General features: G+C 35.0%; 9 protein-coding genes and 2 pseudogenes across 9 annotated transcripts; 1 reads left to right on the forward strand and 10 right to left on the reverse strand.

The window, feature by feature from the left end:
- The first annotated feature begins 6,499 nt into the window (after positions 1–6,499).
- Positions 6,500–7,411, forward strand: LOC142846444 (olfactory receptor 4C15-like). Its single transcript, XM_075967425.1, has one exon. The coding sequence runs from the start codon at positions 6,500–6,502 to the stop codon at positions 7,409–7,411; it is 912 nt and encodes a 303-aa protein (XP_075823540.1).
- A 4,293-nt stretch (positions 7,412–11,704) lies between these two features.
- On the reverse strand, positions 11,705–13,102 carry LOC142847274 (DDB1- and CUL4-associated factor 12 pseudogene; annotated as a pseudogene).
- A 2,068-nt stretch (positions 13,103–15,170) lies between these two features.
- On the reverse strand, positions 15,171–16,106 carry LOC142838938 (olfactory receptor 4C15-like; annotated as a pseudogene).
- A 16,021-nt stretch (positions 16,107–32,127) lies between these two features.
- LOC142838945 (olfactory receptor 4C15-like) lies at positions 32,128–33,060 on the reverse strand. Its single transcript, XM_075954685.1, has one exon. The coding sequence runs from the start codon at positions 33,058–33,060 to the stop codon at positions 32,128–32,130; it is 933 nt and encodes a 310-aa protein (XP_075810800.1).
- A 25,876-nt stretch (positions 33,061–58,936) lies between these two features.
- Positions 58,937–59,872, reverse strand: LOC142838948 (olfactory receptor 4C15-like). Its single transcript, XM_075954700.1, has one exon. The coding sequence runs from the start codon at positions 59,870–59,872 to the stop codon at positions 58,937–58,939; it is 936 nt and encodes a 311-aa protein (XP_075810815.1).
- Positions 59,873–68,089: 8,217 nt separating this feature from the next.
- LOC142838956 (olfactory receptor 4C15-like) lies at positions 68,090–69,025 on the reverse strand. The gene has a single exon (XM_075954713.1). The coding sequence runs from the start codon at positions 69,023–69,025 to the stop codon at positions 68,090–68,092; it is 936 nt and encodes a 311-aa protein (XP_075810828.1).
- A 13,048-nt stretch (positions 69,026–82,073) lies between these two features.
- Positions 82,074–83,009, reverse strand: LOC142838960 (olfactory receptor 4C15-like). The gene has a single exon (XM_075954729.1). It carries the CDS (start codon positions 83,007–83,009, stop codon positions 82,074–82,076), a length of 936 nt encoding a protein of 311 aa, XP_075810844.1.
- A 10,922-nt stretch (positions 83,010–93,931) lies between these two features.
- Positions 93,932–94,867, reverse strand: LOC142838964 (olfactory receptor 4C15-like). Its single transcript, XM_075954742.1, has one exon. The coding sequence runs from the start codon at positions 94,865–94,867 to the stop codon at positions 93,932–93,934; it is 936 nt and encodes a 311-aa protein (XP_075810857.1).
- A 10,024-nt stretch (positions 94,868–104,891) lies between these two features.
- On the reverse strand, positions 104,892–106,986 carry LOC142838968 (olfactory receptor 4C15-like). The gene is made up of 2 exons (XM_075954756.1): positions 106,085–106,986; positions 104,892–104,922 (listed from the first exon to the last, which is right to left on the reverse strand). Exons 1-2 carry the CDS (start codon positions 106,984–106,986, stop codon positions 104,892–104,894), a joined length of 933 nt encoding a protein of 310 aa, XP_075810871.1.
- Positions 106,987–115,151: 8,165 nt separating this feature from the next.
- LOC142838975 (olfactory receptor 4C15-like) lies at positions 115,152–116,087 on the reverse strand. The gene has a single exon (XM_075954768.1). It carries the CDS (start codon positions 116,085–116,087, stop codon positions 115,152–115,154), a length of 936 nt encoding a protein of 311 aa, XP_075810883.1.
- Positions 116,088–133,880: 17,793 nt separating this feature from the next.
- Positions 133,881–134,816, reverse strand: LOC142838982 (olfactory receptor 4C15-like). The gene has a single exon (XM_075954781.1). The coding sequence runs from the start codon at positions 134,814–134,816 to the stop codon at positions 133,881–133,883; it is 936 nt and encodes a 311-aa protein (XP_075810896.1).
- Between the last annotated feature and the right edge of the window lie 9,363 nt (positions 134,817–144,179).

Below are 144,179 nucleotides of genomic sequence, written 5' to 3' on the forward strand. Positions count from 1 at the left end.
CTCAACAAGACCAAAAGTCATACAGATGGGACAGGAGTCATTAAGGCTAACTGATCTCCAGATTCTTACAAGTGGGGCCCTATTGGGTCCCTGACAGGATGGTCTCAGAGGAGAGAGACCCCTGTCCATAAAGGAAAAGAGATGTCTCTCAATTCCCCAGGTAGGCCCACCATTGCAAATTGACCTTTTCAGATTCAGATTTAGTGTGCCACAGAATAGAAAACAGAAGACAGACAGAACCAGAAACACATAAAGCCAGTAAAATTCACCAGATTATGGGGGTCTGTGGAATCTTGGGGATCCTGAATGAGCCCTGAAATGTTATGCACAAGTTTCTGGTCCCCAAATCAATTCACAGAGCCAGATTTCTGATACAAATTATATAAGAGTTTTGAGTGTGAACTACACCTCCACCACACAATTGCAGTGGGTGATGGAAGTGCTGATCTGAACCCAAATAAGGGGCAAACATTTAAAGGGGAAATGCCATGTTCATGGGAGGCCATGTCCTGTCATCTTGGGATTGGGTGAGGAGTACCTAAGATAAGGTAGTTCCTGAAACCATTGGTCAGTTTTGAGGGGCAAAACCCTAACAAAGAGCTATAAATTACTGACAAGGTATCTTCAAGGACAACATGCTTCCCAAGAACAACTGGACCTCATTCTTTTATGGCGCTGCTCCCTAGCTTCTTAATTAGCCATTTTATGGTATCTGTTTAAATATTTGCTCTCACAGCACATTTCTAGAGCTGATATCTGCTCCCCCCAAACTCATTACATTCCTTAAGATGAAGCCCCTTCTTTAAAATGGAGTTTGCAAAGTTAGGTCCTCACAATAAAGGAAAAAAAATAATTATGGTGGCTTATATTTATAGAACTCTTGTCCACTATTTTCAGGTTGCAACATGGTGGAGACATGCTGCTAGAGAAGTAGCCAGGTGTCTAACATCTTGCCTTGCAAACAACAGGAAGTGGTCTGTCTCACTGGGCATGGTTTGAGCATATATGAAACCAAAATTTCCACCTTCACAGTGACACACTTCCTCAATCAAGACCAAACCTATTCCTAAAAGGCCACACCTCCTATTAGTGCTACTTCCTTTAGAGGTCATTTTTTTCCAAACTTCCACATTTACAACCTTGATACCCCAAAACTTATAGATATAAAATCATGTAAAAATGCATTTTGTCAAACTTCCAAAGTCCCCATTGTCTATACAGTCTTGAACTTATTTAAATGACTAAAGTTCAAAGTCTCTTCTGATATCCATGCAAGCTCTTAATTTTAATACCATGCAAAATCAAAATCAAATAGCAGATCAAGTAATTCCATATAATGACACAGGATATACATTACCATTCTAAAATGTAAGAAAAGGAGAAAAGCAAGGAAATACTGAACAAAGCAAGAATGAAAACCAAACTATACATCTTCATGTCAGATGTCAAATGTTCTCCAGATCTCCAACTCTTTTCACTTTTGTAGACTGAATCACATTTATCTTTCTGGGGCTGATTCCATATATGTTAGCAGCTTTCCTTGACAGGTATTCTACAACTATGTCATCTCCAAAATTTTGGAGTCTTCAAGACAATCCAAAATACACCTTCTTAGTTTCTTGCAATGGCATCTTTAGGCTATCATTCAGGGATATATGCCTGACCTCTGCAGCTTTCCTTCATCACCCCTTGATTCTAAAACTGAAAACACATGACAAAAGTTTCCAAGTTGAGGCTGGAACATGTCACCCTTATTTAACTACATCTTCACCAGCTCTGTTTTTAATGGTTTCCTTCACTGCCTAAACTTGGCTGTTCTGGAGCTTCCTTTGTTGACCAGTCTGGCCTTAAACTCAGAGATCTACCAGTCTCTCCCTTCTGAGTGCAGGGATTAAAGGCCTGCACAACCACACCTGCTGTGGGACAATGTTTTTATCCTGTCACTTGTATTAGTTTTAATATAATGCTGATTTCCAGTAGCCAGGCATGAAGTAGAGGAAGGGCAATGGGAATTCTGGCAAGAGGGAAGTTTTAATCTTCAGTCATGACCCAGATACTGAGCAAGCAAGATGTGACTGCTTCACCAAAAAAGGTACCAAGCCACATGGCTAACATAGCCAAAAATAATGGGCTAATATAAGTGATAAGAGTTAATAAGAAGCTTGAGCTCTAGGCCAACCAGTTTTATAATTGATGTAGACCTCTGTGTGTTCATTTGTGACTAAACGGCTGAAGGTGGTATGGCTAACATAGAGGGACCAGGTAGGACATAAACCTTGGCCAACACCCAACTGACCTTAAACTTTTATTTAATTCTTTTTCAAAATTTGGAAATTTAGCTGGGTGGGATCTTGCCCTAAGGTCTCTATTTCCTTTGTCCGTGTTCCTATTATTATGACCCACTAAACAACACTTAAAGCATCCAGCATTTTTTTTCTAATCCGTAGTCCCTAGGTCCATATACCTTCACACAAAAACATTATCAGGCCTATTAGAACAATATTTCATTCCAGGTACCAATTTCTGCTTTACTTATACTTTCCATTGCTGTGAAAAGACACCAAGACATAGAAACCCTTCTAAGAAAAAATATTTATTTAGAGTGCCTTACATTTTCAAAGGACTAGTCCACTATCATCAGAGTGCAACATGGTGGTGTGAAGAGAGATACAGTGCTAGAGAAGTTGCCCAGTGTCCTATATCTTGACTTGCCAGCAACAATAACACAGCAAGACCACACCTCCTCCAACAAGACCACACATTTCAGTAATGCTACACATTTTGGGGACATTTTCTTACAAACCACCACAGTCAGTGTTATTACTTAGGGCTTCTATTGCTATGATGAAACACCATGACCAAAAACATGTTTGGAGGAAAGAGTTTATATAAAGCTTACAATTTTGTAGCATTGTTCGTCATAATGGAAGTCATGACAAGAATCCAAACAGAGCAAGAACCTCGAGTCAGCAACTGATGTAGAAGCCATGGACAGGTGTTGCTTACTGACTTGTTCCTCTTGACTTGTTCATCCTGCTTTTTTATAGAACCCAGGACTACCAGCCTAGGGATGGCACCAAGAACAATGATGTATGTCCTCCATAAATTATTAATTAAGATAACATTTTACAGACACTTCTTCAGCTTGATATTGTGGAGACATTTTCTTAATTGAGTTTCCCTCCTCTTGGATGATTTTTCTAGTGTCAAGTTAAAATTATCCAAACAAGTTGGGTTTGCTCTTTTCTCAAAAAAAATTATGTTATGCAAAAACTATATGAAGAATCTAGGAATAGCGGCAAATTTATAAACATGAAAACTGTAGAAACAGAGACAGGCAAATCCCTCGAGCTCACTGGCCAGCCACATTAAATAATTTGAGTGTTCTTTGTCAGTGAGAGACATTGACTGGCTCAAGAAAACTAGAAGGATGCCTCCTGAGATATAATATTGAATGCTGACCTCTTGTCTTCATGCACCCAAACACACAAGTGAATTTACTCTAATGTAGATGCTTGTGCTTATGTGAAGGCGCGCGCGCGCGCACGCACACACACACACACACACACACACACACACACACACACACACACACTTCTTGGATACTTTTCATATATTTGACTTACTAATGTTGTTCATATGGTTGAGTCCATCAAATTATTTTATCACTCCAGTAATTTAAAATTCGCACAAAATCACCTCCGAGAAACCCCTGTGACCTAAATCCTGGGAGACTAAGAGTCAATCTCATAGGCTTATGAGCACGGAAGAAGACCTCTTTAAATTCCACTTTCAGTCAAGCAGAAAACTTTGTCTCCCATATTTTCATTTTAACCTGAGGCCACATTGAGGGCAGGACTTGAGAAGCAGTGGCAACATTCTCTACATCAACTGCCAGAGATGTTTTTCTACACTTAGGTATACAAGGAAGTTAGATACAAACTTTCTGCTTTGATCATACTTTCTGTCATAGCAGACAGGGATTATCTATGAGATTTTCACAGACTGACACATAGTGAGACTTACAAGCTACAATTTTGCCTGTTATACCTCTACAATAATTTACTATGTATCTTTCCAAAGTGTTTCTTGAGTGAACAAATTTCATTATAATTAGTATGACTTTTAAAGTGGGGTTTTAAAAACATATTTATTATTATGACCATTTCAACTTTTAACTTAGTCTTTAAAATTAATATTCATGTTTCCTTTTATCTTAGTTTATATAATATGTCAATAAAATTGTTAGTTTTTTTTGCCTGAGTATGATGTCACAAGCTTGTAGTCCCAGCACTTTAGAGGCAGGAACAGCAAGAGCAAGAGTCCATGGTCATCCTAAAAAACATGGTGAGTTCAAACTCATGCCCATCCTGGGCTACAAGAGACATAATTCATTAAAAGACCATTAAAAATAAAAATGAACTATTATTGTTTATAAACCCATGTACAAAATCATTGATATGAAATTGTTTGTTTAATGGCAAATGGGTATCACATATGAATATTTTCTCTGGCTTTTTGATATCAGACTTAACAATTTTGTTCTTTCTACTTAATGTTTTATTTATCCAATTTAAGATTAACAAAAGTATGAGGAAAGAATTTCCAGTATGTGTATGTTATTCATTCGGTTTCACAGACATGCCGTCATGCTACGTTTAGAAAAGAAGAGTGCATTTGTGCTTGTTTTAGAACGATGACAATGCATTGTAGAGATCTAATTCTGTTCTTTCCTGATCTAAAGTATATGAATAGATACTGAGTTTATATTACATCAGAAGACATAGAAATAGTGTTTGAATGTTTTAGACAACACTGTTTTGGCTTTATTTTCTATTTTCATAAAAATGTTAAACTATTTCTCTTTACTCTAATTGAAAATTATTTAAACTTATTCTTCCTCTTAGTACAAATACATTATTATTTTATGCACAAATTTTAAGAATAACAATCTATAGATGAATACTATTCATATAAAAATTTGTATTTTACAGAAACTTGCATTGTATATACAGGACAGAATATGGACATTTTGTAATCTGTGTCTTCTTGAGAAAAATAAGCGTAGGGGCTGGATTATTTATCTGAATACTTCACCGGAAAATTTCTGTGGATATGGAAGTTGGAATTTCAGAAGAATGAATTGAATTATAATTGTAAAAACATATCAAAAGCAGCATTTTTAAATTTTACCCCCTTCATGAGTGTAGACTAAACAGGTAAGTTGTTTACAAATATCTCCCATAGACTAAATTCACACACATTTCAAACCATGTCACAGAATTATACCTCCTAAAACCATGTGTCATGGTATGCAATAGTTGATTAAGAAGTGTAAAGACTATATTATAGTACAGCTTCTGTTTTTCTCTATAATAGGTTCAAGTAGATGTAGTCAATTTGCTTGCAAAAGTGCTTGGCCATTGTTTTCTAAGTCTTACTTTTAATTTCACTCATGTACAAAATATATCTTCATCATATGCACACCTCAGTCCTTCAGACCCTCACAGAGGACTCCATTGCATATCCTCTCAATTTCATGACTCCTTTTATAACTTTTTAATTGATTATTTATTTAGTAATAGTTTCCTTTGGATTAGTTCAGGTATCATAACAAAAGACATTATTTTATTTAAGAAAGGGTCACATTTTACAATACTGAGTTAAAATTTATATCGTAACTCTTTAAAAATATCAATCTTTCATAGAGCTAGACACCTCACCATAGACATTTCTGAATTAAAAAGAATGAGTTAATCTAACTTAAGTGTTAATGCATTCTAGACATCGAAGAGAATTTGAAATATATCCAGGATATCCAAGTTCATTTCCTGTTCCTTCATCAATTGGCATAACAGAGTGTTTGAGTAGGCTCTAGCAGGTATGATTAATCAATTGTGGCTTTCTGTCCAGAAGTAGAATGTGGTTTGGGGATGTCTTTTAAGACTACACATCCGGAAGCTGCTGGAGAATGAGAAAAACTGAAACTTGAAAGATGCACTGTTTCTTTCTTTACACCAAGCAGGTGGTTTTTATTTCTTATAATACAAATGAGACTATTTTGAATATTCAGTAATTTATATCCATCACAATTCTTCCTGATCATCAACTGATAAATTCTCAATTTTGTTTTAAATATCAAAGGAATTAAGCAATAGAAGTGTGCATTTCAATGCACATGCTTGCTCATAGTATTGTAAAGTTATTTGAAACAATTTTTCTCATTAATTACAGATTTAAATGGCAACAGAGAAGGCTCAGTGGTAAAGATGCTTGTAATCACGGCTGAAATCTGAGTTCACACCCCAGAACCTGCACAGTAGAGAGGTGTTATTCCTGCTAACTATTCGCTGACGTCTACACAAAGACTAAAGCATTTTTGCTTGTGCGCGCACACATACACACACACACATCAAAGTCCATAAGCGCACACACATATATAAATGACTAAATACATGCATAAATAAGAGAAATTTTATCTTAAACTTTCTTGAGAATCATGCCAAATCAGACTATTGTAACAGAGTTCATCCTCCTGGGACTTTCACAGAACCCAAAAGTTCAGAAAATAATATTTGTTGTATGTTTGTTTGCCTATATTGCAACCATGGGAGGCAACATAATGATTGCAGTAACCATCCTCTGCAGTCCTGCACTGCTTGGGTCACCTATGTACTTCTTCTTGGCATTTCTGTCCTTCTTGGATGCATGCATTACTTCAGTCATTGCACCAAAGATGATTGCTGACTCCCTCGATGACAGCAAAACCATCTCCTTTGAAGGCTGTATGACACAGATCTTTGCTGAACACTTCTTTGCTGCAGTAGAAGTGATTGTCCTCATAGTGATGGCCTATGACCGCTATGTAGCCATTTGTAAGCCCTTACATTACTCTTCCATAATGAACTGGAGGCACTGTAGCACTCTGGTGGGGGTGGCATGGGCAGGGGGATTCTTGCATTCTATCATACAAATAATCTTCATGTTGCAGTTACCATTTTGTGGGCCTAATGTCATTGATCACTTCATGTGTGACTTGTTCCCATTACTGGAGTTGTCCTGCACTGACACTTATGTGTATTCCCTGCTAGTGTTTGCCAACAGTGGCTCTATCTGCATCATAATCTTTTCTATGTTGCTCATATCCTATGGTGTCATTTTGTTCTCTCTAAGAAATCACAATTCTGAAGGCCGATGGAAAGCTCTCTCCACTTGTGGATGCCATATTGCTGTTGTTATTTCATTCTTTGTTCCATGCATATTTATATATGCACGATGCACATCTGCATCTTCTTTCGAGAAAAAGGTGGCTGTATTTGATGCCATCATGACTCCATTGCTCAATCCTATGATTTACACTTTCAGAAATAAAGAAATGAAAAATGCCATTAAGAAAATGTGGAAAATATGAGATGTGGTCTGACAAAATTTAAAACTTTAAACTCAGCCAGGTGATGGTGGTGCTTGCCTTTAATCCCAGCATTCAGGAGGCAGAGGCAGGCAGATCTCTGTGAGTTCAAGGCCAGCCTGGTCTACAAGAGCAAGTTGCAGGACAGGCACCAAACCCTATTTCAATATACCATTATAAAACTTTAAATTTACAAACTTTAATGTATAGAATAAAGAGGTCAATATTTACTTCAAGTTCTTTAGGATTTGTTCATTTTACAGAAAGAGATGTCACAATTCTATAAAGAAGGCATCAATACTGTAGGCTGAAAACTGTATTTATCTTGAAATTAATGTTTGCACTATGAATTGACATCTCAGTTATGATAGCTTGAATAAGACGTGGCCTATAAGTATAGAGCATTTGAAAATTTGGTCTTCGGTGGTGGCTACATGTAGAGAATTAGGAGAAATTGACTTGAGGGAAAAAGTGTGCCACTGGAGTAGTCTTTTAGGTTTCAAAAGTCTTGCAATTTCAAGTTCTCTCTTCCTCACATTTGTGTTTTAAAATATGATCTCTCAGTTGCAACAGTCACCTGCCACTTACTACTTCTGTTCCTTCATCATGGACTCTGATCCTCTGGTACCACATGTCTCAAAAAATCGCTTCCTTCTGAAGGCTGTTTTTGTCATGATGTTTTATTACAGCAATGGAAAGTAACTAATACATGAGTTTTGTTATTTGAAAGTCTATATCTTGCTCAACCTAGATATAGTAGGGAGGGCCTTGGAGCTTCCACAAAGCAATGTGTCTTACTCTCTCTGAGGACTAAATGGGGTGGGGTGGGAGGGTATGTTTTTCCTGGTAGCCTATCATTACAATCGTAGATTATAATTAATTCATCTATAAACAAGCTGTCCTACATACTAAAGGAGCTTCTGTGAATCCCCTGCGTAAATATTCGAGCTCCAGGATTCATGGATTCATGGCCACAGTTAGTTACAGAATCAAAATGTGGCTGTATCTTCTGTATCCACAAACTAAATATTTCAGTAAAACTAATTTTATATGTGAATGTGTACATGAATATACATGAATGTATTGGTATATACATGAACATTATATAATCATAGTTAAAATATTTGAGTACAGACTTAAGAGTATTAAAAAGAACTAAGCACAGTTTTATTGATTGCCACATACATGGTCAGACACAACTCTACATCTTAAAATCAATTGCAAGAAGGTGCATACATTTTCTTCAAAACAGCATTTATCTTTATATTCCTATGTCACTACTTCACCAGCATCTGGACTCTTTATCAACTTCCAGATTAAATCCAAGAAAACAGTGGTGTGAAATGAACCATACAGGTTCACAGAATAACCATCAGTTAGAATAGACTAAGGATTACACTATATAATTAGCCTGCTGTTCTTCAAAACTAAAGCAGGATGACTGAGCACTACCACGAGTAAGGAGAACACAGGGCATTGTCCATGTGTAAAATATCATACTAAAACTCAGAATTTCTTACAATTACCATGGTTGAATAGGATTCTGTAAGAAACGGTGTATGTGTTTTGGGGGAGGGAGTGAAGGAGGGGAAGTGCTGTAAGGATGTGTTGTAACGAGAGAAGAATACATTTTTAAAAGGTATGGTAGTTTCTCTTTTGTTGTTGCAGGTATTTAGTAAGGCAGGGTTTTTCCGGGTAATAGCCCTAGATGATCAGAACACACTTTGTAGATCAGGCTGGCATCAAACTCACAGAAATCTGTCTGCCTATGCCTCCTGCATGCTGGAATGGAAGGCATGTGCCACAAGTCTGGCCGTCTGCTGTTCTTTATAATCAATAGTGTAATGTGAAATCCCACATATATACTCACAGGGACTCATGTATCAGATAATTTTTCTGTACAAAGAACACCAAAAAGAGCAGAATGTTCTAAGGAAAACGGGCCTCCTGGTAATTTAAAAATTAAGAAAATCTTAGCTTCATTTTCATGGTCTACTTAACATGGCCATTGACGCTAAGCAAATTTTTCTCCCAGTAATGCAATTGCCAAATTTTCAGTGAAAATCCACAGAAGAGAGAGTACAGTGTAATTAAAGGTTATGATCACAGGGGCTGTGATTTTAGACTAGAAGATAATCAGTGTAATACAAAGTGTAGTCTAAATTGAATCACAATTCTCTATAATGCAAATGGAGCCAACTAAAGAAATCCACAACTACTCAGAGTGTAGAAAACAACTGACTGTGTGGTGACCAATGTAACCTGATGCATCTGCAACATAATTAACAGAACTAAGACTCGACGAGCACCGCAGAAAGCAGGGGAAAAATTATAAGAGGCAGAGAGTCAGGACATCTACCAGGAGAAAGTTATCTTCTATATAGTAGAAAGATAACTTAAATAATTTTTATATGGCTAAATTTATCATGTCTACAACTATTTTATATTCTTGTTAATGCATGCATAGTAAAGCAGTATGGCAGTACTAGCAATGTATATACATGATATCCTAAAAGTTTCAATAATTCCCTAAGTATGTTAATCTAAGATTAGAGCAAACAAATTGTAAAACATAAGTTTTAAGAAAAATTATTCATTTTCTTCTTTTGAGTGGGTCTGGGTCAAGTTGCAGTGTTGAGAACAAGAAATAGATATGACCAAAATATCCTATATACATATATGAAATTTTCAAAGAATAATATATACTTAAAGCTAAGATCTAATGCTGGTGAAGAAGTGAACTTGCCAGAGAGGCACAGAACAACCACTTCCTTCTTTCATGTCCTTTATCTAGGCTACCAGTAGAAAATGTGGCCTGGATTATAGTTGGACTGCCCCACCTCCAATGACCTGGATAAATGGTGGGTCTTCACACTTAGAATGATTTAATAAGAAAAAAATTACTCACACATGTACCCAGCCACTGGATATTTACTTAATTCCAACCAAGAATAACCATCATACAACCATTTGTAACTCTAGGTATTTAACTCTGTCTTTAACATGGCTATAACTGCACACATATAGAATACATGTATACAAGCAGGAAAAGCATTTGTACATATAATAATATAAACATAAGTAAACATTTTTTAATGTATTCATGTCACTGTCTAAATGTTCTCCTGTCTTGTAAGTTTCTTCACCTAATGAATTAGTTCATCATAATGAAATATTATTTCATTATTATTCTCATAAGTGGTTATGATAAATATCTTGGCTGTCAACTTGACTATATCTGGAGGTAACCTAAATTTTAGAAGCTAATTATATCTGTGTAGGATTTTCTTTGATTAAATCATTTGAGGTGAGAAGACCTACCTTAATTCTAGGCCACACCTAATCACTACTGCAATGGTAAATATGAAGCCAGATTCTGGAAAAATACATCATATGAATGGCTCATACATACTAGGAATTTTTTGACTAATGTTTCAGTCTTCCACATCCATCCCCAAATCACTTTTAAAAGGTTAAAAAACACATTATTATGTTTAAGAAAGAAAATCAAACTTCTTGTACCAAGTTTATGTATCTGTTAATCTAATTCTTATCCAGAGAACTCTAATCTAAATAAGGACACATTCATGTGTCTCACAGGGCAATGGTGAAGTCCATAATATCTGGAGGTCATGACAACAGGAACTGAAGGGAGCTGGTAATGTTGCATTCACAATAAAGAATCATAGTGATAAACAGCTCAGAGAACAAGACTGCCCACTTTTTAGGTGACCCTTCCCTGTCAACAAGTCAAGATAAATCAAATAGAGATAAATCCTCACAGGCATGCCCAGATGCTAGTCTAATCAAAAATTTCCTCACATGTGTTTCTGGAGACTAAGCAGTTTGATTGTTCTAAATCCTGTCCAGCTAACTGTTCACACTGACTGTCACAGTATTTCTCATGCTACCTTACTATATTGAACAGTAATAGAGAGAAGATATACTTGTCTTATACTTGAATTAGTCGGAATCCTAAAATGTTCTCTCCTTTCAATACCTTGTTCTCAGAACTCGTATGTCTCTTGATTTATGAGAAATTCTTGACTCTATGTACCTTGTTAGCCTGGTATATGCATAAGTTTCAAGTACCCAACATTCTAGTGGTGGTGGAATTGATGACTCAGGTCAGTACACCAGTGTCTACTTAGGGTTTCTGTTACTGAAGTGAAACAGCATGACCAGATGCTATTTTGGGAGAAAAGGGTTTATTTGACTTAAATTTCAGCGTTGTTGTTTATCACTAAAGGAAGTCAGAAAACGAACTCAAACAGGGAAGGATCCTAAAGGCAGGAACTAAAGCAGAGGCTTCCCTGGATCCTGAGCTTGAGAGCTCACTGCACACACTGACCATTCACTATGATAGATCAGATGCATATTCTCTCAATGATATGGCAATTTGTTGGAAAGGAGCTTACACAGTGTATTTTCTTTTTATTCTTTTCTTTTTTTTTTCTGAGACAGGGTTTCTCCGTAGATTTGGAGCTTGTTCTGGGACCAGCTCTTGTAGACCAGGCTGACCCCAAACTCACAAAGATCCATCTGCCTCTGCCTCCCAAGTGCTGGGATTAAAGGCGTGCGCCACCACTGCCGGGCTCACAATGTATTTTCAACTTTCCAGAGATGAAAATAGTCATCCAATGATACTGCTCCCAACTGCTTTTTCTTATTGAAGGCCAAAGACTGCAACTTGCAGTTGCCCAGGTTTGTATCCTCCTTAAGGATATTATTTAAGACCTTGAGAGTGATGTGAGGATACACAGGGACCAGTGACACATTATGTCTTGCATTGCTTTTGGTCAATCCAAAATTTGTCACCTCCAAGAGTATCATAGAACCATCCCGTGAGCCAAACTGCAAGAGTATCATTGACACAAGCAGTAGAAAAGATCCAACTCTTATGTCCATCATCACCCCCACCACACATGCAGGATCTAATGTAGACAGTCAACAGAATGCAAGACTAAGTTTCCTCCTCCTGTGTCTAGGAGTGTTTAAAAGGATTTAGCTCAATGGCATGAATACTACAGCCCTGCTGAGTCATACCTCTAGGATCAGGTCTTTCAGAATGGGAATCTTGGTGATCTGTCTTGTCTGAACATCCACTACAAAGAGCATATTAATTTTTTTTTGCCATACACGCTTGCCTATGATTCAACCACTGAGAAGCAAGCACTTTATTAAGGGTCCTAAGGTGAAATTCTCCTTCAGAAAGTTGTGTGAATAATCATGTAATACCCAAGAGGAGTTAATCTCATTCTGCATCCTGATTTCCTAGTTCTTCATATAGTACCCTAAGGAGGTCTTCACTGGGTAAAATCTTTTTTTAAAAAATATTTATTTATTATGTATACAATATTCTGTCTGTATGCCTAAAGGCCAGAAGAGGGCGCCAGACCTCTTTACAGATGGTTGTGAGCCACCATGTGGTTGCTGGGAATTGAACTCAGGACCTTTGGAAGAGCAGGCCTCTTAACCACTGAGCCATCTCTCCAGCCCCCTGGGTGAAATCTTTTGTTTTGCTCAGTGAGTGCTCCCAGCCAAATAACAGACCCTGAACATCACTCCAGCTCCAGGCCAGGCAAGTGATTTCTGCTTCCTGCTAACAGTTTTCTGGCCATAGTAGACAACTCCTACGTATTCAGGCAGACCCTTGGAGCTGAGGAAGCAAGGTGTAGCAGGGCTACAGGTCATATGCTGGACTCCTCCTCTTTCCGTTCCCCACCAACTCCCACGCCTTGCATGCTTTCCCAAACCTGGCCCAGAAAATGGTCTGGATCCCCAGGAGCGACAGCTCATCAAAGAAAGACACATAAAGAGAATAAGGGATAAGAAAAGGAAGGGAAGAGGAAGGCAAAAAGAAGATACAAGCAGCTTTCTTACCACCATGTCTGGAAAACCATCAAACAGTTTTAGCATACTGTTTTATGTACTCTTGTCACTTTAACACACTACAGGAAATGCAGAACCTAAACGATGTATAATACTAACAACAAAACCTATGACTACTATATGAATTCTGAGAACTGTATTCTCAGAAACATAGCTTCTAGAATAAATGAATTCAAGAAACAAGGTTTATTTTCTTTAAATATAATTTTATACACGTGACCCTACATGAAATAATCACATGGCATGAATTATATCTTATAACAGGTAATATTTCCTAGGTAATGATCAGCAATCAAAGACTCACATTTCTGTATCCATGATTCTCATTTTAAACCATTCTTGGAAATTTTCTGTCTGTTTTTCTTAGTTATCCGTTATCTGTTTTTGTTAGAAAACACACTAATAACAATATGTGAAAATGTATTGTGGCTGAGAGTGTAATACATGTTTTAAACAGTTTAAAAATTACTAAAAACTTTAAAAATTGAAACATGCAAATAAAAAGAGACAGAGCTGTCTACAAATGAGGAAATATATACAATAGTGTTTGGTGTGTGTACAATCGTTCCAATAATTGATCCAGTATTCCACAAATTCCTATCGATGTAAAATCCCCTCTCCTGTTTAATCCCTGCACTGCAAAAGCAGAGTGTGGCATATCTGTGAGAGTTTGAAGTCATTTGGATGTGCACAGTCAGACAAGGATATATAGTGAGACCATGTTTGAAAAATAAATGGCATATTTACACATTAAATTTGAAAAATAATGTAAGGTTCCTAAATATGTATTTATAGTTTATGTAATCTCAATGTCACAAAGAAACCTATATTCTCCTGGAAAATTCTCAACATGGGTTTTTCTTCCAATTTCAAGACACATTTATTCCATAAATCAATTTTTCTTAAACATTCTAATTGCTAAATCTTTCCAATATTTCCTTAAGATTTCTTAGAGTATAGACATCAACTAACTTTAAATTTTTTATTATTTTTAAACCTTACTATTTAAAAATATTTGCACAAAAACCTAAAACATTGCATTCCAAAATTAACCAGACCCCAGATGCATATAATTCAAGTGTTTTGAAAGAGGATAGAGTCTTATTTGTTTTTAACTCTTAGTTATAATTCTGCCATTGACTTTTTTATTGGTGGATAAGTGCATAAATTATATTCAATAAAGAAACTCTGAAATTTAATGAGAAGCTTTACAGCATCCTTTCTAAATGTCATTTTAACTGTGTATTTTTTCATTAAAACTGATTCTAACTTTCATTATAACAATCTTATTATTCAATTCATAGTAAACGTATATTGTAAAAAAGTATGATATTGCAAATGGATTTCCTCACATACAGTGTTAATGTACCCTCTATAGAATTGTGTCATGCACTTACATATAAAGGTAATCATGAAAGACTTATATAAGAAATTATAGATTTTCCCTGTTCTTTAAATTAAGATTGCTAAGAATGATTTGTTTGTGCATGTTTACTTGAGTGCTTGTGTGTGTGCCAAGGGGCTTGTATGTGCATGTGTGTAATATTTGTAAACATATAAAAGCTCTGATACCCATACATATTCCAGCAGAGACTAAATGATGTGTTGATATATATGTGTATTCCTTTCTACCGCCATTCCTTGAGAAAAGGATTGTGATGGAGTCTTGAGATAGCTGTGTTATTTAGAGAAGAGTTTTCAGTTTGTCCATGGGAACTGCACGGTTCCAATTCAGCAACAGTGGTTTAAGGTTGATCCACCATGCCTTGCTTTGGACATGAGAGCTAAGAATACAAACAAAAGTCTTCATTCATACTCAGCAAGTACTTTTATTCAATGAGCCATCTCCTCAGCCCTTAAGTACGCTGTTTTAATATTTATCAGAAACCACCATCAGTCTCGTCCACATTTTTCTGATAGCACTTATCATTTCTTTATTCCTGAAAGTGTACACCATAGGATTGAGCAATGGTGTAAGGACATCTGTAAATACAAACACATTTTTCTCAAAAGAGAATGGAGATGTAGGTCGGGCATATATTAATATTCAAGGTACAAAGAAAAAAACGACAACAGTAATATGGGATCCACAGGTCGACAGAGCCTTACGTCGTCCTTCAGAACTGTGACCTCTCAAAGAGAACAAAATGACACCATAAGATACAAGAAGAAATGAGAATATAATGATGCAGATAGAGCCACTGTTGGCAAACACCAAAATGACAAAAATGTGTGTGTCTGTGCAAGCAAGCTTCAGCAATGGGAACAAGTCACATATGAAATGATCAATGACATTGGGTCCACAGAAGGGCAATTGCAAAGTGAAGATAATTTGTATGATAGAATGTAAAAATCCTCCAGCCCAGGCCACCCCCACTAGAATACCACAGAGCCTCCTGCTCATGATTAAAGAGTGGTGTAAGGGCTTGCAAATGGCCACATAGCGGTCATAGGCCATGGCTGCCAGAACTATCACCTCCACTGCAGTAAGAAAGTGCACAGCAAAGACCTGTGTCATGCAACATTCAAAGGAGATCGTCTTCCTCTCATAAACCAAGTCTGCAATCATCTTTGGTGTGACAACAGAAGAGACACATGCATCCAGGAATGACAGGAATGCCAAGAAGAAATACATAGGGGATGCTAGCAGTGCAGGACTGTAGACAATGGTCACCACAATTATCATGTTGCCCACAAGAGTTGCAATATAGACCAATGAAAATATAACAAATGATATTTTCTCAATTTTGGGGTTCTGTGAAAGCCCTAAAAGTATAAACTCATTGACAAAACTCAGATTATGCATTATTCTACAGAGGCGTTGAAAGGAGAATGTATTCATGAATCTGCAATTATAAACCTCTCTCTGTATATTACAAGTTTACAGTATCAACATCATCAATATAGTATCAATATAGTATATCTTTATGTAAAATTATATTTAATGATTTTGTTACATTAAGAACAAAGTAGTACATTTTTTAAAAAGTATCATTAGATCTCACATAAAATTGCCAAGTGGTTTTGGTGGCACACACCTTTAATCCCAGCCTTTAATTGGGAGGTAGGGGCAGGCAGATCTCTGAGTATACAGGGTTCTAAGACAACAGGGCAACCCAGAGAAATATTGTTTTGAACCCTCTGCTCAAAAAGAAACAAAAATACATATAATTGAGATAAAATTATTGAATAACTTAATATAGTAATAATTTTTAATATTTTTTGATAAAACCATATGTGTTAGAGAAACCATGAATTTTCACCTTTTTTCTATCTCTAAAGCTTTCTGGTAGTAAAATATTGAAAATCAGTTGGAAACTATACCTTAATAATAAACCAACATCTACACTTTACTAATCATGTCTGCCATCTGCATTGAGAAGGTATGGCTGGTCATCTACAGCGAAGAATTGAAGTTCCATCTACCAATAGAAGAAGAGATAAAATGTACTTTGAAAAACCTGAGAATATTTTAAGTTTTGTCTCAAAACATGAAGTATATTAGAATTCAAATCAGTAATTTGTTCTATAAAACACTGAAAGTTCTGCACAAGAGTAACTACCATTAATATGATGTTCAAGAAAGAAATGTTGAAAATTTATATTAATTAATCAATGTACACGGTAACCAGAAGATATAAAAATGATGTTTTTTGTCATAATGACTAATTGGAGTTGAAAAATTAAACTGGGTAGGACTCAGGCTCACTATCCTGAGGATTAACAAGGTAAAGAGTGAGTGTTTTTTTTTTTAAAAAAAAAAAGAAAGAATTTCAGAATACATGTGGTCTTTGTATAGACTCCCTCTATCTATATTGGTACTGCATCCATTGTCCAAGTGTGAATTAGGCAGTTTAATAAAAGCAACAAGGTAAAAGAGAGATGATTAAAAGATGATGAACCAATAACCTGTATGAAAATTGGCAAATATGATATATGATGAGGAGAGATTAATTGTTAAATATTTAGAGTCCTGAGATTCAATTACGCACCAGATATTTAACAATTTGACCTAGTTTAGAAAAATATACTTCTATAAAAACATGGTTTGACATTCAGATAAATTTAGTAAAAAACATATTCATTATTAGATTACTTGTTCAACTCCAATAACTTTAAGGAGAATCAAATTAGACATTCTAAAAACATTTCTAATGATATTGCCCTTACAATCCTAGGACTAATTTACTTACTTGTAAACTCAACTGCTTCATGTAGATCATCTGGCAAATTTTGCAGCTGTTGAACTCATTTTCCCAGGAAGTCAGAGTTTTAAAAGGTATTCTTATCTTCTCTTCAGTATAACAAAAATGTTTCACTAGATATATCTTTCTGTGTGAATATCTGTATGAACACAATGCATAGATATAAATACATACATGTATATGTGTTAATGCCTATTTTAAGTAAAATGTATCTATATAGAAAAAAGTGGTGATTTTAATAACTCAAATTTACAGAGTACAGATACATTGCAGTTGTAGTAGCAATAGAAGAAAATACATACAGTTACTTTGAAACAACCACTCCCACAACCACTTTTATGATGTTCTTAGAGTACTCGCTAGTATCTATAATGGGAACTCTGTTTCCAATCATAAGTTACAACCAAAGAAAAAAAATCTAAAAAAAACCTACAGGATTTCTGGGTCACTGGATCAGGCAGTAATCATTCAAGACAGACAAAAATGGTCACCACGTAATTTATTAGTTTTAATTGTGTGCTAAATCAAAATATACAAAAACTGAAATGAGTAAGGAGATCGTGGAAGATGGTGTCTAAGTATGAAATATCAGGACAAGGGGCTGGAAAGATGGCTCAGAGGTTAAGAGCACTGGCTGCTCTTCCAGAAATCTTGGGTTCAATTCCCAGCAACCACATAGTGGCTCACAACCATCTGTAATGAAATCTGGTGCCCTCTTCTGGCATAGAAATGTACCTGCACAAGGAACATTGTATACATGATAAATAAATTAAAAAAATATCAGGACAAAATTCAGCATTTCTTAGAATGACAATACATGGAAATAAAAAAAACTGCTCCAAATTCTTAATGTTTTTCTTTTCAGATTTAAACCTCTATCTCAGGACAGGTCAGGTTACTTGATGATTCAAAAATGTAATAAACATAGGGACATTCAAAGGTCCTTGTGAAAATCACATCAAACTAATAATGTAAGCAAAAATGCAGGAGGAGTTATTGAGTGTTAAAAAAAGGAAAATTCAGATAATGATAGAGAGCAAGTAAGATTATTATATATGGAATCCTATTTTTTTTCCCCGAAACCAAAGCTACTGTTTTTCTTCCTATTTTTTTTCACAGTGCAAAATATTTGGTTTTATTAGCCGTGGTGCAATATGATAGTTTAAATGGTTCCAGTGCAAAGCATGGTCTAATGCCCTTAACTGGTAGTGAAAAGCTCAAGTTCTGTCCTCACTCAAGACACTCATATTTTACAGCAAAACCGCGTGGAAGTTCTCAAGGTAAACAAAGGCCAATATTAACTTTAAAATTAAGTACATGCTAGCATAATCTTTTATGTTTACTTAAGATGCCCATTAATTCTGATAGAAACGAAGTGGTCATTTTCAGATAGTAATTTTCTAAATTTGCTGTTACAAAGTCAGCAATGGATAATTCAGTGTAGTCACTATAGTTTATAGCCACGAGTTATGATTTCATATTATTGAAAAGATCGTAAGCCTAAACGGAAGCTACAACATAATTTATTCCTATAAAATAAAAGGCTTATACTAGAAAACTGACCTAAATACACATAAAAATCTCTTATTTGGTTAAGGCTAATATATCCCTGTTAAACTCCTATTAAAGCCCTGTGGCAGTGGCAGTTTCAATTTTGGAGATCATCAGATCTCAAATCTTATGACACTACACACAACCAAATTTGTTTTTAATCATATTCTAAAAACCATAATTCAAAAATAACTTGTGACTATTGATGTCAGCATTATTTTAAGAGATTCCTACACAGCCAAACTGGAATGAAACACCGAATCAGTGTTTTTTATACAATCACATTATAGAGTAATCCAGTTAAAATGGAATGGATGCACTCATTTGATACATTTAGAAGACATATTAGAAATTATTCCAGAATCCTATTGGCATTTCTGAAATACTAATACAGTTCTCAAATTGTACTTTGGAAATAAAATGAGAGGAGAGAATATTACAATAAAGTAACACACTGTCAAAAAGTGCAATACTATGAAAAATATTAAAAAGTTGGAAATATGGAAAATATTCATGGAGTATGTAACATGACAGTCAGAATCTAACAACTCACTACTCTTGTACTAGTATAAATAAAACATTAAAAATAAAAAGAAAATATTTTAATTGTTTGGTGTTAAAGCTGGCAAAATTGATTTTCATTTTTAGAAGCTAAAACATAATATATTGTCTAGAATGGAATGGTAAATATGTTATACTTTATTTGTAACAAATATTTTGCTATTATCAAATTACTTAAAATTAAACATCAACCAAAGCCTACAACGCAGGTTTTTTTTTAAATTTATGAAAAAGGATGTGAGCTTTACAAAACATCCACCATATTAACAAAAGTAGAAGTAATGGGCTAATGCATCACAATTCCATACTGTTTTTTACTATGATATGTCTATGAAAGGACACACCATTGACTCATCCATTTCAATTTCCAATACTCTTTGATTTTAGATCAATATTCTCATGTGCGAACTAAGTCATTTTCTCTGCCTTTCTCCTGAAATATTCCATGACCCTCTTTTCTCTAACAGTCATATATTCAAAAATTCTGTAACTATCTGAACTTTCTTGGGACCCTCAGACCAAGAACTGTGAAAACTGCGCCATGTTCTGAGCGGTGATGTTGGGAAGAGATCTCCCCAGCTCTACCACCCACACAACCTACTATTCCCTTTCTATTAATTTTGACAGGAAAACTAATTATTGCACCAAAGTATCTACAAATATTTAAATTTCTTTGTTAACTGTGAAGTATGCATAATACTCAAAACTATGAAATATATGAGAATTATCATCATAAGTAAATATTCCTAAATGTATTTTAAAAGAACCATCATTTAAAAGAGACATTAATAAATTAAGAGCCTATTTGAAATTCCTTCCATGTCAAGTTCCACAGATTTATCATATTATTGATCTACTATGTACCAAGCAAAGATTGATTTCTTATATTTGTAGCTGAGCTAATTCCTCTCCATGACTCTGGAATACATGCTGTTCAGTTTTCTAGTCACTTCTCACTATGATCAGTGCTACTCAGCTACATTCCCAGACTGGCTCAACTTTTCTTTTATTTCTGGCATGTAATGGAAAGGATTTTGCTCTGTTCCCTTCATGCCCTTCCTGATGGGTTTCTGAAACTTGTGGATGTCTTGGTGTGTAGCTCATCATAAAAGACAGACCACACTAGAATTATGAGCACTTATGATGTTCAGAGCTTCAACCACTCAAAATACTGGGCATCTATGAGGTACAAACCTTATGCTTATTGGAACTCAGAGGAACGCAGTTTGACTTTCTGACATTCAGTGTCCTTTGTTAAAACAGGTTTGAGGATGCATTTGTGGAAATGGGATAATTTTATTCTTGATCTGAATAACAGTCTGTGGAATGGCAGCACTTTCATTCACCATGTTTCTAGGTCAAAAGTCTATATAAAACCAGAAAAGCCCCAAATTCTTCCTTCCAAAGTGACTATCACATTTTGTTTGCACCAGTACATAAGTGATCATTTATTTAGAAATATAAACTATTATTGCAGATAGATATGGAGAGAAGAAGAGAATTAAGAAGGTAACCAAGTAAGGAAGGAAGCATAAGAAAGAAGAAAAGATTTTGTCCTCTAGTAAATGATATTTGAACACTGTCAATATTTGAGCAGTTTCTAATTATGAAGTGTTGTTCTTTGGGCTACTCATGTATTACTGCATATGCTCCTGGAATCATCAACTTTGTTCACATTTTGATGAATTTAAGAAATCTTAGCATCAGAATTTATGCAACTTTCCCAGGGACAAATAATTATGAAGTGAAAGCCTCATGGTGGTATTAATCAGGAACCTGTCAAGAATATCCAAGATTTAAATCAATATCACAAGTTGGACTAATTTCTGAATAATTTAAAAGTGTGCCTTATGAGTCTCATAATATGTCAGTTCTAGAAATATTCTGAAGATATATGTTTCCCATTCTTGATTGCACAGTGACCATCAGTCTTGACTAAGATTCTCTACTGTTTCCATCTCTTCCTTCCACATCCAAGGAAGAGCAAAAGAACAGCTGTCAGTGAGAGTAAAAAGCATTAATTACCTTTGTGGCTCAAATGCTGTATTCATCATAGTTGATGAGAAAAATATACATGAAGGAACCAAAATTCTTCCTTAAATGTATTCAGAATTTAAACATGTTTCCCTGAGACATCATGAATTTGTAAGAGTGATTCCTAGTGCCCTTGGGTTTTATAAAATGCCTGTCCTGATGGGATTCTAAGACATACTGGCCTGAATGTTTTCAATTATGGAAGAATTCATAATGCTTTTTTATACACCCAAACTTATTTTGTGTTCTAAAAATTACAATATGATTTGATACATGTTTTTGTATATAATCTTTTTCAGACACAGAACACAATTTTATAATGAATGTAACACAATGCCTCTGTATAATATTTAACTAAAATTTTTCTTTTCAAAAGGAATATTTAAATCAATCTGTCAGGAAAATATTCACTATTTTCTTTGAAAGATTTTCTTTGAAGAAAAATAACATGCACATATGGTTTTATATTATATATGTATGTAAGAAATATTACTAATGTATATATTAATTTCTCTAAGAATTTTTGTTTTACTATTATGAGTTTTTGACAATGTCATATGAGTATACATGTATTATGATCATATTGGTCACATAACTGTTCTGTTTCTTCTTACCATTTTGCAGGTATACTTCTTGCAATTACCTCCTTCTATATTGATATTCATTCAGTGATCAATGAGTTATTTGTGTTCTCTCATATGGACATGGATAGAAAGTTATGACTGGACCATTGGAAACTTACTGGCGACTACACACATGTAGATGCCTTTATCAGTATCCATTAAATTCAGGAGGGAAGAAAACTCTTGAGTCCTTCCTCTATATAATTTACTGAAATATTGAAGAGCAAATTTTGTGCCAGTGTTGTTCAGGGACCATGAACTAATGCTTGTTAATGATTAAAATGGCCATATTGCACCTAGCAGACAATGTATTATAGCACACCTCACCATTCCCTAAGTCTTATATCTATATTGTCCTAAATTTTGAGCTATTTCTTGGTCTGTGAAGAACTGATGTATCTTTCAATTTGGGCACTATTGCACCATCAGGTATTGCTTGTTTGACCTCCATGCTGTAACAGAGTTCACTGCTGAGGATATCTCTTCTCTTAAAGCCCACATAGAACTTTCGGGAACAACTAGCCAGCAGAAAGTACTTCTCTCATGAGTTCTTAATTGTGAGCTTGAAACAAAATATGTCACATACTTCAAACATACAATGACATAGAGCCTACCTTTCCATCCTAAAGGGAACATAGCAAGAAAAGACAACACCAGAAAAAATAATTTAGCACAATAAACACAAAATTCTCTATATCCATATCTTGTGGCATCTGGGAAATCTAATAGATCATCTGTGTTTTAAACATGTTATCTCCTATCCTGTCAGATTCAATGCCCTAGACAGAGTTGTCTTCATGCCTATGCAAACCAATACCTTGTTGACAGTGCTTTAAGTCTCATTTTTTTACCAGCTTGAAATATGATGTGGGATTCCCCTCTGTATGCTGTGACTATGTTTTGTTACCATTTGTTAATAAAGAAGCTTCTTCGGACTATGGTAGGACAAAATAGAGCTAGGCAGGAAAACTAAATTGAACGCAGGCAAAAAGAAGGCAGAATCAGGCAGAGGCCATGCAGCTGTTGAAGGAGAAAGATGCAAGAATATTACTGGTAGGCCACAGCCTCATTGTGATACACAGATTAGTAAAAATAGGTTAATTTAAGATATAAGAGTTAGGTAGGAATACACCTGAGCTATTGGCCAAGCAGTGTTGTAGTTAATATTGTTTATGGGTGATTATTCAGGTCTGGGTGGTCGGAAAATTAAAGCACTCTCTCTTTTTACAGAAATATAGTCTTATATTCCAGTTATACAACTTGATGTCTTGTGCATGCTACTCCAATGAAAGACAATCCTAGGCCGTAATTCCATAGAAAAGTAATTCCTTCAGCTACATTTCTCAGTTCATGTGTTCTTCTACCAGATAGGGCCACATATCACAAGACATTTGATGGATGGGAATTTTCTCTAATAACTATTTTTCTAATATCCTAGTTAAGAGCAGAGTTTTTCTTTGGAAGAGAGACATATTTATGACACACACCTTATTCTTTTCCCCTTGGAAACTACATATTTTAAAATAACCTTTCTGTTCATAGTTACATTTGTAAAAAATACAGTGGACATGGAGAAACCTAGTGAAAAATAAATATAGTGCAGACACAATGCCCCCCTGTACTGAAATTTCTTCTGCTGAATCAACTAAACCGTCATCTTACACGTCCTCATGACACAGGCATGAGGAAGTCAGATTCTTGAACAATATGTAGAACAAACAGACACCAATATGAAAGCTCAAGAACCAATGTACCACTACCCACATTTCTTTCTGCATTCTGTGGTCTAAGTTTCCACAGGAAATGTCCTCTGAACCTTGACTCCATCCTACTCAGGCCTTTACACATTGAAACCACAGTTTCATTTTAAAGGTCCAAACATACATTGTTTATTTTTACTAGAACAATAGCCCCACTTCTTGCATCAATTTTACCTGTTGGGTTTGATATTGATATGTAAAGATTTATTCCTGTTTTGAATAATGACAAATACTAAAAATGTTGACTCTAGACACTGAAAAAAGTTTTACCTTTTATTTTATTTGTTAGATGATATGAATGGTGTTTATGGAGGAAGAACAGATCTATGTAATGTATATGTGAATTTGAGTAACCTGAAGAAATCAGATATCAACATGATTTGCTTGTTAGTTTTGTTGTTACTGTTTTTTTTCCTGTTTTTACATGCCAACTGAAGTCCTCCCTCCTTCAGCTCTACCCATCCATGTCATTCACTGCTCCTCCATTGTTTCTCTGCAGATATAGAATGGTATCCCTTGAATATCAGCCAACAAAGTTGTATTAATTAGCTGTCTAGGCTGCTTCTCTTCTATTAAGACTGAATGAGGGGCTGGAGGAATGGTTTAGAGATTAAGAGCATTGCCTGCTCTTCCAAAGGTCCTGAGTTCAATTCCCAGCAACCACATCCATCACAACCATCTGTAATGGGGTCTGGTTCCCTCTTCTGTCCTGATGGCATACACACAGACAGAATATTGTATACATAATAGATAAATAAATAAATGAATAAAAAAAGACTGGATGAGGCAATGTAGATGGAGAAATAAGTCCTAAGACCAAGTGTCAGAGTCAGAAACAGCCCTACTCTCACTGCCAGGAGTTCCACAAGAAGATCACATTACATAATTGTGATATAAATGCAGAGGCCCTAGGTCAGTCCCATACAGACTCTCAGGTTGTAGGTTCAATCTCTATGAGGCCCCATGACCCCAGGTTAGTTGTTTCTATTTTTTTTTGTGCGTGGTGTCCTAGACCCTTCTGGCTCCTAAAATCTCTCTTTCCCCTCTTTGATAGATTTGTTGGAGCTCTGCCTAGTGTTTGACTGTGGTCTCTGCAGCATTTGCTGGGTGAAGAATTTCTGATGACAGTTGGATACCAATCTATGAGAACAGCAAATATCATTAGTAATAATTTCATTTCATTTACTTTTTTGTTTTGTCAGTTATGGTTGGTTTTATCTTAGCTCTCTGGGGTATCCTGTCTCTGGGTTTTGGCCCTCACGGGTGAGCTCCCTCTCAGCATAAGGTTCTGCTGTTGGACCATCACTAGTTAGTCATTCCTACAGCTTCTGTCCCATCTTTACCCCAGCACATCTTGTACATAGGAAAACTGTAGGTAAGAGTTTATGAGTTGGGATATCAATGCTTCCACTGAAAGTCTTGCTTAATTACAAGAAATGTCCAATTCAGGCCTCTCATCCACCATTACTAGAAGTCTTAGGTAGGGTCACCCTCATAGATTCCTGGTAGTTTTCATTACACTAGGTGTCTAGTTCCTCCCAGAGATACTGCAGTTTTCAGTTGCCCTCCTAGTACTTCTTTCCTCCATCATCCCCCACCTGATCCTTGCTGTTCCCATCCTCATTTCCCCTTACAGCCCCCACCACTGCACACACACAACTGACAGCTAATGCTGGAAAGGAGAGGAGCAAGGGAGGCACTCCTCCACTGCTGGGGAGAGTGCAAACTTGCATAGTCACTTTGGAAATCAATATGATGGTTTCTCAGAAAATTGTGAATTGATCTACCTCAAGACTCAACTATACTACTCTTGAGCATAAACCCAGAGGATGCTCAATCACACCATAAGGACACTTGCATAATGATTTGTAAAGTAGCTTTATTTCTAATAGCCAGAATCTGGAAACAATGTAAATGTCTCTCACCCCCCCCAAAAACAAATGGATAAAGAAAATGTAGTACATTTACACAATGGTGTATTACTCAGGTGTTAAAAGCAATTATGTTAGGAAATTTGCCAGAAAATGGATGGAAATAGACAAAAATCATCACAAGTGAGGTAATTCAGACTCAGAAACAAAATATGTCTATTAAAAAAGGAAACATCTCTGATAATGGATGAATAATGTACTGATATATGAGTATAGCAGTTGATGTTTAGAAGTTCTTTAATTGAAATGTTTTTTTTAATTTATTTTTTGAGAGCAATGGAATTTGTTTTATCCTAGGTTCCTAGGCTAGAATCTGTTGACGCTGGATTATTTTCCCTCTAATACAGTAGGAGGCATATGGTCACTATATCAAGATATTACACCTGGTATTGACAGGAGAATAATGACCAAATTCCTTTATGTTTAGACAGGAGGTGCCTCTGTGTATTTTTTTATAGAATCAAGTAAAGGGCCCAAAAAAGTAAATTATGCAGAGGCACCTAGAGATGAGGCTCAGTTGGCCTCCTCTCTCTCTCTGCATTTTGAGGTTCTGAGTTTTCACAATGTTCTTTCAATACCATTTTCCCTTGAAAATATTTCAAATATTATTTTACTAATTTCAATTAATTTTAATTTAATTTAATTTTTATTCAACTTTTTAAATGAAAAATGCTGTGAATACCAAGAATTCCAATAGTTCCAATAATTATAGTCACTTTTAATATTTCACTGGTTTCAGGAGAGTATAACATTGAACTGACTTTATTTATTAAATAATAATACGTGGTAGTCAATTCAGAGTGAATATTTGAGCTCATAAAAATAATTTTATCACTCCAATATTATTTTACACTTTATAAACTGATGTCATGTCTTCATAATAAATGACACATCTGTACAAATCAATACTGACATCTTTATTTTTGCTTTTTGTTTTCAAAGTGTACAGTTTTTTATTTGTACACATTATGTGTCACATGGTGTGAGGTACATATCTGTGTATACATGAGGAGTAGATGGTATTTGTTGTTATGCACATGAACATAGCATCAAAATGGTACTGACTTTGACTATCTGTGACACTAAGCATCATTCCCTTGTGACAAGGTCTCCACTAAACCTTGAACCAACAGTTCTTAGAATAGATTAGCAGTCTGGTGAGCCCATTTAATCTATTGGTTTCAATTTTATGAGCATTGGATAAACATCTACTACATGACTGTCTTCTGAAATGGGTGCTGAAAATTCCCACTCAAGTCCTAATAATGATCTTATCCATTGGTCAATCTCCTCAGCAATGTATATGAAATATTTTAATAATTATCAGAAATCACTATCTATTTTCACCATGTTTTCCTAATGGAGTCCTTCATTTCCTTATTTTTTGAAGTCTATACAATAAGCCTGAGCAACAAAACCACAACCATAATATGGGATCCACTGGTATACAGAGTTTTATGTCACTCTTCAGAGCTGTGTGCTCTCAGAGAGAATAAGACATCATCAGAGAAGACAAGCAGTAAGGAGAGGATAATGATGTAGGTAGAACCATTTGTAAACACCAAAAAGAAAAAATATGTGTCAAAGCAGACAAGATTCAGCAATGGGACAAATCAAAAACGTGATAAAAATATTGGGTCTGCAGAAAGGTAGCTGCTATGTAAAAATAATTTGTATAATAGAATATGAGAATCCCCATGCCCAGGCTCCCCTCACCAATGTGCCAGAGAGTCTCCTGATCATGAGGAATAGCAGTGAGAAGGTGTTTTGAAGTGGTTATGAAGTAGTCATTGGCCAAAACTGCAGTGAAAAATACCTCCATACCAGTGAAGAAGTGGACAGTAAAAAGCTATCCACTTCGTTATGCAACATTCAAAGGAGATGGTCTTCCTCTCATAGAAGAAATCTATAGTCTATTTGGTATGACAGTAGTAGAAATGCAAGTGTCCAATTTGGACAGGGATACTAATAAGTAGTGTGTGGGGGACCCTAGCTATATTATGCCTGGCCAATGGCCAAGACATCTTTATTCATCAATCACTGAAGGAAGCACACATTTGAAACATACAAAAGGGCATTTCCTGTCAACATAAACCAACAAAAACACAACAAAAAAACTATCTGAATCTTTGGATTGTAGAAAGTCTCAGAAATTCAAACTAATTGTCAAAGATCTGGTTTTATGAGACTCTCAAGAGGAAGATGGAGGCAAAATATGTTCCTGTAAATCTGAGTAATGATAAAAATATATTGTACACATTTATCATATTCAATCAGCAAAGTTGTCATCCAAAATTGAATTTCATGGAATCAGTAATTTACCTAAGTTTTTTTCTTAGTGAGAATTTTATTGCACTGTTGTTTTATCTAGTCTCTTTGCTATAAGCAATAAAGCATCTTTTTTATGTTGTCTGTGAATAGATGAAGCATATTCATAAATCAAAAAGAGCAAATGCTGATTCAGATTATGATGGACCACTCACATACATATAAAAATCGGTGCTGACACATAACTCAAGAGAATCGACATGTTGAATATAATTTATTCTCTTGAGGATTAATTAATTGGCACTTCCTTATACATTGTTAACTTATTTAAGAAAATAATATTCTATAATACATGCTTTAAAATTTATTTCAATTTACTATAAAACATTCATACATAGCTTACATGCTCAAATCCAAGTGTTAGGGTCAAACTGAAAATCATAAATGTCATTCGTGGTCATATTTTCTTACAATAACAAAGGAAAGTTTTTAATGTGAAGATCCAGATGCTTTACCCACAGACAGCCTTTTACAAACACTACTTAAATTGTTTAGCTCTAGCATCTAAAATATGAACTCTGAATCTACTCACAAACTAAAACCAAGGAAATGGGAGAATAAAATGAAGTTCTATGAGTGATTGGATCAGTCAGTGCTAAAAAAATGACAGTCAAATAAGTTAATTTACCCATTATCACTCAGCGAAAAAGCAGAAAGTTTGGAGAAGTACAAAGAATAAGCTAAGCACAGAGTACGCCACACATGAATAAAAATATCATAATGAAACTCAGCATTTCTTACAATGATGATACTGGGAAATAAAAAGGAAAATATTCTAGACTTTTGAGATTTGTCTTTAGATCCAGATCCTTACCATTACCTGTGATATAGATCAGGTGACTTGATGGTCCTAAAATCTTATAATCCTTAGGTTTTGATTAGAACATCTTTTGTGAAAAAATGCATAAAAGTAATGATGAAATAATAAACATATTAGGATAAATTAAATATTAAAAATAAAATAAGACAGAGATGAGAAGTTAATTTTAGTTTTGAGATGTACATTTGCATATCTAAAGCTTATGAATGATATGATTAATTTTTATTTGCTAAGAAAACTGTTTTTATCTCATTGATTGCAGTAAGATATGATAGTTTAAGTGGGCAATGCATTCTTCCATTCTTAATAATCAATGGTGCAGTGATTTAGCCCTGCCCCTATCTATTGTAGTGTTTTCTGGTGATATTCAAATTTAGACTACATAAAATTTTAAAGAGAATTTTTACTTTCTCTGTGTGAGCTTCTAAGATATGAATTGGATATGATTAAAATACATTGTGTACAAATGTGTAATAATATAAAAATGAATAAAATAAAATTTCAGGAGTACCATCTATTTTTCAGGTGACTGTTCCATGTAAGCAAATTGAGATAAACCTAAGATATATAAATCCTTACAGGCTTGCCCAGAAGCTCTCCTATTAAAAAAATTTGCACATGTGTATATGGAGGCTATATATGGTCCTAAATCCTGTCCAGTTAACCGTTCATATTAACCATCAAGTAATTACTGGTTACATTATTGTATTGAATAGAAATAGAAAGTAGACACTCTTGTCTTATTCTTGAATTTACTGGGAATGTCTCAATCTCCTCCCCTTTTAGCACATTGTTCTCAAGATTCCATAGCTTTCTTGATTTGTAAGAACTTTCTCATTCTACATACCATGATAACCTGGTACTCGCATTGATTTCAACACTCCGCATTCCGGTTGTTCGAACTGACGACACAAGCTAGTACAAGAGGATTAAGTTTAAATTTTATAACAGAAAATAAAGATTCTAGAGAGTTAAAAATAATTTCTCTTTTAACATATATGGCAGATTATATTAAAGCATGTTTAATATGAGGGGAGAGAGTATTGTGTGCACATTTAAGGGAAAATTTGTACTTGCACATTAGACCCTGATCAGAGAGGGAACGTTTGGTACATTAAACAATTTTAATGCAGTGTTTCATATACTCCTATTCTATTAACACACTACAGTAGATACATAACTTAAATGACTCATAAAAGCAACAACAGTGGTAGCAGCAGCAATAAAAATCATATGAATACTAGTTCTCAAAAACACCACTTCTATAATAAATGAATTCAAAACACAATAATTACTCCCCTTCTATTTTAGTTTTATTCCTCTGTCCAAAGACAAAATAAACACATAACATGAATTATACCTCATATCAGATAACATTTACTAGATAATGGCCGGGAAGCACACAGTAACATTTCTGCATCCATGACTACCATTTTAAGCCATCCGTGACTACCATTCTTGGCATTTTTAACCTGCTGTGGTTAGTTATCTGTTTTTTCTGTTAGAAATAGTATAGAATAGCAAATTGAAAGCATTGTGTGAAAATGTCTTAAGAAAGAGGATGTAAGAAAGAACATTAAAATTACTGAAAAGTGTAAATATAAAAATGGAATCAAGAAGAGAGACAGCTACTTACAAATAAGGAACTAGTATATATATATGTATATATATATATGTATACATTCCCTTATTATATATAGTTTTGATGTCAGTTATCCCTTCTAGATTATATCCAACACCCCATAAATTCATAATGATTTAAAATCCTATCTCCTATTGGCATGTTTGTGTAAAAGTTTAATCCCTGCACTCCAAAAGCATTGCCAGGTAGATCCCCAAAGGTTTGAAGCATGTTGGGTCTCTGTCATCAGTGAGGAATCTGTAGTGACATGTCATGTAAAGAATAGAGAAAATCCACACCCACTTATGCAAGATGTTCATGACTACACTCATATTAAGAATAAAAATCCTATCTTCATATACTAAATTAAAAAATATAAGGTTTCTAATTATATTCTTCACTTTGAATTTCTAACTTTTATTATATCAGTGTTACTAAGCAACCTATATTCTCCTGGAATATTTCACATGTTGCCCTCCCAATTTCAAGACCAATTTTCAATATGTATTTTAATATGTAAATTTTGTTTCATGGTTCCTTAGATTTTTAAGATCATAGAGTACAACTGACTTTATTTTTTTAATTATTCCTCAACATTTTATTTTGTGTAAATATATTTGCAGAAACATAAAACATCCCACTCCATGATTAACCAGACTCCAAATCAATACAACTCATGAGTTATGAAAAAGTGTATAACCGTTTTTGTTGAATTTTTATTTCTAATTTTGTCATAAACTTGTTTTTATTGACTGGTAAGTACATTAAATATATTCAATATGAAAACTATACAATTCATTGTGAAGGTTCACAGAATCATTTCTGAATACCAATTCAAAATGTTTATGTTCATTGAAACTGACTTTAAATTGCATATGCCAATCTGAGTATTCAATGCATAGCAGAAGTGTGATCTCCCAAAATTTTCTCATATACAGTGTTAATGTGTTCTCTATAGAATAGTGCTGCATATTTTGAGTGTAATTATGAACATCTTGCATAAGTGGGTGTGGATTTTCTCTATTCTTTACATTAAGCTTGTTAAGTATAATTACTTGATTTGATTGTATATGTTTACTGTATGCATATATGTGAGAAAATGTAGGAAATGCAGGTATCAAGGTACAAGCCTTCAAAGCCTTTCAGGAGGTGTTAAAGACCCATTTCTATCACTGTGACTGAGTCTTGAGCTAGCTGTGTTATTTAGAAGTTAGTGTCTAGATCATCCTTGGGGACTTTCTGGTTCTGGTTTCCACAACAATTGTTATAAGATGATCTACTATACCTTTTTGGACATGAGTGATAAGGAACCAAACAAGGGTCCTTATTATGACACAGCAAGTGTATTTATCCACTGAGTGGATGTCCTTAGTTATTTAAGTACAGTGTTTTATTATTTATCAGAAACCACTGTAAGCATCTTCCACATTTTCCTAATGGCATTTATCATTTCCTTATTTCTGAAAGTGTACACCATAGGATTGAGCAATGGTGTAAGGACATCCGTAAACACAAACACATTTTTCTCAAAAGAGAATGGAGATGTAGGTCGGGCATATATTAATATACAAGGAATAAAGTAAAAAGCTACAACAGTAACATGGGATCCACAGGTGGACAGAGCCTTACGTCGCCCTTCAGAGCTGTGTGCTCTCAGAGAGAACAAAATGACACCATAAGAAACAATCAAAAAACAGAATATAATGATGCAGAAAGACCCACTGTTGGCAAACACCAAAATGACAAAAATGTGTGTGTCAGTGCAGGCAAGCTTCAGCAATGGGAACAAGTCACATATGAAATGATCAATGACATTGGGTCCACAGAAGGGCAATTGCAAAGTGAAGATAATTTGTATGGTAGAATGTAAGAATCCTCCCGCCCAGGCCACTCCCACTAGAGTAAAACAGAGTCTCCTGTTCATAATGGAAGAGTAGTGCAATGGCTTGCAAATGGCCACATAGCGGTCATAGGCCATGGCTGCCAGAATGGTGACTTCCACTGCAGCAAAAAAGTGCACAGCAAAGACCTGTGTCATGCAACATTCAAAAGAGATGGTTTTTCTCTCATGAACCAAGTCTGCAATCATCTTTGGTGTAACAACAGAAGAGACACATGCATCCAGGAATGACAGGAATGCCAAGAAGAAATACATAGGGGATGCTAGCAGTGCAGGACTGTAGACAATGGTCACCACAATTATCATGTTACCCACAACAGTTGCAATATAGACCAATAAAATTATAACAAATGATATTTTCTCAATTAGAGGGTTCTGTGAAAGTCCCAAGAGTACAAACTCATTGACAAAGCTCTGGTTATGCATAATTCTCTAGAGAACTAGGAAAGAAAAGTATATGAAATCTGCAAAAGTAAAGTTTATCTTACAAATTTAAAGTGTAAACAATATGGTGTATCTTTCTGTATAATTATCTTAATTGATTTTATTACTCTTTAGAACTTAATGGTGGAAAGATATTTTTGAAAATATTGGTAGATATTGCATTGAATTTATGTGAAAAATTAAATAATTTAAAACAGTCACAAGTTTTAATATTCTTTAGATAAAAACATCTGTGTTAGATAATCCATATTTTAATATCCAGCTTGAATAAATCTCTAAATATTTGTGTAGTAAAGCATTAACAATCCTTGGAAGCCATACCTTAAAAATGAACCAAAAACTTAATTTCATTGATAATGTTTGCCATCTGCATTGAGCATGGTAGTTCTGAGTCATCTGAAGTTATCAACTGAAGCTCCATCTACCAATAGAATAAAAAATAAAATGTTCTTTTAAAGTCATGACATTTTAAGTTTTGTTTTAATGCATGTCAAGTAGTAGAATTCAAATCAAGTAATCAGTTCTTCATAACACAAAAAGTCTTGTACAAAATTAACTCCCATTAACATAATGTTCATGCAGAACTTGTTGAAATTTCATTTTAATTTATCAATTTACAGTGTGTTCTCAGCTTATAAAAATCATTCTATTGGTATACTGACTAAATGGAGTTGAAAATGAGACTGGGAAGGACTCAACATTTTAGACAAATATGTAACAAATTTAAAACTTTTCACTCAAATTTAAGTTAAAAAAAATCAAGTTACTTAAATTAGGACTTTCTGAAATTCTAGGTCTAACACTCCATGACCACTCCTGAGAATTGACAACATAAAAAGTGAGATTTTTTTAAGATAAGAATTTTAGTTAGACATGGTCGTCTTTGTGAAGTCTCCCTCTATCTAGAAAGGTACTATACCTCTTTTCATTGTCCAAGTATGAATTAGGCATTTTAATAAAGCGACAAGGTAGAGGATTGAGAATTAAAAAATGCTGAACCAATCACCTATACGAAAAGTACATAGCTGTAGAGACAAATCCCAGTACCATTGTCATTGGCCCCTCAGTCTGCCCCAACTGTCAACCACATTCAGGACTAGTTTGATTCCTTGCTCTTTCACTCCCAGTCCAGTTGGAGTTGGTGAGCTCCCATTAGCTCAGGAAAATTGTCTCAGTGGGTGAATCCCTCATGGTCTTGACTTCCTTGCTCATACTCTACTGCATGTACTGACTTTTTGAGATCCTATTCTCTTTGGTTGTATACTGTGTTCAACCTGGATGTAGTGGGGAGGACCTTGGAATTTCCACAGGGCAGGGTTTCTTGCCCACTCTTAAGATTGGAGGGGGTGTGTGGAGGGGGTGTGGAGGGAGTGGGGAAAGAGGAAAAAGTGGGAATTTGGATTGGTATTTTTTAAAGTAATAAAATAATAAAAAAGAGAAAAGAACATACCTGTAAAGAAGTTAATCATGGAATTATTTAGAGCCCTGATATTTAATTAATTTAATTTAACTTGTTAAGAATATTATAATTAAATTATATTTATATTATAAAAACACAAACAGAAACATGGTTTTATTTTCATATAAATTTAGTATAAAATATGTTTATAAACAAATTAATTATCTCTAATGACTATAAGGACAATCTAACTTGACAAGGATAAATATTACTTATGAAATTGGCCTTTAATGCTAAGAATAAACCACTCACTTGTAAACTCTCCTTAATTGGATCATTTAGACAAATATGCTATTTCTTGAATGCAATTTCCCCAAGAATTTACATCTCAGAATGCATTTTATCTTCTCCTGCATATAACAGAAACATTTTACTTAATATATTTTTTCTGTGTGACTATCTGTATTAATATACATACATAGATATAAAAATCTTTGTTTACAAATATGCTTATATACAGGTGTTTAGTGTTATTTTTCATATTTATTTGCAAAGTAAAATACTGGATTTCATAAGTTTTGGTAGAATATACATGTGTGAAGGCATAGCATGGTCATTAGTTCTTAATGTTAAGCTCATGTCTTCACTCATAGACACTCATTTCAACAGACTTTTTCTACAAAAGGCAAACAAACAACAAACAAAACAATAAAATAAAAATGCCTGCAAACCTGAATAAAAGCTTTCCAAGAGAAAAAAAAAAGGCCAGTGTTAACTAAAAAAATCAAGGAAAGGTTAGCTAAATCTTTAGCTAACAGAAGATGCCCAGTTCTAATTGAACTGACTCTATCATCTCCAGAAAGCAATTTTCTAATTTTTTGTTACAAAGTCAACAGTAGATAGTACAGTGTAGTCACTATGGCTTATGGTCACTCATTATGTTTTATGTCATATAGAACATAAGCCTAAGCAGAAACTATAGCACATCTATTTCTATAAAATTAATGATTAATAAAGGATAATTTAGCTAAATACACAAAAATCTTTTAGTTAAGCCTAATATATCATTGTATATTTTATAATCTTGCAAATAAAGTTTTATTAAAGTGCTGCGGCAATGTCAACTGAAATTCAGCAAGTAGTCACCTGAAACTTTCTGTTCAAACACTTGTGTTCATCTAAAATGAAAGTAAATACAATGTTAAGGTGAATCTATGTGTTGCTTTTACTCAGCTATGGGGGAACATAGGAGGAATTGGAAGCTTATGGGTTAAAAAAATTAAATACATGAAATTCTCAAATAATAAAAAATAAACTTATTAAAAAGCTAAGAAAAACAGCTTATATGTAAATAGTTATGTGGTTGAACAAACTACCAGATATTTTATCTTCATGGAAATATCTGGGTTTAATGAGGTTGGTTGAAGTCAGGTTGTATACATGACCAACCATCTCCACTTCAGGGTTATAGTGTTACACTCTTGTGCCACCTTACCCAGCCAACCTCGTCATTTTAATCATATTCTATAAATCATAATTCAAAAATAACTTGTGAATATTGATGTCAACATTATTAGAAGCAATGCTTACATAGCCACAACTGAATGAAATATTGAACCAGTCAAAAGAAAAATGTTATATGTTTAAAGCATCCCAATTAAAATGAAATGGATTCACACATTCAAAATATTTAGAAAACATATTAGAAATTATTCAGCATTCCTACTTCTAATTCAGAAACTGTATTTCAGTTCACAAATTTTACTTGGAAAATAAAATGAGATGAGAAAATTTTACAATAAAACACTATACTTTCAAAAAATGCAATGCTGTCTAAAATACTGAAAAGTAAGAAATATGGAAAACATTAATAAGGGATATAACATAAAAATAAGAACCTAATGAATCACTGCCTCATGCTAGTATAAATTAAAAACTAAAATATGAACGATAAAGCATTTTAATAATTTGGTAAGTGATAAAAGCAGGCAAAATTTAATGTCCTTTTCTAAGAGTTAAAATATAACATAGAATCTAGGATGGAACAGGAGCTATGATATACTTCATTTGTAACAAACACTTTACTATTAAAAATTATTTAAATAAAACAAAAGCTAGAGTACAAAAAACATTTCCTTTAATTGTGACAGAGGATATGTGAACTTTACAAACTGTCCGCCACATTGAGAAAAGTGGAAGTATGGGCTAACACAGTGGCAACATGGAGTTTTTCAATTTGAGCTTTCTAGAAGGGCTATTCCATTTGTTCAACCTATTTTCAATTCTAATTTTTTATATTTCATGTTCATATTGTCATGTGTGAACCAACACAGGTTCACTGAATCACTCCTGAAATATTCTATGACATTCTTTTTCCAAACTATCATGTATGTGAAAATACTATACCTATTCCTGACTTTGCTCAGGGACCCTTGGGGCAATAACTGTCACTGAGCGATGTCCTTAACATTGATGTTGGAACTATACCTATTCCTGACTTTGCTCAGGGACCCTTGGGGCAATAACTGTCACTGAGCGATGTCCTTAACATTGATGTTGGAAAGGGTCTTTCCCAGCTCTACCATCGACAGAACCTACTGCTTGCTATCTATTCAATTTGTCAGAAAATTATAGCACTGTATCTACAAATAACAAACATTATTTGTTAAGTATAAAGTATAAAAACACTCAAAACTATAAAATCTATGAGCAGAATGGTTATCATTATAAGTACTTACTTCAAAATATGTTTCAAATGAACAAATATTGACATTTAATAGATTAATTTAATAAATAAAATCCCTATTTGAAATTGCTTCAATTTAAGTTATACAGCTGTATCATATTATTTGTCTAAGATTATTGTGTGCCAATGAAAGATTTATCTCTTATGTTTGTAGCTAAGCAAATTCCTCTCCATAGCTCTGTGAAATACATGATTTTCAGAATTTTAATCATTTCTCTTTATCCTCACTGTTGCTATGCTGAATTCACTAAGTGTCTTCACTTTACTTTTTTTCTGGTTGTAGGGTAAGGGAATTTTCTGTGTTCCCTTCATGCCCTTCCTGGTGGGTTTCTGAAAGTTCTTAGATGTCTTGGTGATTCAGCTAATCTTAAAAGACAGGCCAAGCCAAGATTACTTACACTGATGAATATGAGAGCTTCAAGCACTTATGTTTTCTGGAATATTCTTAGGTAGAAACCTTTTGCTTATTGAAACTTAGGTGGACATAACCTCAATTTATTATATTAATTGTGCTTCCTTATAGCATTGTTAGTGTGCATTTTTGGAAGCAAGGGCATTTTATATTTGATATCAATAAAAATATGAGATTGAGCAGACTTCTATTCACCATGTTCTTAGTTTTAAAATATAAAAAACCACAGAGATACTATATTTCAAACTTCACATCACATGTTTTATGTCCTAGCATGTAAGTATCATGTTTTTAAAAAAAAATAAACAAGTATTAGAGGGAAGATTGAAGAAAAGAAGGGAATTTAAAAAGGGAACAAGAAAGGAAGGAAGCAAAGAAAGAAGAAAGTATTTTGTCCTCCAGAAAGCACTGTTGAAGCACGGCAGGCATTTGTGCAATCTTTGAAGGTGAAGTGTTGTTCTCTTGGCTCCTCCTGTATTGTTGTATGTGCTGCTGGAACCATTGACTTTGGTCACATCTTGATGAATTGAAGGAGTCTAAGAATCAGAATTTAGGCCACTCTCTCTAGAACAGATAGGTAAGATGTGAAAACCCCACGGTTGTATTAAAATGTAACCTGTCAACAATACCCATTTTTAAAGTAATATCACAAGTTGGACTTGTGAAAATACAAAAGTGGGCCCTCTGAGTCTCACCTTGTTCCAGTTCTGGAAATACTCTAAAGATAGATGTGTTCTATTGTTTATGGTATAGGGTCCATCAATCTTGATAAAGATTTTCTGCTTGCTTCCATGAATTTCTTCTACATCTAAAGGAGAGCAAGAGAACAGCTCTGTCAATAGGGGTGGAGACAATTACCTCTACTTCTCAAGTGCTGTGTTCATCATGGTTGATGAGCAAAACATGAATTCAGAAACCAAATTTCCTCCTTCACTGTATCCAGAATTTATCAATGTTTCTCTGAGACATAAATTTGTGAATGCACTTCTTAGTCCCTTCAGGGATTAGAAAATGCTTGTCCTCGTGAGAATACAGGACATAGTTCTCTGCATGTTTACACCTATAATAGTATTCACAATCTTTTTATGTCCATATAATTCTAGACCATTTATTTTTAGAAGTTACATTAAGGTTCTGCTTGCTAATGTTTTTGTACTCCACTGGTTTTCAATAAAGTATCAATTTTATAATTGATGGAATACAGTGTCTTTGTGTACTATTTCACCAAAATTCTTTCTTCACAAGAAATTTTTTATTCATTCTATCTGGAAAACATTTATTGCTTTGAAGAAAACTAAGTTTTTCTTTTAATCAAAGAATCATATATGTACACACATGTTTTTATTATATATATGAAACAAAATTATAGCAAAATATTTGATGTGGTATATCCTTCTGTATATATGTTGTTTTTAAAAAGTAGATTCAATAATCTAACCTTTTGTCTTATATCTATAATCTCTCCTTTTTTCAGAGTAGATTCAATAATCTACCCTTTTATCTTATCATATCTATATTCCTCTATTTTCTTTTCAAAACAAGAATTTTAAATCTAATTTCTTTTGTTTAACTTTTTTCCCAACCACTACCAATGATAACTTGTAACTAACCACATAAACAAAGTCAAGTATCCATAATCCATTGAACAGCCAAGTACCACCCACTCGAACTTTTGGGCATATGGGCATCATATTCTTTTTTTTTTAAATCTGTTTTTTTTATTGAGAAAATGAGAAAAAAAACCCAAGTTTCCACCTCCTCCAAGCCTCCCATTTCCCTCCCCCTCCTCCCACCCTTCTTCCCCTCCTCCTACCCATTTCCCCCTCCCCCCACTCCTTTCCAACTCCCTCTCCAGTCCAAAGAGCAGTCAGGGTTCCCTACCCTGTGGTAAGTCCTAGGTCCTCCCCCCTCCGTCCATGTCTAGGAAGGTGAACATCCAAACTGGCTAGGCTCCCACAAAGCCAGCACATTACGTAGGATCAAAACTCCTTGCCATTGTCCTTGGCGTCTCATCAGCCCTCATTGTTCGCCATGTTCAGAGAGTCCAGTTTTATCCCATGCTTTTTCAGTCACAGTCCAGCTGGCCTTGGTGAGCTCCCAATAGATCAGCTCCACTGTCTCAGTGGGTGGGTGCACCCCTCGTGGTCCCGACTTCTTTGCTCTTGTTCTCCCTCCTTCTGTTCCTCATTGGGACCTTGGGAGCTCAGTCCAGTGCTCCAGTGTGGGTCTCTGTCTCTATCTCCATCCATCACCAGATGAAGGTTCTATGATGATATGCAAGATATTCGTCAGTATTGCTATAGGCTAGGGTCATTTCAGGTTCCCTATCCCCAGCTGCCCAAGGAATTAACTGGGGACCTCGGCTTGGGCACCTGGGAGCCACTCTAGGTTCAAATCTCTTGCCAACCCTAAGGTGGCTCCCTTAACTAAGAATTGTGCTTCCGTGCTCCCCTATCCAACCTTCCTTTATCCCAATCCTCCTTTTTCTCCAAGTTCCCCCCTTCCTCCCCTTCTCCCTTTTCTCTCCCCATCTCCCCTTACCCCCATCCCACCCCACCCCAAGATCTCAATTTTCTCCCCGGCAACTTTGTCTACTTCCCATAGCCCAGAGGATAACTATATGTTTTTCCTTTGGTTCACCTTCTTACTTAGCTTCTTTAGGATCACCAATTGTAGGCTCCGTGTACCTTATTTATGGCTAGAAACCAATTATGAGTGAGTACATCCCATATTCATCTTTTTGGGTCTGGGTTACCTCACTCAGGGTAGTGTTTTCTATTTCCATCCATTTGCATGCAAAATTAGAGAAGTCATTGTTTTTTTTTTACCGCAGCATAGTACTCTAATGTGTAGATATTCCACACTTTCTTCATCCATTCTTCCATTGAAGGGCATCTAGGTTGTTTCCAGGTTCTGGCTATTACAAATAATACTGCTATGAACATAGTTTAACAAATGCTCTTGTCATATGATAGGGCATCTCTTGGGTATATTCACAGGAGTGGTATTGCTGGGTCCAGGGGTAGGTTGATCCTGAATTTCCTGAGAAACCGAAACACTGATTTCCAAAGTGGTTGCACAAGATTGCATTCCCACCAGCAATGGATGAGTGTACCCCTTTCTCCACAACCTCTCCAGCAAAGGCTATCATTGGAGTTTTTTATTTTAGCCATTCTGACAGGTGTAAGATGATATCTCAAAGTTGTTTTGATTTGCATTTCCCTGATCGCTAAGGAGGTTGAGCATGACCTTAAGTGTCTTTTGGCCATTTGAACTTCCTCTGCTGAGAATTCTCTGTTCAGATCATTGCCCCATTTTTTATTTGGGTTAATTAGCATTTTAAAGTCTAGTTTCCTGAGTTCTCTATATATTTTGGAGATCAGACCTTTGTCTGTTGCGGGGTTGGTGAAGATCTTCTCCCAGTCAGTAGGTTGCCTTTTTGTCTTGGTGACAGTGTCCTTTGCTTTACAGAAGCTTCTCAGTTTTAGTAGGTCCCATTTATTTATTGTTGCCCTTAATGTCTGAGCTGTTGGGGTTACACATAGGAAGCGATCTCCTGTGCCCATCTGATGTAGGGTACTTCCCACTTTCTCTTCTATCAGGTTCAGTGTGTTCTGACTGATAGTGAGGTCTTTAATCCATTTGGACTTGAGTTTTGTGCATGGTGATAGATATGGGTCTATTTTCATTCTTCTACAGGTCGACGTCCAGTTATGCCAGCACCATTTGTTGAAGATGCTTTCTTTCTTCCATTGTATACTTTTGCCTCCTTTATCAAAAATGAGGTGTTCATAGGTTTGTGGGTTAAAATTCGGGTCTTCTATACGATTCCATTGGTCGACTTCTCTGTTTTTATGCCAGTACCACACTGTTTTCATTACTGTAGCTCTGTAATAGAGTTTGAAGTCAGGGATGGTAATGCCTCCAGACAATCCTTTATTGTATAGGATTGTTTTGGCTATCCTGGGTTTTTTGTTTTTCCATATAAAGTTGATTATTGTCCTCTCAAGATCTGTGAAGAATTTTGATGGGACCTTGATGGGGATTGCATTGAATCTATAAATTGCCTTTGGTAGAATTGCCATTTTTACTATGTTGATCCTCCCAATCCAAGAGCAAGGGAGGTCCTTCCATTTTCTGGTATACTCCTCAGTTTCTTTCTTCAATGCCTTAAAGTTCTTGTCAAATAGATCTTTCACTTCCTTGGTTAGAGTTACCCCAAGATATTTTATGCTGTTTGTGGCTATCGTGAAAGGTGAAGCTTCTCTGATTTCCCTCTCTGCTTCCATATCCTTTGTGTATAAGAGGGCGACTGATTTTTTCTTAAATTTACTTCCTGATGTCTGGTGGTGATGGTATCTTTAGGGGATTCTGAAAAGAAATTTTGGGTTGTCAAGTCCTTGGAGAGGTTGCTGTATCAGTTTTTGAGCATTCTAAGAATAATGGGAATGTGCAACACTTGTCTAAAATCCTGGCTACTCTACCTCAGTCTGAAATGGCCATCCTGCCTCCAGGAATCTCTGAGACTGTGTGTGAGAGCTGTCTCCTCTTGTCTTATATTCTTCTCTAGTTCTGGGATTAAGGGCGTGCACCACTACTGCCTGGTTTGTGTAGCAAACTAATGTGGCTACTGGGATTAAAGGTGTGTGTTACCACTTCCTGGTCTGTAAGGCTGATCAGTGGGGCTGTTTTACTCTCTAAGCTACAGGCGAGCTTTATTTATTAAAATACAAATGAAATATCAAAAAAATAAAAATAAAAAAATAAAATCCTGGCTAGACTGGTCTGTTAGGCTGGATCATCTCAGATGGCCACCTTGAAATTTTTTTGAGTGGTTTGTTGTCCAAAGTCGATATTTAAGTGGTTCTATCAGATGAATGAAATCATACGAATCAGGTAAAATAGTTATTGTGGAGACCAATCTATTTCCTGGAAACTTTAGAGATTGCTGTAGAAACATGCATTGCTCACTGTGGAAAACTTAAACATCACTTATATCAAAAGGGAAAGTTTGAATTTTGTTAGACATATATTCAAAAAAAGGTACCATAGAGGCAAAAATAGGTATGGGGTTAATTAGAATTATTGAAAGCAGAGTCTTGATAGCCTTAATCCCTGAATTTTTATCTTTTTTCTGTCACACAACAGATGACTGCTTTTTATAGTACCTTATAATATCCTTCCTAGAAGCATGAGTTGATTTATGGTCCATTTCTGATACTACAGAATGATAATGGAGGAATGTTAATCTGGGTATTCCATTGCTGTAACAGATAAAAAACACACAGGTTTACTGCTATGTTAGTCATATATGGCCTTAACCTGATGGTGGAAGATACAAAATAATCTGACACTAGTGCAGAACTGTGTATAATAAAAGCCTATATATTTAGGGGAGACTTACAGACCATTGTTCTAGATTATAAATTTGTGCACAAACGTGAAACAGGAATAGATTCTAGCAGCTGAAAGTAAGAGCCAAAAGCAAGAGAATGAGTGCATGCTTTACAGCTACATTTATTGTATAAGAGACCATGCCCAAATGGGCTGGTATATAAAAGGCTACTGGCTGAAGGTGCAGAACAGCACCTCCCATTTTGTTTCAATAAGAGAGTTCCAGACCCTATACAAAACTCTATATACTAGGAACAGATATCAAGTATAAGATTAAAATCACAACCAGCATAAACAATATTAAACAAGGAACATATGCTAAATGTTTTAATAAACATTCTATCCTAGGTGTCGAAGTCTTGTATTGGAAATGGCTTGGCTAGATCATAAGAGAAGGGTAACTATGACTATCAAATCTTCAACCACATTGAAGGCCTGAGTATGCAGGAAGTACAACCAAGCAACTTCCAAAATGTGCAGTAGATGACAGAGACAACTAACTGCCTGAGCAATCACCCCAAATCTCATTTGTGATGTTGAAGTAACTAACTCTGGCTAATGCCTAGAGTAACTAACAGACCATTTTCAGAGGCAGAAAAATTTTTAAAACCATCTTACCCTGTCTTGGCAAGATTTTAAAGTCTTTTTTCTTTTATCCTGCTTGTCCAGTCTAGACATCATGTACTTTGTCAACAGTTGAGGCATAGGCAGTTTCTTGCCCAAAGACCAGTTTTGCCAAGAAGAAGACAAACTCCAAGTGGAGTGTCTTTGGTTCTCAACATTCCCTTGCGAATAGATCAGGGGTCCAGGAGCAATCATGTCTTACATCAACAGAATCATAAGTTATTTAAATGCCATGTTCTACAGATCTTTGAAGTGGTTGAATGTTACCTATCTATACAGAATACAATCTGTATCTATCTAAAGAACCTAATTAATCTGACTAAAAGTATAACAAACATGAATGACTATTGACCTATAATACTTAATACCTAAATAATTCAAAGGTTAAGACTTCATATCAGACTATTAAACAATCTTTAAAAAACTGTGCAATAAAGTAGGACAATGACATCAAAATGTAAACAATGTATCAATATCTTAATCAGAGCTAGAAATATATAATGCAAAATGATAAGAGTATTCTAAAATTGTGTCAATATACAAAATGTCCTAAACAGAGGTAGAAACAATCATGCATACATTATGGCAAAATAACTTTGCATAGATGTACAAATATTGTAAACAGAAATAACAAATATAATTTGAACTTGTATATTGATACAAGAATTTATATCAGTGTAAATTGTCCATAAATAATAGCTCATAAGTATTTACTCTATAACTCACTATTATTACTATTATTAGTTTGAATTAGTTCATACTAAATTACCTATTATCTCATTCAATCATTTTTTTTATCTCTAGGCCTACATAATTTTTAAATCAACTCCCAACTCTAAGCAAATAATAATCAACCCCTAGATGGTATCTCTAATTGTGAGGACAAACTTTGTTGAAAGAGGTGATGTTGCTTTCTTGAATTGCTTCCTGCTGTTATGGGGGTGACTTTTTTTTGAGATCCTGTAAAAGTAAAATGATGCTTAAATTTTAAGATTGTCTTTTTGTATAATTACAAATGGTCTCTGAGAAGTCAATAGGGTCTTTTTGTTTGTCTGTTTTGAAGTTCTTATTTGGAGTTCTGGCCAGAAAGTTGTAAGAAGGTGCATCATTTCCACAGCTGCTACCCCAAAACCAGTCTTATAGTAGTAGTGTTATTGTCATCATGACTTCATATCAACCAGGTGGAGTCAGTGTTGTGAGGCCCCATCTTCTTCCTGGAAGCTTCAAAGATTGCTGTAGAAAATCTACTGTTCATTGTGGAAAACTTTAGTATTACTAATATAGAAGTATGTTTAATGAAAGATATGATATAAATAAAATGGTCATGGAGAAAGTAAACTATTTCCTTAAAATCTATCTTTTTTTCTGTCCCATACAAGGTGGCTCCTGACTTGAGGCAGAAATTCTGAATCTTTCTTTTAACAACATGCTTGGAATTTGAGAAGGATAACCATTCTCTAATTCCAAAGTCAGCTTTTATTATTAAGTAGATATGCATATGTGTCCAAGTAATCAAATTTTACCATGCAGATAATACAGCATCATGAAGCAATTTTTTCTTTGCTTGTTGATTCTTTCTGGATAGCAATCTTTTTATCTTTAGGGATCTAGATGTCTAAGGTCTCTCCACTCTTTGAAGATGGATATTTTCCTTCAAAGACAAGAACAGAACTCTGCCCCAACCCTTGTGAGGTTGTCTTACCACCTATATGATTGCCACCTCTGTGGATGAGCCGTCCTTTCTCTTTCTCAAGAGATTTCTCTTTTTCAAACTGAATCTTTATAAACTTTGATGGTATCCATAGCTTTTCTTCTCCTGTTTAAACAAGAGCAAAACCCCTTCCTTGATGTATCACATCTCCTAGTTTCCATTGTGAGGTCAGCATATCCTTGAAAAATACTGGATGATTTATTTCAGAAGGTGTTTCTATTATTCAATGTGTCTCTGCTGCTGTTTTTCCTTTCTCATTAGCATTAAGAAAATTCAAGATTAATAAAGCATTCTGCAGTCTATTTCTTGTGGTATTTTTCATCCCTTTCTGTTTATTTAGTGATGTGGGAGTGTCATATATCAATCTGTTGATTTCATTGTCTAAGCAATAAAGAAACTGCTAGGCCCATTTGATAGGCCCACCCTTAGGTGGGTGGAGTAAACAGAAGGGAAGGCTGGGAGGAAGAGGAAGTGAGGTCAGACTCCACAGCTCTCCTCTCCGGAGCAGACACCTCAGAGAGAGACACCATGCTGCCCGCTCCAGGGAAGATGCACGCTATGAAGCTCCGAACCCAGGATGGACATAGGCTAGAATCTTCCCGGTAAGCGCACCTAGGGGCGCTACACAGATGATTAGAAATGGGCTAAATTAATATGTGAGAGTTAGCCTAGAAGAGGTTAGATAGAGCTAAGGGCCAAGCAGTGTTTAAATGAATACAGTGTCCGTGTAATTATTTCGGGCCATAAGCTAGCCGGAGCCGGGCGGCTGGGGTATTGGGGACGCAGCCCCACCGCCGTCCATATTACTACAGATGACGCCCAGACGTGTGGCTAACTAAACCCACTTAACAAACCTGAGAAGGCTTAAAAATAAGGGAGAGAGAGTTTAACACAGATTTTTGCTGTTTGTTGGTGGCGTGCTGTAGAGAGATTTCCTGATTCGGCAACAGCAGCAGAAAAAACGCTGTGTCATTTCACAACGTGGCTTACTGGGGCTGTGCCGCCAGTGCAAACTCTGGCTTTATGTTTGTGTTCCCGCTTGGGATCGGAAGGAGAGTGCTCTGAGACCATGCTGATGGCTCTCAGCGCTCCCCGCCTGCATCTGGGCAGACGGCCGAATCAGGCTTAGGCAGGCGGAAGAGCATGGCGGATTCCTGCCGCCATACAGAGACGTGTTTTCAGACTGCGCAGTGCTCTGCGTGTCAGATTTGGATGTAACTTGGATGAAAAGAATTTCTGTGCTGCACGCTCAGTCTCAGAATTAAAGTGCTGAGTGCCGCTCCTACCTGGCGGCCCCAGAGCTAGCACAAAATGGTACGTCCTCCATTTTGAAATTTTCCTGACTCAGCTTTAGCTGCAAAACCCTGCGGCTCATTAAGAGGTCCTGCCACAAAACACTTAAACAGTGTTGATGAAAAGCTGAACACATGCTTTTCGGTTTTCAGCCGTAGCAGGAAAAAAGCTGTGCCGTTTAAAAATGCCGGCTTTCTGGGCCATCCTGCCAGGGCAAACTCTGACTGTTTGAGGCAGGAGGGCCGGCTACCAAGAGAGGACTTGAGTGTTGTCTGTTGTAGCTTGCTGGCTGGCAGGGACCTTGAATGCCATAGAGGTGTGGCTATAAACATGGCTGCAGCCTGTATTTCCGCCATGAGGCTGGAAAGCTAAGGAATGGACTGGATCTAGCTGGCAAAGCCACGCCTTTAGTCCTACTGATATTGCTTGGCAAATTAAAGGCTCTTGTGGTCAGAAAAAGAGAGATATACAGTAAAGAGAGATTCAAAGACAGAAAATTTCTGAATGGTTTAAAGTGTGTTAAAAATATATGCAGACTAAAAGTTAAAATTCTTAAAGCAAACGTCTGTGACTTCAAGGTATGGTAGCACACGCCTTTAATCCCAGTGCCTAGAAGGCAGAGACGAACAGATCTCTGAGTTCAAGGTGTAGGAGCAAACACCTTTAATCCCAATGCCTGGGAGGCAGAGACAGGCGGATCTCTGAGAGTTCAAAGACAGCCTGGTCTACAGGTCAAAGATATACACTCAAAAAGCAAAAAGTTAATCTAGAAATGTCGCAGCTTAGATTCTTAAGCGCCTAATGATTTAAAGGCGCAAATCAAAAGTGCTCCTGGATAGTAAAAAATTGCAGATTCACAATAGGACAGATTCAGACCACTGAATGAGTCACACTGTTGGATGAATGTACGTAGGCTTGGGAGAGAGAAGAAAAAGAATATAGAGAATAAAGTTAATGGTTAAAAAAAAAAAGGGTAAAGTCTTTAAAGAGACAGAGTACAGATAGTTATAGATATAAATAAAAATAAGCCGCGTAAAGATGGAAAATTCACAGAGAGTCTGGATTTTGTACATTGTGTTTTCTTTAAAATTTTTGACTGTAAAGGAGCTAAGTACAGACAGACATTTCATTACATGGGCTGCCAAGCTAAACCAGAATGGATATAAGGGTATTACGATTTCAGAATTTGGGTCTAAGGATATGATGCTTTGGAGAGAGTCTTCTTTTGTTTTCACAGAGGATCAGACCTTGTGGATTGCATTTATCCCGATTTGGTATGATGGACCACGTCCTCCTGAAGGGTTGCTGTGAACATCTTCAGAAAATTGCTTTGCTCAACTGCCAACTGAGATGAAACTAGCACACAGGTTATACCAAGAAAGACCTAATTAACGACGCCCCCATTCAGCAGGAAGCAGTTTGGAGAGAAAAAACTGCGCCCATGTTCCCAAATATGGTTTATAAACGTTCTTTTACATTTAAAGGGGGATATGATATAGATATGAATAATTTGCATTAGTATAGATTTTGCTTTATTTATAGAGATTTAAGGTCAATTTTGTTATATGTATAAATGTTTCTGATGTAACTTTTACTTGATAACTGTTATATGTAATTTTGCTATGTTAAGGTTAAAGCCTTCGTTTTTTTTTGTTTAAACAGAAAAAGGGGAAGTGATGTGGGAGTGTCATATATCAATCTGTTGATTTCATTGTCTAAGCAATAAAGAAACTGCTAGGCCCATTTGATAGGCCCACCCTTAGGTGGGTGGAGTAAACAGAAGGGAAGGCTGGGAGGAAGAGGAAGTGAGGTCAGACTCCACAGCTCTCCTCTCCGGAGCAGACACCTCAGAGAGAGACACCATGCTGCCCGCTCCAGGGAAGATGCACGCTATGAAGCTCCGAACCCAGGATGGACATAGGCTAGAATCTTCCCGGTAAGCGCACCTAGGGGCGCTACACAGATGATTAGAAATGGGCTAAATTAATATGTGAGAGTTAGCCTAGAAGAGGTTAGATAGAGCTAAGGGCCAAGCAGTGTTTAAATGAATACAGTGTCCGTGTAATTATTTCGGGCCATAAGCTAGCCGGAGCCGGGCGGCTGGGGTATTGGGGACGCAGCCCCACCGCCGTCCATATTACTACAATTTAGTATATCCTTTATAGTTTAATTTGATCTTTCTATAACTGCCTGACTTGTAGGATTGTTTGGTATAGCTGTAATATGCTTTATATTATAATAATCAAAAATGTTTCATTTTCTCAGACACATGTGCTGGATCGTTGTCTGTCTTTATTTGTGTAGGTATACCCATGGTGGCCATAACTTCTAATAAAATACTGAATCTGCCTTTTCTGAGCTCAAGGAAGTTGCCCATTAAAAACCCGATTAAGTGTGGTATACATATTTTAGTTTTCCAAGTTCTACAAAATGGAACACACCCGTCTACCAGATTGCATTATTTTGAGTACTCTTTGAGTTACTTCCCGCAGGTAGTGTTTTTTGGTTATAGAAAGAGCAAGTAAGACATCTCTTTATAATCTTCTTAGCTTTTTGCCATGTAATAGAAAACTCTTTCTTTAAACTTTTGCTATTGACATGATGTTTCCATAAAATTCCGAGGCCTTCAGCACACTACCAATCAATAATCAACCAATTTCTACATTACCTTGTGCTAGAAGACCTGGTAGATCAGTATGGGATCAGATGTATGTTATGTATATGGGACAAACCTATTCCTGATTGTAGCTTGAACCTGTATGAATAATGAAGTCAATTCTGTATCATCTGGTATAAATTCAGCAGTTTCAAATGCAAGACAACTCTTTCTGCATATTGTGAATCAGTAACTATATTCAGAGGTTCTTTAAAATCCCTTAGTACCATGAAAATAGCATATAATTCAGCCTCTTGGACAGGATTATAAGGGCTTTGTTCCACCTTACTTAATTCCTCTGATTTGTAACCTGCCTTTCCTGATTTATTAGCATTTGTATAAAATGTATGGGCTCCAGTTATTGGTGCTTCATGTACAATTTGGGGAAGAAACCAAGTAGTTTTTTGTATAAGGTTAATTATATCATTTGGGATAATTATTATTAATTTCTCTGAAAAAATAGAAAAAGGTCTTTGTCAAGATTCATTGTCTTCCCATAATTTTTAAATTTAATCAGCATTAAAAGGAACTATAATTTCTGTTGGACCTATACTTGCTAATTGACAAAGTCTCAATTTTCCTTTTATAACTAATTAGAGACTTTTTCACATAAGTTTTTATTTTTTTTACTTGGCTTATATGGTTAAAAAATCCATTATAAAATAATATCTTCCCTCTGCATTAAAACTTCTGTAAAAGAAATTCTGGAAGGTAATATGACTGGAATACAATTGAGATTTGGATTCACTTTATCTAAATGTCCTTCCTGTAATTTCTCTTCAACAACCATCAATTCTTTTTCTGCTTCAGCTGTTAATTCTCTGGAACTGTTTAAGTCTTTGTCATATCTAATATTTTGTTTAAATGAACTATTAGGTCAGGTGTTATCCTAACAGCTGGTCATAGACTGGAACTATCTCCTAACAATCTTTGAAGGACATTCAGAATCTACAATCAGCCCCTTCTAATTTGTGCGTTTTGTGTTCTAATTTTCTGTAAACCTATTTTGTAATCTAGGTAATTTAAAGAATCTTCTATTTGTATTTTTTCAGGAGTAATTTTGTAATTCCTATTTAGGTAAAACTTTTTTTTTTTTTACTTCTTAAAACATTTCTAAATTATTTGCATTTGAGTCAGAAGACAAAATGTTTTCCATGTAATGATAAATCATAGACTTAGGAAATTGCATATTATTTTCCATGGCTGATTTACAAAGTATTGGCACAGAGTGATACTATTAAGCATTCCCTGTGGGAAGATCATATACTGGTATCTCCTAGTAGACTGAGAGTTATTTTAAGTAGGCACTATGAGAGCAAAATTTTTCTCTATCCTTTACTTGTAAAGAAATAGTGAAAAAACAATCTTTTAAATCAGTAACTATCAGAGGCTATTCTTTTGGTAATAGAGAATACAGAGGTATTCCAGACTTTAGTTGGCCCATAGGTTGGATAACCTTGTTGGCAACTCTTAGATCTGTCACCATTCTCCACTTTTCTGATTTCTCTTTAACAAAAAATACATGGGAATTTCAAGAGATGATTGATTCTTCAATATGGTGAGCATTTAATTGTTCCTGTACAAGCTGTTGTAAAGCCTACAGTTTGTCTTCCAATAACGGCCATTGTTCAATCCATATGGGTTTATGAGTAAACCATTTTAAAGGAAAGTATGTTAGTTCCTCTGAAGGTTTTCTAGTTGCTTTGTGTTCTTGTACAGCCTGAATAGCTTGTGATCTATTTTTATAATAATTTATCACATCCTTCTCAGAAACATGAGTTTTGGGGACTGCAGGAATGTTAACCTGAGTATTCCATTGCTGCACCAGGTCATGGACCAAGAGATTCACTGTAATATTAACTACATATGCCCTCATCCTTCCTTTCTGTCCCTTTAACCCTATGCATTCAACCCATACCATGCTTTGTTTTACTTGAGAAGGGGTTCCAATTACTTGCAATTGAATATCTGCCTTCTGAAGGGGTCAATCTGGATGCCAAGATTCTGGAAAAAAATGATAATCACATCCACACATGTGTCTAGTAATTCCTCAATTATAATATCATTTTTATGTATTCTTAGCTTTGATTTTTGATCATTTATAGAAGGCTGCCAAAATGTATGTTTCCTATTTCTTACTGGAGTTTCTGACTCACCCTCCAGAACAGTATTTTTTTTTACAGTGGATTGTTTCATTGGAGCTGCTCCAGGAACACTGACTGAATGTTTGACATTTTATCCATATGGTATCTTGAGGCACAGAACATATTTTTGCCAGTATAGTGATCAATCTGCTGTTGAAATAAAAGACCTTAGAACTGAGAGCTCCAGAAAATTTACCCTCTAGGGAAAAGAGACATGTTGAAAGTTTCTGCCAATGCTCAGAGAGTGACACAGGTCAGACTTATCTTTTAAACTTAGAAGCAGCAATGCAGTTCAACTATAGGAAAGAAAAAAGACTCATAGCTCATCACCATCTTTTTATTAGAACAGATATAAGAGAATTGTGATTTGATAAATTGTATGTTTGTGCTACATTCCTGTATTGACCTGTTAATGTTTCATTAACAGGTTCATTATTATTAGAAGACAATTAGAGCTTGTCTAAGAAAATTTTTACATGATAAATCCATATAACGCTTCCCACATCAGGTCATTATTAGGAAATAGTGTAGCCATAAGTTCTTATGAATCACAAAGCATTATCTGCTTGCATATGATTCAATCTCTTGACAGAAAATTGGCTAAAAGGTGCACAGCACCTAGAGATAAATTCTCCCTTAACCATTTATTCACAGAGACTGGACATCAGAGACAGTCAAGGTCTTTTACCCCAAGGAATGCCTATACCAATTATGGGTAAGTCTGGGAAATGACTCCCAAGACAGGCACACTTATCTGTCTTATAGCAGGAGCAAAGGACATATTAAATAAAATTAAAAGGGAGGAATTGTTTAAACTCACAGTGATGTGAGCCTGTTCTACCTTGACTGGAGGACACAGAGCCTGTTATTATTTTTAAAATTGAAAATGCTTCAGTATATATTTCTAAGAAAATGAAACAGAATTTTACTGATTATACTATAAAGCATATTACATGTATATTACACAATCCTACAGGGCAAACAGTTGTATAGAGATCAAATGGAGCTCTAAAGTTTATGTTAAAATAACAGAAAGTGGTAATAAAGACCCCCCAGAAATAGATCACATAATACTTTATTAACTTTCAATTTTCTAAAGGCTAATGAGAAATGAATGCCAGCTGCCAAAGACCTTGGATAATAAAAACATGCAGAATTAAAGCAGCCAGTATACTTTAAATATGTGATGGCCTCAGAATGGAAATTAGCACATGTGTTATTTTGTGCAAGGGGTTTTGCTTGTTTTCACAGGACAATAAAAGCTATATATACCATAAAAATTAATAAAGATTTGAATTGAACAAGACAGACCTCTTAATAAGAAGAGATGATTGTCAAGCAGCATAGCCATTTAATCTAAACTAGCCAATAAAACTAACAAATGTTTTCCATTTGATCAGATAACACTTTCCAAAAAAGAACCTCCCTAAAATTAGAGTTGGTGAAGGGTTTTAGTTTCTGTTTTTCCAGGAGAATAACAGCATTCAACTAAGGAATTTGAAGATCGTTAGACAAATGATACATGTAAAGAACAAGGACAAATCGTCCAGAAAAAAAATGTCCCAAGAATTCCTTATATATTTTGGAGATCAGATCTTTGTCTGTTGCAGGGTTGGTGAAGATCTTCTCCCAGTAAGTAGGTGGCTTTTTGTCTTAGTGACAGTGTTCTTTGCTTTACAGAAGCTTCTCAGTTTTAGTAGGTCCCATTTATTCATTGTTACCCTTAATATCTGTGCTGCTGGCATTATACGTAGGAAGCGGTCTCCTGTGCCCATATGTTGTAGAGTACTTCCCACTTTCTCTTCTATCAGGTTCAGTGTGTGCAGCCTGATATTGAGGTCTTTAATCCATTTGGACTTGAGTTTTGTGCATGGCGATAGATATGGATCTATTTTAATTCTTCTGCAGGTTGACAACCAGTTGTGCCAGCACCATTTGTTGAAGATGCTTTCTTTCTTCCATTGAATACTTTTGGCTCCTTTATCAAAAATCAGTTGTTCGTAGGGTTGTGGGTTAAAATCTGGGTCTTCTACTCTATTCCATTGATCGACTTCTCTGTTTTTATGCCAATACCAAGCAGTTTTTAATACTGTAGCTCTGTAATAGTTTGATGTCAGGGATGGTAATGCCTCCAGAAGTTCCTTTATTGTATAAGATTGTTTTGGATATCCTGGGTTTTTTGTTTTTCCATATAAAGTTGATTATTGTCCCCTCAAGATCTGTGAAGAATTTTGATGGGACCTTGATGGGGATTGCATTGAATCTATAGATTGCCTTTGCTCAAGAAACTAGACTTTAAAATGCTAATTAACCTAATTAAAAAATGGAGCACTGATCTGAACAGAGAATTCTCAACAGAAGAAGTTCAAATGGCCAAAAGACACTTAAGGTCATGCTCAACCTCCTTAGTGATCAGAGAAACGCAAATCAAAACAACTTTGAGATACCATCTTACACCTGTCAGAATGGCTAAAATAAAAAACACCAATGATAGCCTTTGCTGGAGAGGATGTGGAGTAAGGGGCACACTCATCCATTGCTGGTAGGAATGCAAACTTGTGCAACCACTTTGGAAATCAGTGTGGCGGTTTCTCAGGAATGTCGGTATCAACCTACCCCAGGACCCAGCAATACCACTCTTGAGAATATACCCAAAAGATGCCCTATCATATTACAAAAGCATTTCTTCAACTATTCATAGCAGCATTATTTGTAATAGCCAGAACCTGGAAACAACCTAGATGCCCTTCAATGAAAGAATGGATGAAGAAAGTGCGGAATATATACATACTAGAGTACTACTCAATGGTAAAAAACAATGACATCTTGAATTTTGCATGCATATGGATGGAAATAGAAAACACTATCCTGAGTGAGGTAACCCAGACCCAGAAAGATGAACATGGGATGTACTCACTCATAATTGGTTTCTACCCATAAATAAAGGATATTGAGCCTATAATTCGTGATTCCCACTGAGACAGTGGGGATGATCTATTGGGAGCTCACCAAGGCCACCTGGATTATGACTGAAAAAGCATGGGATAAAACTGGACTCTCTGAACATGGCGGACAATGATGGCTGATGAGAGGCCAAGGACAATGGCAATGGGTTTTGATCCGGCTGCATGTACTGGCTTTGTTAGAGCCTATCCTGTTTGGATTCTCACCTTCCTAGACCTGGATGGAGGGGGGGGGACCTTGGACTTCCCACAGGGCAGGGAACCCTGACTGCTCTTCTGACTGTAGAGGGAGGGAGAGAAGAGGGTAAGGGGGAGGTAAATGGGAGGCAGGGAGGAGGCAGAAATTTTTTCGATAAAAAAAATGCCCCCAAAAAGAAGAGTAAATTTATCTGTTGGTATATCACATTCAAACAAGATAAAATTTCATAAATCTTCCCTAAAGTTTGATTTTGCTTTTCTTTGCAGATATGCAGTACAAATGGACTTTTTGTAGTCCAAGTCCAATTAAAGATTAAAGCTGACTTTGGAGTTTGAATATGACTCTCTCCCTTTCTAAATACAAGAATGGCTTGTTAAATAAAATACAAAATCTGTCTCATTTCAAAAGAACAATCTGACATGGGACAGAAGAAAAACCAAAATTAAGGGACTATTGCATTGTCAATAACCTCATAATCCATTGGTTTAAAATGACTCTTTAACATCTTATTTTATGGTATAAATATCTCAAAATTTATAATATATATTAAAATTCTTGTCATGATAGTAATGGTCATATAGAATACTAATTTAAAAAACTATTTCATCTACCTCCCTATACAAGATACTTTTTTTTCTTTTTTTTTTTATTAAAAATTTCTGCCTCCTCCCAGCCTCCCTTTTCCCTCCCCCTCCCCTCTTCCCCACCCCCACTCCCTTCCCCCTCCCTCTCCAGTCTGAGGAGCACTCAGGGTTCCCTGCCCTGTGGGAAGTCCAAGGTCCTCCCCCTCCATCCAGGTCTAGGAAGGTGAGCATCCAAACAGGCTAGGCTCCCACAAAGCCAGTACATGCAGTAGGATCAAAACCCAGTGTCATTGTCCTTGGCTTCTCAGCAGCCCTCATTGTCCGCCATGTTCAGAGAGTCCGGTTTTATCCCATGCTTTTTTAGTCCCAGTCTAGCTGGCCTTAGTGATTTCCTACAAGATTCTTGTTTTGAGTCTCTATTAGTTTTCTACAATGATCCATGATCATGTCAAACAGTGATCTTTGAAGTCTTCCAAAGAAGATGGGGCCCCATAATGGTGATTTCACAAGGGCTATGATAATACCACCAAACTGACAAATACCACCCAAAAATTGGCTTTGAACTACAAACTGTGCAGAACAATTTCAAATTGGCTAGGACTTGAGACAAGCCCTGCACTTAATCATTATGCAGAGACCGGACAACAAATGATACAGCTACCTCTCCCATGAATTGACAATTACCCCAAATTCTTCTTTTCTGGACCCCTATACAATAGGAAGTAAATTTAAGAAAACAATGCCCACATTCATAAGATGTGGGGTGGGTTGTTTTTTGGTCTTTCTTTGGGTTATGGATAGTTGTCATTGTTTAGGGAAACTGGTGACAAGTTGTTATTGGTAAAGGTCAGGAAAAAGCCAAACAAAGGAGATTAGATTCAGGGTTCATATTTTGAAAAGAAAAAAAAAGGGGATACAGGTAAATAAATAGGTAGATTATTGAATTTACTGTGAAAGAGAAAAGGGGAGGCTATAAATAAGATAAAAAAGATTATTGGATCTACTTTTAAAAAGCAATGACTAGTTTTAAATATTTTACACTGGATTGAACTTTTAAAGATTGTATGCAAATTTTGTATACTGATAAAAAATGAAATTAATTTTGTTAAAGCATTCTACATGTGTTTCCAGTCTTGCTCAAGGTATTGTACCCATACAATTCATTTGACAGTGTAACTCAATTTTTTGCCCCTGAAAGTTATTATTATCAAGTATTTAGAATAATAAGGAAATGCAGATTAGTAGTTAGTCACCTATTATAATCAAACTTGCAGTCATTTTAGTTATGTTTCCTAGTTCAAACAGATATATTTTAGGTAACGGGTTGTCTTCAAACCCTTAATGCAAGTGCAGAATATGGCATTTAATATGTTTAATAACATAACTTCTTTTTTAAGGACAATGAGGCATTTCTGCTTTTGGCAGCATCAATCTGTGTTAGAGAAGATGATGGACATCAAGGAAACTCCATATAGAGAGTACTTTCTATGTGGCAAATGTAAGCCACTGGGCAGGAAATGGTTCTTGCCTTAACTGCTGACAATATGCTAATTTTACAAGCAGGACACAAAACAAAGTGATTGGCAAATCTTGTCAAGAAAAGGCAGGGCAGTACTTCAAAAATCCTCCTACATAAAAATGTCTGTACAAAATTCTTGGCCTTTAAGCCAAAGATGAAATTCCCAGCGTTGCATAGGAAACCTGGGCGACCTATCATTGAGTCACCTCTTTCTGTCATTTCTCACATATTTTGGAAGTTGCTTGCTCATACTTCCTGCTTACTTAGATAATATTATTTCCCTTTTGGATCTCTGAGGGAAATGAAAGTTTGATAGGTAGAGTTTTTCTTGTTTACCAGACACATAAAAGAAACTAAAGAGGTATAAAGTGTATAAGGCTGAGAGATTTCAATAATAGTTTTGAAGGTAATGCAATTCAGTATAAGATTTTGAGCTACCACAACAAGTTTGGTTTCATGAGATTCTCAAGGAAGATGGAGTCAAATATGTTCATGATGGTTTCAGTGGGCAGTGCACGACTTGAGTTATATCTCATATCAGGTAACACTTATTTAGTAATGGTCAGCTATCAGAGACTAACATTTCTGTATCAATGACTACCTTTTGAAACCATTGTTGGCATTTTCTACCAGCTTTGTTTAATTGAAAATTATTTCTATTAGAATCAGTATATAATAACAAGCTAACAACAATTTGTGAAAATGCCTTAGGAAAGTGAATACAAGAAAAAATTCTAAAATTATTCAAAAATTTAATTATCAAGAGATAGAATTAAGAAAAGAGAGCTATTTACAAACAAGGGAATATATACAACAGTGTTTCATGTCAGTTATCTTTCCTAGAACAACATTCCACAAATCCCTTATGATTTAAAATTCTATCTCCTATGGATTTGTTTGTGCATGAGTTTAATTCCTTCACTTCAAAAGCATAGCTGGGCAAATCCCTGAGATTTTGACACCAGTTGGGTCTCCATAGCCAGCCAGTAATATATACTGAGATTCCATCTGAAAAATAAATCCTATCTTCACATATTAAATTTGAAAAAATAATATAAGGTTTCTAATTATGTTCCTGTCTGTGTAATTCTAGTTAATATAATATTAATGTCACAAAGAAACCTATATTCTGTAATATGTTCAGCTTGCTTGTCCTAATTTCAGGACCAATTTTTCATAGGTATTTTAATATCTAAGTCTCTTTCCGTGGTTCCTTATATTTTTAAGAATATAGAGTTCAATTTAGTTTAATTTTCTTTTTATTAGTTCTTATTCTGTCATGGACTTTTTTGGGTTTTTTTGGTAGGTGAGTGCATAACATAAATTCAATATAGAAACTATAAAATTTTTGTTAAACTTTACAGCATCATTTCTGAATGCTCTATTTAAAATGTATATGTTCATTTAAACTGACTTTAAATTATATATGACAATATGAGTGTTCAATGCATAGAAAAATTATGATCTTCTGAAAGTATTTCTCATATACAGTGTTAATGCATTCTCTATAGAATAGTTTCTATATATTTATATAAGTGTAATTATGAAGAGCTTTCATAAGTGAATGTGCATTTTTTCTTTTCTTTACATGAAGCCGGCTAAATGCAATTATTTGATTTGTTTCTGTATGTTTATTGGGTGAATGTATGTGAGAACATGTAGAAAATGCAGGTACAAATTCACATGCCTGAGAGGCCTTCAGGAGGTGTTAAAAGATTTTTTTTATAGTTCTTTACCGTGTTTTCTTTTTTTTTTAAAATTTATTTATTTATTAAGGATTTCTGCCTCCTCCCCGCCTCCCATTTCCTTCCCCCTCCCCCGATCAAACCACCCTCCCTCATCTGCTGGAAGAGCAATCAGGGTTCCCTGACCTGTGGGAAGCCCAAGGACCGCCCACCTCTATCCAGGTCTCCTAAGGTGAGCATCCAAACTACCTAGGCTCCCCCAAAGCCAGTACGTGCAGTAGGATCAAAAACCCACTGCAATAGAAAAGGTCTGGGACTGGGTCTTTAGCTAGTTGTGTTAATCAAAGATTCCTTGCCCAGTTCATCCCCAGCATCTGCCTGGTTCTGATTCAGCAACAGTAGGTAAAAGATTATCTACCACACCTGGATTTGAGCATGAGTAATAAGGAACCAAACAAAGGACCTTATTATTACACAGCATGTCCTTTTGTGCATGGAGCCATCTCCTTAGTCTTGTAAATACAAAAATTTATTGTTTATCAGAAACCACTACCAGCCTCCTCCACATTTTCTTTATGGCATTTATCATTTCCTTATTTCTGAAAGTGTACACCATAGGATTGAACAGTGGTGTAAGGACATCCGTAAATACAAACACATTTTTCTCAAAGGGGAATGGAGATGTAGGTCGGGCATATATTAATATACAAGGAACAAAGAAAAAAACTACAACAGCAACATGGGATCCACAGGTGGACAGAGCCTTACTTTGCCCTTCAGAACTGTGACCTCTCAAAGAGAACAAAATGACACCATAAGAAACAAGCAAAAGCAAGAATATAATGATGCATATAGAGCCACTGTTGGCAAACACCAAAATGACAAAAATGTGTGTGTCAGTGCAGGCAAGCTTCAGCAATGGGAACAAGTCACATATGAAATGATCAATGACATTGGGTCCACAGAAGGGCAATTGCAAAGTGAAGATAATTTGTATGATAGAATGTAAAAATCCTCCAGCCCAGGCCACTCCCACTAGAATACCACAGAGCCTCCTGCTCATGATTAAAGAGTAGTGTAAGGGCTTGCAAATGGCCACATAGCGGTCATAGGCCATGGCTGCCAGGATGATGACTTCCGCTGCAGCAAAAAAGTGCGAAGTAAAGACCTGTGTCATGCAACATTCAAAGGAGATGGTCTTCCTCTCATAAACCAAATCTGCAATCATCTTTGGTGTGACAACAGAAGAGACACATATATCCAAAAAAGATAGGAATGCCAAGAAGAAGTACATAGGGGAGCTCTGCAGTGCAGGACTGTAGATAATGGTCACCACAATCATCATGTTACCCACAACAGTTGCAAGATAGACCAATAAAAATATAAGAAATAATATTTTCTCAATATGGGGATTCTGTGAAAGTCCCAGGAGTATAAACTCAGTGACAAAGCTCTGGTTTTGCATAATTTTATAGAGGATTTTTAAAGAAAAATATATGAAATCTGCAATTACAAGAAAAATAAATCTTAAAAATTTAGACTAAAGCTTCAACAATATGTTGCACCTTTATGTAAAATTATCTTGATTGATTTTATTACTACTCAAAACAATGACGGGGACAGGTTTTTTTTTTAAAAAAAGTTTTGTTAGTTATAGCATAAAATTGAGGTAGAAACCATTGAATAATTTAAAATAGTCACAAGTTTTAATAATTTTGAATATAACCATTGTGATAGAAAATTCCATTTTGAATTTTCAACTTTTGTCAATTTCTAAATGTTTCTTGTAATAAAACACTTAAATTCAATTGGAAACCATACACTAATAATTAACCGAAGACTAAATATTATTAATTGTGTTTGTCATCTGCAATGCACAAGGCTATGCTGAGTCATCTCAGGGGTGATTTGAAGCTCCATCTACCAAGAGAGGAGATAAATGTGCTTTTAAACAACATTTTAAATGTTTAAATGTTTTGTTTTACAGCATGAAGTGTATTAGATTTCACATCAAGTAATCTGCTCTTCATAACTCAGAAAGTTTTATACAAGGATAGCTGCCATTAACATGATTCTAATATTAAATTTTTAAAGTCATCAATTTTCTGTGTGTCCAGAGCTTATAAAAATGATGCTGTTGTCTTAGTAACTGAAAGGAATCAAAAAATGAGACTGGGCAAAACTCAGTCTCCTAGTCAAAATATGCGACATATACAAAAGTTTTTAAAAAATTTTAAGTTCAAAGAAATAAGATGTTAAATTTGGATTTTAAGAAAAATCATCCATGATCTCTATTGAGAATCAACAAGGCAAAATGGTAAAAATATTCACTATTCAGATAGCACACTCACCTTTCCTTGGGGAATAAGGCTAAGGAGGTCTGGTACTGCAGAGGTCTCTGGTTCAAGTCTGCTCCCTCAGCGGTGTTTCCCTTGCACCTTCTCCTGTGGAGGTTGTTGCCTCAGGTATGCTCTGGCGGAGGTTGCTGTCTCTGGCCTGTTTCTGTAGATGTCTCTTGCCTGGGCCTGCTGCTGCTGAGGTTCCTGGTTTTGGCCAGTCCTGCAGAGGTCTCTGGCTCAGACCTACTCCCTCGGAGGTTTCAGACTCATGTCAGGACCAGTACACATAATGGACTCCAGCCTATTCCCTCAGCAGTTGCTCCCTTGTACCTACTCCTGTGGAGTTTGCTGCCTCAGCGTATAACCATTCTTTACTGAGGTTATGGATACTGGTATGGTTCCCATGATCCACTGTGTAGGACCACACCCATGTGCATATGGACAACAGTACCTGAATTCAGTGAGTTATCGAGAGAGAGAGAGAGAGAGAGAGAGAGAGAGAGAGAGAGAGAGAATCATAATGTTGTAAGAGGTGTGTTTCATTTGACTTGGGAAGATTTGGAGAGTGGATTAATGGCAGATATGATCATGTTCAATTGGATACAAGTATCAATGTTTAAATATATAGAAAGACTAAAAGTATATTAAAATTAGCCTATGGTAATTTTATGGTAAGTATAAGGAAAATTGATCACTCCTAAAAAACCACCACAACAAAATCCAACTTAGTAAAATATGTTATTTATCACAGAAAAAATAACAGACTGCATGATCTCTGTTCATGAAAAAATGATTTGATAGTTGTTTACATTGGTGGGAAATTGACAAGATCTAAGTAGTCAAAGCTGGGTTCAAACTCACCATTTAGCTTAGGATGACCTTAAACTCCTGACCCTTTCTCCTCTATAATCAAAAGCTGCAATTAAAACATTCTGTAACTATACCTAGACAATTCACAATTTTGTATCAAGATATTCTTTAGACTACATATGAGTATTTATTTCAAGATTATTTTAAAGACAAATGTCTTCTCAAAATTTAAAAGTTATATTAATTATAATGAAATCAGGTTATTCCAGCAATACTTTTAGAAAATACATCAGCATCAGAGGTGTTTGAAAACCACAAGTCTGTTTATCTTTGTATTAGTAAACCCAGTCTTCAAATTATATCCTAAAAGTAAAATCAGTAATGATCCAGTGTCAAGTCAAAACACAGAATTATCTAAAATGCTCCTAACAGGGATAATTGTAGATAACAAAACTACAGCTCAGTATTACATCACATGAATGAAACAGTATTAACATGAAGACCTTAAATACAAAGCATTTTCATAGTTAGTTACGTCAGAAATTCAAGAAAAATTACATGGCCATTTAGTGATAGTGTTACTATACTTTACAATATAAAAGTGAATGATAAAATTATATATCTTATATAAGTTGCTACTATTATGGAATATTTCAAATTAATCATCAAAATTACAACCCACAAAAATTAATTTTCTTTGAAGTTTAGAAAAGGTTGTAAAGTTTGTAGGCCATTCACCATAGTAGTGAACTCATATGCTGACAGTATAACATCTCATATTAATATTTTGAGCAATTATAATTTTGCCTTAATTGGCCATAATGAAGAGAAAACCCTATCCCACCCCTTTACAATCTTGATTTTCAAATCCATATATTCATACAAGGACCAACTGACTCTACTAGTATTCTTTCTGAAATATCTCATGCCCTTCTTACCCCTAAAAGTCACATAGTTGAATATTCAAAGGCTGTTCCTGATCTTTTCCATGTCTACCACAAAAGGAACTCTGTGCCATCTCCTTGTGGAGTGACATTGGGAAGTCTTCCTTGTATTCAACTGTGCACATTCCCCCACTATTCCCTTCCCATGCTTGATAGCATTAAAATTAATTATCATACCAATCTGTGTATTTAAGCACCATGCACCAAACAATTGAACCACTGGAGCATATCCAATCTGTATAAAGATAACAAGATTTCTTTGTTAATACAAAGTGTGAATGACATTCAAATCAGCCATAGGGACTAGTAGAAATATCATTCTAGGAAGCTGATTTGACTATATTACAAAATAATGTTATCACCAATGGCAGCAAATAAAAATCTTACATGAAATTATCTTTATGATAAATTTCACTCATGAAGCCGCTCATATTTTTATTTCATACTGTTAAGTACTAATAAAATATTGTTCGTTTATAAGTATAGCTATGGAAACTCCTTTCAGCAGCTCTCTAAGAAATACTTTCTCTTTGGGTAACAATGAATTTTCTTTCTTCATGACTGCTCTGCAGAGTCCCCTACATGTCCAAACATTCATTGTCTCGCTATTTCTGAAATGTAGGAGAATAGACATTCCACTGCGTCTTATCAGTTCCTTCAGAACTGATTCTGAAACCTCTCTTTGAATGACTTGGTAATTTGGACACTTAAGGTTTCAGGCCAGGACTAAAAACACTACAGCAGTTCTGAACTTCATCTAAGATTTTTTTTCTGAGGTAGAAACCTAGTGCTTGGGAGAAATTAAGTTTACTTAAATTGTGGTATTCATTTTGTGACCTTACTGAGTCCATAATGCCTTTCGTGAATCATTTGTTACTGTGTAGCAGTGTAAAAAAGTACATTTATATTTGTTTGCAATGTTGTATGGAGTTTAGCACAGCACTTCAATGTACCGTGACTAGTGTTGTTTATTCAATCTCAAAGCCTATCACATTTTTACCTAAATATAGAAAAGGCGATTTTTTTATTCACTCCAATTAAATATACTGTTAGAAAAGCAAATAAGATAGTATTGCAAAGATAATATAAAATGCAAAACATTGATACTTTCTACATTACTTGATTTCTATATAGAGATAAAATGGTGAAATATGCTTCATCACATTAAGCATAAAAAAATAAGAGTCAAGGGAAGAAGAAATGCTGAGCAAGAAAGCAAACAAGGATCATCAATGAAAGGAGGGAAGGTGAAAGAAAGGAAGGAGGAGGGGAATGAAAGAAAAAATGAAAAAAGTAAAGGGAAGGAAGAAAAATCTTTATTGTTTAACAACTACTATTTATTAGGTGTTACTACATTTAAGTGCTATATTTTAGACTCCTCATATTTTCCTTTTACTAAAAATTCTTCGTGTTTGGATTTTGGTCATAAAATTGACATTTAAAAAAAGGTATAGGCAAGCAGTGCCCTTAAAAACCCATTTATGAAGTAAAAACCTCAATGTTTTCATTAATCACATAATGGCCTGAGCAAAAACAAACAAAATTTAAAGTACTTTTTCACAATCTAAAACCCATCTCTAAAATTGTAAAATTTTGTTTATGAGTCTTACCATGTGATATTTTGGTGAAAACTCAGGAGATTTCCAGTGCTTATTCTTTATTGTGATATTCCATTCAGTGTTGACAAAAGGCAATGTTTATAGTCAACTCTTCCTTCCCACCTAAGATCTACACTTCAAAGAAGGAAAGTGCTCTTAATGTTCATCTCATATAGTCTTAATCACATTTTAAGGATAAAGGAAAGTAAATTCCTCCTTAACTGCAACTGGAATTTAATTTGAGTTTCCTGAGAGGTGATCTCCCTCTGAGACTTTGCTCTCCTAGGGTTTGAACAATTTCATGCCCCATTAGTATTGCATACTTTTTCACTAGGTAGAATGTTCCTGCTTCTATTTACACAAAAAGTCATCCAGAAGAAACACTTCAGGGCATTTTATTTATGATGTTCTTGTATACCACCCTGTCAAGTGACAGAATAGTTGTATAATGGATGGGATACACTGTCTATGTGTAGAATTTAAGTTAAATTCCTGTATGTTTTTTCCATTGTAACAGATGATTTCTTGTAGCCCAAACTTTGGGAATATAATCCATTAAAATGGGGGTGTCATAAATACCACCATAGCTAGAAGTGAGTCATGAAATGCTAAGAACCAGTTATGAAATTTGAGGATTATGCCAGAACAAAAAGTCCTCTTAGATGCTGAACCTTCCCTCCAGCCCAAGAAGTTTGTGTTTACAATAGTAAAAATTATTGGAATCTTTTAAAGTTTAAAACACAATAAAATGTGGATTTACAAGTGCTGGGATATGAAGATGGCATTCTTCCCTTGTAAAATGTACCCAGAATTCTATAATCTTCTAGTTATATAAAATTCAATTTTAATATATTAAGTGTGAAATTTTAATAATGTCTTGGTTTAGCTTATATTTCTGGGATAAAAATAATGGTCACATTGAACTTGGGAAAGTATTCATTTATATGACTTTCACTTCCGCATTATTTTCCTTCACAAAGGGAAGTTGTGGTAGGAACTCTAGCAACCTGGAGGAAGGAATTCAAGTGACCTTGAGGTAGGAAGTGAAACAGAGACCAAGGAGGAATAGTTCTTCCAGGCTTGAATGCCTGGAGAGCTCCATTTCTTTCTTATACACCCAAGGACCACTTGCCCAGGAATAATACCTTTCTAGATCAATTATCAATCAAAGAAATACCCACAGACTAGCCTGGAGGCCAATATGATGGGTTCATTTCCTAAATTAATCTTCCATCTGCTCAGGTGACTCTATCTTGTTGCAAAAAAATAACCAATCAAGCAAATGGGTTCTAAAATTGAACAGCTTAATTTCATTGTAAATATCTTTCACTTTTTTAGTAAGATTTATTCCAAGATATATTTTTAGGTGATGAGTAACATTCATTCCCCGATATCTTTTTGTTGCTGTTGTTGCAGGTTTGTTGTTTATGTTCAGGAAAGTTACTGATATTTTTGTCTCTCTATATTGTGTTCTGCTACTTTAATATAAGTTTTTATCAGATACATAAATTTTCTGGTGTGTGTTTGTGTGTGTGTGTAGAATGATATCTGAAAATAGGAATACTTTTACTTCTTTCCTATTTCTTTTACAAATATGGTCAGGTGTATTCTATATATATTGTTCACAAACTTTTTGACACAAACTGTGCTGGTATAATTTTCTGAAACTATTTCTTAATCCCAAAAGATTAAATTTTTCCCTGATCTGAAAGAAAGATGATAATCTTTGAAATCACTTGACTATAGATTTAACCTTCTATCCTAGTATGTACTCAGGTTACTTAAATTTAACTTCCCTCTAAGACAAAAATGTAAACTACTATGCATATTTCCCATCTAATAAGTTTTTCAAATCTAATATAAATTCATAAATTTCCTACTATATTAATATTCTGTCCCACATTCCTGAGGCAGAATAATGTATGTCTGTGTTGTGATAACTATTTCCTGAAAGCAGCCAAAAGGTTGAAAACAAACTGAAACAAACAAAAAATTCCATAAATTCTGGAAAAGCAGGTTCTTTTAGGCTGATAACATACACTTGTAGTTTGGGATATCCTTCTGGATCAGCTGGAGTCAGGAAAGAAACTTCCTCCCTTTTAAGTCCCTGTTAAAGACTCTCGTAAAGATTCTCTTATCTCTTTTCCACACCACATTTCCTCTGCTTTTCAATGGACATAGAGCAAACCCTTTTCTCAGTCACAGGAACAGACACAGAAGAGACTGATACAGATATGGAACCAAAACATGCACAACATATCAGACAGAACTAAAGACAAACAGTTCAGACACACACAACAGACAGCAGACACGCCAGTCACCTCAAAGTACAGACAGGCCTAAAAGCAGGGAGAGACATAGAGAATTCAGTCTCAGTCTTGTTCTTCCTAAAACTAATCCTAAAACTAATGTCTCTGTTGCTTAATGTGATATCAACATATTTTGAAACTTCCTCTGTGGTTTCTTTAATCATTAACTGATGCACCAAATAGCATTTTTTTTTTTACCATAAAATTCAGTTACTTGCTACTGCTGTTGATTCTGAACAGAAGGTATTTAACAGTAAGTTAATTTTCTGCAAATTCCTCTTGACAATATGAATGTAAGAAAACTTAAACATGAAGAGACATAAAAGTCTCTAAATTTTAACAATGTATTTTTTGAAGTCTGTCCTGGAACTAGCTCTTGTACACTGGGTTTGCCCCGAAATCACAGAGATCTGCCTGCCACTGCCTCCTGAGTGCTGGGATTAAAGAAGTATGCCACCACCACCCAACTCAATTTTAATAACCTTTATTCATAAGTTTAAAAATGTTATCATCTGTGCACTCAAAGATAAGAATATTTAAATCATGTAATCAATTGAAATAAACTGACATTTTGGAAACTAATTTTAAATCTGTTTGCTCTGGCTTCTATTTTCATATTCACTATGTCACTGTTATTGCAAAGCTGTGGCTAGAACAGTAATGTCCCACGAGCATTCGAGTACAGCAAGATGTACTTGTGGGGCATTATTGGCTATTTATTTAATCAGGGTCCAAGAACTCACTGAAATCAGATAGTTGCATCATTCAAGAGAAATTACAGCTGATCTCAAGCATTTTATTGGTCAAAAAAGTAACTGGTGTTTTCCTCCAAACATGAATGGACCCACCTTAAAAAATAGTGATACATAGAGATTAGCTTCTGGCTCTCTCTCTCTCTCTCTCTCCTCCTCTCCCCCTCCCCACTTCTCTCTCTGCATTTCTAGGTTCTGAAGTCCCAATATGTCACTTAGAAACCTGTTTTCTCTTGGAATAGTTTATATATTTTTCATGTCCAAATACACATTTATTTTGTCAACCAAAATTTTAAGTGAAGCATAGCATTAATAGAAAGCAGTCAAATAGTTAAAACATTTCAAATGTGTAATTAAATAAATGAGAGAATAAAATTGAACTACCTTTATTTTTATTTAACAATGACCAGTAGCCAATCCAGAAAAAAAATATGAACCTAGAAACATATTCACATTTCCACTCTTGTTGTCCTCTGTGTCAAATGATGTTATTTCTTTATAAAAGTTAATATTTTATTTGCCCAATAATTCTTTATATTAACAGTGTATTTTTATTTGTTATATTGGTGTGTGTGTACGTGTGTATATGTGTGTGTGGTATACATGTAGTATACATGCAGGGTGAATGGTGTTTGTATCTGTGAAAATTCATGAAGTACCAAAATAAGGGACTGACTATGAGCATTTATTGCATTTTTACCTTATTTTCTTAAGGATAAAGTCTCTACTGAAACTTCAATTTACTCTTTCTTGAATATATCTGCAGCAAAATAAAACTCTGGGATCTATAAATCTCCTATTTACCCACACTAGGATGAAATGTACTTCCATGCTCAGATTTTGACATCAGTTCTGGAAACTCTTATCCTCATGTTGATATAGAAATTTCCTTAGTCATTGATTCTTCTCCCAAACAGTGTGAAAGTAACATTAAAATTTAACAAATATCACTTTCAATCTCTTCCACATTTTTCTGATGGCATTTATCATTTCCTTATTCCTAAACGTGTAAACCATAGGATTTAGCAATGGTGTTAGGACATTGACAAATATAAGTGTGTTTTTCTCAAAAGAGAATGCAGATGTATTCCGAGCATATATTAATATGCATGGAACAAGAAACAAAACCACAACAGTAACATGGGCTCCACAAGTGGAAAGGGCTTTACGTCGACCTTCAGAACTGTGGGCTCTCAGAGAGAACAAGATGACGCCATAGGAGACAATTAATAAGGAGAAAATTATGATGCAGATAGCCCCACTGTTGGCAAACACCAAAAGAACAAATATATGTGTGTCAGTGCAGGCAAGCTTCAGCAATGGAAACAAGTCACACATGTAATGATCAATGACATTGGGTCCGCATAAAGGCAGCTGCAATGTGAATGTAATTTGTACGATAGAATGCAAGAAGCCCCCTGCCCATGATATTGCCACCAAAATACTACAAAGTCTCCGGGTAAGGATAGAAGAGTAGTGTAAGGGCTTGCAAATGGCCACATAGCGGTCATAGGCCATGGCTGCCAGCACAATCATTTCTGCCCCAGAGAAGAAATGGACTGAAAATAATTGTGTCATGCAACATTCAAAAGAGATAGTTTTCTTTTCACATAAAAAGTCTACAATCATCTTAGGTGTAACAGTAGAAGAAACACAGGCATCCAGGAAGGACAGAAATGCCAAGAAGAAGTACATAGGACATCCCAGTAGTGCAGGGCTGTAAATGATGGTCACCACAATTATCATGTTGCCCCCAACAGTTGCAAGGTAAACCAACAAAAATACAACAAACAGTATTTTTTCAACTTTTGGGTTCTGAGAAAGTCCCAAGATTATGAACTCAGTGACAAAACTCTGGTTTTGCATGATTATCAAGAAGACAGCAAAAATAAACTTTTGTCACACAAATTACCAATTGTTAAAAATGTTTCTTATATGTTTATAATATTTATATCAACACATAGTATATTCTTATGAAAATTATCTCGATTAGTTCTATTACTGTAAAAATAAAATATTAGAAAATTGATAGATATAGATATATAACATACTTTGTGGAAAACAGAATTATGGAACTTTTAGAGAAACCATGTTTTAAATTTTGGCTATGAATTCATCCACTTGTGTGAGAGAACAAGTATAATGTAACAGAATTATCAGCTCTTGGAAGTAATATTAAAGGACATTTTATAACATTTATAAACTTGATGTGAACAAAAAAACCAGTGCTGAGTAGCCCATAATACTTGTCAGAGAATTTCCTTATATACCAATAGAAGAGACAAATGTATACTTAGGCGTACACAAAATCCTGGCTACCTTTTAAATTTGTTTAAACCTAAGAAATATTTAGATATCTCATATAAGTTATTCTTTACAAAAGAAAATTTTGTAGGAAATGTCTAGTAATACATATGATATATATATACATGTATATATAATTAATTTTTCACTTTTATTTCACTTTAAAGTATAACCAAAACATAAAAATAATCTTATTATCAGTAAATGCAAGAGAAAAACCAAAAGAATTTCTCATGCCCTGGTCTCAATCTCCTGGTCAATAGTATATGGCATTGTTACTATTTCATTTGTCTGATTTTCTAATTGAAGTAAAAGACCAAACAAATCAGGAATGATTAATCTGGGATATTAACAGACATATGTTCCAAGATCCATGAAATCTCCATGGAATCAACTTTATGACTGTGAGATTGTTTATCTTAGGTAGAGTAGCACTCACAGCTGTTCTTTCTGTTCTCCTTCTCCCAATTAACACAAAAGCATCTTCTTATTTGGTCCTATGTGAATGTGGTATCTTGAGAAAGGCAACAGTAAACAGTGAAGGTTCAGAAGGTGATGGACCAATACATCATGTATGAAACTTGGTGATATCACATAACTGAAAAAAGAAAATATGCATTGAATTAATTTTAGAGTCTTAAATCATAATTCTATATTACTTACTCATGTAGTATTAGTCTGTTTTAAAAGTATCTAATAATACAAATGGTTGGAAATCTGTATGAACTTATGAAACCTTTTAATAAAGGACTTAACTGTTCATCTCCAAGTCATTGTAAAAGAAGTCAAATTAAAAATGTGAAAATGTTGCTGATAGTCAAATGCCCTAAACGTTCTAGGTATAATTCATTATCTTGAAAACATATCTGCTTCATGGTAAGCTCCTCCATAGAAATTAAGGGAATATTCCAGATCTTGAGTTTATTTTCCCTCTTACAATTTTAAAGGCCATTTGTTCTCTCTCTTGTCTATACAACTGAATTTTCTTAGAAATAATATTTTAGTGTGTGAATATTGCTTGGTTTTTACATGCATACATATAAATATACATACAGACATTACAATATTTTCTTAAAAATTTGTGAGTAAAAATGATGCTGTTATATTGAAAATAAAAACAGTGGCAATCGTAATGACGATAATTAAAATAGAAGAGAAAATTTTACTTTCAATAGCTACATAATTCATTAGATATGGAGATATTGAGCTGGTGCCTCCTTAGAAATTTCACCCCTATGTTTCAGTATCTTTTGTATGAAAACATACTCTGCAAGCTGTAAAAAGGGAAATGTAAACAATAGACCACAAAACCTTTTTCTAAAATGGCGTGCTGCCTGCAAGATATGTTACAGCAATGGTGGCACAAAGCTTGTGGAAGACACCAACCAACAACTGATTTGACTTGAACCCCATTCCATGAGATAAAACCCATGCTGACACTGCTTAGGGAAACAAAGAACACGTCAGCCTCAAACATTTTATCTACAATGGTGGCTGCTTACAAGATATGCTAGCACAATGGTGGCACAAAGCTTGTGGGAGAAATCAACCAATAAAAGATTTGACTTAAAGCCCACTGCATGAGATGGAACCCATTTCCAATATTGCTTAGGTGACCAGGAACCAGTGACTATATAGTGTAGAGACCTAGGGTAAATCTAAATAATACTAGTCTGGTGTGGGAGGTCCATCTGTCTGTGTGTTGCTTTTCTTGGTTAATGAATGAAAAAACTGCCTTGGCCTGTTAATAGGGCAGAACTTAGGTAGGCAGGGAAGATGGAAATGAATGCTGGGAGTAAGAAGGGTGGAGTCAGGGAGAAGCCATGTAGCTGCCGGAGACAGACCCTGGGAATTTTACCTGGTAAGCCACAGCCTCATGGCGATACACAGATTAATAGAAACGGGTTAAATTCATATGTAAGGATTAGCCAATAAGAAGCCAGAGTTAATGGGCCAATCAGTAATTTAATGAATACAGTTTCTGTGTTGTTATTTTGGGGTTAAGTTAGCTGGGCGTCTGAGATGAACAAGCGGATTCCCCTTGCAACACTAGTTAAGTGAATTTTTAAATGTAAATTTTGCTACTCATAGTATAGAAATACTACCTTATTCAGCTATCAGAAGAGAAGATTCCTCTTACAGCAAATGGGAACAAATACAGTGATCCACAGACACACATGAAGCAGGGAGTAGGAGACCTTGGAAGATTCTGCCCTAATTGGATGTCTCCATCAAATCCATCCCTTCAAAGCTAAGGGAACTACATGAAAAAGGAAGCAGAAAGAATGTAAGGACCAAAGAAAAAGAAACCTTTAAATCCACATGAACAAAGATCATATGAACTCAGAGTCTGAAGCATAATACACAAGGACTGCATGGGTCCGCACCAGGTCCTCTAGACATATATTATGACTTCCATTTTATTTCATTATTCCTAGAAAAACTGAAAACTAAAAATAAATTAATGGAAAGACCTTTCTAGGAGGCAAGGACGGAAGGAGTTTGCACTATAACAATAGTTAGTTTAGCACTGTGAACACTTTAATAACTATTGATCATGAAGTACTGTTCTTTGATTTCTTCGTGTAACATTTTAGTCACTTAATAAAACACCAAATGTGGTAATAAAATATCTAAAAAGGGAAATAATATGAGACCAAGCTTTATAGAATTCTCACAAGAATAGATGGTTGTGAAGTGAAAGCTGTATAATTTTGTTGAACACAGTAGGTTGCAGACAATACCTAAAAATAAATCATTTTATCAAAAATTATTTTTTATTAAAGTACATGATATGCTTACTTTGCTTCCCTAAGTATGTCTGTGAAAAAATTGAAGACAGCCTTCTTGTCATTCATTTTTAGCCATGATTTTCTGTTTGTTTCCATTTCTTCTTTCCACATCTAAGGGACTGAAGGAAATCAGCTCTGGCAGTGGTGTGGAGGATGTTATCTCTGCTTCTGGTGTGGTGTATTCACCATGGTTGCTAACAAAGCAATCATAAAGTCGGATTCTAAATATCTTCCTCTCACTGCAACTGACATTTAAAGAGGTTTCCCTTGTATGCCATGAGTCTGTGAGACTAATTTTTAGTTCTCCCAGGGTTTGTAAATATTCAGGTCCCTTGATATTCAATGATGCAATTTTGTAAAACTTTCTACCTGTATCCACGCTTATAATATTTATAAGTATATCTACTATTAGTATAGTTTTTGTAATTTGTAGAGGGTTTCATTTGATAATAATTTCATATACCACCATATTCAGAAAAGAGCAGATTGTCTACAATGAATGGAATGTAATGTTTCTGTGCATAAACTAAACAAAAAGTCTTGTGTCAGAAAAAAATCTATCTTTAAGGAAAATGTTCATTGTTTTGTTAAATACTATTAAAGACTATTAAAGACTGCTCAGTTAAGTATATTTTAGTACTTTTATAGACAGTAAAGTATAATTCTGTTATGTATAAATACATGTGAAACGTAAAATATTAGAAAACCTTTTTAATCTTAAAGAATTCTTGTGCTTTATACTTACTTATTTTTCACAGTTCTACATACTTACCCAAAGAAATATGATCACATTGGCCACCAATATTTCCTCTTCCACTGCCCTTTAATGCCAGCATCTTCTCATTATCATCATTTCCCCTTGATATTTATGCTTATTATTGACCACTGAGTTTGATAAGGGAGGCTTCTGTGAGCATGGTTGGAGCTTGTTTCCTAGACCGTGGGGCACCTTACCCAAGGGTACATATGGGAAGAAAATATTATGAACTTGGCGTATAACTCCAACTATCAATAACTTTTTCAGGAGGAGTAGGGCTTCATGATATGATCTTAAATCAGGCCGAATTTCAAATTAGTCATGCCTTGGTGTCCATAGAGATGTTTGTTAATGGTAGTAATGTCTGTACTACGTCTATCAAACAACTTCTTATAGCATAACTCTCCATCCTCTAGGAATAAGCGTATTACAGTTAAACAATAGAAAATGTTTCAGTCAAACACGAGAGACATTAGGTGGAAGCACATGGGAGGAGTAGTGGAGGGCAACACAGAATATGTCGGAGAAAGTAAATGGAAGAGGAAAATAGTGTAAATATGTTATTAAGAAATTTTAAAAGACACAACAGAAGCAATAAAAAAGAAAAGAAAAAAGAAAATGGGGCAAAATATTAAAAAGCTACTTAAAATTTTTCAGATCTGTTCTTGGTTCTAGAACCTTTAGGTTATCAAATGTTTCCAAAAATATATAATCTCATATTTAACAGCTATAGGTTCTAATAGCAATATGTATTATTGTAGTCTAGAGGGCATTGTTGTTGCCTCACAAAGGCTTCCTGGAGAGAGCACCGAGTACAATAGGAGATTCCAAGGAAAACAAAGGCCTACATTTACCTAAAAATTAAGTACATCATAGCTTCCTTTTCATGTTATAATTAAGATGTTGATGTTTGTTAAGCAAAACAGTGTCATTTTATTTTCAATATAGCAATTTCCAAAGTTTGTTTTAAAGCATTCATGGAAGTGTATAGCAGACTGAAGTTTTACTACTTATTACAAGGGATATAATTTCAAATCGATTAGAAGATAATTGACCTGACACAAGGTCCATTTGAATTGAACCTTATAATAGTAAAATCATAGTAGTTGAAAATTAAGTTAAATATAAATAAAATCTCATATTTAGATTATACAACTATATTCAAGTTTTCTTCACAATCTTGACTACTGAATGCAGAGTAAAGCAGTAAAGCAGAATCAAGTGAATCCATATGAATGATATGATTGGATCTTCTGTTCTATCTTGTGTTAATCTGAAATTACATCAATCTCAAGGGTGTAAGGGTGAGGTAGTAAGTGATCAGTCTTACATTGGATAATTATACTTCTCCTACACCATTGCCAATGCTCACAGAACCATATGGGAGAAAAAGGGGGAAATGTATTAGCCAGGGAATAGGAAGAAGTGCACTGAAATTTCTCCTGGGCTTGATGTAGCCATTACTGTGGTTATTACAAAAAATAAATTCCAGGTCTAAATGTAGAGATCATTTCCAGGACCCTATCATATTGAGAAAGTATTCACCCTTGAAGTTCCTAGGGGATGAAAAAATATTCTTTACTGAGAATCTGGCCACTAGTAGATTACCCATGACCTAGTAGCTGGCACCATATACATGTGCAAAAGGACAATGTGTGCATATGAATTTAGCTGATTTTCAAAAAGGAAGAGACTTATCATGTTAGGTAGGGCATGTGACAGTTGATATTGGAGAAATTTGAAGAGAGGAATAAATATAGAAAAGATTGTGTTTAATTGTATACATGTATGAACGTATTGAATCTTCATAAAAAATTAAAATGTGTTAAAATTAGGCCAAATACAATGATCATTGACTAGAAAAGAATCATTCACTTCTTTTCTCAAATAGGCAAAAAATAGTTTTAATTGTGATACAAACAAACTAGGAGACTGGTCAAATCTATGCTGTATTTTCTCCTCTATTGTCTTTAAGGTATCAGATCGTATGTTGAAGCCATTGATCCAGTTGGATTGAAGATTTCTGAAAAATTTAGTGAAGAGTTCTAAATTCATTTTTCCATATGACTATTATATTATGCCAACATCATTTGTTGAAGGCACTATATTTTCCTCAATTGTTGGCTTATGACAAACATCATTTAGTTGTAATATAGTAAGTTTATATGTAGATATTCAAATCTATAAAGTTATCTATGTGTCTTGTTTTCATGCCAGTACTATAAATTTTATTATTATATCTGTGTAGAATAATTTGAAATTTGGATGCTGATACCTCAATCCACACTTTTATTGGTTTTGCTATCTAGAGTATTTGTCATAAGAAGCATAACAGTTTTTTTTTCAGTTCCTCTGAAAAAATTATGAGTATTTTGATGGGAACTGCATTGAATATGTAAATGGATGAAATTAACAAAAATCATCCTGAGTGAAGTAACCCAGATCCAAAAAGACCAATGTGGTCTGTATTCTCTTGTAAGGGAATGTTAGCTTTAATCTTTCAATAGGCATGCTAAATCTGTATAACCACAATAGTTAGGCACAGAGTGATAGAGTAAGAGACTATTGGGAAAGTAAGGTCATTTAGAATATAGAGAATATATAAATATGGAAAGATGGGATGGAACAGATATGAGGCCTAAATGAAGAAAGGAAGAGAAAGGGGGAGTAAGGGAAAGAATATAGGAATGGACAGCTAACACCAAGAGGCACTGAGATGTTCTACATAAGCCTATAATTGTAGAAGCTTTATACAAGTTAAGTTTTCTCAGTGATCACATGCTTTACATCATCAAAACAGTAAAAGAAAACAATTTAAGTTTAAGAAAACAATTTGGATTAACAAGAAAAATTTCTTATCAGATTTTTAAGCATTGTGATAAATGCTCACAATATTTACCTGTGCCTTATCTGGGAGTAAATCCTCAAGGCCTACTTCCTAATCACTTATGGCAAATGGATCTTACTCATATTTTGAATTTGGAAAATTAGGATATGTGCATGTGCCAATTAACAGATACTCAGGTTTCTTAATGACCATCACACAGACTGGAGAAGCCACTAAGCTTGCAATAACTCATTGTTTAAAGTGTTTTTCATATATGGGAATTCCCAAAACTATAAAGACAAATAATGGATCAAATATATTAGCAAAGCATTTCAACAATTGTGTTCCCAATGAGATATTAAATATAAAACAGGTATTCCTTATAATTCTCAAGAACAAGGAGTTGTGAAGCATGTCCACAGCTCCTTGAAAACACAACTTCAAAAGATAAAAATGGGGAAATTATGCCCTCAATCTCCACATAGTGCCTTAAACCATGCTCTTTTTATCCTAAATTACATGAATGTGAATTTCTGTGAGCAATTTGCCATGGATAGATTTTGGCATGATTGCATCAGAGTTACCTTTGCTAAAGCAAAATGCAAAGACTCTTGCATGGATTGCAAAAAGAACCTGACCCTGTTTTAATATAATGTCAAGGGTATGTTTGCAATTTTTCATAGGAGAATGACCCTCATTGGCTGTCAAAACATCTGCTCTGGTGTGTGCAGCAGAAGAATGCCAGCCTGATCACACAGTTAATACTGAGGCCTCCCCAGAGGAATTGGAGTGAAATTGTTGAATCTTCATTCCTGATGCTCTTATGTCATCATACCACTGTCTGAAAAGGAAAGGAAGATCTCAGTGATGGTTGGTGATTACAAGTTTTCCTTATAGAACTGCTACAAAAATTTCTGGACCTCAGTGAGTCCTATTTACTTTGGAACTAGCCAAATAATGTTGACTGTGTGTCTGTTCATGGATCTACAACATATCTTGGGGCACAGAATTTAACTTTGTCAGTAAGGTGTTCAGTCTGCTGTTGAAATAAATGACCTTAGATCTGGGACCTCAGAAATTTTCCCTTTAGGGGAAAGAGACTTGTTAAGGTTTCTCTAAGACATCATGAATCTGTGATACTAATTCTTCTTAGTTCCCTGTAGGCCCATATTTCTATATGGTATGGCAGCCAGGTTGTAAAGTCATAGTCAGTATCTGAAGTGGCCACATAACCTTCCAGACAGGCTGTCACTAACCTAAGGAAAAGTCAGGATGTTGTTTTGCTCTTTTCTTTGTAATTTGGAGGATGCCTGAAAAGAATTGCTAATTCAGCCTACTTGACAGAGCTAGCATACTGGCCAGGAAAACATAACAGAAAGCACAGGTAGTTGTGGACATGAGTGAAAAAAATGATAATCTCATTGGACGCTGAAAAGCGCTTTGTCAAAACTGAATATCCATTATGATAAAGGTGTTAGAAGGATCAGGGATACAAGAAAAATATCTAAACATAATAAAAGTAATATAAGCCAAGCAGACAGTCAACATCAAGTTAAATAAAGAGAAGCACAAATCTATTTCACTATTTCACTAAAGTCAGGAACAAGGCAAAGCTATACAGTCTCTCCATATCTATTCAATGTAGTTCTTGAAGTTCTAGCTAGAGCAATAACACAACAAAAGGAGATCAAGAGGACTCAAATTGCGAAGGAAGAAGTCAAACATTTGCTATTTGCAGATGATATAATAGTATACATTAATGACACCAAAATCTCTGCCAGGAAAGACTTACAGCTGATAAACACCTTCAGTAATGTGGAAGGATACAAGATCAACTCAAAAAAATCAGTAGCCCCCCTAATACAAATTAAAAGCTGAGAAAGAAATCAGAGAAACATCACCTTTCACAGTAGCCACAAATAACATAAAATATCTTGGTGTAACACTAAACAAAAAAGTGAAATCCCTATTTGACAAGAACTTTAAGACTTTGAAGAAAGAAATTGAAAAAGATATCAGAAAATGGAAAAATCTCCCATGCTCTTGGATAGATAGGATCAACATAAAAATATGGATTCCTATAAAAAGCAAATTCAATGCAATCAGCATCAAATCTGAACACAATTCTTCACAAACCTCTAGAGAACAATACTTAACTTCATATGAAAATCTAATAACTAAGAATAGCCAAAACAATCTTTTTCAAAAAGGAATTTCTGGAGGCATCACTATCCCTGACATTAAAGCTCTATTATAGAGTTACATTAATAAAAAGAGTGTGGCATTGGCATAAAAACAGACAGGTTGACAAATGGAATCAAACTGAAGACTAGAAAATCAATCAATGAATGACTGATTTTTGATAAAGAAGCTAAAATTATATAATGGAAAAAAAGGCAGTATTTTATGTTGGACAAAGGAGACGCTTATTCATTCCGTCCACTCAGAATTGAAATAACCACACAGAAACCGTATTAATTAAATCACTGCTTGGCCCATTAGCTCTAACTTCTTATTGGCTAACTCTTACAAATTAATTTAAACCATCTCCATTAGTCTGTATATCACCACAAGGACGTGGCCTACCAGCAAAATTTCAGCACATCTATCTCTGGTAGCAGTTCCATGGTGTCTACTGACTCTGCCCTCCTTTCTCCTAGCATTCAGTCCAATTATACCTTCCTACATAAGTTTTGCCCTATCAACAGGCCAAGGCAGTTTTTTTTATTCATTAATGGTAATCACAGCACACAGAGGGGATTCCCACATCACCTCCCCTTTTCTGTTTAAATAGAAAAGAAGGTTTTAACTTTAACATAATACAATTACATATAACAAAACAGGTATCAAGCAAGAATTACAGTAACAATATTTCTATTTACTTTATCTTTTTTCATAACTAAGGAAAACTATAACTATCTATCTATTCTTCAACTCCATCAGAGACTCCAGAAGAATATAATATTACCTAAGTAATAAGAGGAAGTGCATTGCAAGCAACTTCCAAAATTCTAGAATTAACAGAGACATCTTGCTACCTGGACAGTCACCCAAAGTTCTTCTGTACTGTTGTGGCATCTATCCTCAGTCCACAGGCCCATAGTATCCAGCAAACTTTTTCATGAAGTAGGAAATTTCAAAAACAGTTCCACCAATACTGGCAGTTTGTCTATCACATTTTTCTGTGTCCTGCAGTCTCTTTCATGAAGCAGGAACCTCAAAGGATCACCTCACCGTAGACAAGTTCAGCAGTCATTTTACTGTGGGTTCTGCATGACCAGATTTTACAGTATACCATGAAGCAGTAAAGGCAAGAAAAGTTTCTTGCCCAAATGGCTAACCAACTCCATAAGGAGTCTCTTCAATGCCCATCATTCTGTTGATGTAGCTTGGTGCTGCGAGGAGCAGATGTGTCTTATTGTCAAAACAAAGTCCTAAGTTCTTAAAAAAACCTAACTAATATGACTATAATTTTGACTATTATAGTTGACTCTCTATTAAGTTATATTTATTAAATATAGATTACATTTTTAAATGAGCTGTACAAATACAATACCTTAATCAAGGGCAGAAATAAACATATAACAATATATTATGATAGTATTGTCAACCCATAACTGTATCCTCTCTGCTCTCCAATCTTCCGGATTATCTTATCATCAACTAGTTCAACTGGTTTTTCTACTATATACATATGTGTGAATGAAAACATTTCTCCATCTTGCCTAGTCCCACTAGACAGGTTTCTTTCCACCTGCCAGTCCCATAGCTGCTTATAAGATAACAACTCAAAGGCTCAATATTAATTGTAATTGTTTGGCCTTTGGCTTAGGCACGTTAATGACTAGCTCTCACAATTAAATTAACTCATTTCTACTAATCTGTGTATGGCTACATGGCTGCGGCTTACCAGAGATGATCTGGCATATTACTCCTTCATTGACTAAATGGTGTCTCCCTGAATCAACCCTTTTTCTCTCTGTATCCTTGTTTGGATTTCCTCCCTGGCTTTCTTCTGCCTGGTCATTGGCTGAAACAGCTTTAATTCATCAATCAATGAGAGAGTTACATATTCACAGCATAAGAAGGACATCTTGCTCAGTCAGTATAGCATGAGACATTCAAACTCAGGGTCCTGGGTTTGAGCCTCATATTGGGTGCCAGATGATGCATGAACTCACAGAGTTATAAAAAAGCAATTTATTAAGAGGTGTAATAAAAGGACAAAGTCACATATATAGAGTAATGCTGAAGCCGCTGCCAATATCATGCTAAATCCTCACTCCCCCTTAAGCCTCCAGCCATGTCAAGCCACGCAAGAGCACAAGAGTTAACATACATTCCTCTCAGGCTTATCAGTCCTCACATAGCCCCAAGACCATGCTTGAAGGGCACTACTCAATGCTATTGGCAGAATAAATTCCCAAAATACATATGGATTTAAAATGAGTTCCTTTCATATGCACAAATGGGAATTTATTTACTGGACAATAAACAAGTTACCTTTATGTATACAGTATCCCAAATTGGTAACTGTTCACACAGAAAAAAAATTATTGTTCTCCAATGGAGTGTCACTGGTATGCAAAGTATACTTGCAGATCCCTTGACCAGAAATATAAGTCCAACACAAATGAACTCAAAGGTATTTTTTGGAGGCTTTTCATCTCATAATGCTTTGTTGGGGCTTTTAGCCTTAAAAAAAATTGTTGTGGTGTTTATTTATATGTTATGGTTTCCAGTTTTGTGTTTTTATATCATTCCTTTGTATGCAAATGGAAAAACAATACAGTCTCACACATCCTTTGTAGGACCATGCACTTCGGCTCTGGTAATTAAAAATAAGGAGACATAAACACAGTAAGAGCATTTAGTTATCATGCCCATAAAGTCATTGCACTTGGTTATAAAGGGAAAATGTGTAATTAAATTAAATTCCTGCACATTCTCCTTGACATCTTGGCTTTGTAAACCCACAACCATGAAGTGATATAATATATCCTAACTTTATTTATCTCTTTTGATAGCTATTTGAATGCAATCAATTTCATATATATATATATACATACATATACACAAAGAATCTCTAAATCACTAAAAAAATTGAAATTTATTTCTCTTTTTTAACTTATTACTCTTTTTAAAGTTTTTTTATTCTTTTTAATGGTAATTAAATGTCAAAATCCTCTGGATTCTATCACTTCTTTCTTGGTCCTGCTAGAAAGTGATGTCTAATACCTGCCACTGTTTGACCTAGAAGACAAGATACCTTATGGATATATTTTTTTGGATATTTTTATATGAAATCTGGTCATTGAAATTATTGGCCAGGGACAGGGAAATCATACAAAAGAAAAACTTACTCATTTTTTTCTATGAAACATGAAGGTACCCAACTTAAAATAGAGTCAAATGATGCTGGAAGACCTAGATTTAAGGCTCTGATTTAATCCCACTCTCAAGGTTCTGGGGTCTTATAGCATGACTCAGAACCCATTTCCTCTTGGAAAAGTTTTGTGTGTTCCTTTTCTAATTTCAGGGACACATTTATTTTACTTTATCATCATTTTTTCTTTAGATGAAATATAGTGGTAATGACACTATAATTGTTAAATTTTTTCAAACTATTTTTAGATAAATAAGAATATGAACTTGAACTGGTTTAGTATTCATGAAGCAACACTAAGTGGCCAATTTAAAGTGAATATATAATCTAGGAAAGAGATTTCTTACCCTCAGTATTGATGTACTTTCTACCAAACAATATAATGTCTTTCTCTCTGAGTAAATAATGAGATGATTGTGTGTGTAAACTGGCCACTTTTTATTTACATTAACTGTTGTATATGTGACTATTTTTGCCTCGTTGTTCATGGAAGTAGATGAGTTTACATACATATGTGTTTATACATGTTTTGGGGATGGTGTTTGTGCCTATGCACATGAATGTAGAGATGAAAAAGGGCATTGTATATGTACATCTTCTGCTCTCTAGCCTATCTCCTTGTCAAAATCTAGACTAAACCTTGAACTTGCTATTCTTCAGATAAAATAGCTGTCTACCAACTTGATGACTGGAATCTGCACTTCAACACTGTTGGATTAAAGGTATACTACCATGCCTGACTTCTTACCTGGGTGGTGGGGCTGAGCTCAGGTGTTCTTGGCAGCACACCAAATGCTCACACTGGCAAAATCTTCTCTCCCGCACCATGAAAATGTTTTTTTTTTTTTTTAGTATTTATCAGAAACTACTATCAGTGTTTCCCAAATTTTGCTGATGGAATTCTTCATTTCTTTATTCCTGAATGTGTAAACCATTGGATTGAGCAATGGTGTCAGGACATTGGCAAATATAAGCGTGTTTTTCTCAAAGGAGAACGGTGATGAAGGTCGTGCATATACTAATATACATGGGACAAAGAACAAAACAACAACTATAATATGGGATCCACAGGTGGAGAGAGCTTTACGTCGTCCTTCAGAACTGTGGGCTCTCAGAGAAAACAAGATAACACCATAGGAGACAAGTAATAAGGAGAAGATAATGATGCAGATAGAACCACTATTGGCAAATACTAAAATAACAAAAATGTGTGTGTCAGTGCAAGCAAGCTTCAGTAATGGGAATAAGTCACACATGTAATGATCAATGATATTAGGTCCACAAAAGGGTAACTTCAAGGTAAAAACAATTTGTATGATAGAATGCAAGAACCCCCCAATCCATGCTACCCCAACCAAAAGAACACAGAGCCTTCGGTTCATGATGGAAGAGTAGTGTAAGGGCTTGCAAATGGCCACATAGCGGTCATAAGCCATAACCGACAGGATAATCACCTCTACAGCGGTAAAGAAGTGTATAGCAAATAGTTGCGCCATGCAGCCTTCAAAGGAGATGGTCTTCCTTTCATAGAAGAAGCCTACGATCATCATGGGTGTTACAACAGTAGAAGTGCAGGCATCTAGTAATGACAGAAACACCAAGAAGAAGTACATGGGTGCGCCCAGCAGTGCAGGGCTGTGGATAATTGCTGCCGCTGTTATCACGTTGCCACCAATAGTTGCAAAGTAGACTAGCAAAAACACAACAAACAGTATTTTCTCAACGTTTGTGTTCTGAGATAGCCCCAGGAGTATGAATTCATTAATAAAGCTCTGGTTTTGCATGATTCTCAAGAAGATGGAAGCAAAATGTGTTCATGTAAATCTGCAAACATGAGTGAAAAATGCGTCATATAATTTTTAATATTACCATCAACAATCAAAATATAATAATTGACTTATTACCATAGAATATTAAAATATCTTGATTTGTGTAGCATGTAGAATTGAAATTAAGGCAAATTATGAAACATTTTAAAACAGCCACGTTTTTGATATTGAATGAAAACAATTACATTTGCTTAAAGACAGAAATAGTGTATCTTTTAAAGGTCAGTTTTTATCAACTTCTAGTGTATTTTTCAGTAAAATATTAACATATCTTTTGAAGCTAGAGCTATCTATTAGCAAAAACAATTTATAAACCATACCTGTCATCAGCATGTGCCTCAGTCTGTTACTCGATGGACGCTACTCAGTCCTGTTCCATTCCACACACAGTAAAGCATCAACTGATCGATATGTCTGATTTCTTGGAATGTTCTATTGTTTATTATTAGTGTTAATCTAAAATTATAGTAATTACAAGGTGCTGAGAATGAGTAAAATGTTGGTCCTACATGATGTATATTTGTTTATTCCCTTCTCAACACAGATACAAACACACACACAAACACACAAATCCTAAATAGAAAATTTGTACTCTTTTGCTGTAAAATAGGTAAGAAAATAATTTTACTTATAATAGGCACTATAAATAGACAAAACTACCAGACATAAGGGTTGGTTCAATGAAGGAAAAAGCAAATAGTTCTTCATTTTCATAAAGGATTGACCAGTTCTGATATAGTCCAGGCTGAAGTGACACTCACCATTTATCCTAGGAAAACTTGAAAATTCCAAACTTCTCTCCTCCACCTCCAATCTTGTGCCACTATATCCAGCCAAATCTGTTACTGTTACCAGGATATTATGCAGAGTATCAAAAGGAAGCTGTAAATATATTGAGCCAGTATTGTTTCAAAAAGCATCTACACACACGCTGATATGAAACTAAATAAATTAAAATAAAAATGCTTTAAAATAACATTTGAAGAATTATACCAACTAAAATGACATATTTTATTCAGGTAATACTTTAAAAATACTAGAAAATAACTCCAAGCCATAAGTTTGTTTAAATTCTTGCATTATTAATACAATCTTCAGATTTCATTCTAAAAAGAAAATGAAATTTTACATTAGAATGTGATGCTGTTCAAATTATTAAACAAAGATTTTAGACATGCATGATATTTTGGTACATAAATAAGACTATTATTACAAATTATAATCACATGATACTATAACAAGCATTAATACCAAGAAGACTTCAATTATTATGTAGTTTTTTAATGTGTTAATGGGAAAAAAGACAGGAAAATTAAGTCCCCATTTATTGACATTGTATCTACAACATTATAAAAGAGACTACACACACACATTCATGCACACACAATGATAGAATTAGCCTGGCATAGTGGTACGGGCCTTTAATCCAAGCACTAGGAAGGCAGATCTCTGAGTTTGAAACCAGCCAATCTACATTGTGAGTTTCAGGACAATCAGAGCTATATAGTGATACCCTGTCTCAAAAATTACCCACCCCAAAAGATAGGATTTAACTATTTTCACAATATTTCAGGTTAAACATCAATTATAAGTTCACCAAACAAGACTTAAAGTTCTAAGGAAGGCTGTGAGTTTGCAGCAAATTCAGATACTAATGGAATTACATCTCACTTTAATATCTTTGCACTATTTTATTCTTTTCATAAATGACTATAATACCAAATCAATACTATCCAATGTCATGTACTCTTAAACTTTCAAAGCTATATTTTTACATAAGGACCAACTTATCTATTTTCTATTTCTCCTGGAATGTTTGATGGTCTTGCCCCTAATAGCTATGTAGTAAATATTCAAATCTGTTCCTCGTCTTGACCAGGAGTCCCTCACAGTGGTAATTATGATCACCATGGAAGCTCCTTAAGGGGTTATCTTGGGTAGTGTGTTTCTATGTGCTCAACTGTCCATATTGCCCACTATTTCTTTTCCATTAATCTTAGCAGCAAAGATAATTGCAACACCACTCTATCTGAAGATAAAAGAATTTCTTTTTAATGTAAATTGTGTATGACATTCAAAACCACCAGGGATCAACAGAGAGGTTGTTCTTCTAGCTAGTTGCTTTTAAATTCACTTCAAATAAGTACATAAATATTATTGCAATGAGAATAGCGAATTAAAATCATATTCAAAATTAGGTATTCAAACTTGCTTAAATCCATTGTATTTTATTTAAAATTATTAACTTCCAATGAAATATTATTATATGTAACTATGAAGATTCTTTTCATCATTCTCTAGGAAACACTTTTTCTTTGGATTATTGATCCTTCTCTCTTCATGTTGTTCTGGTGTGTCTCCTTAATGTCTCAAATTTACTCATTTTACTACTTTTGTAATGACTGAGAAAGGACTTTTCTGTTTCCTCTCGCATATTTTCTAACAGATTCTCAGAGCATCTCTTTTCATGTCTTGGGGAATTCAGCTCATTTTAAGAGAATGATAAGCCATGACAGCTAAAACTGAAGCAGTTCAAAACTTCAACTTAGTTTTTCCTAAACACTTCAGAGGCAGAAACCTAGTGCTTGAAAGAATGGAGGTGGTTATTATTCAGAATAATTCACTTTGTGACTTAAATCATTCTGAAAGTAAAGACCAGTATCTGATTTATTAGTCTCACCATGTGTCAGCTTTGTTGAAAATCTGGGGAAAGCTGCTCCTCTTTTCTACAGAGAGTTCATTCAATGATGTCCAAAATGCTGTGACTATAGTCAATTCTTCTTTCTAGATTCAAAAGAGAAAAAATCTTGGCAGTTAAGGTAGAAGATATTAAAATATTAAATGTTAAATAATTCTTTGGTACTGTCTTCAGTGTGGTTTAAGAATAAAAGAAAAATAAAGGAGCCAAAATCTTTATATAACTGAAAGCGGAACTTAATGTAGGTTTAATGAGATGCCATCTACCTGTGAGACTTACCCTTAGTTCCCAAAGGTTTGGCCAATTAATGGCCTCAGGAGTTTCCAATATATGAGTTTACATACTTTTGCAAAGGTTTGAATGTTTATAATACTTCTCCCAAAGTTAGTTATCAAAATAAGTAGTAGAAACAAGTCACGTTCCTCTGGATACTTATCCAAAAGAAAAATACCTCTTTTTGAGTGAACTTTATTGTTACAATCTCTTCAGTGAAGAATTGATACTCAATAGTGTTTTCCCTATCCATGAAGAAGTGTTGAAAGGCCAGATCTTATGCCACTGGTGCGCATTTAGCCACAGGTGCTGCTTGTTCCCAATTACAATGTTTTTCTCAGATGCGGAAGACAGCACTGAATAACATTGATCCCCATACACTACCCAGCTCTTATGTTCTTTCAACTCTTTCCTTCAAGACATTTCCTGGATCTAGGAAGGCGTAATAGAGCTGTTCCATTTAGGCATGTTCATTTAATAGTGATTTAAATTCAGAATGTCAGAGATTTGAGCCAATGTATTAAGCTCCTACCTACTGTAAAAATAAGGTATTCTATCAGTGTCTAAGAAGTAAACTATACACACACACGCGTGCGCGCGCGCACACACACACACATTGGCAAAAATAAAGTTTCATCTGCTCTTGCTGTGCTATTGACAGCTTGTTCGGTGAGTCAACCATCCATGGCTCATAGTTACATTAAGATTATAACATTTTTTAACTGCTGCACAAGAAGAATAAAAAAAATTGTAAATAAAATTTAACATTAAAAAACTGTATTTCAGCTGGAAAAAAAAGAAAAAACAAAAAGGGTTTTTTTTCTTGTAGGGCTTGTAACCTTCATTTTTATAGCCCTATGACCAAATTTACAGTACCAACCATGTAATTTCTTTGTGGAACACACTTCAAATCCATTCAGAAACTTACTACCTAACCTCTAATCATTCATGTTATCATTGTGCCGGTGGGTATATATTTTCTTGTGGGTCAGCATTCCAGTATCTCATGTCCACACCTGGTTAAGACCATATTTTTTTTCCCAAAACAAACTGCATAACCTGTACTGAAACTGTAAAAACTAGCCACCAAGGAAGAATATTCTTAAGAATTTCTTAGCTGTAAGTGAGCTAATATGTAACTATAAAGAATTTAGGGCTGGAGAGATGGCTCAGTGGTTAAGAGCATGGCCTGCTCTTCCAAAGGTCCTGAGTTCAATTCCCGGCAACCACATGGTGGCTCACAACCATCTGTAATGAGGTCTGGTGCCTTCTTCTGGCCTGCAAACATACATACAAACAGAATATTGTATACATAATAAATAAATAAACATTTAAAAAAAAGAATTTACTGATTCCTATATATAAAATCTCACAGAGTAAGCATTCCTATTATAATGGAAAGGAATGAAGGTATAATAAGCAATTTTAAAATAAAAGCCAGAAGAAAACCCAGCAGTTCAAACTCCCAATCCTTCAGCTCCATATTATCTGTCATCTGGGACTTAGAATCATTTCAGATATAAAGGTATAAGAAAGCTCTACCATTCCAGCTCTGGTGCCTATAAAATAAGCAACCTCTTCTCCTGACTTACTTCCACTACTGTATGGAGACTGTTTCTGTCTAGGTCCCATGATCTGGCATTATCATTATCCTGATGTCTCCACTGTAACTTAAATTTCATCATTATGGTTTACTTGGTGGCCTTTCAGAAGGTATCTGTAGGATCTCCAGCCTTCCATACATATCTAGCCTTCAGTACCTTTATTAAACAATGGAATAAAACTCCATAACTCAACCCTTCTCACATTATTTTTGTTTACAAGGCAAAACCATATGTACAATGCTTCATAACTCTCATGTCAGTTCAATATTGAAGTTTCCATCCATTGGGCCACAGAAATATGAGCTCCTTTATACTGAGAGAATAGTAGTACATGGGAATCACTTCTTTGGCTGTTGTTTTTCAGGAGCATTGAACTTCTACAACTCTTAGATCAGACTTTGTACTTTCAAATATGTTTGCTTTTCTATAAGTTTGAAACATTGATGAATGAGGATTTCCAAATTCTAGTGAATGTCAGGAGGAAGCTTGTCTTTATCAGTTAGAATCTTTTTTAAAGCACATAATTAGTATGAAAAGTGTTCAACTTGAATTGTTTTTTTTCCTGACAAACATATTTTAAAATATATTGCTGTCTTTCTTCTATCTTTTCACTGTAGACATGAATATAGCTTAAATGTTCTTCCTGCCAAAAATTCCTCTGTCAACTAAATTGCCTTAATATTTGTGAACTCAACTCCACCAAAGTACTCATGAAATAGACAGAATGAAGCCAGATTCTTGACCAAAAAATTATTCAAATAGCCCCTATTCCAGTCCCTGATAGGAAGTCAGGACCACGAGGGGTTGGTCCACCCAGTGAGACAGTGTACCTGATCTAATGGGAACTCACCAAATCCAGCCGGTCAGGGACTGAACGAGCATGGGAGCAAACTGGACTCTCTGAATGTGCTGACAATTGGGTCAGACTGAGAAGCCGATGATAATGGCACTGGGATTTGCTCTCTACTGCATGCACTGACTTTTGGGGATACTATTCTATTTGGATGCATACCTTTCTAAGCCTGATTGTAGGGGGAAGGACCTTGGACTTCCCACAGGGCAGTGTACCTTGCCCTCTCTTAGGACTGGAGGGGGACAGGAGGAGACTGTGTGTGGGAGCTGGAGGGAAGTGGGAGGAGGGGAGGAAGTGGAAATTTTGATTGCAATTTGATATAGTTAAAATCCTCTGGAGGTCATAGAGTCAATTGTCATATTTTTAATAAAAATATCCCCCATAGGCCCAAAAGGCATGACACTATAAGGAGGAACGGCCTTATTGGAGTATGTGCAGCCTTGTTGAAGGAAGTATGTCTTTGGTCGTGAGCTTTTAGGTTTCAGACCTCAGGTCAGGCCAAGTGGCTCAGTTTCTCTTCCTCCTGCCTACTGATCAGACGCAGAACTCTCTGCTATGTCTCTAGCACCATGCATGCTACCATGTTTTCCATAATGTTGATAATAAACTAAACCTCTGAGTTATAAGCCAGCCTCAAATGAATATTTTCCTTTAAAAGACTTGCTGTGTCCTGTTGCTACTTCACAGCAAAAGAAACCTTACTAAGACACATATCATCCAAATTTAACAGAATGGCTTAGGAAGTTCCATGACTTGCACTAGAGATTTCCTATCCAGTGGAACAAATTCTTATTCATTGCAGCTACAAAATTGAGTCCTTCTTCATCCCACCAAAAGCCAGAAGCCATTAGTTGTGAAGAGCTATACTTTAGCATATTTATCACAGTTTTTAAGAGATTTTTCAATAGTTTCATGCATGGACTATTTCTCTTTTTTCTTTTTTAGTGGTGGGGTGAGCGGGGAAGAGGTTGACAATGAGGCTTTCAATGTCTCTCGCTCTCAGTTCAGAGTCTGAAGTCACCGATACCACAGCAAAAGATGCCTCCCTGCCCATAGCAGCCTGTGACAACACGAGTCACAGCTCATGGGCATCAACATGACAGCACAGATACTGGACATCAGCATGGTCTCTTGTGGTAGCACTGATCACAGGTGTGTTGTATTACAGCTATGAAAGGAAAGGCTTCCCGAGTGGAAGCATACACCTCCATTCCTGCTGGGAAGTTTCCCTCAAGTGTTACAGCTCTGTAATGTATCCTGGCTGTTGATACAAAAAAACATCACATAAGATTTATTAGAAGAGAAAGACCCAGGAGGGTGGATGCCTCTGCTCAGGCAAGAAGCAGCAGAGAACTGAGCAGAAACGGTGTTTATAAAGCACATTTTGGGGCCAGAGCTATTTATTGTGAGGATTGGTGGGGTTTCAAGTCCAGAGCTTGAGCTTTTTACTCTATAGGACAGGGGTTGGCTTCAGCCATTAGGGCAGTAGGGGTTTTCTGTGGATGAAACCTAGTGGTTGAATGTTCTCAGGGGAGAGGCCTGGCCAGTTTTGTTCCTCAAGGGGCTGATAATGTACAGCAATGTGATTTTCAGAAAGAACATGGATCATGGACATCAACATGGTTTATTAGACCATGGAAATCTTTTGACTTAATCCAGAAAAATTAACAATTCTTCATCACAGATATCTTGTTGTTTCCCACTGTTAGGATGATGGTACAGTTGGACAGTTAATCTGGGGACAGGACCTGCATAAGATCTAAGCTGATATATACTACCATGCCTATGTACCTGCCAGGACCCTGGGCACAAATCATTTGCTTTGCAGTCTATGGGTAATGCCACCATCCTATACTCTTTTCCACACAGGGAACTATGCTGCCAAATTTCTAGTTCCAGGTCTCTCTGGCTCACACCACTCCATTCTGCTATTCTTCTAGTCTTCTTATTTTTAAGGTTGATTGTCCCACTTCAACTAAACTAATCAATAAAAAACTCGTAGGTGTGGCCATAGGCCAACATAAACAGCATAATTACGCAGGTATATCTTCTAGGTGATTCCATCATGTCGTTTATTATCAACAGTATCCATCACAGTACTTATTTTTATTTTCTTCTCTTGCCTTACTGCTTTATATAAGCCTTCAAGCCTGACACAGAATAGAAGTAGAGACAGTGGATACCATTGACGTGCTCCTAATGCGAAGGTTTCAGTTGTTCACCTCTTCCAAGTTTTTTGTCTTGAGAATCCATGAAGGTATTTGTGTGTGAGTGTGAGTGTGTGTGTGTGTTGTTGTTGTGTGTGTGTGTGTGTGTGTGTGTGAAAAAGCTTCATTCTGCAGCCCAGTTTAGCCTTGAAAGCAATCAATATTTTTTTCTTTCTTTCTTTTGGTTTTTGAGAAGGATTTTTTCATAGCTTTGGAGCCTGTTCTGGAACTAGCTCTTGTAGACCTGGCTGGCCTTGAATAGATTTACACTTATTTATTTATTTATTTATTTATTTATTTATTTATTTATTTATTTATTTATTTATTTATTAAAGATTTCTGCCTCCTCCCCGCCACCGCCTCCCATTTCCCTCCCCCTCCCCCGGGCAAGTCCTCCTCCCTCATCAGCTCGAAGAGCAATCAGGGACCACCCACCTCCATCCAGGTCTAGTAAGTTGAGCATCCAAACTGCCTAGGCTCCCACAAAGCCAGTACGTGCAGTAGGATCAAAAACCCATTGCTATTGTTCTTGAGTTCTCAGTAGTCCTCATTGTCCACTATGTTCAGCAAGTACGGTTTTATCCCATGCTTTTTCAGACCCAGGCCCGCTGGCCTTAGTGGGTTCCCGATAGAATATCCCCATTGTCTCAGTGTGTGGGTGCACCCCTTGTGGTCCTGAGTTCCTTGCTCGTGCTCTCTCTCCTTCTGCTCCTGATTTGGACCTTGAGATTTCTGTCCTGTGCTCCCATGTGGGTCTTTGTCTCTGTCTCCTTTCATCACCTGATGAAGGTTAATATTCAGGAGGATGCCTATATGTTTGTCTTTGGATTCACCTTATTTAGCTTCTGTAGGATCGCGAATTATAAGCTCAATGTCCTTTATTTATGGCTAGAAACCAAATATGAGTGAGTACATCCCATGTTCCTCTTTACACTTTTTTAAATTAAATCTTCAGGGCAAATGAACAACTCAGCATCAGAAACCACTGTATGTTGGGTAGAGTCTTCAAGAAGTCATAATAGACACATGACAGACACTGAGAGGTAGGCAAATCTCCTTTGCACATCTATGCTTTTGTTACATGTTTGGTTCAATGTATTCTACACAGGCTGTCAAAATACTGTTTTAACCCAAATCCTAATACTTAATTTACTTTCCAATGGGAAAATAATACATGCAATCATAAAATTTTATATATCTTTTACAGGGTCTTATATATTTGCTTGGCATGCAAAATTAAGGAAAAATATACACAGTGTATTTACTATTTTTTCACATAAAATTAACCAGTCTTCTAATACTCTTATTTATGAGAGGGAAAATGTACAACTTTAATTTTCTGCACATCTACTTGGCACTCTAAATTTAGCAATACAAATATTAAGTGAAACACATTATGTCTTAATTTTAGTGACCTCTATTGATAATTATTTGAACATAATTATTTCTGTGTAGATACACAAAGAATACTAAAGTCACAAAATACATGAAATCTATTACTCTTTTATTATTTTTTTAAATCTGGTTCTCTTGATCTTAACCCCTCTGTACAGAGTAGGTGACATGAACACACTAAGGTGACATCTTGGCCCTGTTCCTGCCAGCAAAGTGATTTCCAACATCTGTGACTGGTTATGCCGGAACAGAACGTGCTTATGAGTCTTACTCTATAAAACTGGGTCACAAGGCTCACTAGATTGAGGTAGTCATCACACCCAAAGGAGGTTCTGTCTCATTTAGTAAATCTTTGTCAAGAAATTCAAGAACTAACTTAAACTTTCTCCTAGATGTGAATGGACACACATCAGATGACACAGGTTGATGAAGCATGATTCATAAAAATTCAGGATCAGAAATTGGGGTTTTGCCCGAAAATCTGAAAAGCAAAACAGCCAGTCATTGACTCTTACCTCAACCTCAGTCTGAAATGGCGATCCTGCTACCCAGAATCTCAGAATGAGACTATGTCTGAGAGCTGCCTTCCCCCATAATATATTTCTTTATCAGGCTGGGATTAAAGGTATGCACCACCATCATTAAAGGCATGCACTACCCAGTTTCTATGGCAACTAGTGTGGTTAATGAGATTAAAGGTGTCTGACATTCTGGCTACTGAGATTAAAGGTGTGTGTCATTATGGCTGCTGGGGTTAAAGGTGTGTGTTACCATAACCTGGTCTGTAGGTTGACGAGTGTAATTCTTTTACTCTCAGATCTTCAGGCAGTCTTTATTTATACATAATTCAGGCAAAAAATTGAAATGTCACTACAGGCATAAACAATATTTGGGTTCTGTTTGTCATCTGCTCTCTGTATTTGTGGGTTTTAACATCTTACATTGTTTCTTAAAAATCTATTTTTTCTTAAAATTATTTCAGTAATATGCTAATGCCAAATACATTATTTATAATTGTCAACCATTGAAATATATTTGGCTGTTTTACCTAGGTGTACCATAAGTGTGATTTCTGCCTGTAGAAGCCAGAAGAGAATGTTAGATGCCCTGAAACTGAATTACAGACAGCTGCGACCTGCCATGTGGGTGCTGGGAATTGAATTCAGGACTTATAGAAGAGCAGGCATAAAGCGTTCTTAAGTTATGAGCCATATCTTCCACCCCTTCATCCATTTTTTAAAATAAAGCATAGGGTTAATGTCCGGCCTTCTAATATTTGAGATTCTCCCAATATGTCATTGGATTTATGTGAGCATAAAATTATACAGGTAGTAATTTTCATGTGGAAAGATTTATTAGTAAATTGATACACTCACTATTGAATAATATTACTCATTACTCTATAGTAAATCATGACTAAATCATAAAGTGTTTATCTCAGTAAATAGTTACTTCTTCTTTGGTTACATTATTTTCTAGGTGTGTTTTTTTGTTTCTTCGTGTTTGTGCCTCTGTGTACATATGTGGGCCATATAAAATGTGTCTATACATGTGAGGTGGAAAGTTTCGTGCTTCTGCACATGAATCTAGAGACAAGAGAGGATTGTATCAATCTGTAGCCCTATACCTAATTTTATTGAACCAAGTCACCATTTAATCTTGAACACACTGATTCTGTACGAGATGAACAGTTTGAGCCTTTCAAATCTGCTTATTCTATTTTTACTAGACCAGATTAAAAGTTCCCTGATTCAACTTGCTTTTGACATGGGTCCTGGGATTCAGGGCCTCATGTTTGTACAGAAAATTCTCTTTCCCATTGAACCATCTGACCAACATGTAATATTTTAATATTTATCAGAAGCCACTGCCAATCTCCTACACATTTTTCTAAAGGAATTCTTGATTTCCTTATTCCTGAAAGTGTAAACCATTGGATTAAGCAATGGTGTCAGAACAGAGGCAAATATAAGTGTGTTTTTCTCAAAGGAAAAGGCAGATGAAGGTCGTGCATATATTAGTATGCATGGGACAAAGAACAAAATTACAACAGTAATGTGGGATCCACAAGTGGAGAGAGCTTTACTTCGTCCTTCAGAGCTGTGACCCCTTAGAGAGAAGAGGATGACACCATAGGAGACAATCAACAAGGAGAAGATAATAATGCAAAAAGATCCACTGTTAGCAAACACCAAAATGACAAAAATGTGTGTGTCAGTGCAGGCAAGCTGCAGTAATGGGAACAAGTCACATATGAAGTGATCAATAAAATTGGGTCCACAGAAAGGCAGCTGCAAAGTGAAGATAACTTGTGTGATAGAATGTATGAATCCTCCTGTCCAGGCCACCCCTATAAGAGTGCCACAGAGCCTTCGGGTCATGATGGAAGAGTAGTGAAGGGGCTTGCAAATGGCCACATAGCGGTCGTAGGCCATGGCTGTCAGGACAATCACCTCCACTCCTGCAAAGAAGTGGCTAGTAAACAGTTGTGTCATGCAACATTCAAAAGATATGGTCTTCGTCTCATAGAAGAAGTCCACAATCATCTTGGGTGTGACAGTAGAAGAAGTGCATGCGTCCAGTAAGGACAGGAATACCAGGAAGAAGTACATGGGAGATCCCAGCAGGGCGGGGCTAAAGATGATGGTCACCACAATTATCATGTTACCCCCGAGTGTTGCAATATAGACAAACAAGAATACAATAAAGAGTATTTTCTCAACTTTTGGGTTTTGAGAAAGCCCCAGGAGTATGAACTCAGTGACAAAGCTCTGGTTTTGCATGATTCTCAAAAAGATGTTAAATAAAAAATATGTTCATAAAAATCTGCAGTAATGAGAAAAAAGACTTTTATCGCACCTGAGAACAGAATATTAGAAATTTTAGAACAGTGTCATTTATAACATGTAAATTATGTTCGAGATAAAAATCTGAATGCTTTAGAATTACTACCTTTTGGATATTTGTAATTTAAACATTTCCTTGTGTTATAGATGAGGAAATAGTTTTACTTTGTATGGTCAGTTTTTATTGATTTATAGGGAATTTTTGGCGTGAAACGACAAAAGGCAATTTGATATTGTTTTCTTGATATTAACAAAAGGTCAGGTTTACTAGCCATGTCTGCCAACTGTGTTATTAGTGGTTTGTGATGATTAATTATTACACTGTCTTATCTAAGATATCAATAAAAGGACTTTCAATTGTACTTTAGGTACAATTGAAAATTCTGGCTACATGATAAGCTTAAGTGTGCTAAACATATTGGCGCTTCAAATGAATGTGTTGAAAATTTACATTTAACTGAACATTTTAAAATGTGAGAAGAATATTTTAAATTATTTTGTGTCATGACAACTATAACTACAGCTTAAGATTTTACTTCTTGGTGAATAGTATGAGTCAAAAGTTATTGATTCTATTTTGTTATATTTATAATTAGAACTAAAGAGGTTGAGACCAAACAAGCAAAGTATGATTAACCTGTAGATTTTGAAGACACTGACTTGAACATACGAGGTCTCTATAAAAGATCTCAGCAGATAGAATATGAGCATTTATTTCCTCAGGAGAACCTCAAAATAGTTGCTTTCACCTGTGATAATGAGGTATTTTGACAAAGGCAAGAGAGAAAATTATTAAGAATCAAAAGCTGATGACCATCAATCAATTTCAGGTGAGAACAAGTAGCTACACATGGCTGAAGGAGAAAACTTACTTGTTGAATATAATTTAGACCCTAGAGACTCAATTATTTGCTAATTGTTTATACAATAGAATCTTCTCAAGAAAACATAATTTTCTGAGATTTGGAATTTATATGAGCTTGGTATAAAACACATTCATAAACAGCTTACCTGCCGTTCTCCAGGGTTTATGATATTAAATTGAAAATATCAAAATGTTACTTATGGTAATTGTTAGTAAATGATTAATTTTTAATGTCAGCTGCATTATCCGCAGACAGCTTCCATGACCTAAGTAAATACTCTGGCTCTTGAATTCTTTTTTTCCAGATAATGTCAGCTTCACAAGGTATCTATAGTTTTCTGTTCAGATCTTCATCTGTTTCAAGGAAACATTCTTTTGATGAGGGATGAGACCTGTACTTATCTATGGGTATAAGATCAAATATTAATAATGCAGTTAGTAAATGGTGGCTATATAGTCTTCTCCAAGATCCCTAAATAACTGACTTGGTTGTGGTACCCAGCATGATTTTTCTCTAGTAGAGTAGGCCTAGAGGACAGAAAGATTTTAAGATCTGATGGAATTTGAAGATTTCTGTAAGACTTCATCTCCCAGTAATATCAGAGAAGCTACACTTATAAAGTTTCATCAATATATCAAGGCTTTCAAACCTACTCACATTGAGTTCTGTTTCAGATAGCATCGTTGGATAAAGAAAGCCAAAATGAGTGGGACGCTCCAAGACAAACTAGACCCAAAGTTAAATTAAACCTCAAGTAAATCTTTTTATGCTCTACCTGGGATGTCCATTTGCACAAAAAATGATGTCATTATTTTTACAGTAAAGCAGGTCCCCAATTTTTTGTTTAAATATCCATACCAGAGACTATAATTATGATTTATGATCAAAGGGTTATTATTTTATATAATGCAGAAGATAACTGACCTAAACACAAACTGTAGCCTACATTGAATTTTTTGACACAAGAAGACTATACTGAAAATAAATCTAAATATAAATAGAATTTATTATTTGGATGAGACCAAGTTTTCATATTTTCTTCTTTATCTTGACAAAAGAATGCACAGTTTAGCAGTGTGTCAGTATAAAGTTAATCTATGTCACTGATATTCTAGAGCCTCTTTTTCTATTTTACAAAAAATTAGAGTAAATGAATTAAATGAAAAACATTCTAAAAGTTTTTTTATGTTGTGAGAAGCTGTAAAAGAAGATGAAATGGTAATGATGATTATAAAACATTATTTATAACTATAAATACTCAAATATAAATAAAAATGTATTTTAAATTAGCTAACAAAACAGCTTCTTGTGTAATGGTGAATTTTGTAATTGAATGCACCTCAAGATTTATGGTTCATGAAAGACAGGTAGTTAGTGCTTATCTTAGTGGGGGTTGACTATATACAATATATAATTAAATAATATGTAATTTAGCTCAGGTTGGAGTCAAACTCATCATGTAGGCTAGGATGACTTTGAACCCTGATACTCCTGCCTTCACCTCCAAATCCTGGGATTACAAATTTATGCCATCCCAGTCAGTCAAACCCATAGGTTTTATCATCATATTCTGCAAACAATATTTCAAAAGGAACTTGTGAATAGTGAGGTCTACATTATTTAAACAATGTCTGCACATATAAATTGAGATAAAAAGTAGAATCAGTCAAAAGAAAAACAACTTGTTATGATCATATTTTAAAATGTGTTGAATTACAAGGACATTGTTTCAGTCATGCAATGATTTCAGTCACACCTTAAAAAAATAAGAGAATAACCCTAAACATGTTGATATATTTGAGGTAGCACTCTAGCTCTAAACCTTATTATAAAAATAAGGTGAGGGAAATTTACAACAGAATACAATGAAGTATCTAAAATTAAAAATATCTAAAATATTCCTAAAAGGTATGATATGTAAACAAGATGACTAGAAATAATTATCACACACTATAAATACACTAATGATATGAATACATCAGAGATGAAGCAATTTAACTGCTTGTTAAGCAGAAGAAAGGTAAATTTAATTTATAAATATTTTAAACATATTTTATAACCTAAAAGTAAAAATAAAAATATGGACTTTATTTGTTATTTTTAACAAAACTTGAACATGAAGATTAAAACCCAGAAAATAAACTTTTCATTAAATTTCTGAAAACAGCCTGAATTTCGCAGACCATTCAAGGAGTTACCAAACATGGAACAAATAATTTTACTGAAGAAGTTACCTCACATTGACTGTTCTGATTTGTTATCATCCTTGAATGAATGGTCACAATTTGGACTCAACACTTTCCCACCTCCAGTGCTCTTTGGCGTCAAATCCATATTTTCACAAAGGAACCAAGCCATTGTCTCTATCCTTATTCTTAAATATTCATGAACTCTTTGCTCAAATAGCCATAAGTTTGAAAAGGAGATCTGTTCCTGATCTGACTGTGTCCTCACAGCAGAAACTCTGGCCACTGCCTCTTGAGCAGTGACCTTGAAATATGACCTTAGGAAGACCCTAGATCCATCATCTGCATTGCTCATTCATGTTTACTTCACATTCACGTTAGAAGAAAAGTTAATTATATCACCAATTTTTCTGCAGATAACATGATGTCTTTGATAACTGTGACATGATATAACACTCAAAGCAATCAGAGAGATGAGTAGCATGGCATCAATATAAGCAATTGCTTTAAAATATACTGTTATTACAAATAAAATAAATTATACTAGAATTAATAAATATAAATTAAAATATAATTTTAATTGTTTTACACATTAAATTCCATAAGGTCATAATATTTTTATCTAAGATTATCAATTTCTAGCAAAAGATTTTTTTCCTGTTTTATACCTAAGAAATTTCCTTTCCATGATCCTGTGGGTAATACATTCTCTTCAGATTCTTTTTCTCTCCACAATTGTTGCTCTCCTGATTTTCTTAAATATCTCAGTTTGCCCTTTCTTAGAGTTTCTGAAAAGAAAGTAAAAAGACATTTCTGTCTTTTTTTTCCCATTTCTACTTGATGCATGCTATCTTGGTGTTTCAGTTTGCATTCAGAGAGAGACCAAGCAAAGGTACTAGCACTGATGTGGATACTAAAGGTTAGGGGAAAAGAGTGAACAAGATTAAATCAGAATTTACTCTGTGACTTGGGTCACACTTTTTGAGCTTATTATCCTCCTTGTGCTATGCATTCATCTGTATTTATGAAAATAGAGCATGTTTATTCACTATCAACAACTATTATATATACAGGAGAATTTCAGTCACCATATCAGCATTCTTTAAACAACCTCAAATCATACCAACTTTTTTTTCTTTTTTTTTATTGAGAAAAAACAATTTCCGCCTCCTCCCAGCCTCCCACTCCTCCCCCCCCACTCCTTTCCCCGTCCCCCACTCCTCTCAAATGTCATTTCATGTGTCAATCAATACAAAAATTATCATGTATTTAGAAAAACAAAGAACTGTTGGAGAGATTAAAAAAGACTTTTGTGGTATTTCTGAATTATTTGGTTCTAACTTGGAGATAAAACATTTAAAATATGTATGATACTATTAAACTTGATAAGTATATAGTCAGAATGAAATAGATAGAAGTTTCTTCTAAAGGAGCAAGGATGAAAAGAAAGAAGGAAGAAAAAATGAAAGGAAGAAAGGGAGGGAGAAGAACTTTGCCCTATAACATTTATTTGAGTCCTGTGTGCACTTGAGCAATTTTTCATTGTGAAGTTCTAATCCATTGTCTCCTCTTTTCTCATTGCATTCACTTATGAATCACTGACTTTCGTCATACAATATCCATAAAAGTAAACAATCTGAGCACCAGGGTTTTTGCTATTCTCAAGAACAGTTATGAACTGAATTGGTCATGGTTACACTAAATGGTAAATTTTACCACTATTTAAAAAACATCTCTGAAAATGAAAAACAAGTGCCTTATAATCCTCACCATGTGTCTGAAAAAAATCTGTGACCATCCCTTATTATCTGTGGCCAAATGTCCATTCAGTGGTGACCAGGATTCTCTGTTTCCCTTTAGCTCTTCCTTCCACATCTAAGAAAAATCAGCGGAGCATCTTGGACAGTGAAAGTGGAGGATGTTATCGCTGCTTCTTGAGTCTATGTTCATCATGGTTGTTGAACCAAACAAGACTGAAGGATCCAAAATTCCTGCTTTGCTCCTTCTCAAATTTAAAAAGGTTTTCATGAGATGTCAGGAGTTTTTAAAACTAATTTAGTCCCACCAGGTTTGTAATATTTCTGGTCTCATGAGAATCCAACACACTATGAATATTTCTTTCCACTTAATTGTGTATTTATAAGAGCTGTTATATATCCATCCAAAATTATGTTGAGTTTTATTTAATTTGGGGAGGGTTCTACTAGATAAATGCTTTTGTATATTATCATCTTAATAAATAGTACACCATTTTTATAATAAATTGGATGCAGTATCTGTGAAGAATTCAGATAAAACGCTTTCTATTACAAGAGATTTATCAATGGATATTTAAAAATACATTGTTTTAGGAAACACTTTCAAGGTCTGTTCACTAAAGAAAAAAATTAATGTATAAATATATTAATATGTACATTGGAGGGAATATCATTTATACTTCTGAGAATAGTTTCTTTATCTTTTCCTTGATTTTGACAATTCTATGCATGTATACAACATATTATAATCAGAGTGTCCCTCCATACTGATTCCTTTTCCTCCCTCCAATCTTTGAGATCCTCTACCCATTATCAACCAATCCTGTTCTTATAGTCACATATTTTTATTTTAATTACTAAATTTATAATTTCATAGATAGGTAGTAACTTACCAGACCATGAATACACTTATGCCTACATACCTGAAGAAAATTATATGTCTTGCCATAACTGTTGATAGTTCGTTAGGAGGTGATGGAGCCTCATAAACCCACCTTTTAACTATGAGGTGGAAGGGCCTAGTCTTATGTAAGATTTATTCAGATATTCACAGCTGGTACTTTTTGTGATTAAATGACCATGATGTATAAACCAGACAATGTATCATAACACTCTTCACTATTCTCTATGTCTTACACTTTCTTTTTTAATTATTATTTTATTACTTTAAAAAATACCAATCTAAATTCCCACTCCCTACCCTCCCTCCTCCCACTCCCTCCACAAACTTTCCCACTCGCTCCTCCCTCCTATCCTGAGAGAGGGAATGGCACCACGCCCTGTGGAAAGTCCAAGGTCCTCCCTGCTACATCTAGGTTGAGCAAGGTATACATCCAAAAGGATCCCAAAAAGCCAGTGCATGCAGTAGAGACAAATCCCAGTGCCACTGTCAGTGGCCCCTCAGTCTACCCCAACTGTCAACACATTCAGAGGGACTAGTTTGATCCCATACTCGTTCACTGCCAGTCCAGTTGGAGTTGGTGAGCTTCCATTAGCTCAGGCAAACTGCCGCAACTGCCGCAAGGGTGAACACCTCATGGTCTTCATATTCTCATTTCTTCCACTCTTCACCTGGACCTTGGGAGCTCAGTCCAGTCTTCCGATGAGGTTCTCTACCTCTGTTTCCGTCTGTTATTGGACAAAGGTTCTACGGTGCTATTTAAGATAATCATCAGTCTGACGACAGGGCAAAGCCAGTTGTTCATGCACCCTCTCCTCTATTGATTAGGGCCTTAGCTGAGGTTATCCTTCTGGATTCCTGGGAATTTTTCTAGAGCCAGGTTTCTTGCTAACCCCATAATGGCTTCCTCAATCAAGATATCTTTTTCCTTGCTCTCATAACTGTTCTTCCTCCATCTCAACTATCCAATTCTCTCGAGTTCTCCTCAACCCTCCTCTTCTCCTCTTTCTTCTACCCCCTGCCCCCATGGATCCCAATTTTGTCAGATGATCTTGTCTGTTTCCAATTCCCAAGTGGGTCTATATATGTTTTTCTTTGGGTTCACGTTATTACTTAGCTTCTCTAGGACCATGAACTATAGGCTCAATGTCCTTTGTTTATGGCTAGTATCCACTTATGAGCGAATGCATACCATATTCACTTATTTTAGGGGCTGGGTTACCTCACTCAGGATAGTGTTTTCTAATTCCATCTATTTCCATGCAAAATTCCAGATGTCATGGGGTTCTTTTCCCACTGAGCAGTACTATAATGTGTAAATTGCCACACTTTCTTTATCCATTCTTCAGTTGAGGGGCATCTAGGTTGTTTCCAGGTTCTGGCTATTACAAATAATGCTGCTATGAGCATAGCTGAACAAATGCTTTTGTAGTATGACTGGGCATCTCTTGTGTATATTCCCAAGAGTAGTATTGCTGGATCCTGAGGTAGGATGACTCCCAATTTTCTGAGAAACCGCCACACTGATTTCCAAAGTGGTTGCACAAGTTTGACCAGCAATGGATGAGTGTTCTCCTTACTCCACATACTCTCCAGCATAGGTTATCATTGGTGTTTTTTTTTTATTTTAGCTATTCTGACAGGTGTAAGATGGTATCTCAAAGTTGTTTTGATTTGCATTTCCCTGATAGCTAAGGAAGTTGAATATGTCCTAAAGTATCTTTTGGCCATTTTCTGTTGAGAATTCTGTTTAGTTCAGTACCCCATTTTTTAAATTGGGTTATTTAGAATTTTAATGTCTAGTTTCCTGAGTTCTTTATATATTTTGGAGATCAGTCCTTTGTCTGATGTGTTGTTGGTGAAGATGTTTTCCCATTCAGTATTTCCCATTCAGTAGGCTGTCTTTTTGACTTATTGACTGTGTCCTTTGCTTTACAGAAGCTTCTCAGTTCAGAAGGTCCCATTTATTCATTTTGGCTCTTATGTCTGTGCTACTGGGGTTATAGTTAGGAAGTAGTCTCTTTTGTCCATGCATTGAAGGCTACTTCCCACTTTCTCCTCTAACAGATTCAGTGTGGTCGAATTTATATTGAGGTATTTAAACCATTTGGACTTGAGTTTTGCGCATGGTGACAGATATGGATCTATTTTCATTCTTCTATAGGTTGACATCCAGTAATGCCAGTACCATTTGTTGAAGATGCTTTCTTTTTTCCATTGTATAATTTTAGCTTTTTGTCAAAAATCATGTGTCTATGGGTATGTGGATTAATATCCAGGTATTCAATTTGATTCCATTGGTCAACATTTCTATTTTTATGCCAATACCAAGCTGTTTTGATTACTGTAGCTCTATAATAGAGCTTGATGTCAGGACGGTAATGCCTGGTAATGATAACCTATTCTGGAGAGGGTGTGGAGTAAGGAGAACACTCATCCATTGCTGGTGGGAATGCAAACTTGTGCAACCACTTTGGAAATCAGTGTGGCGGTTTCTCAGAAAATTGGGAGTCATCCTACCTCAGGATCCAGCAATACTACTCTTGGGAATATACACAAGAGATGCCCAATCATACTGCAAAAATATTTATTGTATAGGATTGTTTTAGCTTTTCTGGTATTAGGTCACTATGACCTCATAAAAAGAATTTGGAGATATTCCTTTTGTTTCTATTGTGTGGTGCAATTTAAAGAATTCTCTGCAGGGAGATATCTAGAGAATGTCCTATAATTCTGGCATTTATAATAGTCTTAGGTCTTCACTGTATCTTAGGCTTCCTCTTCACAACTTCAAGCAGTCACCTTCTATGACTCTATAGGCACCCCAGCCTATAGAGTTTAACTATAACTTCTCTGATTAAATGATTAAACAACCTTTCCCATACATTTTCACAATCTTATATCTTTCATTCCTACAAAGCCAATCCCACAAAGGCAATGCTGTCAACTCTTCCTCAGTTGACGGTGGCAACCTAATTTCACACTGACTGCAGTTTTGTCTTTCTTCTCATAATAGTGGGGAACCCACTCCCTAGGCAGATGCTTTGAATTCCTTGTGCTTTCTTTTCTGTTTCATTCTCATATAATATTATGTTTTACCTTTTGAATAGGTCACATTTTTTTACATTGGATCCCATGATTGATCAGGTCTTGCCTTTGGATTATATTTGCTATTATTATGGTTTTTCAGTGTCTCATTTTTCATAATTAGATTCTATTTAGATTCTATTATTTTTAGCACACATCTAGTCTTATAAACCTAAATTGCTGGAATTCTTTTCCACACAACAAACCACAGTCCCACACCCCCCACCACACTGTCAATTGCTTTCATTGTGGACCTGCCCAGGTACAGTAAATAAGAATCAAATCATAGACTGAATAATCTGGTGTCCTGAAGATTCTTCTCACCAAATAAATTAATCATTACCTTTAATTTCAACTGTAATCATATTCTCAAGACAGAAGCAAAAATAAAACCAGACTCATTATTCTAATACCATTGAAATGACCTCTAGTATATTTTCTGGTAGAGTCTTTTATTGATTCTTAAATATCATGATGGAAGCTTTTATTGTTCATAGTTTCTCAGGATTCTTATTTTCTAAGCTTCTACCAGAGTGTCCCATGAAACACTCTCTCTGGCAAGCTAGGGCTTTTATAATCTAATGTACTAAAGCCACAAATCATTCTGAAAAGCCCAAGAAACTTATTATTATCTTTATTAGAACAAAACATCATTTCTTATACTAAATTTTGCATCAGTTATGTTATTGATTGTAGCAAGAGTTCCTGACACAGAAATCTAATGAATTAAAAGCATGTTGCATTACATAATTCTATGGGGCAGTCCTTCATCACTGGTGCCTACAATATCAGGAGGTTGAGGCAGTTGGTCACACTGCATATATTATTCGGAAGCAGAGCAATGAACGTCTGTGCTTTGCTAGCTTTCTTTTGTTTGCAGCATTCATGAAACAAGACAAGCTAATAGTTCCCATATGTGAGGTGGACCATCCCACATCAATAAAATTATTCAAAAGGAACCCTCAATTGTACTTCTAGAGGCTATCCTAATCAAGAAAATCCCTCACATGTGTGCCTGAAAACTTGTCTCCTAGGTGACTGCAGATTTTCTTAACATGATTATCAAAACTGTCATCATATCCATGTTATGTCTTTTTCTTGTCTTATTGCATTATTTAAGACATCAAGCATTATATTGAATAGAAATAGTGTGAGTGGACACCCTTATTTTACCGGTAATGTTTTAAGTTTTCTACTGTTTAAGAAAATTCATCTTGGAAATTCATAAATCTTCTATTCTTTTTGTAAGCTGCTTCTCTCTTTAGCCCAGGAATGCCTGGAAACTGCAGCAATTTTCCAAACAAGCTTGTCAGATAGTGAAATTAAGGTATGAGACTCTACTCCTAGTCTGAAGTATACTTTAAAAATTCTGAAAAGGTAGATTCTAGACATCTACGGACATTTATTCCTTTCTTACTATTTGCAAGATGATTTGAAGGCATGTTTAATATAAGAGGGCTGAGCATTTAGTCCACAACTTAATGAAATAAAACTTATAGTTGCACATTAGACTCTTTCAGAACATATCAAACAGTTTGCTACATTATATTTTTAAGCATTAATTCATACTCATTTGTATCAATTCAAACATGACAGGACATGAAAAATTTAATGATTTTTGAAAATATTATGATAATGGTACCCAGAGGCACCACAATTTCAATAGTCTACAAATTCAAGATACAAAAGGTATATTCTTTCCATGCAAATTTTCATTTTGTCCTAACACAGAACAATAATTTGACATAAATATAACCTATATGTGCTGACATTTGTTAAATAAATGTGAATCATTAGATCCTAAAACTTTCTGTGTCCCTGACTCACTGGGAGAAGGCACTGTTTGAAAGTTTGATTCTGCAGGAGAATTGCCTACCAGGAAGTTCTAGGTAGTTAGATGACTTAGGAGCAGGCTGCTTATTGGGAGTTCTGGAAGGAGCTGGTAGGTATAGAAGTACCTCCAGGAGATCCAGGAAAAGCCAAAGGCCTATGGGGTGCAGCAGAGCTATGCTTGCACAGTGATTCAGAGAATGGAGGGTATAGAATATATATGGAGACAGAAGTACCTACTTGATGGGCAAGGGAGTAAGCATCCCAGAGAACCCAGGTTTATGGGATGAAAGAGTAGACCTAGCTGGTCATGTGGAAAAGAGAGCCTTAATTTGGTGTTGCCATTAAATTGATGTCCACACCTGCCTTAGTTGTGCTGGAATCAGAAATGCTCACCAAAATGGAAACACATATCAAGATCTAATCACAGGTCCTCATGAACACACACCAATTCTGTAACAAATTGAGCCATATCTCTATCCCTATAAAAGATTTAATGTTTGCCAGAAATATTAAAAAATCTCCACCATATTTTCCTGATGGCATTCTTCATTTCTTTATTCCTGAAGGTATAAACTATAGGATTAAGCAATGGTGTCAGTACATCAGAAAATATAAACACATTTTTCTCAAAAGAGAATGCAGAAGTATTTCGTGCATATATTAATACACATGGGACAAAGAACAAAAGCACAACTGTAATGTGGGATCCACATGTGGAGAGAGCTTTACGTCGCCCTTCAGAACTATAAGATCTCAAAGAGAACAAGATGACACCATAAGAAACAAGCAATAAGGAAAAAATAATGATGCAAATAGACCCACTGTTGGCAAACACCAAAATGACAAAAATGTGTGTGTCAGTGCAGGCAAGTTTCAGTAATGGGAATAAGTCACATATGAAGTGATCAATAAAATTGGGTCCACAGAAGGGCAGGTGCAAAGTGAAGATAATTTGTATAATAGAATGCAAGAAACCTCCTGTCCAAGCTACTCCCACCAGAATGCCACACACCCTCTGGTTCATGATGGAAGAATAGTGAAGGGGCTTGCAAATGGCCACATAGCGGTCATAGGCCATGGCTGACAGGACAATCACTTCTGCCCCTGCAAGGAAGTGGACAGCAAACAGCTGTGTCATGCAACATTCAAAGGAGATAGTCTTCCTCTCATAGAAGAAGTCTATAATCATCCTAGGTGTGATTACAGAAGAAATGCATGCATCCAGGAAAGATAAAAAAGACAAAAAGTAGTACATGGGGGTACCAAAAAGTGTGGGACTGCATACAATTGTTACCACAATTACCATGTTGCCCCCAATAGTTGCAAGGTAGATCAATAAAAATACAGTAAACAATATTTTCTCAACTTTTGGGTTCTGTGAGAGTCCCAAGAGTATGAACTCAGTGACAAAGCTCTGGTTTAGCATGACTTTGGAGAAAAATTCTAAAATAAGTGTGTTCATAGAAACTTGCAATTATCAGAAAATTTTCTTCATTTATTTTTAATGTAGTCATCAACAAATGAAATAATTCAAATAAAAGTTTAGAACTCAACTTTTTGTCAACAGTCTGTAGCAGGTGTTGTTTTATTTGTGCAAAAGTTATTAAAGATATTCAGATCAAACAAAGTGTTGTTAACCTGGGGACTTTGGAGACACAGGCACAGGAGCAATGACCACTTAATAGATGGAAGAGAATGAGACTGAGATATTTTATCTTAGTAAGAACTTCAGAGTACTGTTTTTCCACAGTCTACTTCTCTATAAAATTGTTAAAGAATTAATTCCTGTTTATGTATGAGTGAAGACTCTTGATAAAAGCAAAAGGGTAGATGATGAAGGAACAGAAGCCAATGGATCAATGACCTACAAAAGAAAGTTGTTGACAATCACAGAGGCGAAAAAGAGAAACAGCTCGTTGAATATATTTTCTTGTCTTGAGACTTAATTGTTTACAAATCATGTATACAAAGCAAATTTGATTGAGTAAATATGAGACATATGGTTTTAAATTCTTATGAATTTGCTATAAAACATGTTGATAGCTTACCTTCATATCTCCAAAGTTTAATAGAAGTCTCAAGTTGAAAATATCTATATAAGACTCACATTAACATGCCCCTAAAATGCTAGGCATAATTCATCCAATTGATAACTATTTCCCATAGAAACTTTTCATAACTTTTATGTAAATATTCTACCTCCTGAATTTTCTTAGGTACATACAGCTTGAAATGTTATAGATATCTTCTTATATATGCATAATCAAATGTATTCATAAATGCCTTTTGGTGATTATTCACACACACATACGCATGTATATATAAATGTGTAACTTCATATATGTGCATATACCAAAAAGTGACTAAAAGGATAATGTGTCTATATGAAAAAGCAAAAGATAATATTAGTGACTGTCAGGTAGAGGTAGCAAACAAATTTTACATGTAAATAAATCTAAACTCCGAAATTGCTTACATTTGACAATGAATTGTTCCAGAAAGGGAAAAATCACTCTATCGAGGATATGACCACTAATAGGTTTCCAGTGCTCCACTAAAGGCACAGTATCCAGAGGAGCAACATTAACTTATTTAGTGGATTCAACAACAACAACAAAAAATAAAGTAGAGCGACCTTTGTTATTGATGTAGGAGTAGGAAGGAAATGGGAGTTATATATTATCACTTTTAAGTATAAACAGTATAAAAAGCTCAACTATAAAGCAAAATTAATGGATATAAAATAGACAAAATACAATATTATATAGAAAGAAAATTTTCTACCTGTCTGTAGTCAAATAATCTGAAATCAGCTTTAAGTGTAAGAGGCATGTGCTATGAGATGAACTGTCAGACATCAAGGTTTTGGTTCACGAGAGATAAACAGATGGCTCTTTTACAAAATGGGATGTTGGAAAAGTACGATGAATCTCAAGTTGGATTGAAAATAACCATTTTTGATGTTATCAGTTGCCTCATAATCAATCCTTCACCTCCAAGTGCCAGGATTAGATGTGCCATGATAAACTGCCACATTCATAGTTTTATCAACATATTCTATACACTGTAAGTCAGCAAGAAGATGTGAGTATTGATGACATCATTTTTAACACTATACATATGTTGATATGAAAACTGAAGCACTCAAAATAGGAAGATTGTCATTGTGCATGTGTTTGTCTTTAGAGAGAAAAAGACATAAAGTTCAGGGGTAAGGAGGTGGAAAAGGATTGGGATAAGTTTGGGTATGAAGAAACATGATAAAATATATTTATGAAAAAATACTGAAAAAGTCTTAATTTAAAAGTTATATGAATTAGATGAAATTTATTCAGGTAGTGCTTTTAGAGAACATATAAGAAATAACTTCAAATTATAACCATCTTTTATACTAGTACACACAGTTTTAAAATTTATTCTAAGTAATAAAGTAGAATATTTTACTTTAGGATATGACACAATATCAAAATATTTTCTATTGGTTTATCAAATCATCATATAGCAATAATTAATTTCCTTCCTTGTTATTGAACTCAATACAGATTTCTAAAACAAAGAAACATTGAATATTGAAATACCTAATATATCCATAAGGAGAATTATATATAAATAAGACAGTTGCAAAATAAAATCCCATAGTACTATAAATAAAACATTAATAATATTAAGGTTTTACTTATAAATCATTTTTATAGTATATTAGATAGGAGAAGCCTAGGGGGGAAAAGTGTCCATTTCTTGATATTATAGAATGCAAGTGAAGGTATTTTAATATAAATGTTGTTACTATTATCAGAATATTTTCAGTAAACATCAGTATTTAAATGACAAAACAAATTTTTATATAAAGTTCTGAAAAAAGATGTATTTTCCTCTTTTTTAAATTATCAAAAGTAGAACTCGTGCTAATATAGGAAGACATCATATATAACATACATAAACTATTATTCTTCTTATTAATAATCATACACTGAGTCAACCCTTCTTACCTCCAAATACTCTTAGATTTCAAGTCTACACTTTCATGTAAGGGTTTATATATTCTGAAAATTTTATTATAAAATTATCCATGATCTTCTTGTTACCAAAAGTCATAAAAGTGAACATTAAAGAGCTATCCCTGGTCTTTCTCAGATGCTGAAGTAACTGGTAACTCAGCCTTTTTCTTGACTGGCGATGTTGGGTCATGTTTCTCCTAATGCCAACTGTCTATATTGCCTACTATTTCCTTCCCTCTTATTATATCAAAAAAGCTTAATGATAGCATCAATCTATCTGAAGAAAACAGGATTTTTTGTTAAGGCAAATTGTGTATATACTTAAAATAATCAGAAGGAATAAACAAAAAGAATGTCACTATATTTAGCTTCTTTGAAATATATTTCAAACAAGTAAAATATTGTTGTCAGCAATAATAATAAGTTGAAGTTGAAATATAATTTAAATCACTATTTATGCTAAATTATGTAGGCCAATCTTATTTTAATCTAAAATTACTATCTACAAATAAAAATTGATTTGGTATGTATAACTAAGCAAACATTTCAGATGTTAATCCTTTTTCTTGCTCCTCCGCATTGTTCTACTGATTTCCTTAAATGACTCAACTGACTTGTATTACTATTTATGTGTACTATAGGGGAATTCTCTTTTCCCCCATTTCCTTCCAAATGAATTTTTAAAACTTCTCTTTTGATACATAGGTTGTTCAGGTCATTTTAAGAGAGGGGCCAGGCCATGACAACTACCACCCAAGCAGTTGAGACCATCAACCACTTAATTTTCTATAAAGTTCAGAGGTAGAATCCCAATACTGAGAGAAACTTAAGTGCATGATGGGAATGTATATTAGAAAACATCACTTTTTGAGGTTAATAAATCTGACCATAATGTACTTTCCTGTGCCATGTGTTAGTATGTAGTTGTGCAAATCAAACATTTTATAATAATTTTCTATATTGTATAGCAGCAGTTTATCTGATAAGCTTTGTCACTACCCTATATCAGTATTTTTTTTACAAACATCAAACCATACTACATTGATTAAAGCGTTAGAATGGCAACTAGACTCATGTACAACTGAACACACATTTAGAAAAATGTTAAAGTATTATTGGAAACTGTACAGAAAAAATGATGCCTCCTTTATAATTTGGTTTCAATTGAAGATGACAAGCTGAAAATAATCTTAATTTTATTAAACTTGGAAAAATACATGGGAAGGAAGAGAACAAAGATCCTGTGAAGTAAAAAAGCAAAAAGGAGAGGAAGGAAGAAAAACAAGGGTTGAGGGAAAGAATGAAGAAAGGAGAGAAGAAAGGAGTTTAAACACTAACAACTTATTTATTGGGCACTTGTAGAGTTATTACCTTTAACTGATGTTTCATGGTGTATAGGGTATTATTTCATTCATTTCTCTGTGCTCTTACTTAGACTATAACAGTCCTCATTAAAGACAAGGAATCTGAGCATCACAGTTGTTAAAAATTTCAAGAATACAATATGAAATGACATTAAACAAATATTGGCCTGACTACATCATCCAAATTTAAATTGTGTGATCACAATTTTAAAACATCTCCATAAATGAAGAAATGTGCCTATGAATCTCACCTTGTATTGACTGTTTGTAAACCCTTAAGACAAACATCTTGTGATTTCTACTGAAATCAATTTTTGTAATCTTGACCAAAATGCCATGTTTTATCCAACTTTTCCTTCTGCACATAAAAGTGAAGACCAGGTCTAGCAGTGAAGATAGAGAATATTACAGGTGCATCCTTCATCCCATATCCAATGTGATTTAATAATAAAAGAAAAATGAAGGGTTCAAATTCACTTCCTAACTGCAACTAGAGTTAATGGGCATTCCCTGAGAGGTCATCTACTTGTGAGAGTTACTCATGGCTCCCAAGGGTTTGGACAATTTCTGGCTCCAAGAGTATCTGGGAAATAACTTTGTGAACTTTTTCACTTGCTTGAGAGTTTGTAATATTTTCATTTTCTTTCAAAGCTTTTAGAATTTGAGAGCTGGTTCTACAAAAAACATTTTCACTTTCAGGATGAGAAAGCTTTTGTATACTGAATAGATTGTAATGTCTCTATGCACAATTTATGTAAAATATTCACATATTCAACAAGCATAATAAGATCTGAATTCTGTTCCACGGAATTTATTAATCAATCTGAAAGGATATATATTGGTTTGGGAAATACTCGCAGGGTTGTTCTTCAAAAAAAAAAACACTTGATATAAATATATGAGAATGTATACATTAATAAAAATACACATTTCCTCTAAGAATATTTTTGATCTTTTGACAAGGTCATATATGTATGTATATATATGCATATGTACATATCTAAACATACATATGTGTATATGCATGTGTACAGTTTTCCATGACCACATTGGGTACACAGTGCATTTTCTTGTGGTCATTCCAGTTATGCTGACCCCTGTCTTCTTCCTAACTATACCTCCTCCTGTATATGAGTCTATTAATTTTGACCCACTGGCTTTAAGGTTGATGGATAAAGGATTATTTAATGGACAATAGGCAGCTTTCCTGGGGTTACATGCTTAAAGTCCCATTCTCCTAGAATTAAAGTTATAGGCATGACCACCATTACTGTCCTGGCTATTTAAATGGCTACCAGGGAGCCAAACTTAAAAGTCCCACAAATTATGAGATGAAAAATATGATAGCAACTGAGCTATCTTGAAGACCTCACCTTTCAATTTATTTTGTATATTTATACAAATTACTTGGTGCTATCATTTTTGTAGTTTTATATTTACGTTATAGGATGAGAAGAAAAATATTTTAACACAAGAATGTTTGATACCTTCTTCAATTTCTAAATAATACTTAAGACATACTTTAGATGTTTTACTAAAAATAACAGTGTTGTGTTTTACGTCACCTTGAACATAGTGACTCGTGATTCATGATTCTCCACGTAGCTCTATACTTGTTAATTGTTACAAAAGGAGTTGTAACAATATAAATGAACCTTGGAATGCAATGTGCCTCTTGTGGTCTCCAGCCTTGAGTTGTCAGTTTTCCATTTCAGTTCTTCCACATCCATCAGGAGAGATGATTTCCCTAACCTTTCATCGCTTTCTCCTGGCACATCATTACCAGTATTGAATCTACAACTGAATACTCAGAAATAAAATAATAAAAGGAAAATGTTTGATTTTGATATGTGATGGTACAAACAAACCTGTTTTGAATAGTATATATAGACAAAATAATTTATTTTATGCTTTTACTTTAAACATTGCATTAGTAGCTTCATAAATCACTTGAGCCACTGATGGCAGATGTTCATTCTAAGGAAATTCTTGGGGACAAATGAACAACTTTGGGGAAAAATGTTCTCTTTGTGGGATAATGACATTAATAAGATGAATTTCCTTTGAGTCTAATGACTAACAGAAAATACATGGGTAAATCACCCCAAAATATCTGAACTTCTATCACACATTTAGTCTGTTAGTGATTTTATACACATTATTCAGATATTGTTTTAATCTGGATATTAATTTTTATACCCTCTCTAATGGGAATACAATACAATGTCATCTATCTTCTGTAGGTTCTAATATTTTGAATATGCCATGTAAAATTAAGGAGAGACAAACATAGTATAAGCATTTAGTAATTTGTCCATTAAAGTAATTGGCCTGTCAGTCATACTAAAGAGAAAGCATGCTTTATTAAATTATTTCTTTGCTAATTCATTTTGACCAGCTACAGACAGCATAATATATCCATAGTGATATAGAATATACTTAAATCTCAATGATCTTCATTGATGATCTTTATATATGTATATATATTATAAAAAATTGGAAAGAAAATACTTCAATAGTTAGAAATGCATGGCTTTTATGAAAACTAATCTTTAATCTGGTTTCTCGGGTTTGCTTTCCCTGTAAAGAGTAGGAAAAATATGATATGTTGTCAGTATCTTAGCCTTTGTCACACCTGCCTTTGCACGAATTGGAAGAGGAAGAGTTTATGGGTTTTGCCCATATGGAATTAGGTGACAGAACTCATTGGGATGAGTTATTACATCATCTAAGAGAAATTACTTATGGGTTTAAAAATAAAGTTAAATGATACAGGAACATCCAGAATTCAGCTCAAATTCATGTTTCTTTCGATGCATTTTGTGGATATGATGTCTTACAGTATCACTTAGAATCTTATTTTTCCCTTGGAGTAAATTCATTAATTTTTTTAAATCTCAATACACAAGCAGGTTATCAACCTAATTTTGTAGTATGGCATAGCTTAAATGGAAAGCATTTTAATACTTAAACCTCTTTCAGTGTTTTATTATATCTATGAGAGTGTAAAGCTGTGATTTCATTGTCATGTTAACTTGTGTTGTCAAGTAACAATACTAAATAGACATTTCATCATTAAATATATAATCTCTAAAAGAGAGGTCTTAGTATCCTCCTGCCTCTGGTAGGATATCAGCATATCCTACCAGTGTGTATCACCATAACTGACTGACAGAAGCGAGAAATAGTCTTCCTTAGGAAAGAGCATGCCAATTAGCTATCCAATATCAAATGTTCTGCCAGGCGGTGGTGGCGTACGCCTTTAATCCCAGCACTCGGGAGGCAGAGGCAGGCGGATCTCTGTGAGTTCGAGACCAGCCTGGTCTACAAGAGCTAGTTTCAGGACAGGCTCCAAAAACCACAGAGAAACCCTGTCTCGAAAAACCAAAAAAAAAAAAAAAAAAAAATCAAATGTTCTGCCCTGATAATGTAATGTACATATGAGTAACATTATGTAGACTGAGACATTTATAATATGCATGTATATACATATATGCACATACCAACAATCAATTAAAAAGGTCATGACTGTGAAAGGGGACAAAGAGGTGTATATGGGAGTTTTTAAAGGGAGAAAAGGTGGAGGAGAAATAATGTATTCATATTATAATCTCAAAAATAAACATCAAAATGTTTTCTCACCTCAAACATTGAAGGACCCTCTAAAGAAAAAAATGTTTTTTAAATTCTGCATTATACCTAAATAATGTGTAAATGCATAGGTAAATATTGACTTCTTTATCATTGTATTATCTTTGAAATATATCCTTTATTTCTTTTTTTTAAATTTATTTATTTATTAAGGATTTCTGCCTCCTCCCCGCCACCGCCTTGTATATCCTTTATTTCTTAATGTTTGTATGGAGATAAACGAACAAGTGAGTGGGGAACATATACATGTTTGTACACATAAGGATAGTATGCTGTTTGTGCATGTATATATACAAGTACACAAAATGACATTGATTATGTTCATCTGTTGTGTACTACCTGATTGCCTTAGGATAAGTTCTGGATTGAACTTTTATATCTCTTTCTTTGAGTAGATTAGTAGTCCTTGGAGCTCCGGGAATCTACTTATCTGTCCTAAACCATCACTAGGTTATGAGGCACTGTGATGCTCAGCTTCTGACATGGGTGTTGGAAATCAAAACCAATGTTCTTATCTTTGCACAGCATGAAATGTTCTTACTCACTCATCCATTTCCATAGCATAGCAAGGATAATATTTAATATTTGTCAGAAACCACTATCAGTTTCTTCTTCATTTTCCTGAAGGCATTCTTCATTTCCTTATTCCTGAAAGTGTAAACCATGGGATTGAGCAATGGTGTCAAGATTGTGGTAAATACAACAGCATTTTTCTCAAAGGAAAATGCAGATGTTGGTCTTGCGAATGTTAATATGCATGGGACAAAGAACAAAACCACAACAGTAATGTGAGACCCACAGGTGGAGAGAGCTTTAAATTTCCCTTCAGAGCTCTGGGCTCTCAGAGAGAACAAGATGACACCATAGGAAACAACCAATAAGAAAAAAATAATGATGCAGATAGTCCCACTGTTGGCAAACACCAAAATGGCAAAAATGTGTGTGTCAGTGCAGGCAAGTTTCAGTAATGGGAATAAGTCACACATGAAATGATCAATGACATTGGGTCCACAGAAGGGCAGCTGCAAAGTGAAGATAATTTGTATAATAGAATGCAAGAAGCCTCCTATCCAGGCAACTACCACAAGATTTCCACAAAGACTCCGGTTCATGATGGAAGAATAGTGTAAGGGCTTGCAAATGGCCACATAACGGTCATAGGCCATGGCTGACAGGACAATCACCTCTACCCCAGTGAAGAAGTGGACAGCAAACAGCTGTGTCATGCAACATTCAAAGGAGATAGTCTTCCTCTCATAGAAGAAGTCCACCATCATCTTGGGTGTGACAGTGGAAGAAGTGCATGCATCCAGTAAGGACAGGAATACCAGGAAGAAGTACATGGGGGAGCCCGGCAGGGCGGGGCTAAAGATGATGGTCACCACAATTATCATGTTGCCCCAAAGAGTTGCAAGGTAGACCAAAGAAAATACAACAAACAATATTTTCTCAACTTTTGAGTCCTGTAAAAGGCCCAGGAATATGAACTCAGTGACACAGCTTTGGTTTTTCATGATTCATAAGACGATGGTGAAAGTAAAATATGTTCAAGTACATCTACAATTAGAAAAAAATACAATTTCAAAATCACTATGAACAAGTTGATGTATCTTTACACAAAATTATTTTGATCTATCTTATTAATATTTAGAACCCAATATTAGATTGTTTATAAAATGTGTAATTATATAGCATACAGCCTTGACATGAGCATAAACTTTTGAATACCATAAAATAGACACATTTTAAACACTGTAGATGAAGGAATCTTTTCTCTGGCGCAAGAAAATAATGTATCTTTGAATAGTCATCTTGTATCATAATCTGAGTGTTTTTGAAGTGAAAGGTTTAAAGAGAATTCAAAACTATAATCTATATATGAACAAAGAATCACAACTTAAGAATATTGTCTGGCATTGTGCTAATTAGCCCAAAGATGATTAGTGATCAATCAGATTACTAACCTACCAACAAAAGAAGTGGCAAATATTTCACTTGAAAATCTGGCTGCACTGTGGATTTGTTCACAACTATGGAGGCTATTGAAACATCAAGTTAATCAGCCTACATTTCACTAAAGAAATTTCTGTCTGTTATATGTATGTTCAGATTTGGAGATTTCACTTTTAATTTATTATTTTAAAATAAGGCCAGAACTTTAAATAAGGCTGCTTTCATGAAAACTGAATGAAATTAGTGCAACTACAAGCTACTGTAAGCTTCAAGACTCACCCCTTAGTCATAAGTATGTAACAAGAGTTGCTGATTCTATTTTATTTCCTCAAAATTTATAATGAATTTGTTAAGATAAAGCAAAGAGCAGATGATTAATTTGGGATCTTAAGAGACCAGGCATGAACACCCAGAAGGTGTCCATAGAGTCAACTGAGCAAAAACAGAGATTGTTTTCCTCAAGAAAAACTTCAGAGTAGTATTGTCTTTTTTTTTTGTTCTACTGTCTCCCCCTTTCTGCAAAAGTTATATAATGATATGATTTTCTTCATATAGGAAAGGCATCTTGGTAAAGGCAACAGCGAGGAATCAAAATGAAGGGTCCTGTCAGATAAACATGGAGACTGGTAGCACCATATATCTGAAGAAGGAAAAGAAGAAGAAAGAGTACTCATTTAATAGAATTTAGACTCTTGAGACTTAATTACCTGCCAGCTATTAATACAGTTGAGTTTTTTCAGAGAATATAATTTGGCAGTGTATATGCTTTGAAATATATGTGGATTAACTCTAAAACATGTTCATAACTAATCTACTTGCTCTTCTGCAAGGATGATGCAAAAGGTCAAATGAAAATGTCAAAATGTTATGCATGGCAATTATCTCATGTTTTCCCTTGCACAAACAGATTTAATAAATGAATTATCAAAGTTTTTTATGGTGACCATATAAAAACAATTATGGGGGATACTGGAGAGATGGTTCAGTGGTTAAGACTACTGACTTTTCTTCCAAAGGACCTTGGTTCAACTCCCAGCATCGACATGATAGTTCACAGCTGTCTCAAAGTCCAGTTCAGGGTACCAGACACCCATGGCAAAACACCACTGCACATTTAAGAGACTAACAATAATAATAATAATGGAAACAAAAATTGTAAGAACAGATGTTAAAGGACAAGAATATGTGACCTTAGACAATGACATGCACCAAGTGAATTTGATTTTAGATACTACGTTTGCTTTGCATAACCAAAGCTGTTAAGTAGTTTTTTTTATATTTATTCACAAGGCAGAATACTTGATTTGATAGTTGTGAGATAGAGTTTCCACCCACTGTACTTTCTAAAGTTCTGAGTAATTAATAGTAGAATATAAAGACCATACCACAGGCAAAAGAGCCCTGACTGATATGTTCCAAAGTACACAGGCACAATGTGAATTTTAAGATTAATTAAATCTTAGCATCATCTTTTATATTCTAGTTAATATTAGTTTGACAAAAAATGACACTATCATTTTTCTAATGATACATACTAAATAGAGACTACAGTGTAGTTATATAGTTATGATCACAAGGGTTATGATTTTACATAATTTAGGGTATAATTAACAAAAGTTGTTTACTTTAATTTTATTCTAAATTGAATTTTATGATATAAAATCAAAATTGAAAATTAATCTAAACATAAATAAAATCTGTTATTTAGTTTAGACAAATGTTTTCACTTTTCTCTTCACTATTGACAAATGCATACAGTAAAGATGTGTGGTCATATTAATGAATCAGTGCTAGTGGTAGTCTAGAGGCCTACATTCTATCTTATTTGCATGAATCTAAAATTAGACTAAATACAAAGTAATAGAAAGTTAAATATTGTTCGCTCTCTGTTCTTTGAAGGAAGCATACCAGAAGAAGGATATGATCACAATATACTCTCAACATACATAAACTTCTCAAATGATTAATAAAAATGTATCTTTACAAAGGTGTCAAAATGGCTTGATGTTTATTTATTAATAATAATGACTGTATTATTGAGTGAAGTACCACATCCCAACTCTCTGTTCTTTATATAGGTATTTTTAAAAGTTGATAAGGTTTTTCTGTTTGTTTTAATGGGGTTAACATGGTCCTATATAACTCAGGCTGGAATCAAACTCACCAGATAACTTGAATGAATTTGAATTCCTGATCTTTATGCCTCCATGTCCAAACTACTAGGATTAAAATCTTGTGACACCAGACTCATTCAACTTCATAGATTTTGTCATCATATTCTATAAAATATAAGTCAAAAGGAACTTGCAAATGCTGACATCCACATTATTTTAAACAATGCTTGGATACCTAAAAGAGAGGAAAAATAGTCCATGAAATTCTTATCTCTAATAGCTACATTCTTGAGAAATCTAGACCTATATAGGATTTCACTAGTTATCCCCTTGAGCAATAAAATTGGGAAGTTTGCCTTCCTGTGCCCAACTATTCACATGGTCCATTATCTTAACGGCAAGGCTAATTGGCCAACAATATATCTACAAAGCACAGAATTTCTTTGTTAATATAAAATATCTTTAAAATTAAAAAAATATGAGAAAAATGAGCAGAAAAGTTGTTATTCTGGGTGATAGTTTTGAATTTTATGTAAAAAATAAACACTTATTACAAATGATAATCATAAATTCAAATTACATTTGAAATTGTTCTTGTTAACATTCATAAGTTCAAGATAATTTCATCTATTATTTCTAGCTATTCATAAAAGAAGTTTTACTTTTCTGTGTCTCAATAGAATTTGTTTATACTGTTCTCTGGGAAAGAAGCTCTCCAAAGATGACTAATCCCCTGTTTTTCCCCTAACAAGTGTTAACTTGCTAGTATCCCTAAATGTCTCAACTTTCTTAGAAACACTGGGAAAAAAGTTCTTTTCTCTGGTTCCTCTCATATCTTTCCTAATGGATTTTTGAAAATTTGCTTTGATGACTTGGTAAATTAGCTCAATTTGGAAGAATGACCAGCCTTAATGCAGTTCGAAAACGCAATTTAGATTTTCTTAGCACATTCTGAGATAAAAATCTCATGCTCATAAAATCAGAAGCCTCTTTATTTTATAGCACAGGTATCTTTGAACATAATATTATTTCTTGTGTCATGTTTTGTGTAAAGTTTTGGATATAGTATGTATCTGTCTTACCATATGTCACTTGTACATATATATATATATATATATATAAAATCATTTTCAATATTGTGTAGAGTTTAGTAGAACTTCTATCTGCCCTAACCCTATATCAGTATTCTTTACAAAACCTCAAAGCATGCTGTCTTTACATAGAAATATCAGAATGGTGAGTATACTCATACATACTCATGTATTTAGAAAAAAAGTAAAATTTGATTGCATGAATAATAGAAAACACAAAATTTGGTGCTTTTTTTTTTTACCATTACATGGTTTCAACACAAAGGTGGAATTATGAAATACCAATTGCTTACATTAAAATTTAAGAAATGTGCGATTATCAGAGGACAAGAAAGCAAGTAATTAAGACAGAAAGCATAGGAGAGGGGAGGGCAGGAAGACAGGAGAGAGAAGAGAGGAGGAGGAGGAGAAGTAAGGCAGGGATGATAGGAAGAGAAGGAGGGTTAGAAAGAATTTACAATCTGAAGACTCTTTTTATGGGCACATGAGCAGTTATTACCCGTAAGTGCTGTTTTCTGGGCTCTGTATATATTATTTTATCAGCTTCTATAGTCTCTGAATTTCATAGTAAAATTTCTCACTGATCATCAGTTTTTACAACTCTCTCAAAAAGACTTAAGACATGAAAAATTAATGTTTGAAACACATAGTGTGTTGACCACAGCATCAAAACTATAAATCACTTTATCATAATTTAATTCATTTCTGAAAATGAAAATATTTGCTTTATCTTTATAACCACATGTAAATTGTACAAAAATGCTGAAGACATTCCTACCCTGTTTTGTAAGAGTTTATTCACTGGTGATGAAATTACTGCTTGTATCCAACGCTTTTTGCCATGTGTAACAGAGAAGAACAGCTCTTACTGACTCAGAGGAGAAAGTTACCAATGCTTTTCTCACATTGTCTGCATCATGTTTTAAGCATAAAAGCAAAATAAAAAAACCCCAAGATTCCAGTTTAATACAGAATGGAATCTAATGTAAGTTTCTTGCGAGTTAATCCACCTATGAGACCTATTCTTACCTCCCTCAGGGTTTGTGCAATTTATTGCCCCAGGATTATCCAAGGAATAATTGTATTTGATTGTTTATAACATGAAATAAAACTTTTATTCTCAACCAAAGTCAACTTTAAAACATTGGGGTGGAGAGGTTTCTATTTGATAACTTTTAAGGTAATATTACTCTCAAGAATAAAACACTATTATATAATGTATAGAATACAACATCTCTGTGCAGAATTTAACTTGTATACTTACCAAAATAAAAGCCAGTTTTACCATAAGGAATCTATCAATCAATGTTTTTAGGAAAATTCTAGCAATGATTATATTAATTAACAGATGTATTAATTCCCTTTAAGATTATTTTATTTTATTTGCTTTTTGGAAATTTCATTGTATATGTTTTATGATTATACTGACTATTCATTACTTTCTTTTGCCCACCATATAATCCTGATGATGTCACTTTTTCTCAGCTGGTCCTTCTGTTTCTACTGATTTTGATCCACAGGCTATAAGGTTGCTTATATGAGCAAGTGTGTGGAATTATTTATTGGAGTTTTTTCAACTTCACTGTGATTACAAAAAAAATAAAATAAAAACTAAAGAAAACAATACTCATTCTCAGTCTTTAACTGTCAATATCTCCTCAATGAAAGGAGAGAGCTCATCAGTCCATTCCTAATTAATGATGCAATGTTACATAATTAAATTGTGTGCCATTTTTGTGCAGTTAAAAACACATGCTGTTAATTTGTGATTCCAATTTCCCTGTCATATCCAGTTCAAGTGATTTCATAGCATCTTTTCATTTGTAATTTTTTTCACTCCTTGTAGCACAAATAATAAAAACCCTGAGCCAGAAATTTGGTTTCAGCCTAAAAACCAGAAACATAAAGCAGCCAAACCACTAGAGGTATCTTATCTCGTCCAAAACTGGCAATGAAGACTAAAAACAAATGAAGCCTCTCTCTCCTCCGATTTTATATTCCCTCTAGTGCTGAGATTAAAGGTGTGTAACTCCCTAAGACTAGGATTAAAGGTGTGAGCTATCACCACCTGAATCTGTTTCTGCATTGATCTTGTGCAACTCAGTGTGGCCTTTAAATACCAGAAATCCATCTGACTCTGTTTCCCAAATCCTAGGATTAAAGGTGTATGACACAATATCCTGAATCTTAGTGGCTTTAGCTTTGCATCTGGTCTTCAGACAAGATTTATTTATGAAATACAAATAATATTCTTCTACATTTTCCCTTATTTATCTACTACAAAAAGAAAGGCTATAAATACTGTAACAACTACATACAATAAATGCAATGACTATACACACTATATACAGGCAACAAATACATCAACAATGTCTACATTTGCATTTGACAAATTCATAGAAAATCCTATCCTGGTGAGTCAAAACTTTTGTACCTAATTTACTATCATAACTTACTTTCTGTGACTAGTAAACAGAGAAAACTATATCTAGTCTTCAACTCCCTCAGAGACTCAATAAGGAGGTAATATTAACTGAGTAAGCAGGAAGCACAAGCAAGAAAATATCAAAAATTAAAAAAAAAAAACAAACGGAAAAGTTGGCTACCTGAACAATCATCCAGAGTTCCTCCATAATGTTGAAGCATCCATCTTCGGCCTACAGGCCTAGCATATCTGATAGACTATTCTGTGAAGCAGGATATTCTGAAAGGCTATTATTCCTTGTCGTGACAGTGTTTGGCAGTCACTTCCTTTGGTGTCCCTCTTGTCCAATTAGGACAGCATACTGTCAGCGGTCAATGCTTATTTTTGCCACAAAGAAAGAAAACTCCATGTGGAGTTTCTTCAATGTTCATTTTCTTCTCTGATGTAGATTGGTGCTAACAGAAGCTGACATGTCTCATTGTCATAAAACGGAAGAACCTAGGTTATTAAAAGATCTTTTTGATATTTTTTTATTGAAAAAATTTCCGCCTCCTCCCCACCTCCCATTTCCCTCTCCCTCTGCCACTCCTCTCCCCCTCCCCCCACTCCTCTCCCCCTCCCTCTCCAGTCTGAAGAGCAGTCAGGGTTCCCTGCCCTGTGGGAAGTCCAAGGTCTTCCCCCCTCCATCCAGGTCTAGGAAGGTGAGCATCCATACATGCTAGGCTCCCAAAAGGCCAGTACATGCAGTAGGATCAAAACCCAGTGTCATTTCCTTGGCTTCTCATCAGCCCTCATTGTCCGCCATGTTCAGAGAGTCCGGTTTTATCCCATGCTTTTTCAGTCCCAGTCCAGCTGGCCTTGGTGAGTTCCTAATAGATCAGCCCCACTGTCTCTCAGTGGGTGGGTGCACCCCTTGCGGTCCTGACTTCCTTGCTCATGTTCTCCCTCCTTCTGCTCCTCATTTGGACCTTGGGAGCTCAGTCCGGTACTCCAATGTGGGTCTCTGTCTCTATCTCCATCCATTGCCAGATGAAGGTTCTATGGTGATATGCAAGATATTTATCAGTACGGCTATAGGATAGGGTCATTTCCGTCTTAAATGCCACACTCTGTAGATTTCTGCAGTGTTGGAAGATGACTTGTCTATCTAAAATATATCTGTTTGATTTTGAAAACATACATGACTACAAGTTCGATTATAATAGTTGATTAAATACTAACCTCCTTTTCCTTATTATCCTAAACAGTTGGTAAGAATTATCAAGGACTAGAAATTTGCATTACATTGTTAAAAGAATTAAATAGGTACAATATCTTGGAAAAATAGTAGAAATGTATGTAGAATTTTTTTTTACCAAAATTAATCTTAATACACACAATTTGTATACACTATATGAAAGTCCAATCCAATGTAAAATTTAAAACTAGTAGTTGCTTTTTAAAAAGCAGATTCAATAATATACCTTTTTATCCAATCATATCTATATCTCTCTTTTTTCTTTTTAAAATAAGAACCTTTAATCCAATTCCCTTGTTAAGCTTTTTTCTTCAACATTACCAACATTAACTTGCAACAACTCCTCCTAAACAATGACAAATATCCATAATCCATTAAATAGTTAAAAACCACCCACCTACCTTTTGGGAATGTGGACTTAAACTTACTTCCAGTTCTCTGGGGGTGATGGTACCTTTAGGGGATCCTGAAAAAAATTGGGTTAATTGTCAAGTCCTGGGAGAGATAGGATTATCATTTTTTTCTTCAGTCTACACAAAATATGAAACTGCAGGAGCTGTCTCAAGTCCTGACTAGAGAAGGCTGTTAGGCTAGATCAACTAGCCACCTCAAAATTATTCTGAGCCATTTGTAGTCCAAAGCCAATCCTTAGGTGTTATTTTTCAGCTTAGTGGTCTTATCATAGTCCTGGAGTCATCATTTTGGGGCCCCATCCTCCTTATGGAGACTTCAAAGGTCATTGTTAGGTGTGCTCATGTTTCACTGTAGAAAACTGATAAATACTCAAATCCAAAACTGTGTTCAGAAAAGTAGATGAAACCTTCTTCTAGAATTAGTTAGTATTAATTCTAATGACCATTAATATCATGAAAAAAGTTTTATACCTTATAAATCCTTTTTCTATTTTAAATAATTTCTTAGTACAATCTTTTCTCATTTTGCATAGCTATCCCTGTTCCCACTCCCTATCCTCTTCCTGCTCTACACTTACCCCCACTTACCTCCTACTCCATTCCTCAGAAAGGGTAAGTCTTCCCATTGGAAGTCAACAAAGTCTGAAGCTTCACTTCAAAGCAAGAGCAAGGCCCTTTCTGCTCTGTCTAGGCTGTACAAGGTATCCATCTAAAGAGAAAATGCTTTTAGACACCAGTTCGAGCACTAGAGATAAATCCTTGTCCCATTGCCTCACAGACCATCTAAGCCTCACAACTGTTCCTTACATTCAAGTTTGGTCCTATACAGGTTTCTCTGATATCACTTTAGAATCAGCAAACTCTGATTAGCTCAGACCATCATGGATATTACCCTTTGCTCATATTATCAGTCCTTCCTCTCTTTGACTAGTCTCTGGTAGCTCAGCCTAGTGCTTCACTGTAGATTTCAGTATCTGCTTCCATCAGTTGCTGGATGAAGGCTCTATGATGACAATTAAGGTAGTCAACAATTTGATTACAGGAGAAGGTCAGTTTAGGCATCCTCTTTATTGTTGCTTAGAGTTTTAGCTGGGGTCATCCTTGTGGATTCCTGGGAATTTACCTAATGCCAAGTTTCTTGCTCACCCTTCAATGGTTCAAACTGTCTCTCCCTCACTGCTCTTTCCCCTTCTTGAGCATTCCCTTCCCTCATGTTCTCCTCCTCTCTCACCTTCTCCAATCCCTTTCCCCTTTCATCATCCCTTCCCTTGCCCCTCCTACTTCTTTCCAAAAGTCTTGTCTGTTTCCACTTCTCAGGGTGATCCATGTATGTCTGCCTTAGGGTTCTCCTTGTTACCTAGCTTCTCTGGGATGATGGACTTTAAACTGGTTATCCTTTGCTTTATATATAATATCCATTTATGAGTGAGTAAATACTATGTTTGTCTAGTCTGGGTTACCTCATTCACAATGGATTAGTCTAATCCCATACATTTGCATGAAAATTTCAAGATGCCATTTTTTTAAACACTGATTAGCATTCCTTTGTGTACCGAGAAGCTTCTGTAAGGCAAAGAACACAGTCACTAAGAAGAAAAGAGCAACCTACTGAATGGAAAAAGATCTTAACTAGCCCCAGAATGGACAGAAGACTGATCTCCAAAATATATAAAGAACTCAAGAAATTAGATAAAATTTACCAAATAATCCAATCAAAAATGGGATTCAGATCTAAACAGAAAATATTCAACAGAAAAACTGCAAATGACCAAAAGACACATGGAATTGCTCAACATCCTTAGATATCAATGAAATGCAAATCAAAATGTCTCTGAGATACCATCTTTATACCAGTCAGAAAGGCTAAGATCAAAAACACCAATGGTAGTTTATGCTGGCGATGATGTAGAGTAATGGAAAAAATCCTCCATTGCTAGTGGGAATACAAACTTGTACAGTCACTTTGGAAATCAGTGGGGTAGTTTCTCATAAAATTGGGAATCAATCTATCTCAGGACCCAGTTATAACACTCCTGGGCATATATCTAAAGAATGTGCAATTGCACCACAAGGATATTTGCTCAACTATGTTCACAAGAAGCTTATTTGTAATAGTCAGAATCTGGAAACAGCCTAGATGTCTCACAACTGAAGAATGGATAAATTTTATAAATCTTATACCATAGGAAAAGCTGTCAAATGTTCAACATAAAACCGAAGGATCATGTGATTAATAGCAATAAAATAGTCCGTAAATTTCTGTTTTTCTTCTGTACTATATTAGGTGGTTTTTCTGACATAAGACAGAGATTTTGAATTTTACTTTGATAAGCATGTTTAGGCTTAGAGAAAGAGAGCTACACTCCAACTCCAAAGTCGACTTTAACCTTTAATTTGTCTTGGACTACAAAAAGATCGTGTATAATATATGTCTGTAGAGAATAGCAGAAACAAACATTTAGGAAAGTTTATAAAATTTTACCCTGTTGGAAATGTGATATAATAATAGAAAAATTTACTCCTTTTCTCGAGACATGTTTTCTAGATGAGTTGTTCTTTTTCTTTAGATTTCTCATTTGTCTAAGAATCTTCAGATTCCTCAACTGGATACCTTTATTCTCCTAAAAAGATAGGAACAAAACCCTTCCCTAACACAAATTTTTGGAGCTTCTCTCTTGGCAAATTATATCTGAACAAATAAAAAGCATTTGTTAGCTTATAGGTTAGTTCAGATTAAAAGGCCATAATATTTGATGAACTATAATCTCTTTTGTTTAAGAGGTGTCTCTTGTACAAATCGAATTTTTATCACTTTTGATGTTATCTATAGCTTTCCTTCTCCTGTAGAAACAAAAGTAAAACACCTTCTTCAATGTAACACATATCTTGGCTTCTATTCTGAAGTTAGTACATCTTCAAAGTATATTGGCTGATTTAATTCCATAGTTTTTTTCTACTACCCAATGTCTCTCCAGAGCTGTTATTCCTTTTCCATTAACATTTAGGAAATTCAAAGTTAATAAAGCATTATGCAATCTATTTCTGGGAGTGTTTTTGTCCCTTTCTGTTTATTTAACATATCCTTGATAGTTCAATTTGATTTTTCTATAACTGCCCACCTATAGGTTTTTTTGGTATACCTATAATGTGGTTTGTATTATAATAAGCAAAAACTGCTTCACTTTTATAGAGATATATTCTGGAGCATTGTCTGTCCTTATTTGTGAAGATAATGCATGATGGCCTTAATGTCTAGCAAATGTGTGATTACTGAATCAGCCGTTTCCAAACTCAAAGTCACTACCCATTGAAAACCTGAATAGGTATCAATGGTGTGGTGTACATATTTTAGTTTTCCAAATTCTACAAAACAGAACACACCCATCTACCAGATTGCATTCCTTTGAGTAACCTTTGGGTTACTTCCTGCAGGTAGTAGTGTTTGTGTGCATAAATAACAAGTAGGATATTTTTTATAATTTCCTTGGCTTGTTGCCATGTAATGAAAAAGTTCTTCTTAAAATTAGCTATTAACATGATTTTTAATGAAATTCTGAGGTCTTCTTCACATTATCCAAGCAAAAATTGATCAATTTATGCATTACCTTGTGCTAGAGGATCTGGCACCCACGTATGGGATCGGATGTGTGTTATGTGTGTGGAATGATGACAATTCCTGATTTTATCTTATACCCAAATAAGTAATAAAATCAATTCTGTATCATCTGGCATAAATTCAGTGATTTCAATATGCAAAATAACCTTTTCTGCATATTGTGAATCATTATCTTTGTTGAGAGGTTCTTTAAAATCCTTTAGTACCATAAGATTAACATATAATTCTGACTTTTGGACAAAATCATAAGGGTTTTCTTGCACTCTACTTAAATTTTCTGATTTGTAACCTGCCTTTCCTGATTTATATGCATTGGTATAGAATGTAAGGGCTCAAGTTATTGGTGTATCTCATACAATGTGAGGAAGAATCCAATTCATTCTCTTCAGAAATTGAATTCCCTCACTTTGTGAGTAGTTGTTGCTAATTTTTCCCCCACCCCAAAATATAAAATTTTTACCAGCTTTTGCCAGACTTCACTTTCTACCCATAATTTGACAATTTCATCATTATTAAAATGTATTATAATTTCTGCTGGATCTATTCTTTCTAATTGATGTAGTCTCAATTTTCCTTTTTTAATTAACTCAGTGATATTTTACATATATGTTTTTAACTTTTAGCTCTGCTTATGTGTTACAAATATCCATTCTAAGATCATATCTTTCCTCTGCATTAAAATTTCTGTAGGGGAATATTTATAGAATAATATGAACAGAATGCAGTTAAGATTCACATCCACACAATCCACATGTCTTCTGTAATTTTTTTTCAAAGTCAATTTTCTCCCAGCATCAGCTGATAATTCTTTGTGAATATTTAAGTTCTTGTCACTATCTAAAGTTTTGGTTAAATGAACCAATTATTGAGGTTTTATCCCAAAATTGGGCCATAGCTGGAAAATGTTGCTGGGCAATATTTGGAAGTCACCTGGAGTCTGCAACAGATCTCTCCTAATTTGCATGTTTTGGGGTCTAATTTTCTGTAACACTTCTTATAATATAAGTACTTAATAGAATCTCTTCTTTTATTTTTTCAGGAGCAATTTGTAATTCCCCAAAATGCAAACTTTTCTTTACTTCTAGGAACATTCTTTCTAAAGTATCTACATTTGAATCTAATAGCAGAATATAGCCTACGTAATGATAAACTATAGATTGAGAAAATTGCTTACATATCATTTCCAATGGCTGACTTACAAAATAGCAACACAGGGTGGGGCTATTTAACATTCCCTGATATCCTCTAGTGGGCTGAGAATTAATATAAGAAGGCGCTGAGACAACAATTTTTTCTCTGTCTTTTTCTTGTAAAGGAATAGTAAAGAAACAATCTTTTAAACTGATAACTATAAATGGCCATCCTTTAGATAATAGAGCAGGCAAAGGAGAGCCCATTGGGTGAGTCACCTTTTTAACATCTATTAGATATGTTACCATTCTTCATATTCCAAATTTCTTTTTAACAACAATTATGGGGAGAATTCAAAGAGCTGCTTGATTTTTCAGTATGCTGAAATTCTAGATGTTATTTTACCAGTTGTTCTAAAGTTTGCAGTTTTTCTATTGTTTAAGGCCATTGCTGAGTCCATACAGGTTTGTCTGTCAACAATTTCAAAGGTATGTTGCAGTATGCTTGTACATCCTGAATGATCAGTGACTGTTCTTTATGAAACCTTATAATTATTTTTCCTGAAACATACTTTAATCTATTGTTTCTTTCTAACATGGGGAAATGATAATCTGAGAATTCCACTGCTGTAACAAGTCATGTCCTCAGAAATTTATTGCTATGTTAGCAACATATGGTTTCACTATTCCTATCTGTCTTTCTTGCCCTATACATTCGACCCATCTCATGCTCTGCTTTACATGGGATAGTTCCAATCCCTAGAAACTGAACATGTTTTTCCTGAAGACACCAATTTGGATGTCAAGATTCCGATGAAATTATTTTTACATTTGCCTCTGTGTCTACCACATCTTCAATGGCTTCATTTCTTGTTGGAGAAGAGAGCTGCTTGTTGGTTCCCTCTGCCCAGAACTGAAATCATCACACACAACTCTATTAATTAAATTACTGTTTGTCTCATTAGCTCTATATTCTTGTTGGCTAACTCTTACATATTAATTTAACCCATTTCTATTCATCTGTATATCACCATAATGTCATGGCCTACCAGTAAAGTTTCAGCATGTCTATCTGCGGCAGCAGCTTCATGGCATCTCTCTGACTTTGCCCTTCTTTCTCCCAGCATTCAGTTTAGTTTTCCCCACCTACGTAAGTTCTGCTCTATCAACAGGCCAAGCCAATTTTCTTTGTTCATTAATGGCAATCACAGCATACAGAGGGAAATACCACATCAATTTATCTGTGCTTTTAATTTTGGTCTTTGTTTACAGATGCTTGCCAAAATACTTGCTGTATGGTTTCTTCAGAATTTTTTTTGTTCTCTCTTTTATAGTTGTTCTAATATGAAGAACAGTGTTGTTCCTTAAAAAAGGCATTACATTTTTAATTACGTTGGGAAGGAGTTTCCTCTAAGATGGAAGGAAATGACTGAACTGAATTTAGCATAGGAACTCAATTTGGTATAGGGGCCTGCCTGCAAGAGGCCCCTCAGGGAGTTTCCTGAGGGTAAGGAATTACCATGAATATTCCTTGTTGACCTAGAATCATTAGTCCAATGCCTGCCTTTGCCACATCTTCTGCCTAATCTGGGAGGAAGTGATGTTTTAAATGAAATATTCTTAGAAAACTAATTGTTTCTAGAAATACCCTATCTACAATCCCTTTTAAAGTGATGTTCTTTGCCACATTACATTTGACATTAGAGTTTTTCCTCCAACCTCTGGAAATCAACTCTTCTATCTATGTATCATCATGTTCATGAAATTCTAGATTAATTGTATCTCAGATCCATTCCTCAAAGGTGCTGACCTTGCCTTGAACAGCCTAATTATCCTTTTACATAGAGAACTGGCATTCTTAAAAGGCAGAGATTCAATTATTATTTATCTAGTTTCTGAATTTGGTTTCTTTCACTTTACTTCTGAAGTCAATCTTTTATAAGACTATTGCTTCCTTTAATCTCTTTAAATCTAACAATGGCACAGGAGTCCATTTAGCTGTAACTGAGTTTCTGCCATTTGGCAATTTCTATCATATTACTGACTATATTAATGTTGGTTGTCTGAAAATCTTAGGCTGTTCCTCTCTATTCTTATAATGCAATGCTGAAATTGGCTCTCCATTAAATACTGCCTTTGTTTGAAACTTTCTGTAATCTGTTTTATTAGATTTTTCTAAGGCTTGTACCATAGTGTCACAAGGAGCTGCTTGTTCATCCCAGCTGCCTGGCTAGCTTAGCCCCTAAATAACCACACTGAAACTGGATGAATTAAAACACTGCTTGGCACATTAGCTCTAACTTCTTATTGGCTAACTCTTACATCTTATAATTAACCCATTTCTACTAATCTGTATATCACCATGAGGTTGTGGCCTACCAACAAAGTTCTGGCATGTCTATCTCTGATGGAGGATCCATGGTGTCTTTCTCTGACTCTGCCTTCTTCCTCCAAGAATTTTGTTTCATTTTCCCTTCCTAGCTCTGTTCCCCTACAGCTCTGCTATAGCCCAAAGCAGTTCCTTTATTAACCAATGAAAGCAGCACACAGACAGAGGGACCTCTCACACCATTTTCCCTTTCCTGTTTAAATAAAAGGAAGGTTTAAACTTCAACATAGCAAAATTACAAATAACAAAACAGGTATCAAACAAAAATTACAGTTACAATATTTATATATACTTTATTATCATAACTAAGGAAAACTATGACTATAAGTATAAATTCTTCAACTCCATCAAAGACTCCAGAAGGATATGATATTATCTAAGTAAACAGAAAGTACATTGTAAGCAACTTCCAAAACTCTAGAATTAACAGAGACATCTCGCTACCTGGACAGTCACCCAAAGTTTTTCTGTACCATTGCAGCATCCACTTTCAGCCTACAGGCCCATAGTATCCAGCAGACTTTTCCATGAAGCAGGAAATTTCAAAAACAGGTCTGCCTATATTAACAGTTTGCCAGTCACTTTCTCCTGTATCCTGCAGAATGTCTCACAGACTCTCGAAGCAGGAACCCCAAAGAATCATCTTACCTTTAGGAAAGTTCAGCAGTCATTTCTTTGTGGATCCTGCATGTCCAGTTCATCTAATAAATTCCATACAGAGCCTCTTTGATGTCCATTTTCCTGTTGAAGTAGATTGGTGCTGCCAGAAGCAGATATGTCTCACTGTCATGAAAAGTCCTCAATTTTTAAAACATTTAAATGCCATATTTTGAAGGTCTCTGAAAGATTTAAAGAATACCTAACTAACTGAAATATATCTTTATATATCTAGAAAACCTAACTAACATGACTACAATCTTGACTATTATTTAGATGACTATCTACTAACCTATATTTCTTAATTATACATTACATTTTTAAATGAGCTACATAAAAACAATACCTTAGTCAAGATCAGAAATACATATAACAAAATTGACCTCAAATTTGTATCAATAAAACAAGATCCATGAATGCAAATTATTCATATCTATATAATATCCCCTTAAATGTAAACAAACATCTGAAAATAGCAGGATAGATATGCTCAGTATATGAACATTTTAGATAATAATCAATATTTGTGCATGGTCTATGTTGTAACATGGGTTTTTCCCAGAGAATCAGGTCCCATAGCTCATTCAAGAGGGGTATCTATGGGGCTGGAGATGAGATGGCTCAGCGGTTAAGAGCACTGACTGCTCTTCCAGAGGAACCGGGTTCAATTCCCAGGACTTACATGGCAGCTCACAACTGTCTGAAAATCCACTTCTAGGTGATCTGATACTTTCACACCAATGCACATAAAATAAAGTTAAATAAATCATAAAAAAGAGTGGTACACACATCAATCCTTAGAAATTCTAATTGTCTGGTCATTTTAGAAATTCAGCACCTGACTCAGTTTCCTTCAGGCATTAATAGTCCCAGTTTTAAAATGTGTTCAAATGATCCAGCAAAGCTTGGACTTTAGGCTTTAGCCATGAGCCTATGCATTTCTAGGTTCTGAGGTCTCATCATCTCTTATAGGAACCCATTTTCTCTTGGAGCATTCACATATGTTTCTTCTCCTTACTTAAAATGCACACTAATTTAGTAAGACAAATTTACCTATTCCAAGTGTTTGAAAAATCACTGTTTCAAGCCCAGACTACTATACCCAGCCAAGCTTTCGTTCACTATAAATGGTTTTTTGAAAGAATAAAGTTAAATTAGTTTCCATTTTTGTAAACATCTAGTGTGTTGGAGTTCCTGGGCAAGGGTTTCGAGCAGGACACAGGGGATGGAGAGTATGAACAACTGCATAACAAGCTTTATTTTGCATGGCTTTTTATACAGACTAAAAAGCATTACCTCAACTCTCAAACCCCGCCCCCCCTTACCCACATAGATGACCATGAGATACTCTTACCTCACCCTGCATGAAACAATGTCTCAATACAAAATAAAAAGTATAAAGAAGCAAAGCACTTTATTAATCTATATCTGGTGAAGCCTGAAGAACTGACCTCAAAAGCCACATTGTTATCAAAGGTACAAATTCTGAAAGAACTTTGGGAAATGATCAGAGAAAGTATGCTTCCATTTATGCTTGGTCTGCCAAGCAGTCATTTCCCAACTTCATCTCATCTGTCCTAGGAGGAGCCTGTACTCTAAGTCAGTTCTGTGTTTCCACAAATTTTCATATGTCAATGCTAATTAGCCAATTCATAGTGAAAGTGTGATCTTAGAAACACAGTTTTCTCATACCAGTGTTAATGCATTCTATAAAAAATGATGCCATCTTTTAAAAATAATGACTGATAATTTACTTTTCCTAATACACAGTGACTTCTTGATATTTTTTTATTTTCTCTTTTTCTTTCTTTTTTTTTACTTTTTTTTTTTTTAGCTTAGGACTGAACCCAGGGCCATGTACTTACTAGGCAAGCACTCTACCACTGAGCTAAATCCCCAACCCTGACTTCTAGATATTTTTTAAATTAGTTTTCTAACTGTAATTATCAATTTGTGTATGTATACCTATGTAAATAGTGTGCATGTGTATATGCAAATGAGAAGGAGATGTTTTATGTACCTGTCCACATGCATGTTGAGACAAAGGAAGACACTGACTCTGTCCATTTATTGTTTTCTACTTTATATCCTTAAACAAGCTCTTTACTGAACCTTGACTTGACTAGTTTTGGTAATACTTTACAACACCAGTACTTCATTGAAAGTATACTACCATGCCTGACTTTTGACATGGGTGCTGAACATCAGTAAAAAATATCCTAAGTTTTCACTACATTGGTATCACCTAAACACTGTCTCCAGAGCACTGGAAGTATAATAATTTAATAGTCATGAGAAACTGCTATAAATCTCTTACACATTTTCCGGATAGCATTCTTCATTTCCTTATTCCTGAAAGTGTACACCATAGGATTCAGAAGTGGTGTCAAGATGGTGGCAAATAAAAATACACTTTTTTCAGAGGAGAAAGCTGATGTAGGCCGTGCATATATTAATATGCATGACACAAAGAACAAAATCACAACAGTAATGTGGGATCCACAGGTAGAGAGAGCTTTCAGTCTCCCTTCAGAGCTGTGGGCTCTCAGAGAGTACAATATGACACCATAGGAGACAAGCAGAATGGAGAAGATTATGATGCAGATAGACCCACTGTTAGCAAACACCAAAATGACAAATATGTGTGTGTCAGTACAGGCAAGTTTCAGTAATGGGAACAAGTCACACATGTAGTGATCAATGACATTAGGCCCACAGAATGGCAGTTGCAAAGTGAAAGTAATTTGTATGATAGAATGCAAGAAGCCTCCAGTCCAGGATATTGTCACCAAAATACCACAGAGCCTTCCGGTCATAATGGAAGAGTAGTGTAAGGGCTTGCAAATGGCCACATGACGGTCATAGGCCATGGCTGACAGGACAATCACCTCTACCCCAGTGAAGAAGTGGAAAGCAAACAATTGTATCATGCAACATTCAAAAGATATGGTCTTCGTCTCATAGAAGAAGTCCACCATCATCTTGGGTGTGACAGTAGAAGAAGTGCATGCATCCAGTAAGGACAGGAATACCAGGAAGAAGTACATGGGGGAGCCCAGCAGTGCAGGGCTGTAGATGATGGTCACCACAATTATCATGTTGCCCCAAAGAGTTGCAAGGTAGATCATCAAAAATACAACAAACAGTATTTTCTCAACTTCTGCATTCTGTGAAAGCCCGAGGAGTATGAACTCGGTGACAATGCTCTGGTTTTGCATTATTCTCAAGGAGATACTGAAGTAAAAGCTTTTCACATATCTGAAATTATGAGAGAAAAATAAATCTTTAAATTTATATAATCGCCATGTACAAGTTGCTACTTCCTTGATTGTTTTGCCATTAAAAAAAATATTTTTAAGGAGTAGTTGCATAGCATGTAGTACTGAAGTTGAGATAAATTATTGAATACTATAAATAGCCACATTTGATATTTTGAAGATAAAAATATCTACTTTGGTGAGACTAAATCCAGTAGTCTATCTATGGAGTTTCAGTTATGCTGGGTCAGTTTTTATTAGTTCTTATGTGGTTCTTGAAGTAAAACATTGAAATGAATTGTTAAATATCCTATATATAAGTGAAGAACACATTGTAAGTCTCATTGTCTGATCACAACACTGTCTTATTTACCCACAGAAAAGGCAAAATATTTTAGGACAAACCTCAAAATCATAGATTCAGCTTAAATGTGTGTACACATGTTGATTTATAGAAACTTCCAATGAATTAATCTGTTCTTTATTAAGCAAAAAATTCTCTAAAAAAGTATGCAGCATTCCTCTGTATGCATATGTTGAAAGGTTGTAAATTTCACAAAATTTATCACTTTATAAAATGACAAGAACTTTGCAAAACTTATCCTGTTTTCATAACAGCTAAGTGAACTACTACAAACTATGCAAATAAAAACAGTAGCTCTGACCTTAAATACCTAGACCTAGTCAGCATTATGTCAGAGTGGTTTGTAAGTTTTAATTTTGCAAAAATTACTCCAAAATTTTATGATCAAACAAGAAAGATACTCAATCTGGGTTGTTACAGACAGAAGATCTAACATCCATGATCTCTCCACAGAATTAATAGGCTCAAGAATGAGATTTTTCTCCTTTGTAAAAACTTCACAGAAGGGGTGTTCTTTGTAATCCCTTTCACCCTCTAAGGGGTAAAGCATAGTCTTCTTTTGTCCTTTTGCAAATGAGACATCTTGATAAAGCAACAAGTCAATAATGAAGGATCAGAAGGCCAAGGGCCAATCAGCTATGAATGAAAATTAATGACAACATATAGCTAAAAAATTTAATTTAGAATGAAATTAATGAATGAAATGAAATCTAGAGTCTTCTAACTTAATTATTTGCTATGATGCATGCTTTCAAATTTATAAGAATTCACTATAAACCATGTCATAATGTCTTACTGCTCATCTCCAAGTACTAAATGTTTAAATTTGAAAAGTATCAAAATGTTACTCATGGTAGCATTCCATTATAATGTTAGGTGTAATTAATTCACAAAATCCCCACTCAACTGTATCATCCAAAGCAAGTACTCCCACAAATCTTCTATGTAAATATTCCAGTTTTCTAATACATTTTCTTCAGGTAGTTACCACCCAAAAAATGTCTATATCTTTTTCTGTGAATTATTCTCATATGTGAATATATTCATGTGCACATGCCTAATGGTAAAATATCTGTGTGTATAAGAAAAATGTATTTGTTCTGAAATAAAAAATGAGATGTTCGTGCTCCGTCTCCTTCTGCTCCTGATTTAGACCTTGAGATTTCAGTCCGGTGCTCCAATGTGGGTCTCTGTCTCTGCTTTTTTTCATCGCCTGATGAAGGTTAATATTCATGAGGATGCCTATGTGTTTGTCTTTGGATTCACCTTCTTATTTAGCTTCTCTAGGAACATGAATTCACCTTAGGAGACCTGGATAGAGGTGGGCGGTCCTGGGCTTCCCACAGGTCAGGGAACCCTGATTGCTCTTCCAGCAGATGAGGGAGGGGGACTTGATCGGGGGAGGGGGAGGGAAATGGGAGGCGGTTGCGGGGAGGAGGCAGAAATCCTTAATAAATAAATAAATTAAAAAAAACATAAAAAAATAAAATAAAATACTGGGAAACTGAAAAAAAAATGAGATGTTTAAATGTGTGACATCTAAAGAAAGTAGACATCATTTTTAATGTACATAAATATATCATATGATGACAGGTTATTTATTTTTTAACAGTAGTTTACATGATGTCTTGAGTTCAATTCCTCACTACTTCATTTAATATGATCTTCATCTACTCATATACTAAAATCAAGGAAACAGTGGTTTGAAAGAAACCCTATAAACTCACTGGACCAGGCAGTAATCCTTTCCTATAAATTAGGATGATCACCACTTAGATTAGCAATTGTTCTTCGGAGCTAATTCAGGAAGAACAAAGTTTAATAAGAGGACAACAAGGCGTGGTGTTCTTGCATGAAATGTCAGAATGAACCTAGCATTTTACACAATGTAAATGCAAATGAAAATAACAGCTACTCCAGACTCTGAGACATGTACTGAAATCTAAAACTATCACGGTGGATTATCTTACTTTATATTCTCAAAGTTCTAGACACCTTGAGTTTCATTCTTATGTATTTTATAAGTAGGTACATCCTAAATGTTTTAGGTAAAAGTCACAAAAATAAGGATGGAATCAAAAGCATAGATATAAATGAGTGTTTAAAACAAATTGTCACATATAATCAGAGAGAAGTTAAGATACTGCTAGTTGTAATTCCTGCTCATATGTGGTCAAAATTGACTATTGTTTTTTTTAATAATAATTCACATGACAAATTATTTTTAAATGTTTTAGTGAGTTGTGACCATTTCAATACACTGTGCCTCCACATGTTCTTAAAATTAGTGGTCCAAGTTAGTTACTCCTGTGTGAGCTTTCTTATAAGTAGAAAACCGAGGAATTCCAAAGAAAGTATAACCCCATGCTAATTTTAATATTAAGTGAATTTAGCTTCATATCTCTAATTTTAATTAAGATAGTCAATTCTTATTTGTTACAAACAAAAATGACACTAACATTTCCCAGTGAGTCAAGTTTCAGAACATATGTTAACACACCCACTGTGGAAAATAAATGTAATGTAGTTGTGGTTTCTGATCACAAGGGTTGTGAATTTAAACCATTGAAAACATAATCGACCTAACCAGAGTGTGCAGTATAGATTTATTCCTAAATATAATATTAACGGGGTTATAATTCAAGATTAAGCTAAATATAAATAAAACGTTTAGGTAAATATGGACTTCAGTGTTTATTTTATGAGCTTGATAAAGGTATTCACAGTAAAGCAGTGTCTGATTCATGTAAAACTATGTGAGTGATATTCTGTGATCATCAATACTGTCATGTGCTAACATAAAATGAGACCAAGTAAAATTTTAAGTAAAAAGAAAAAATAGCTCACTTTCTGTTATTAAATGAGTGAGAGAAAGACTGTCTGTAGAATAGCCATGTACCATTGATTGAACTACAAGACTTCAGCGTTTTGGGTCCATGAAAGACAAATGAGTATATCGCTATTTTGTGTTGAGGACAGACATTGGAGGAAGAGAGGGTGAAAAGGTTTGATGCAGCCCAGGGTGTACTCAAAGACACCACTGTTGTGGGAACTGTGTACATATCAATTAGTCTAGGATGACTTTAAATTTCAGATCTTCTATTTTCTCTCTAGATGTTGGTATTTCAATCCTGGGTCACCATACCAAGCCAAATCCTTATTTCCTATCAACACATTCTACAAACTATCATTCAAAAAACGATTTGAATTTTGAATATTTAAACAGTGTCAGCATGCATACGTTGATGAAAATTGAATCAGCTAAAGAACAAATGTCAGTTTAAAAATGACATTTTAGATGCTGGAGAGATGGTTCAATGGTTAAAAGCACTTATTTTTCATTCAGGGAACTTGAATTCATTTTGCAGCACCCAAATCAGGTTGTATAGCCCTCTCTAACTCTAGATCAGAAGCTCAATTCCTTGTCTGGCTGTAGTAGACTCCTGCAGAATAATGGCATATATCAATCATACCAAAACACACATCGATAAATAAAAAGAAAAGAAAACCACATTTTAAAATTATATCAATTATTATAACATTTATACACTCAAATATTAATTCAGGAAAATACATCAGCAAAAATTTTAGAAACATGAATATGTTTATATTCTTTTTATTATCATTCCCAGTCATTAAATTATATTCCACAATAAAGTTAAATGAAGGATAATTACATTAGAATATAATACCTTAAATAAAGTTAAATGAAGAAAATTTACATTAGAATATAATATTTTCAAAATATTTTGAACAGAAAACTATCTAAGACAATCATAATAACGTGGCTATTTATATAAGACTATTACCAACTAAAATAACACTATGATTCTATTGAAAATACACTTAATAAGGAAGTAATAATATGAAGCCTCAACTTTTCAATACTAAATTAAGTGAAAAATAGAGGATTAACTATCCACTCATGAATATTTGAATGTATTTAATATTATAGAAGGAAAAACATAAAATAATATTTGTTTATGTTATAAATAATGGATTTAGTTTTTATGAACCAAATATTTAAAATTAAACATAACAATTAAAATCGTTTTCCTTTAAATTACTGTAAATGGCCCTGAGATTTGCAAAGCTTTCACTGGCAAAAGTGAAGCCAACAGGGTAATCACATAGCATCTGAGAGTAACGATTTTTCCTTTTTAACATTACAGTGATATTTCTGAGATTATAGTATAAATATATCATTTTCTGGCCTTCACTCTCTTTCCTCCACCGACTCCCATGTACCCACACTTTCTCAGTTTCAGATTAGTGACTTTTCATCATGTGTTGTTTCATGTATGTCTGTGTAAGCATATAAAATATAGTCCTAAATACAGACTTCTCAGTCCATATAATCTTACCTTTAAGAGTTTTGGAAAGTATTATAATCTTTTCACAAATGGAAATACCATAAATTCAACTGTTTAAAACTTTCTTTTGCTCTTTGGCTTCTGTTTCCATGTTCTCATATAGGAACTAACTCACGTTCTCTGGATTTATTCCCAGACACTCCATTGCTTTCTTTTGTCTAACAGTCAGACACTGTAAGATCCTTATCTTTTTCTTGTCTTGCTCAGAATCCCTCGCTACACAACTGTGGCCACCGAGCCATGTTCTAGAGTAGTGACCATGAGAAATTTGATTTCCTGTGTCCTGCTGTCCACATTGCAAATCTTCCTTCTCATTTTCTTTAGCACCATTGCTTTTGATAGCATATGAATATCAGAAATTAATGCAATGTCTTTGTTAACTGCAAAGTGTATAAAACATTCAGACCTATCAAGGGAATGAGTAGAAAAATATCATTCTGAATAGTTGCTTTTAAGTATATTTCAAGTGAAAAACGTAATATTGTGGACACAAAGAATATTGATAAATTTAAAAGTTACTGGTAATTGTCCTCTATGATAAAATTCTACAAAACCGGCATATTTTTTTTACCTAAGATTATTATTTAGCATTAAAAATCATATTGCTGTGTAGCTAATAGCTACATAAATTCCATTCTGCCACTCTCTAGGCAAAGTATCCTCTTCAGATTACTAATTTTTTTTCTTTGTTGTTTTCCCAATATGCCTCAGTTTTGCTTGTCTTGCTGTTCTTGTGAAACAGGAAAGGACTTTACTGTTCCCTTTTATTGCTTTGCTAAGGAATTCTAAAAGTTCTTTCTGTTTGTGTGATTTTGTTTATGTTAAGAGAGACTGAGTCACCACCATGAATGAGCACCAAAGAAGTTTCAATCTTTTTTTTTTTCTGAACAGTTCAGAAGCACCTTCTATAGCCCAGAGAAAGTTAAGTGTGCATACTTAAACCAGCAGACTACACAGGGACTTAAGGCACTCTTCCTGATTTAGAACCTTCCCTGTACCATACCTAGTGTCCAGTTATGGAAAAATATGTTTAATATTATCTATCATTGACAAACACTCCAACTAACCCAGGTCCTGTGTCATCATTCTTTACAAAAATTCAAGCATATTATTTTCTAAGCAATAATATCAAAAGAGTAAGAACACTTGTATTACTTGCTGAAACAATTTTTCCAAAAAACAAATAAACTGCTAGTGGAGGGATAATAGAAAACAGCATTTTTCATGTGTCTTTGCTTTCCACTTCAAGATGACAAGTTGAAAATGTATTTAGTTTTATTAGACTTAAAGAAGCAGTTGTTCATGTAAAGGAAAGAAGGAAGAAAGGAAGGAAGGAGGAAAAATAAAGGAAGGAAGGAACGACAATGTTCTCACTCTGACAACTGTGTTTTGACCATCTGAGAAATTATTAGCTGAAAAGTTCTGTCATCTGAGTTCTAAATATTTCATTTTAATCACAGATGTATCCATTTCTCACAATAATATAATCATGATATCCACACTAATGACAAGGACTCTGAACACCAGAGTGTATGTAACCCATATACACAGCTGTGAATAGTATGCACTTTCCTTGCTTTAAAAACAGTACCCTTACACACAGCATCCACACTTAAGAGCACTCCATATAATTTAACCTCATTAATGAAAATGTTGAATTGTACCTTAAATAGATCACCAGGCAGCACATCTAAGAAAAGTCTGAAGTTAGGTATCACCTATTCTTTCTAGCGAAGTCCATTCACGGTTACCAAAATTCCATTTGTGTCTGACTACCTTGCACACCCAAGAGAGAAAACAGTTTATGGAAAGCATGTTGGCTTTTATTCTCAGGTTCTGCCATCAGCATGGTCTCAGGACGCAAGAAAAAATAAAAAGCCAAGTCTTCCTACTGTGTTATCAGTAGATTTATAGAGGTTTCTCTAAGAGATGACCAATCTGGGAGAGTTATTCTTATTCCCCTGAGTTTTTAGTATTTCTTTCTGCATGTGTTTGGGTGTTTAAAACACCTTTTTATTAAAATGGCTAGAAAGAACTTAATGTTTCCAAAAGAGATTCTTTTTCATTTTCCTTATATGCTGAAGTCTGCCTCTAGAAAGACTTTAGTATTTTTGTCTTTCATATTTAATATTCTTTTTAAATAAGAATTTTATAAGTCCACATATGCTATTTTTCTTTTGAATAATAGGTTTCTATATAATAATGGTTTCATGTAACACTGTACCGAGAAGACTGCTGTAATATGGATGTTATACAATGTTTCTCTAGTAAATTTAAGCACAATGTTTGGGTATGCATTAAACATAATAGTTTATGGGTTCTTTCATAAGAAATGTTTTCACTGAGTCTTACATGAAATGTATACTGTTTTTGAAATAAAGCATCCGAGACAACTCTTCAAAAAATATTTTATGAAAATCTGTTTTAAAGGTATATGTTAATTTGAACGTTGTTCACTTAAACTAAATTTCTTGAGGATGTGTATCTACAGCATTTGTGGCTTGGTTGGGGGCTGTCTGTTTTACTCCATAGTCAAGATTGAACTTCTTCTTTCTTAGCTTCAGAAACACTGGAATCTTAGGCTTGATCCAAAATCTTCCACTTATATCATAAGTTAGAAAGCATTAGTGGTCTTTCTAGATTTGGATGGATATAGTATATCTTCACAATATGTGAAAGGATCTTGAAGATCACTTTAAGATAAGGGATGCAGCCTTGACATTGCTGCTTGAGAAAAAACTTAAAAGTTGTCTCTTAGATCATTTAAACAATGAAACAAGTCAAATAGTCTGCAAAATTGTATAATTCGTAAGTATTGGTGTCTACCCTTCTTATCCGTTTGCACAACTTCAAGAAATAGAAATTAAGTAACTTATGAAAAGACTGTGAATAATGGTACTCAAGCAGCACTAGTCTGACTGTCTGAGTTTAAGGGGGGTAGATTATTTTCCTTTAACTTAAATGTCACATGTCTGTTCCATGAATTACATCCCACAGTAGGTGATAGAGATATTTAATGTTCAGCATTCAGATACTAACAATTTTCATATTCAACTCAATTTAAGCTACTAGTACCTTGCTAACAAAAAACAAAACGTAACTTTTTTCCTTCTTTGCTTAATTCTTCATCATCTATTTGTGTATGAAAAACAAAGTTTAAAAAGTACAAATAATACTTTTAAACTTCAGTAAAGAAGAAAATGGAAAAATATGTTTATGATTATTTATAACACATATATAATGAAGAAATACTGTAAGATTTTTTAGTTCAAAACAAAACTCAAAAAGGGGAAGAGGGGAAGGAGAAGTAGCTCAGTACTTAGGAGTACTGTAGTTCTTGGAGAGAAATCGTGTTTGATTCACAGCACCTACATGGTGGCTCAAAGCCAACTATCATATAGTTCCAGGTGATACAAAGTTTTCTTCTGACCTCTGCGGGCACCAGGCACATACAGGATGTACATATATACATGCAGGCAAAATATTGTTAAGTATGGAATTTTAAAAATCTAGGCAAGTAATATAAAAAGAAATTTGGAGTAACAAGCAAGAAAATATAAACAACAGGACTTGAGATGCCAGTTAACTCTGTTGGAAGTTATATTACATCCCCCACATTTCCCCTGATTTATAATTCTATATTTCTGTATTAAATATTTGAAAACCAATACATATGCAGATGTTTCTAAAGATGAATAGTTGAAATTTTGATGTCTTCTAATAATTATATTATAAAATTACATAGATTAAATGTATTGAGGCAGGATTATATATATACACTCAGAGGTAGAATGATTCAGTAACTATACATATTTGGACATTTTTTTCATAAAATATATTCAGTCTGATCATGGTTCTCAATCTTCTTATCATCCCTGATTCTCCCTCCCCCACATCAGTCCAAATCCACATATGATAATCCATCTAAAAAAATCATATGACTCTTATAAATGAAGCAACAATAAACATGGCAGAGCAAGTGTTTGCAGAAGGTAGAAGCCTCACTGGATGTATACAGACAGCCATGATCCTGTGGAAACACCACACTGATTTCCATACTGACTGTACAAGTTTGTACTCCCACTAGCAATGGATGTGTGTTATTCTACATTTTGCCAGCAGAAGGTGTCACTGGTTTTACTGACTTACATAAAATGAAATGTAAAAATAGTTTTGATTTATATTTCCCTGATGACAAAAGATGTTGAACATTTTTTTTAAGTGTTTCAGAGCCCTTTTATATTTCCCCAGTTAGTTCCTTGGGCAGCTGAGGATAGGGAACCTGAAACGACCCTATCCTATAGCAGTACTGACGAATATCTTGCATATCACCATAGAACCTTCATCTGGTGATGGATGGAGATAGAGACAGAGACCCACCGTGGAGCATCGGACTAAGCTCCCAAGGTCTCAATGAGGAGCAGAAGGAGGGAGAACATGAGCAAAGAAGTCGGGACCACGAGGGGTGCACCCACCCACGGAGACAGTGGGGCTGATCTATTGGGAGCTCACCAAGGCCAGCTGGACTGTGACTGAAAAAGCATGGGATAAAACCGGACTCTCTGAACATGGCGAACAATGAGGGCT

The sequence above is a fragment of the Microtus pennsylvanicus genome, chromosome 1 (assembly GCF_037038515.1).
Source record: "Microtus pennsylvanicus isolate mMicPen1 chromosome 1, mMicPen1.hap1, whole genome shotgun sequence".
NCBI classification, from domain to species: domain Eukaryota; kingdom Metazoa; phylum Chordata; class Mammalia; order Rodentia; family Cricetidae; genus Microtus; species Microtus pennsylvanicus.

Coding starts and splice junctions, on each gene's coding strand:
- LOC142846444 (XM_075967425.1), top strand. CDS start 6,500: ATGCCAAATCAGACTATTGTAACAGAGTTCATCCTCCTGGGACTTTCA.
- LOC142838945 (XM_075954685.1), bottom strand. CDS start 33,060: ATGCATAACCAGAGCTTTGTCAATGAGTTTGTACTCTTGGGACTTTCA.
- LOC142838948 (XM_075954700.1), bottom strand. CDS start 59,872: ATGCAAAACCAGAGCTTTGTCACTGAGTTTATACTCCTGGGACTTTCA.
- LOC142838956 (XM_075954713.1), bottom strand. CDS start 69,025: ATGCAAAACCAGAGTTTTGTCACTGAGTTCATAATCTTGGGACTTTCT.
- LOC142838960 (XM_075954729.1), bottom strand. CDS start 83,009: ATGCAAAACCAGAGCTTTATTAATGAATTCATACTCCTGGGGCTATCT.
- LOC142838964 (XM_075954742.1), bottom strand. CDS start 94,867: ATGCAAAACCAGAGCTTTGTCACTGAGTTCATACTCCTGGGGCTTTCT.
- LOC142838968 (XM_075954756.1), bottom strand. CDS start 106,986: ATGCTAAACCAGAGCTTTGTCACTGAGTTCATACTCTTGGGACTCTCA. Junction 104,923..106,084: donor AATGCCATCAGGAAAATATG/GTGGAGATTTTT, acceptor TTTCTTAAACAG/TAGAAAACTTAAAACATTAC.
- LOC142838975 (XM_075954768.1), bottom strand. CDS start 116,087: ATGAAAAACCAAAGCTGTGTCACTGAGTTCATATTCCTGGGCCTTTTA.
- LOC142838982 (XM_075954781.1), bottom strand. CDS start 134,816: ATGCAAAACCAGAGCATTGTCACCGAGTTCATACTCCTCGGGCTTTCA.